Raw genomic sequence first — 106,865 nt, 5'->3', positions numbered from 1 at the left:
TTGAATAGAACTGTTTTTTTAGTAAGATTTATTGAGTGAAATATCTGACAAAAACGACATACTACACTATGTCGTCCATAATCTGAGAATTTTTTTGAAAAACATTTTTTAGGTCCAAAACTTGACAAAAACATCATACTATACTATGTATTACGTCATACTACACTATGTCGTCCAAAATGTGACAATTTTTTGAAAAAAAAGAATTGGTCCAAAATTTGACAAAAACGACATACTATACTATGTCGTCCAAAATCTGACCATTTTTTTGAAAAACATTTTTTAGGTCCAAAACTTGACAAAAACGTCATACTACACTATGTCGTCCAAAATGTGACCATTTTTTGAAAAAAACATTTTGTCCAAAATTTGACAAAAACGACATACTATACTATGTCGTCCAAAATCTGACCATTTTTTTGAAAAACAATTTGTTTGGTCCAAAACTTGACAAAAACGTCATACTATACTATGTAGTACGTCATACTACACTTTGTCGTCCAAAATGTGACAATTTTTTGAAAAAAAAAAATTGGTCCAAAATTAGACAAAAACGACATACTATACTATGTCGTCCAAAATCTGAAATCTTTTTTTGAAAAACCTTTTTTTGGTCCAAATGAGACAAAAACGTCATACTATACTATGTCTCAATTTCTACATCTGCATTAATGGGAGGCAGAGAGGGGGAGGATGACATACCGGATTGGCCACTCGACGCGGGATTCGAACTAGGGCCACCTGCAGAGGGGACAAAAGCTTCAACACATGGGTCAGGTTGAGTGCTCTCCCATCTGAGCCAAAGACAATGCTGAACAGAACTGTTTTTTTAGTAAGATTTATTGAGTAAAATATCTGACAAAAACGACATACTACACTATGTCGTCCAAAATGTGACCATTTTTTGAAAAAAAAAAAGTTGGTCCAAAATTAGACAAAACGACATACTATACTATGTCTTCCAAAATTTGACAAAAACGTCATCCTATACCATGTCGTCCAAAACCTGACCAAAAAGTCATTGTATAGTATGTCGTCCAAAATTTGACAATTTAAAAAAAAAAAGAATTTTGGTCCAAAAATGTCAAAAATGTCTTACCATACTATGACGTCCAAAATGTTTTTACACTTTTTTTAAAAAAAGTTCCAAAATTCGTTCCAAAATTTGAGCAAAAAGTCATACTATACTATGTTGTCCAAAATTTGACGAAAAAGTCATACTATACTATGTCGTCCAAATTTTGTTGAAAAAAGTTTTAATTATACTTGATTATTCCTCTGTTGTATTATGATAAAATACATACTTTTTTATAAGTAGTTTATGATTTCAGTTTTATGGAGTTCTTTTACTGTGAAGTAATCTATATCTAATCTAAATCTTTTTTTACTTATTTATCTAAAGTTCACAAAACTTTTCAGGACCAGTGGTCCTCATTACATGGAGACCAAAACCTGGTCCAAATGAGGCCAAAGCTCGCTTTCTGAGGAAGTACTTTAGGTTTAGGTTTAACGTGTGTGTGTGTGTGTGTGTGTGTGCGTGCGTGCGTGCGTGCTTGCGTGTGTGTGTGCGTGTAGGAAATCATCTTAACCATCTTTGTATGACATGTTTCCTACAAGATGAATGGACAGAACACTGAATACCACCAGCACATTGTGTCAGTGGTATTTTCCACATAATCATATGAAGTAAAAGTATAATGCACAGACCACGTCCTACAACAGTGGAAAATGTTTGACACCCTCCGACCACCAGAAATGAGGCTAGGGGCAACACTCATGGGCTGCTGGGGGAGGAAACGTGTTCTCTTCTTTCCAGCCATGTGCATTTCTGTGGGCGCAGCAACCCTCAAGCTGCAAGTGACATAAATTAAAATGTGGACTGTGTCTGTGGGTTTAAAAGGGTTTGCAGTTCAAACTACAAACCATTTCTGTCTTAGCCACACACGCACACAATGACATACATCAACTTTGTCGCTCTTTTACTTGTAACTACCATGGTGTCCACAGTCTCAGCCCAAGGTAAGGGCAAGAAGAACATTTTCTTTATAATGTTTGAGGTACAGTGTAATGTTTTATTTAATGGCAGATTGTGGCGGTGAGTCGGATTTCTGTGTTGTGTGTGTTTATTCAAAGGTGGAATAGCAAGTTGTTGTCGCAAAACGTCAGGCATTAAAGTCCATCGAGACTTTCTGCAGGCTTACTACATTCAACAACGGCCGCCCTGTCCTGTGAAAGCAGTGGTGTAAGTAAACAAGACGACAATATGACTCACGATTGCTTTTCTTTTAGGTCTTAAGATTTAAAAGACATCAAATGTTGCAACGTGTGACCGACTGTGTGTTTTCTGTGATGTGACTTTCAACAGATTCATCACTCATGGAGGCATGAGGATCTGCTCTGAACCCGGCACTTTGTGGACAGACAAGATGATGGCCTTCCTAGATGGAAAGAATTCGCACCTCCAACAAACCTTGCACCAGAAGCATAAAGATCTCTATTAAAGAGCCACGTGGCCACTTAGTGACTGTTGCCTCACAGCACAAAGGTCATCGGTTTGGATCTTTCCGGATGGACTTTGCATGTTCTGCCCATGTGTGCATGAGTTTTCTTCGGGTACTTTGGTTTCCTCACAGTCCAAAAACAGATGTTATTTAGACGCTCTAAATTGACCTTATGAATGGTTGTTTGTCTCTGTGTGTTGGCCCTGCGATGGCCTGGCGACCGGTCCAGTATTTAATCCACCTTCAGCCCTATGTCAGCGAGGATTGGCTCCAGCCCCCAAACACCTTGTTACCCTCGTGTGGAGGTGTCACAAGTGGCTGAATGAATGAGTGAATGAGTGAGCCATAAAGTGAAACAGTTCTTCCTCTCCCATCTGAGATCCACAGATGTTTTTGCAAAATGTAAATTACATTAAATCTGCTGTATTTGTCTCATTTTAATCGGATCTGTTGTTTTGTATGAATGTAAATATGTAAATCTGGTTTCACTGTTCCTTGTACAATGATACTGAGCGAGATTAAAAAATATATATTTATAATGGCTGTGTTTTGGTGATTATTATTTGCAGAATAGATTGATCATGATTATTGAGCCATGGATCTGTGTCTACTTAACAGCATTAGAAATTGTTGAAATTCGATTCGTACATACTGGAACACTGGAGACATTTCAGTGGTAGCAGAGGAGGAAGTGAAGATGCTTTAGCTAATTGGAATTGTCAAACTTAAAATGTTACTTAATGTGATTCAACAAACATATAGCTTGACTCATGGAGAGAGTTGCACCATTCTCTGATGGTTGCATGTCTTATCTAAGAAGGTGGTAATTTTAAAGTATATTATAGGTTACTTTGGGAAACATGTTCAGGGGTTTTTATGGGATCGGATCACAATGTATAAACATGATTCTTGTCCTACATAAATATAGAGGTGATGTACAACTTCAAATGTTGAAAATAAATAAAAATGTCATCCATCTATTATCAAATCCTTTAAAATGCTAGGGAAATGGAGGAGAGGCAGGATACACACTGTCCAGTCAAGTATCTTACCAGAAAATGACTTTGGTAGAAGTTGAAGTTACTTTTTTTATATATATATAATATTACTGAAGTAAAAGTCTTAAAGTATATGACATTTACTGTACTTAAGTATTAAAAGTAATTTTCTGATATAAAATGTACTTAGGTTTTAGAAGTGAAAGTGTTAAGCTCTATATAAATATAGACCATTACCAACTATTCTTCTTCTTCTTCTGATTTTATTTAGGAAATGTAGTGGAGTAAAAGTCGCTATAAATATAAATAATAAAGTCAAGACGTGAATTTGCTACTGAAGTACAGTGTTCCATTACAACACTGACCATGTCCAGGTCTTCGGGTCTTCTTTGGAGGAGAGACGGAGAAAGCTGATGTAATAACAACCCTGCTCTGACGATCTGACGTAAGATGGATGACTTCCGGCTGACCAGGTGGAAGGTTCAGAGGGGGGAATCATGGCACACGTTATCATTGTTTACTGTTACTAAAAAAAAAAAAAAGCCGTTGAGCAGTTGTTCACTGCTGTGTGGGTTGAGAGAGAAAGTACAGCTCAGGCTCAGAGTGCTACCACTGGGGGAGGTGTGGGGGGCTTAGAGCGGGAGCGAGAGTTTGAGGTCGGTGCAACGTTTGCTCGAACCACAGGCTCATGGGTTTCCCCCACCCCTTTCTTAGCGGAAAACCATTGCTACTTGTTTGACTGTCATGCATTCGTAAAAAAAAGATGATTAATGTGATGTGAATGCAAATGTGAGTTGCAGAAAATATTAGTGTAAATATAGTGTGTGTGGGTATGTTGTCATGGCTCACTGAATTAGGTTCAGGCAAATGCTCCATGCAGTCGTGTGAATGTGTGAGATTTAACCAGTTAACCACGAAGCATCTCCTACACACGTACATGTGGACTCAAACTTACTCACAATTGTAAAATGCACAGCATACATTTGCATTTTTTTAACTACACACCCACCCATCTACATATATCGCACTTTCTATCTCTGAACTTTTTTTTTTTCCTTGAGATATTCTCATTATGTCATATTGACTTCTATAATTAACTAAAATGCTGCATGCACCATCTCTCTTTTACTGTCAGTTTTCCCCTGGTCTTTTGAATTTCTTTATCAGATGACATTAAGATGCAGGAATTATTTGCTCATTTAAAAGTGGCAATTTCTGAATCGTCTCCATTCATTTTTACAAATGATCCTAAACCAGTGATCATTTACAGCCTCAGTGTAATAAAAGCTGGCATAGTCAGACTAAGGCCACAGTCAACTTGCCGGGTACGAGAAAACGTGTAGAGGAGAAAATCTATTTGTTGGCTGTGTTAGTCTGACAAAAGAAGTGGAAAGTAAAGAACTACATTTACTCTCGTTAGTGTGACTGAGTAAGTTTTATACTTGTACTTGTCAAAGTCATTTGTAATTTTACTTTAAATCGCATCCTTTACTGAGTAAAACTATGTTTTAATCATTTTAATCCTGATATTTGGGACTCTGGAGGCCCTATCAGTCGCCAAAATGTGAAAAAAGGCTATAGGCTTGAGCATTATTGAATCAGTATCCTGTTGACCTTTATGTCACAGAAAAACAAACAGCGAACGGTGAGATGGATCATGCTGTGGTTCTGTGTGTTTCGTACTTGTTGAACATGTGATACAAATTAGTTCAAACATGGTGGTCTGTGGTTGCTGTGTTTTTTCTGTAGAAAGGCGCCACAGCCGCATGACGGGCGGCATAAACCGGGGATGGGAGTAAGTCACACTTGTTTGAGACCTTCAAGTCTCAAACAAGTCCGGAGTCCTTCTTGCAAGAATCAAGCAAGTCGAGTCCCTGCTTAAAATCAAGCAACTTACAAGTCAAGTCGTATGAATGTAGCAGATGAATTTCCCCGATATTCCACAGTTAAATATTTGGTGATCACCTACCTATCACAAAAAATGTAATTGATCCATCAAAAACAGGATAGGAAGTTGCTTACAGAAAGACAAACTTACAGACAAACTCATGCCGATGAAAACACAAACTCCTTGGCAGAAAAAATAACCAGCTTTCCTGATGCAGATGGAGACAGGATTGGTTGGATCATTGAGGGTGAGCCATTAAAGCTCAGTGCTCCTGAAACAACAAGATGAAAGGAACCAAAATGCAATTTTAAAGGCCCGGGTCATACATTATGCACAAAGTCGATTCACATTTCCACATTTTGAGCGTACGTGCCTGTGATTCTGTTCATACTTCAACAAGGGTCTGCATCAGTCTACCATGTGACATGTACTTCCTTGAATTGTTTGACCACTGTCTCATACGTGTGTGGGTACAGGTGGACCTTCTTCAATGATCACCGTCTTCTTCGTTGTCTCGTGTCCAAAAAAAGAGCACACTGCCAACTGGATTGGAGAGTGTTACAGTGCTACAGAGAACATGCCCAGTAAGTGCTCACATTCGTCCACACAGTATCTGTGCAGACCACAGCGGAATGTTAAAAGAGATGTTCAAATCACATGTTTTTGTCCTCATAGTTCTTGATATTATGAAAATGCTGGTGGATATAGTTTATTGTACATGCATCTGACAGTCCTGTAACATACATCACAACTGCTAAAAGACCGTCATGTCGAGTTTAGGTTTCTTAGAATAGAGGACACAGTTCTACGAATACTCTTCTTCCGAATTAGGCAGCTGCATCTGCACACACACTCTCACACAAACTTGCTTTTATATCTTAGTGAGGACACATCATTGACACAATGCATTACGTAGCCCCTTACCATAAACTTAATCATCACAACTAAGTGCCTAACCTCAACTCTTACCCTTACTCTAACCCTAACCCTAAAACCAGATCTTAACCCTGAAAAAGCACCTCATCGTTGTGGTGTCCCCACAAAGATAGGTTTTTAGGTTGTTGTTTTTTGGACCTCACAAAGGTATACATACAAGTACAAACACACACAGAGACACACAACCTAGCCCTCAGGATGTGCAGTGGTTTGGTCTTTTTTTCAAGTGAAACACACGAAACATTGAGGTAATATGACGTATGACACACATGAATCATTCACTATGTGACATGAAACACCTCATATATAAAATGTACTTTTTTATCTAGTTTTTAAAAAAACCAGAACCAGAAATACAGACTTTGCTCCTTCACTGCATTTTAACACTTTAAGGTACACACCAAGAAAAAAGCAAAGGAAAAATTATTTCTTTGAATTTTTTTATTATTTGATTTTATTTACTTATGATACCAAAAATGACAGTCAATATATAGATATAGAGATTTTTAATTAGACCCTACAGTATTTCAGATATAGGCCTCTACCAAACGGTTGAGATGTCTGTTCATAATAAACCTGGTTTGCATAATTCATAAAGTACAGCATTAAGAACAAGTCACATTAATTTAGTGTTAGTGAGTTTAGCTTCATGCATTTTTCGATTAGATGATTTAAAGTGTGGTCGACCAAATGGTTGAGTAGTACCTTGAAGGGTTAAAAACATTGTATTTAAAATAAGTTTAGCTCCATGACTTTAAATTTACTTCCTATAGTTATATAATTAAAATCTGTTGCACATTGACTGATTCTGGGTCATATTATATTCCAGTACGTCAGACACACAACACATCACTTGATCAGAGAGGCTTTATTATAATCTGACAGGGAAAGAATATACATTGAATAAATCAGAATATTTACATATACAATGGTCAACATAGCATATTAACATACAGTATGTGGTAGTCTGTAGCGTTGATTGGCATAGTAAAAAAATAAAAGTCTTTCTTTGTTTCAGTTTATTTGCTGTTAATATGATATAGTAAGACAAGTCCAGTATAAAACAAACATGTGTGCTGACAGTGAAAACAGGACTTATGATTCCTCAGGTATATTTCCTCTGCCTCCACGCCTTCCTCCCTCTCTTGGAATTGTTCTTCCGTCCTCTTCTTCCTCTCTTGCCTTTCTTGCGTTGTACGTTTTTTGACATCGTCATTGCTGCTGGTGTGATGCCACTCGTCGCCGACGCCTGCTCGGTGACTCCCATCCCTTGCAATCTCTTTGCCTCCTCGTCCACCTTCAGCATGGCTTTTTTTGCCCACTCACTGTTAGGGTTGGAGCAGATCCTCCTTCCATATTTCGTCAGAAACCTGCAATGGATTACGTCATCATTAATGGCATCATAGTGTATTTTTGTTCAGTTTTCATCCAAGTACCAACATTCTTAAACATTCTTGTGTAGCCTCACTTATCTGTAATGGTAATCTGCCATGTTAGTACTTAAACAGGGAAGTAAACATCAGACACAGTCTATGTTTCAAGAAAATACTGGGATTTATGTAATTTCTTTAAATATAATGTACTATATCTGACTAGATACTATAATATAAATGTGCATGTGTGCCTACATGTGTGTATTTGAGAGTACATGTGGACATCTATTCATTTAATTCTACACAATGTGAAAATACCGGCCCACTTACACAACTGCTGTGACGGTACAGGCGCCTTCTGACTGAATGGTGTAATTCACAACGTTTTTAACCTGGGTTCTGGTGTTGGACCACCCAGGACAGCAGCTTGACACGGGTCCCTGGGCTAAAGAAGACACATTGAGAAGGAAGGAAATTAAACACCTTGTTGTTTTTTTTACTTTGACAAACATTCCAACTATACACTCACATAACAAATACTCACTCGCATGAACCGAGCTCATCCAAGTGATGATGCAGAGAGTTGCTAATAATGAACCGAATCTCATCTTCAAAATTACACTGCGGCTTTGACCTTCAGCGGCTGATTGAAGTGTCTCTCGGCACAAATGTCTCGAATCGCTCACAGAAAATAATTGGTGGAGTAGTTGTCAGAATCGGCCTCACACAGCACGCTTTATGTGTAAGCGGGGGTCTTCAATTCAGCGAAGTCTTCCGTCCTTTTAATCACACGAGTTTCGAACCCTGCCTTTATAACACCAGTCGTTACGCTGGTCGCCCACCTCACTGCTAAACCGTCACCATTGAGGATTGACACTTCGGCCACACCGTGGAGTGAAAGGAAACAATGAGCTGAACGTTTAGCAGCCAACGATGAGAAACATATTATTTAACCACAGCTCTACCCACAGTTCAACACAAACCCCTGTAGCATCACTCAAACCTCACACATACATGTACACAAATATAGAAACCTGTCAGTTTCCACTACACTCACTCTAAAAGCCACAAGCTGCCTCTACTTCACTGATGCGATGCAACGTTTGGCTGAGAGGAGAGGTGCATTTTATTAAAAAAAAAACTTTCTCTGCTCTGGGGGTAAATGTCTTGTGGTTCATTTGTTGAGAAGGAAGATGATGCATTCTTATAAAAGAATACTTAAAAGTCTCATATTATACCCTATTTCTCCAAGTTAACCTAGTTCCCTGGTGTCCTAGTGAACATGTCTGTGACATGCTTTGGTCAAAATACCATAAGGATGAAGCACCACAGCAGTTCAATCACCCTGCCAAAACAGCCCTGTTCAGAACGCTCAGTTTAGTAGTATCTCTTTAGGTCCACCGTCAAAAAGAGTAAAGCGAAACTTAAGGGACAGGAAATGACATCAGCCACAGAGGCTACTGGGAGCTAACAGCAGTCAGCATTTGGAAAGGTGATCATTTGCAGGCTCTAGCAGGCACATTGCTGTCATATATAACATGTATCCACTGGACAAATAAATCCTCTGAGGCTGGAAGTTTGTGTAGAACTCTGTGCTGCACTGTGGAGCCAAGAATAGAACTTTTCACGGACTTCCTGTTTTCAGATATCGTTGCCCTCGCCAGCACTCTCGCGTGTTTTACGGACAAAGCGGAGCTCCGCGAGACAACAATTCCAGGAATGTAGCGTCTTGTGACGTTCCAAGGAGCACGGAACTCAACATCGCGTGTTTTATCTCCTGTACATAGACTGAGGAGGACCACAAACACATGAGTGAGTCATCTTTTTTCACACTTTGTCGACTGAGGACCTGCAGAGTCCCAAATATAAGGATTTAGATGATTCAAAAGTTGATTTAGCATAATATGGGACCTTTAAGCCAGGAAGGAAAACATTCACAATTTGTGGGTCGCAAACTCTGTTAATGTGTTGGTTTGGTGTTTTGGTCTGTTACGCCACCATTCGCAAACCAACACCTGGTTTGCCAGCAGATCTAGGGGAATCTAACCAGCACCTGAGAAACATGGTTCTGCCTTATCAGAACCAGGGTTTAATATTTAATGTTTAATTAAGTTAAATTAAGTCAACTAAGAAAGCAGAAAATACATGGAAAACTGGTTTTCAAGGCAATTTAGGTCACTGTGACAGTAGGTATGATTCTACCTCACGATATATTATAGCATTTTTTATCTTTTCAGTCCAAACTTCTGGGTAACTGTGGCTGCCTGTTATTCTAAATTAAATTATTTCATCTCTCAGCCCTCAGACAACCTGAAAAGAAAACTTCATCAGAGTGTGAATTTCAGATATCACTCTATGAAAAGAAATAAACAAATATTTGCCAGTATAGCTGGGAATTCACCTCTGCTGATAGTGAGATCAGCAATTTCATTCATCCAATTTTTTTTTTCACTTGGTAACATAGTCCATACAAAGCACAACAAAAGAGTGTCATTTAGGTAAAATATCCTCTGTGTTAACAATGCAAACCATCATGGCACAATCTGGACACGCACATGTGTGTGTTTTTCCTGCCACTGTGTGGTCATTATCAGAGGTCTCATGAGCCAGAACGAGTGAAAGTGAAAGCACACACTCGGATTTCCGCAAAAGAAAGAACATAAATCATTACGCAGACTATATTAGAAAGAAAATACTGTAGCTGGAGGGCATATATTGAGGAAAGACGAGTCACACATAATGTATTCAGAAGGAGGGAATAAGTGAGAAACCAAACCGGGAGAGACTGAAGAAGATTATATAAACGGCACGGCATGTGCACACCTTCAGAGAGAGAAAAACAAAGAGAATCAATTAAAATCAAGTAAAGAGAGTGTTTAATAAAAACAGAGGCATGACAGGTGTCAATCACAGAGAGTCAGGGGAGGATTACACGTAATAACACCAGCTTTACAGCGACAGTGGCTCTCCCCCTGCTGCCAGGATGATATAGGGAAATGTTCTTTTCATGACCTTGACTTCTTCAGTCAACAACAGCAAATACCAAACATCCCAAGTGTCCAGCCATTCATTTCAGTTTAACCATGTCTGGTGTACAGACACATATGAATAGAAACACACACAAACTGGACGCCTTGAAAGCAAACACACACCCATAATGACCTGCCTGCACTAATGTACTCCACACTCATTCACAAAGGCACATACACTTCTCCACACCCAGCATCCCAGTCTCATCATTATCATCCCCGTGGCTTGTCAAAGGAGAAATACCTCACTGGATTATTCATTCCTCTCTTATTCATTAGTTGTTGTCTTGGGCAGCAGCCAAGACTGTTGGTTCTCTGACAGCGTGGCTGATTGGAATTAGTCTCCTGATAAAGCAAGAGAGTGGAACGAGGCATCGCAGGAAATTACAATCAATACTGACTCTCATATCCTCATCCGACTGCAAATGCGAACGAGAAACACATTGTTGAGCCCCGTATATATGGACTTTTAAGGCCATGCATAAGAAAATATAGGGCCAATTCCAATTCCTATCTTAACCCTTAAGCTCAACCCTTAATCTTAACTGGCCCTCAAAACCAAGGGTTGAGGGTTATTTTGTCACTTAGAAATGGGACACCCCTTAAATGCAGACACGTCTTCAGACTGTAGGGGGCAGAATAACGCGAAATCTGTGTCCAGTCTGTCAACTCCAAAAAAGAAGAAGAAGAACACATTTACGTCACGATTATTTATTACGATCCGTTTGTCAGTCAAGTTATTAGGTTGTCAGTTATAAGATGATACTCATACAAATACCACAACAACGGACATATTCAGCTGAAAGTTACCACACACCACGGCTTATTGAAAAGTAAACCATAGCAAACATTCTGGGTAGCCCTTGGTAAACTTGCCCCTCAACTTAATTTTTCTGAGAATCGTGACAGCACTTGCACTAGCGGGAGCGCACATTTTTGAGATTGAGGGTTAAGATTGAGGGTTAAGCAAAGAATTGGAATTCACCCATAGTCTTCAGAGAGCACAGAACCTCACGTAGTCAATACGCACAGGAGGAGGGGGGGGGTGGAATAGGTAAGAAAGCAAAGAGGGAAATCCAAACTCCTTTGCCTCATACCACAACTTTTCTGACCACACATGTGCACACCCACTTGTTTGTGAGTCACAAGTCATACGTCGCACTTGTGTCCTCTGTGTGCCTTATCATACTGAAAATACTGAAAAGTGGAGAGACGGAAATGAAACTACATTCCTGAGGTGAAACACATTGATGGTTGCTCAAAGCACTCGCTCTCCCACACACACACACACACACACACACACACACACACACACACACACACACACACACACACACACACACACACACACACACACACACACACACACACACACACACAAAGGCACCGTGTGATTGGCATGCCTAAAATGAGAACAGTAATTAAAAGAATGTCTCATCAGATGGTTATTTGGCTGCGTCTGCCGTCTCTGTTTAATAAAGAATCAGATCCAGACAGATCAAGCTTTGATTTTATCCTTTATCCAACACTGAAGAATTTCATTGATTCATTTTCGAAAAAAAAAAAAAGGATAAAAGACTCTGCTGACTCTTCTGTGGAATTATAGCGATCAGACAGTCACTCGTTAACTCTCTTCTTTCTCTCGGTGCACATTCCCCCCGATAAGTTCATTGTAGGGGAAAGAAGAAAAAGAGCCAGAAAACCTCTCTAAAGACCAGAGGTGCTGCTCAGACAGACGCTGGTGCCTGGGTGTGACAGGCCCCACAGCTGTCTGGGGGATGGACTTCTCTATGAAGAGCACTGCACTACAGGTCAATGCTCTTTAAAGGTGCAGAAGTGTTGGGAGGGGCAGAGATGTTTTTGATATGTAACACCGGAGCCATATACTACGCTATCGATACGCCAACCTTTTGCAAAATGATTGCATGATGGTCTGCCTTGCTCCCCGCACCAGCATCCACCAGAGATCCATCAACCACGAACGCGGCACTGAAGCCATAGCGTGCAGTCAGCTCTCTGTCATTGTGTTATGCTTTTATATCTCTCTGTGTGTTGTCTTCAGAGTCGATTATAGAATCTGTAGGGGCCCTAAGCAAAAATTCCCAGGGGGCCTTTCCTTCCAATCAGTGTTCATCACTATGATGTTATAAATAATCTGATACCAACTAAAAATGTATGAGTTCAAAATGTTTTTGTTTTTTTTTCGAAATGAATGAGATAACATGGAAAAACCTTGTGATTAAAAAGTTTGTGAAACTATAAATGTAAAGAACAATAAAATACTGTAAATAGCTTTTAAAAAAGCTATTTTTATAAATGTAAAGAACAATAAAATACTGTAAATAGCTTTTAAAAAACTATATAAACTTCGCAAAAATAAAATAAAATACATGACACTGTAAAGAACCCACATTATAAAACAATATAAATATATAGAACAATAAAATACTGTAAATAACTGAAAAAAATAATAATCCTCTTCATTTTCCAACTTGCAGAACGATAACTTCACACAGGTTAATGTGAGGTGGGGCCCCTTTAGGGAGGTTTCCTACTGAGATGTCATTGCAAATCGCCCATTGTTTTTTAAGGGGGACAGGGATGCAACTGGTCACTGCACATTTCAGTAAAAACAGACCTCAGGCTCCGAGTGTCGGGGGCCCCCCTATCAGCTCGGGGGCCCCAAGCAGTTGCCTGCCCTGCCTGTTCACAAACTGCGCCTCTGCTTGTCTTAACATACGTAAAACAGTCTCTCTGTGCCTAAATGAAACCAGTGACAGTTTGATCCTCAATAAAGGAAGAAGCTGTGACCTGTTCCCCCGAGCCTCTTAACATAGATCCTGCATATTTCTTTTCAAAGCCAGAAAAATAGACATCCCACTTGGAGTTGAGAAATGTCATTTGCTTCCCAATTAATACTCCAATTAACTATGTCATCTCCAATTCATTTCCTGAAACCAGCCGAGTTGAAATGAAACTGACCTCCTGCCCTGGTATCAATCTCATTGCTATTGACCCCTCCACACAAAGCTTCAATTGTGGACTAACCATCCATTTAGGGGAAAGCGTCAATAATCGACCCAAAACCGGGTCCCATATTACCATAGACATTAGCATAGACATTGCTCTCGTGGCTCTGAGGTGATTTGAATGTCTGTGAGAGTGAGTGACCTGCCCCACGCCTCTGGCTCATAGTCCAAAGGCCGCAGAAGCGCTTAAAGTCCAATCAATACGTGCTTTAATTATAGCGGCTCTCCGCCTGCGGTTCTTCACGGTTGGGAGAAGCGCAATGCCACAGCTGATCCAGCGTGATCATTTCAGATGGAGTCGGTTTCACCTGCCTCAGTAACCTGTCTCCTTTGTCCAATGCGATTATAGACAGCAAATTGTCCGCCCCTCTCTTTAGATTTGATTAAAAAAAAAAAAAAAAAATGGGCCGATTAGTTGGGAAGCAAACGCCACATATTTAGCTAAAAAGTAGAGAGTGCTTGAGAAATAAATTTAGGCTTATAGTCTATTTAAAGGAGTTAAGTGACAGACAGAGGACAAAATCTAATGATCACCTTGTTATCGCTGATTCCAGAGCTTCAACACCACAGCTCAATTACTATAACTATATATTATATAGCTACTCATTACTGCTAACGCATGTCACTCCCTGTGATGATGATAATCATTATTGTTTCTTGGAATGCTCCTTTCCATTCTTCTCTTCACACTGCTCTCCTTCACTAACCCCCTTGTCTCCTCTCTCCTACCCCAACTGATCGAGGCACATGACCATAGACTCTGAGTCTGGTTCTGTCAGAGATTTCTTCTTGTGCTCCTGTCGGGTTTCTCTGTAATAATTGGAAGGTCTTGACCTTATACCATGTGAAGTGCCTTGAGATAATGTACGTTATGAATCGGCGACACAAGTACAATTTAATTGAATTCAATTGAATTGTGTGCATCTGCCTATTACAAAAATGGTGAAGATGATTTTGTGGGTGCTTCCATAAATCTGTGTTGTGCTATTTTGGTTATTACGTGATGCTTGATTATATTGATTGAGATTTATACACAGTGATATACCCTGAAAACTTAAACATGATTAACCTCTTTATGTCTTCTGAACTTGTCTTATACCTGCCTTTAAGTACAGAAACTATTCTGATAAAAAGCTACAACAGTAGAAGTTACAAGACTTTTTAATTTTTTTTTTACCAGAATTCTGAATCAACAGCCACTTTGTAGAACTTCTCTCCTGGAAATGAGCGGATCCACATGTGTTTGAGTCAATGGTCGGCTGTTTCCACTGAGTGTGTTTTGCACACACACTGATCTGCCCTTTTTCTTCAACAGTATTTTCTTCTTGTTTTCTGATGCCTCACATTTCCTAGGCACTAGATGGCGCACTTCCGCCATCTGGTGAGGGCACGGGGAAGCCTGCATTTGACAGGTTCTGAGAGAGTCATCTAAATTTAGCCCAGTGGACTAGAGAGGCAGAAATACAACTATTGCATCCCCTAGGCTACAGCTGACATTATTCTGCTCTTCATGGCAATACAGTAAGTTGTGAGGCTAAAGACACAAAATGTCAGCTGTCCTTGAACAATGTAGAATTCCCATTCTGGACTCGGCATTGTTTTAACATGGCCTGCTCTTGTTAAGGGACAAGAAAAAAAAGGAAAACGGGTTTGTCCTTTGGTGGGTGTTGAATCCACTGATGGATTATTGTGTCTGGTCATTTCTGTTAGATTGGTGGTGTCATTTCACATGAAGATGTGCTTGAAAAACATTTCCAGGAACAGGATCAAAGAGCATGTGTCCCTTTTAAACCGACTGGAGCAAGGTCTCCCTCGCTCTTCATCTGGCCCTTTTAATTTGTCTGCTTTGATCATACAGTCCATTCAGTCCATATCTCACCCCGTTGCTTCTTGTTTATATGGATGTGCACTTTCTTGTCGGTCAAAGACGCGTCCCGTGATTGCACTTATCATCCCTGCCGACGCCGCCACTTTTTTGTCATTACGCCAAGGTAGAGCCCTCAACCTTTGAAACTTCCTACAGCCATCTCTTCCCCCTCGCGACACCCCGCTATTTGATTCTCCGCTGGGTTAAGCAGGGTCAAATCAAAGCCTTAATCCCTAAATACGTGTTTCTCTCTTTCTGTGTGTGTGTACAAGGAAGAAGCTTGGTCCCTCCTGGTTGAGCTCGATTATTTTAGGTCCCTAACCTCTGGGTGGTGAAAGGGGCCCATGTTTGGAAACACAGGCACTTGTCTTTGTCTCTCGAGCCCAGCGGGGGAGCTTGACGAGGGGGCCTCTCGTGTCAGATGAGTCCATGAATGCACACAGCCTGCTCTGGGCTTTGCACGTCCATCCTCTGATCTTTGCCGCTGCCACCATCTTAATATTATCATGCTGTGAATAAGCAGATCGCTAGTTCGGGGAGACAAGCGCAGAATGAGTTTTGCTTGCACGTAAAAACATTGATTCTGACTCCCCTCCCTGTGAGTCAATCTGGCCCCAATAGACATTCAAGTGTATCTGCTTGATCTGATGTTTCCTGATAAGAGAGATTCCTCCCAGGCTGTGTGTACGTGTGTGTAAAAGATATTGATTCTTGAGTGACATGGCACTATAGATCCCAGACAGCTGCTAAGAGTTTAAATGAGGCCCACAGCATATCATTAAAGCTTGTGATGGAGAGTCAAAGACTTTGGTAAGGAGATGAGTTTTTTTTTTTACATCTAAAGTGGTGGTTGCGTTCTCTCCTGGCTGCTTGTTCTCTCACTATAAATACATCCATGTGAAGTTAGAGGTCAATAAGCCAGAGGTAAGGAAACATTGAACTAATTGAGGACGACGAGATCGATCGCCCTCCGTCTGATTAGGGTACAGTGACTTCAAACTTATAGGTGCAAAGGCCCAGCTCTCTTTGAACTCCACATCAGATTTGCACCTACATTTAGCCAAAGAGTAATAATGAGGAAGACCTTAACTCAAACACAATCAATATCTTCTTCCGGTGTTTTTCTCTCATCTTTTCCTGTGAGACAGCAAACCAATGTTGCAAATTAATAACATTGTTGAGTGTGTATTCTATACCTGGAGGAGCTTTGCCAAGTCTGAGTAAATATGTGGACTTGTAGCCGTGGGTCTGACCTTCATCTGGTTGCAGGAAAGCAGGAAGAAGCTTTGTATTAGAAAACAAAAACCATTGAATACCATTATTGCCATCTTTATCACAACTGTATACACAGTCACTTCTATCATCGCTGCTAAACTTGCCCTTCAATATCTAGGTAATGGAGTTGAATTAAGTTAAAGCTGCAGTGTGTTACTTTTGGTGATTTTTGTTGTTGATGTTATTATTCTGCCTCTGTTTGGTCTTCATGGGGAGAATGGATGTATTTGTATGCTGTGGCCTTCATCTGAAATTGGGTTCTGCCAAGCAAAGCTCCTGAACAATGTTGGGGTTATTTTTCTCGAGCAGTGTGGAATTTTGTTTGGGGACATTTCTTTCTGTTTTCAGTTATATTCCAACCTGTCTGCAGCTGTTCTCACTTTACTAGTGCAATGTTACTGTTGCCTCCATCGAAACAAGATCAAAAATCGCCAGACTGAGAAATACAGAGAAGTGAGTCGATAGGCATAATCAGCATAGAGTGAATTCACATGTCTGAATATATCAGACATTTAGTTTATTTTTCAGTATTATTTTGTATCTACAATTTTATATGCTATGTTATATGTTCACAAATGACATGAAATAAACATGCTAAGCAAGATTAATTTGTTCACTATGCTCAAGCTAAACTTTTTAGCTTAAACGGTTCAGTACGATATGTATTTTTTGCGTTTCCATTAGGAATCGTACCAAAATAACCTGTATTCAACCGTTCCATTTTTCTATACCCGTCCATTTGGGTACCAGAGTAATGGTAGGGTACAGTAGGGGTGGAGCTAGACCCACGACAGTCGGGTGATTGCGCGACAGAAAAGCGCCGCTCCCGACGGCAGTCCATTCTCATACAAAGCGTCATGTTTTGTTGAAACAGCTACAAACCGTGCTGCTCCATCGTTGTCCATCACGTGTTGCGTTGGATGTCTTTGTTCGTTGTCGGTGCACCGGTACAACGCCACGCTACCCTATCTCCTACCCCCTACCAAGTAAAGGTACTGTTCTCAGTTGAAGCATGAGCCTGACCGAGGGCTGTACCATTCCAAAATACTGTACTATATCAAACTGTACTGTAACATGATGGAAACACGGCTTAAAGGTGCTGAACAGACCGAGGGCTGTACCATTCCAAACCGTACTGTACGGCACCAAACCAAACTGTACACTGATGGAAACACGACCTAAAGGCACTTATGGTTCCCTGCCCACTGCGACAACAGTTGTGAGTGACCTTGCAAGAAGTAAGAAGGGGAGGAAGTATCACAACAAATTCCAATTCAAAATCCCATTTGAAAAGCCAGAGCCGCAAATGATTCATACAACTCTGAACTGAACGTGAAAGTAGTGATTAAGGAAAGAAAACATTCAAGGCCACTACAATACCACCAGTCTGCTGCTGTTTTCTTTTAAAAGGAGCTTGTGCACACATACACACACAGACGCTTACCCTCCAGAAGGCGGAGGTGTGCGGTTATGAGCGGTGTTACCGCAGATAATGCAATTACAGCGCAGACAGAATGATGTGTTTATATCATCGGGGAGTGAGAAAGGATGGGAGGGAGAATGGAAAGTCATGAGAGGGAGAGGCGAGGACGAACGTGACGTTGGAAAGGGGCGGAAGCCCCGAGATGAGTAGCAGACGAGACAAGGTAAGAGGCTATAAAAGGATCAGAGAAATGTATACAACAAGAGCGGAGGCACTGAGAAAGATGACAAACGACGGGAGCGAGCGGAGAAGACGGAGAAGAGGAGGGAGCCTGCCTGTCAATCAGATTATGAACCAATCATTTGACACAGAATTGCTTTGACCTAAAACTTGGTGGATCACGTTCGCGCCGACACACATACACACGTTCACAGATGCACTCAGCATCGTTTTGCAGTTTCATGGAGATAAATGTGTCTCACTCGCATCCAGTCTGGTGTTAAGTGCATGTATTAGGGCCTATCAGCATTCATGTATGTGGTGCACGTGTGTGCGTGCGTGCACGGTTGTGTGTGTGGGTGTGTGTGTGTGTCTGAAAGTAAGTAAGTGATTGAGTAATGAGTGAGTGATGGATGAACGATAATGCACATTTACTCTCTCTCACAGGGGTTGAAAGTGCTTAGATGTCTGGCCTGGCTCTCAGGCTACACACTGACACATACACTCGCTCAAAACAGCACTTTTCTTATTCATTGTATACATCTGCATACATCTCAGCCCCGCTCCTAGTCCTTTATATGTTTGGTTTCCACCACAGTTCAGTTTACTCTTCCATCACCTTTTTCAAACCAGTGGTGCTCTCTCTCTCTCTGTCTGTTTCTCTCACACTGTTGTCTGTCTCTTAGTAATGGAGCTAATTTGTTTAGCACACAGAGAGTGTCCGTCCATTAGCGCAGGCCTGTCTATGCCAAGAGGGATGGTGACAAATCACACCAACATGTGTATCTACTCTGTGTGCATAATGTGTGTGTGTGTGTGTGTGTGAAGGAACGGTGATAGAAGGATCCACACTTCCTTCAGAAAGCTTTTATTGACAGGGTTTGTTTTTTTTTTTCATTATTATTTTAACTATCAATCAAATGTTATGTAAAGAAAAGGGATTTTTTGCAGCTTTCAGGCACTTTGGATGCAATGTTGAAGCCTGTCTGGTGTTATACAGACATTTGCCAAAAGGCAGACTTTGTCCACAGCAGCACTTTCCTCTATTGAATTAAGACAGCAGCAGGAAGTTCAGCTGCTGCTCTGCTACCTGTAAATGCAATCAATTTGTTTAGCCCGCCACTTTTGGTGCTCACTGTAAGTAGAAGCACAAAGAAGCACATGTAATGCTCCTTTCCCCTCATTTTTTTCCACATTTTAGTTTAGTTATTCTTGCTCTGATGTTGTGTTTTATGAAGTTATTATTTGTTTCTGTGCAATTTTACATCTGCAAATCCCTTTGTTTACTTAGAGAGGTGTTTTTTTTAAAGTTCCCATAGAGTGGTCTTGACAGGACCACTCGCCTATGTGAGTTATGGAGGTCTACTTACACAAATTAACTTGTTTTTATGGCCAAAAACCCCCTCAAAATCTCTCCTCACTGAAGCTCTTATCAGCCGCGCTGTTTAAGACTGAAATCTCACCCGCCGAAAAACAGAACTGTGTTGTGATTGACCAGCAAACGAGAGCTTTCTCAACTGTCTTGTGATTGGCCAGGTATACCTGGAAGTGGCGTAATTAGCACGTCAGCGCTCAGAAGCGCAGCTCCCCCCTCTGGAAAGGCTGCTACTGCTACTCATTATCAACACACTGTTTTAACCATGTTTAAAAAGGGCTTCGTCATGACTCCCCGTCGCAGTCCCTTTTACGACTTTGACCCGGAGTCAGAAGACACTGACGCAAGTGAAACACCTCCAGAACGGACGTTCTTCTTCTTTTGCGGTTCAATGTACGCAACTGGATGTGCCCGGACTAGTGCCCAAAGCAGGAGGATCTGCTGTTCAGGAAACAGGGATCCTTACGTCACGATTCCATGCTTTTTCTGACCGCTTGCAGAGCCCGAGAGCACAATAAAACCCAGCGTTCTCAGCAGAGGCTGAACTGTTTGTTATCAAAACTTTAGGGCTTCATAAACGAGGTAATGGTGCAGATACACACCAAAAAAACAGCATTAATTAGAACTTCCGGTCTATGGGAGCTTGAAAGAAAACCATGACGACAGGATTCCTGTATGATCCATATGTATGACATTTAAGCCAAAATCCCATATATTACATATTACCCTTGATCTCACCAGAATGAGGCACTAAAATACCAGGAAATGACTGAGCTTTGAGTTGGGCATCTGTCCCTCTTCGCTCTGCCAACAGACTGTCACTGTTTGGGCAAACGCCAATTAGTCATGATGACTCCATTCTTCCTTTCATCCATCCGTCCATCCCTTGCTTTTTTAAAGACACATTTGATATAATGTGACATCTGCTGAATGGCACAACAAAAATGCTCCCGCTTGCTTCCATTTGTCTCAAGGTAAAATAAAGAGATGTTGTGAGTTTCTTTTTATTTATTTATTTATTTTTTAAAAGAGAGATTTTCACCTCTCCTCTGGTGAATCTGCATGCTCTCTTATAATTGGCCAATAGGTCAACTCCAGCACGAAGGAATGTGATACAGGAAGGCAAGGTCCGTTTTCATTGATTGTTAAATCATTCCTGCGTTTCAGAAGGACACGACTGAGATGGTCAGACGCTGACTGCTCTTCTCCAGCACAGTTACAGTAAATGTATTTCCTCTGGACGCATATGCCAGACAACACTCTCTTTGCCTTTGAGTCAGCAATATGTGTATATGTGTGTGTGTGTTGATCTAAATATTTGGGCCAGAAAAAACGGCGACAAGACAGCAGTGTAAATATCCTCCTTTCTTTTCTTTCTGTCTGTCTTTTTGTTTGTTTGTTTGTTTGTTTGTTTGCTCCTCTGTGTGTATGGACGGCAGCCGCCTCGAGAAGAATCAACTTTATTTGTGTGCTCTGTTTTTCTGGGTAGAACTTGGAACGTTCCCTCTGTCAACAGTAGTCTTTACGACTCGCTCCATCCCTCAGTTCCTCCCTCTATCTCATCAGCTGAAGAGCTGTCTGAGTTGAGCCAAAAGGGAGTGAAACTCCAGAGACCTGATGTTGAGATGCAGTAAACACTCTCTGTGAACTCCTACTTTTTCGTGACTGTGGTAATAATCCTAACTTCGTAAAAAGTATGAAAGTATATATCTTTAGGTTTCGGCAGATTGGTTGTATTTTTGCAGATGGTGGTCTCAGAGACTTCATGATTGGAGGGGGGGGGGGGGGAGATCGCGTATGCAACCAAGACAGGGAGACAGACGGGGGCAGGGAGGGCTTTGTGCACCAGCCCTTTCCCACACTCCCTTTCACCTTTTGTTGTATGGCAGCACCGGGACTCTCTGACATGACGAATCGCTCTGCCTGCTTTAGCTGAGACAATTGTAGATTAGGAAAGCAAGAGCAGAGTGGAATGATGTGTGTGTGTGTGTGTGTGTGTGTGTGTGTGTGTGTGTGTGTGTGTGTGTGTGTGTGTGTGTGTGTGTGTGTGTGTGTGTGTGCGCCTGAACATGGCTCAGCCTCCCATCATCTGTCCTGCAATTCCCTGCTCTTCTGTCACCAGCCTAGCTCAGAGGAATTGAGGTTTTGACGCTTCGAGCAAAAAAAAAAAAAAAAAGGGGCAGATTCTGCAGCGGATGAGCCAGACCCTGGCATACGCACTAACTCACTCACAGACACACATGCTCTTATACACACTAATGCCTCTGCCCAAATGCCAGCACCAAGCTGTTGCCCATAAAGCATTCAGCCTGTCACAATAGAGACATTACCACATGAGTGAGTGGCTTTGAATAGAGCATGGGGTGTGTGTGTATATAGAGTGTGGCTTTTGGGGGTTGTTCCTGGCAAGGCAGACGACCCTGTCATCACCTCTGCCCCTTGTCAAACAAGCCAGTGGCACTTGTGTGCATCACATAACACCCGCACGCACACACTCCTGCAGCGCTTGCCTGTTGCACTTATCCAAGTTTGCCGCCATTCAATTTTTCTTACGAGAAGGAGATCTCAGCGTGCGCGCTCCGTAGGAGAACCAGACAGAGAAGTAGTGCGGCCGATTAGCAGAGCGACGCAGAATCGAGCGGATAGCTGACCCAGCTAGGCGGAGCAAGGTGAGAGGTGAGAATGTGGAGGTCAAAAAAAAAAAAGGAGGGAAACTGAAGAGGGGGAAAAAAGTCAGTCGAGGGAATGAAAGGATCACAAATTCCAAGAGGGAAAATGTAAAAACACAGTGGCACAGTTACACAAACATCACATTTCACACACTTTGTGTTGGCTACTGTAACGTAGCTTAGTGTAAGTATGTGTGTGTGTGTGTGTGTGTTGTCACTGCACATTGTTTGTGTGTTAGTGGAACCTTGAAATGTCTTTCAGCAAAGGCAGTGTTTTACACTGACGAGATCACTCTTCCGTGAGGCATGCAGGAAGTGTGTTTGGGTGGATGTGTGCGTGTGTGTGTGTGTGTGGCAGAGGGAGTGACAAGGCTTAGGGGGCTGTGTGATGCTGTCACTGCTGGAATGCATGACAGCGATGGTTTGTCGCCTTACGGATGAATGCAGCGTCATGGCAGCAGAAGACGGAGAGGAAAGGATGAGAAAAAAGATGAGTATCCCCCCCATACACACACACACACACACACACACACACACACACACACACACACACACACACACACACACACACACACACACACACACACACACACACACACACACACACACACACACACACACACACACACACACACACACACACTGAATGAGGAAATTAGGTCATGCAAGTAAAGCCATTGCAGGGAACAAATCATCACCATAATTGGACCCTTAACAAATTTGTGGAGGTGGCTTCTTCACGCACGCACACACAAAACCACTAAAGCATTGTACACACACACTCTTCTGTGGCAGCACACATGGCCGGGAGGGCGTAAAGCAGAATTTCGGCATAAATCAGTGTATGTGTGACAGTTTTATGGCTCTTTCAGGAGCTTCATTTGGGACAAAAGCGTGATAGAAGAACGTTATCCTTGGTAAATATAATTGTGGTCACGATCTTTCCATAAATCACGGCGTGGATGCATCACATTTGCCTGCTGGCTGCAGGAGGGAAAGAGGATCCTCGCGCATCAGGTGACCTATGGGATCTCTGTATCCCATCGTATCAGGTGTGCTGACAAAAACTGACCAGAAAAATGTACACTTGTGCATATAAAGTTTGACAAATAGTTCGACAATGTGGGGGCTATACCCAATTCAAATTACATTTCTTGAATGGGTATAAAGTTAAATGAGGAGAATGACTACATGTCTGTACCGCAGGGGTTTTCGCTGCAGGAGCGCTGTCAGTGGGCTGTGTAAAAAGAAGGGAAAGATTGAAAGGTTGACCTTGCACACTCTCAGCTTTTCCTCACACATTTCCTATGACAGGCTGCGCACATTATTTATTCATGTTTAAAGACGTCTGCTGGAGACACATACCAACAGCCACGTTCACATCCCCGACGCTCCGAACTGCAGTCAAATACGTGTAATATAGGCTGAATAAATCTCCATAAAGTGTTTGCGATCGGAATCTGTTGTGCATGTCAGTGGTTGCCTACTGCTGGTAGCATCTGCAGGAACCATGTCAACAACTGGGCAAAGACAGACAAAGGCGAGCTGGAGCTGACACTAATCCAGTAATTGCCTTGTGCCCATGTCGCTTATCAAAATAATTGACAGTATCTTCTACAGTAAGATGGAAGTGTTTATCCTGGTGCTATCAACTGCAGACTGTGGATGCACACAGCTGTGGGTCACGGGTAACAAGATGGCTGCTCATAGAATGTAGATTTGCAAAACTTGTGGAAGGACCTGGATATGGTAACACCATTTAACATCCTGTAGAATTTGTTCTCAACATAATAAATACTTAAATATTCATTAATTGCACTCATCTCTAAAAGTGGCACTCTTCTGGGAGGCGGACAGTTAAGGCCTACATAACAATTCAAAGTCATTGTTATACATTAACAAAGTTAATTAAGCAAATTAAATGATTTGTATGTCTCGCAGAATTAGAATCATCTCATCCCTCAAGATGTTTCATTTCTATTGCTCACATTCAGCTTAGTTTATAGGCAGGAATCGAGTACACTACCCATAAGTGTGTCTATATAGATAGCTTTAAAATAAAAATCAATTGGTTTTTGTATCCTTAAAAACAAGCCTTTTATACGCTATGCTTTATGGAGGCTGCCTCCCGTCTTGCCTCCATATGAATGGACAGAGCCGCCAAAGTGGAAAGTAAATATGCAAAGAACAACATTCTAGTATGTGAGAGCCACCATAGTTCCCTGAAATGTTTGTGGAGCAGTGAGTGGAGGAGTCCTGTGTTTCTTACAATCTGCAGTCTCACCGTTAGATGTCAATCATTCTTACACACTGGCCCTTTAAAACCTACCATTTCATGTGAAGCTCTGTTGTGCTTTCATTTTAAGATGGCATGGAAAGACATGGTTTCTTCCTGTCATTGACAATTGTGTTGTGTTCAGCCAGCATTGGATTTGTTGTTTTAGCAAAGCTATCATGACCATGCAGCAGGGAGGCACAATATTGGACTTATTGCAGATATGCTGATATATCGGAAGTGCTTATAGAAGTGTTGCTTCTTCTATAATGTATTTTTAAACCCGGTTTATTCAAGATATAGTATGTGACTGAACATTCTTCTTGTATATCAGCAACATGTCACTGAGTTTGACTCACATAACGTGCATTTGACAGCAGATCCTTTTAGACGTGCAATAGTAAGACTAACTCAACCAAGATAGTGCTATGGTTCAAGTGTAATTACTTGACATTTTAACCTGTAGTAAAAAAAAAAAATTTTTTTAAAACTGCACAGTTTTCTGGATGTGTTCCATAAAATGATTGGGAAATAATTATACTGTGTATGGTCATTAAAGCATTGCTAAAACAACACATCTCATGGTGGCCTCAATTTTCATACTCTCTCTCATGCATATCTTATGTGAACACAGATTTCTTTTACTTAAAACGCTAACTCAAACCATTCCATTCACCGCCAAAGATCATAGAATTTGTAATCATAATATTGCACCAGAAATGCCAACATAAAGACTCAGGTATCAGGTTAAATGACCTGTTCATGGCTCAAGTGCATTTTCTTTTTTTTTTGCACTGAAACTATAGAGCAAGGAGTCTCCAGCCCCTGAGAGCAGATTGACAGGATTTGGCTGACTGTGGACCCTCCTTCCCACGTCTCTCTCTCTCTCCCCACCTCTCTCTCACTCCCTCTCCTCACTTTCCTCTCTCCTCTCTCCCCTCAATCGCAGGGCTGCGCTCAACGACTCGACACCACCGACAGGGATGCAGCGAGGGCGCAGCGCAGCCTGAAAAATGGCACCACCACCACGCGTCCTGTGGATCTATCCATCCCTTTCCCTCCTGTGCTCCCTGCTCCTTTTTCACGCGCTGTCGCCGGTGCGAGCCTTACGGAATTACCCGGAGAATGAAGGTGGGTGTCCTCGTGTAGGCGGGTCGATGTGAACCTCAGTGGAGGAGTATGAAGTTAATGGATGATTATTGGTTGGCTGTGCGCTGCTGGGTGCGTTGGCGGCGCAGGAGCCGCTGTCCCGCGGCTCCACTGGCCGCGCGGAGAGCGGAGCGGCGGCGGAGACTGAAGTGCTCGCCTCGGTTATGAATGATGTATAAAGGAACGCGGAGATAAAGAGGCAGAACTGTTAGTCACGCTTTTTTTTTTCTTTTTCTTTCCAGATAATTAATTTTGTATGACAACGCAGCCCTGACATGGTGAAGATAAAGAGAGGCTCTGATGTAGACATGTAACTTTCTGACACTGGGGGGGAGGAAGGCTTCTTTCTTCACATTCTATTTATCTGTCACTATTCTTTTTTTTTTCAATGCATTCAATAACTTATTATAATTAAGCTATAACATTGATTTTTCTTGTCAAATTCCTCTATGTTATAGAAATCTTCATTATAACACAGACATTGACTGCAGAGGACTGGAGCCTCCTGCAACAAAACAAGGAGCAGCAATTACATTAAATTTGTCACACACTGCTGCTGAGCTTCTCTTTGGTTATTGTATTAACATTGACGCTCGGGCCCTGAAATTAGCCAATACATTCACTTACTAACTACTCCTGACTGCTCGGTGGGATGAAACATGGGAGCAGTGGCTTGGACATGAACTTAATAAACTGGTTTGTGAAGCATGTTTGAGTCTGAGGCGTTGTTGTTGTTGTTGTTGTCTGAAGATGATGCAGCCGTGTGCCTCGATTGACATCCTGTGAATGGTTTCATTCAGCATAGTCGAGAGCTTCCACTCAAATCCCTGTTATGTGCCGCATGATTTGTCTTTCACTGATGATTTTTCCATTTTTCTCTCACTCACACAGCATATTAAACCGTCTCTTAATCCATATCAAACACACACACTGTGTCTCTGTATAGTTGTGAGAACATAACACACTCCCTAGGCCTTTACCTAACCCCCAAACAATGCCTTAACCCTAAATAAAACAACCTTTGAGTTGCTTAAATGTCCTCATAACGTCAACATGGACACACACTCACACAGAATAATACACACACTGCACGCACTGACGTTTGGTGGGACCTCCTGTATCTGGCTGACTCAACACTATATAAAGCTGAATGTATGTCACAGCCCTGAGGAGTTTATGCAGAGCAAAAAAAGCTCTGGAGGTTAGAAACAGGCATTGGAAGCGGAGAAGGCAGAGGAGTTTACTAACAGCAGTCGACAGTGCCGTGAGAGGGAGACACTGCTGAAATATTCATTTAAAATGAATGATGTAACCAAACCGGAAGCCAAAGGAAACTCCTGGTGAATGTGGCTCATGTTCAACGTGAGAGTTGATCAATCAAAAACAAGCTTTCATATGTACGTTTAGAATTATTTGCCAGGTGCCGTGCTGGCAGTATGAGCGAATTCACGCTGAGACACTTTCTCGCTGTCCTGATGTTTTGGACTATTGGGTCTAATTGGAAACCTTTCAGGTCACTGCCTGGTGTGTGTACATGTGTGTGTGTGTGTGTAGTGGAGGACAACGAAAAGGACAGTGATCCAATGAAGCCATTTTTTTTTTTTTTACCTTTCAGCCTGTCAGTTTGTTATAGTTGTGACTGCGTGCCCTGCTGAGGGACTGCTTTCCTTTGTGCCAGTTGGTGTGTGTGTTTTCATGTGTGTGTGTGTGTGTCTGTGAGTGTGCATATTCTCCACCCACGCATCTCGGCAGTCATGTTATTCCAGGAAATCCTCCCTCTGAGTCTGTCTAGTAGGAGCGAGGCTGTCATAAAAAGGAGATGCACTGTATACAGCTCTCAAGGCTCAATTAAGGACACGGTCCCCTTCGATAGAGCTTTGATAGTGTTCGCGGGGGGAAAATGGTGTTAAGTTGTCAACAAGCTTAGTTTACTACTGGAGCTATTGATCTGCTCCAAAATTGTTGGCATTTACAAGAAATGCAGTTATGATGTTGGACGTCGCGGCGCTAATAGAAATTGCTTGAAATTGCGGCTCACTGTGGACTCGGGGAAAATGATCTGAGGTGGAAATGGGCTCTTTGAGAAGTTGTTGAGATGAGGAAGTGTCCTGTCCAAAGTCAATGGGAGACAAATGAGTGCATGTGTTTTTGAGAGCCAGTAGAGGGAGCCAGACGCACAGTGTGTCTGAACCCCGAGGGCATACTGATGTAACAGCTGGGTGGATGCTCTCAGGTCTCTGCTTGGTTCCTTTTTGTCCTGCTGTCCTCACCATTTCTTTCCCTCTCTGTCTGGATCCTCTCCATCCCAGTGGAACAATAATTGTCCTCTCTTCTTTCGGCCTGTCTGTCTGTGTGTGTGTGTGTGTGTGTGTGTGTGTGTGTGTGTGTGTGTGTGTGTGTGTGTGTGTGTGTGTGTGTGTGTGTGTGTGTGTGTGTGTGTGTGTGTGTGTGTGTGCCTTTGCACATGCCACACTCTGTACTTTTTCTGCTCCCCTCCAGTGCAGAATCATGCTGGGGAGTTATCACCCCTTTCTATTTTTCTGTTTCTAAATATACCTCAACAAGCCTAGAAAAACACACAGCACGACTGGAGCTTTAGTCTTTCTTCCGCCTGCAACTGGATGCTGCTAGAATGTACCGACGGAGGCAAGTAACGTACAATTATATGAATATGATTGGTCATTTGAAGATCACAGTAATAAAATATAAGCTAATACAATATCAGTATCTGTCGGATATACTGGTCAAAATCTTTGGATCGATACCGGTAAAAGAATAAATATTGCATACATTTTCACAGCTTATTTTAAGATAAAATAAGAACTATAGCAAAACTGACTACACTCTTAGAAATAAAAGTGCTCATTAGAACCATATAAGGTTCTTCGGCTTGTCCTCATAGGAGAACCTTTTTGGACTCAAGGTAGAACCCTTTTTAAATCCTTTATTCAGGAAAGGGGTTTTAAAGGGTTCTCTGGATCAAAATGGTTCTTACTGGAACCATTAGTGTTACCAAGAACCCTTGAAAGCAAATTTCTGAAGCAAATGGTTCCAGGTCGAACCTCCGCCCTTGTAGAAGGACCCTTTTGGATTCATTCTAAGAGTGTACTGTATTTTGTGTTAACACTGTCTGTATCGAGATTCAAGGACGTGATATCGATATCATGGAACATCGGTATCGATCGTTTTCTGGGTTTCCGGGTGGGGAAAACACCTTATTGCTTCGTGAGGTTAACAAAATGGTGAGCAGCGAGCCAAGCATATGTAAAGCATGCCCTTTACTCATTGTACACTCATACCCACATCTTATGATTCACACGAGACCCTGACTGCGGCATAATGTTCGGTTAAAGGTCGCCTCCGGTTTAATTGCTTTAATCTATAATGGTTGCTTGTAGTTATCGGCAGAGCCATATCTCACAAAGTATGTGTGTGTGTGTGTGTGTGACTCGAAGATATTGCTTTGCTCCCATGTAACAACCGTGACCTTGGACAGATGAGGATATAGATCACCACTCTCATCAGAGAGCAGCGGGGAGACAGCAGGCACAAGCACCCATACTGTTTTTCTTTTCTACTTCCTCTACCCTACATCTCCAAGCCCCATTCTTTTCACGTCGGCCTCCCTCCTTGCCTCCACACACTCTCCGTGCTTGTTTTCACCTTTGTCTTATTCTTTTCTCTCTCTCGCTGGCTCTTCTACTGATTGTCAACAGATTGGACAGGAGCTGTGAGCCACTGTATTTTTTGTGTGTGTGTGTGTTAACTTTGAGCTCCTTATACGTTTGCTTAACACAGGCACAAGTGGGCGCATATACATGTGCATATCCACATCTACACACACACACACACACACACATAACCCTAATGTATGGCTGGAGGGCAGTTAGGTGGTCTTCATCTGGATGTCACATATTCCAGAGGCAGGCTGATAGATGGGGTTATAAATACAGCTCAGTGACAGAGACTGATTCTGCTGTGTGAGGGCTTCACCTCGTAGATTCACTCCGTGTGCGTGATGGTAGACTTAGATTATACAAAAAAGACAGATACTCGTAAGAGAGAAAACTGTGAAATGAAACATAAAACCACGGTAACATAAAAACAAGAAAGAGACGCAGTTATCAAGTCGATCTGAACAACCCAACGACTTCTCTGTGCTCTGTTGAGCAGAGCATCCATAATGACGCGCACACACACACACACACACAGAGAAGTCAGTGTTGTTCTCCACGGCAGGTCCTAAATATGGTTTTGTACGCAGCCTAACTCTGCACAAATGCAGTTACTTTTCCTTTTCAATATGCATTTGCCTTTGTTTGCCGCTTGCCAAGAGTGAGATGAAAATCTAATGCAGCCGGGAGCCCCTGCAGATATAAATCACGGAAACGGGCAATAACTCCCGACTTTTGTCTGAAGATGTAAACAAAAAACACTTACCAGCGACTTTAAAGTTACAATATAAACATGTTAATGTCACAGCTGTCAAAGCAAAAGTCGGAACAACCATCTACTTGTTTTGTTTTATATGCAGTCGCTGGTGGTGAATTGCTGGCCTTGTTACCATTTTGAGGTTAGGAGGAAAGTGAGTGCACACGGCCAAGTAGTAGTCAAGCAAATAACGTAACATATAACCACTAACTGTTGTTTTTATAATGTGATTTATACAGGCGAAAGGAACAATATCTAATGTGTAAATTAGTCTTACATGTTCCAGACCAGTCTTTATGCCAAGTTAAAGGTGCATTATGTAATAAATCTAAAATAACTGGCCATAAAATCCTCCTAATATGTCACAGAGACTCAGGAATAATGTTCATATAACAAACTGAGCTCGCCAACAACAACAGTACAGCCAAAATATTTGCATTATAAAACATTTTTTTGCGGACTGCAAATCATGTTTATGTTTCCAAATCATGTTTTGGCATGTGGCGCCACCTACCGCCGTCTACCAATCATTGCAGGCAGTAGAGTCTCAGCTGCTGAGCAACTGCGGGTTTCCAGTTACGTCTGAGCTAAAATGGTGGAGAAAACGAAACCTAAAAGACCTTGGTATTTTGAATTGTAGTAACCGTTTTTGGCCACATTCTTTCATATGACGCCTATAAGTCAATAGCGTTGTTGCTGTTGCTTCACCTGTGTACTGCGTATGGTTGCCTCTTTTTTTAAAGTTTACCGTTACTTTAGAGACTCATTTTAACAAGCCGGAGTCACGTAAACATGACGTCGTGCGCGTCTTTTTCCGGTCAGTCGTCATGGAAACGCACCTTGCTATAACGCACCCAGCACTAGTTGAAATGTTCCTTTAAGAATATGAAATATATTCATGCATACATGTATAAGTATACTTTTTTTTTTTTTATATAGAGAAAACCAAAATTTACCATAAAAATGGAACCACAGGCCACATTCTTACTAATTTAATACCTGCGTACTTCTTCCAATAAGAAGACAGGCAAGAAAACAACAGATTTTTTTTCTCTGTTGCTTCCAGTGATGACTGCGTCTCAAACAGATACAGGACCGATATCAAACTCCTGTCAGACGCAGCGCTCATTAATGTCAGGGGGAAGTCTTCCCTCAGTGAGTGTGACCTCTGAGGTGAAGTTTGGATGTGGGTGGGTTTCCCTGCCTCTACTACAATATCTGCTCGACCTCTTCCCGTTCCTCCGAACAAGCCTTTAACTGATTGCTGTGCCCCTAACCACGTCTCACACACACACACACACACACACACACACACACGTCCACAACACACGAATACACTCTATTCCTTGTTTCCACTCACTGCCCCTTCTAAACCCACATTTACCACCCACAGCTGCACCTCCTGGTCTCCTGACCTGTAATTTGGTTTGATTTAATTGAATCTCTCTCTCTCTCATGCAGTGTTGACTGATCATGAAAGGCTGGGCTGCACGAGGCAGCTTTATGTTTACTGATCAGAACAGACCAAAAAAAAAAAAACACCTGAAAAGTTTTTTTTGTATAAAACTACAATATTCATAAACATTGATTTTACCTTTCATAAAAGATTCATAAGTTGTCCTGACAACAGGAATCTTTTCACTTTGACACTGCGGCAAAAAAAATATGACCGGTTGTATTCAACTCTTCTTACAAAAGTTGTGTTTTGAAAGAAGACATTTCCTCAAACCTTAATGCTTTTGAGCGTCAGTGTGTTGCTGGTTAAACCTGATCTCTCTCTCTCTCTCTCTCTCTCTCTCTGTGTGTGTGTGTGTTTGTGTGTGTGTGTGTGTGTGTGTGTGTGTGTGTGTGTGTGTGTGTGTGTGTGTGTGTGTGTGTGTGTGTGTGTGTGTGTGTGTGTATGTGTGTGTGTGCGTGTGTGTGTGTGTGCAACATGAAGGCGTCCTCTTTGGTGCAAATTGGTTTAAGTTTGATATGAGGCAGCAGAGCAGACGTACAAGTTGTCCGACAATTATTAAATGTGTATGATATCGACAGGCACCGAAGTGTGTGTCTGTATCTGTGTGTGTGTGTGATTGTGTGTGTTTAAAGCAGCAACTCGCACACTTTTATCTGACATGTGATTTCTCCTCCGTCTCCACTACCACGCACGGCTAACACTCCAGAGATTCCAGGGAGGCCAATTTACCCTCCTGTGACCAACCACTGTGTGACAGCCGTGTGCGCACATTTATGCATGTGTGTGTGTGTGTGTGTGTATATACTCTATACTGTCTACATTATATATGTGGTTGCTCTTGTCCCATCAGAAGGATTTTTTGAGCACAGACAAGTGGAGGAAAGCTACAAAAGGGGGTAGAATTTAGAGCTAGAACACTGGTCCTGTGTCTTCTTACTTATTAAAAAGTATCTGCCATTGCTCAGTCGCTCTGTTTGTTTTAATTAACGCTGTTTGAGCGTATATGTAAAAGAGAGCATGTGGTTTGAGCTGCACTCTCTGTGCTTGTGTTGCTCTTTGACCTTGTTGAGTCGTTGGCAAATTAGTGAAAGAAGCTTATTAAAAAAGTGAATATCTGGATCGGGCCGGGTGTCACAGTTCAACATTGTTCATGTTCAACAACCGTGCACAAACTCATGCACACACACAGAGAAAAGCGTCAGCATCACTGTTTATGAAACAGCATCGTAGGTTTGTGCCTTCTGCCACAGTGGAACGGGGAAGTTCATCACATAAATGAACATTTTCATCAACGTCTCTTCTTCTTTCTTTTTTTTTATTTGCACACCATCTGCCATTTGGGTAGCCAGAACTTTTCTTTCCCCTTAAGGCTGTAGAGACTAAGTTTAAACTAAGACTAAGAAAAAAAGAATCACTCCACTAAAGCAGATTTTGGCTGCAGCGTTGAGGACGTTCAGCTGTCGGCTGTTATGTTGTATTAAGTACTGTTCATGAAAATTCACACCTTCCATATCCATGTTTGATCGTCGGTGGTGTGCCGATAGTTGTCGGGTTTTGATTTGAATCATAATTTTTTGCTCTTTGGCCTTCCCAGACTGGAATTCAATTTTGTGTTTTTGCGAGGGTTTTTTTAGGATCGATAAATGCATATAAACATCAGAAGAAGCTTTTGGGGGGAAATGGGAGGTAAGAAAGTGCACGCCGTGTAACTGAATCAATGCAAAATTTAGTATTGAATTAAAGTCATATCTATTAAATTATTCAAAACATCGATCAGGCTCAACCAACAACATCTGAAATTGTGCTACATTCCAACTCATCGCAACCTTAAAATTATTCAGAAGAAGAAAAATACTAATAAGAATATGTTGCACGTGTACATATACTGTATTGAACTCTATTTCACGCTGATAAGATGCACAGCAACACTGAACTTTGGCAAAATCAACAGAGGACGGGAGCACAGATGGAGGGAGAAAACTCGAGAAACAAGGATGAACCGACGGCCTCTGGTGGTTTGTGGATGAGTGGAGAGAGGACTGATGGAAAGACAGCAAGACAGAGAAAGTGAAGCAGTCTTTGCACGACATCAGTTTGTTCCCAAAAGTTCAGAGCGCAACTCTTCCCACTCCTTCATCCTGCTCTCCATCGGGCCGTTTGTTGCCCTGACAACACAATTTTCACTCATTCGTCGAACTGCAATCTTAGTGGAGAGGGAGCAGTAAACGCTGTGTGTGTGTGTGTGTGTGTGTGCGTGTGCGTGTCGCAGAGTAAGTTGTCTTAAGCTTTCCTTAGGCTAGCTGTTCAGCCTTTTTTCCGATGTCGCCAAAAAAAGGATTTCTTCGTCTCATTAATGTCTGATTATTTTTAACAAATTAAATGAGAAGATCAATACCACTCTCACGTCTGTGGACTTAACTTTAGATGAGCCAGAATGGCTCCTCCCAATGATGAACTTTTAGATTTTACTTATTTATCAGTGGTGTCTTTGTATAAAATACATGTCGTGCATATACTGTGTGTAGTAGGGATGTGAATCTTTGGGTGTCTCACTATTGGATTCAAAGTCCATTCTCGATTCAAAAATTGATACAATGCATAGTGTGTTAAGGCAAATTATGGCATCAAAACAATACAGCTTGTATAAGATAATGTGATTTTTAAAAGTGCCATATGTAAGAATGTGGCCAAAACGGTTACTACATTCAAATTCAAAATAGCGAGGTCTTTTAGGTTTCGTTTTCTGACGTAAGTGGCAACCCGTGGTTGCTCGGCAGCTGAGACTCTACTGACTGCAATGATTGGTAAACGGCGGTAGGTGGCGCCACATGCCAAAACATGATTTCAAAATTTAAACATGATTTGCAGTCTGCAAAAAAATGTTTTAATGCAAATATTTTGGCTGTACTGTTGTTGTTGATGAGTTCAGTTTGTTATATCAACATTATTCCTGAGTCTCTGTGACATATTAGGAGGATTTTATGGCCAGTTGCTTTAGATTTATTACATAATGCACCTTTAAATAAACCGATTCCAATGATGTAATCACACAAATGCAAACTTAAGATAAAAGTTAATATTTATTGAAAAAAGCTTAGGCTAGCTGCCTTTCTTTCCCAGAAGTTACAAAAAATAAACACAAACTGGTGTTTTGTGTGATTTTTCAAAATAGAAACTTAAAAAATAAATAAATTGATTTTTGAAGTTTATGAATCGATTCAGAATTGTGGATGATTAGAATAGCGATTCTCAATTTGTTTCCCCCACCCCTAATAGATAGTATTGCTTTATGGATATAGTTGAATGAATATGACCCCATTAATAGTATTTGCCATTTGTTTTGATAAAGACTTGAGTGTTATTTTTTTTAACACATTCTCTGATTTCGTCTTCTTAAATGTTAATATTATACATATGATATTTAGGAGGTTGTCGTCATTTTAAGGTTTTGGAATTTTTATTTTTTTTAAACCATTTTGAATCAGTGTTTTTTAAACTCTTTTGTCTCACTGAGGTTTAATTGATTCAGTGGTGTGAAACACCCCCCCACCCCCGAGTAAAAACTAATGAATCCAAAAAAAAAAAATCCTGCAAACCATTATTTCCAAAATGACATCTGCAAGAAGAAGAAGAAGAAAAAGACTAATCAGCACCTCATTTGCATTTAACCATTTTTTACTCCTTTTTCTATTACTGGACGATTCTCTGTTGCGAGACGATTTGGAAAGTGTAGATGTCAGCGCTTTTTTCACACAACAAATGTGGTGGGAGAAAAAAAAATGATATAATCTAATCTGGACTTTTCAAGAAAAATCTGCGGCTAATGAAACAAAAGCGACAAGGCTTTTGGGGAAAATGCCGAATGGAGCACGAAAAACAAATCTATTGATTTAAATGAGATCTGATGATCTCATTATGTAGTCACATATGTAGTCCTATTGTGCAGACATCTTTTCCTTTTTGTGGCACTGGCAGTCAGTGTGTGTGTGTATGTGTGTATGTGTGTGTAAGCATCCCAATCTCTTTGTGTGCCAGTTTGGCTGTTGGCAGTGTTGTTTGATTCTTGGCAGGTGGATCACAGCTTCTTGCAGCCCAGCTGAAGCAGTGAGAGAAGGAGAGAGAGAGAGGGAGAGGGAGTTTGTGTGGCAGAGAGACATAAACAGAGTGAGAAGGAGAGAGAGGGAAAAAAGGAGCGGTGGAGACATGTAGAGACAGACAACCCAGAGGGAGGAAACAGGAGTGAGCAGAAAAACCGACACAGACACAGAAGGAGACGGGGGGGGGGGGAGACAAAGTGCAAAAATGTTTTCTTCGCATGACTCGAGGTGTGGAAGTTCTTTCGCGTGCATTCGCCGCTCAGAAACGTTCACTAATTCGCAGCCGCCGCCCCCTTTTCCTTTTCCTCCTTAGCTTTCCGACTCATAACGTAAACCTCACAGTTTTCTGCCGAGAATCAATAAGACGGCATGTCTCTGTAACCAGACAACTCTCACAGTCATCGGGAGGACTCGTGTGCCCAAGTATGGATCAGATCCCCATAATGAAAGCATATATAGGAATTATTGGAATCCGTGTGCGTGTCCATGTGTGGATTGGTTTGTGTCAAAGCGGTATTTTTAGATAGAGAAGCAACGGAAAGCCGTGTAGATTTATGTCCATTGTTGTCCGCTCAGTGCTCGTATTATTTGGAACGTGCTCTGTTGTGATTATGAGATATCAGGTTTAGCTGCTCGGGGTCCATTAGAATGAACATGAGCTTGGACTGAATGACATGACGGAATGAGGAGCTTGTTTTTTGTTTGGAGCCACGGCAGGCCTGGTCCAGGCTTAAGGCCACATTATACTTTGTAATGCATATGCGTAATGCCTTATCCGACTGCGTAACCACGGAGACCCCTCAAGCCTTCATACTTCTCCGTCGTGGTGACGGATACGCACTGCATCCCCCCCCCCCCGATCAGTAGGGGTCGCTACACAAGGTTGTTGTGCTTTTGGCTACAGTGAGCAATGGCGTCCGAGAGAGAAAGACTGTTGTTGTCGAAACAGTAGCCGTTTCTCACTTTTCTGTGCCACGGAACGCAATTTTTAGATAATTTGAGGTGAGAAATTGGCCATTTAGAGTCTAAACTGTGTGTATTAAGATATGACGTATATATTTTGGCAGCGACGTTGTCGGCGGTGATCAGCTCCGCCTCTGTGGACGCTTGATGCGCACTGTGACCGGCACAGAGCAGCGTATCTCCGCCTGTCGGAGAGGCAGAAGCTCTCCGACAGGCTCTCCATCGGCGCAGAGGGCTCTGCATGACCTATGTAGAGCACTTTACGCAGTATAAAGTATAAAAAGAGTATAAATTGGGCTTTAGATCAAACACACACAAAGACAGTGTGGTGAGGACCCTCATAGACATAATGCCTTCCCTTAACAATCAGAACTAAGTGCCCTAACCTTTACACAATTCTAACCCTAACCCTAAAACCAGGTCTTAACCCCCCAAAAAGACGTGGGGACCAGCCAAAATGTCCACACTATGTTGTTTGGTTTGTCCACACACATGGTATGGTTTATATGATTTTTGGTCCTCACAAAGCCACAAATACAAGAACAAACACTCAGATTATAGTAATTTCCCCAGAAGGTAAAAGCATTTAGAGATGGATGGACAAAGATTGAGGTATCGTGTTAAAAATAAGGAAGAGTGAGATTCACCTCTACTTGAGTCAAAAAGTTAGGGATGTGAATCTTTGGGTGTCTCACGATTCGATTCTATTCCGATTCTTGGGGTCAGGATTTGATTCAAAATCTATTCTCGATTGTTGATTCATACGATCCTCGATTCAAAAATTGATACAATGCATAGTGTGTTAAGGCAAATTATGGCATCAAAAAAATACAATTCGTATAAGATAATGTGATTTTTAAATGAAGTGATTCCAATGATCACACAAAGGCAAACTTAAAACAAAAGTTAACATTTTATTCATTCAAAACAAATAAAAACTTAAATAAATAAATAATAATAAATAAAAGCTTAGGCTAGCTGCCTTTTTCTCCCAGACGTGGCAAAAAATAAACTGCACACAAATAACACAAACTGGTGTTTTCTGTGGTTTTTCAAAATAGAAAAAACCCCTGCAAAAAAAGCTTTGTATGTGACATACAAGCACACACATGCACACACACATTTACATACATTCTTGCCATGTCAGCAGACAGGAAGCGATACCCAATACATAATTGACGAGTCCAGTCATTGATTACAAGTGATAAGTGTTATTGACAAGATGTGTGAGAGGAAGACAAAAAGTGTCAGTGTGTAGGTTTATGTGTGTTTTCCCACCGGGATGCAAAATGGATGTTTTGGCCTCAGTTACACTTACACATAGTCCTGTAAAGTACACATCTACACAACCAGAGACGTCATGCACAAACAAACAAATACCATGAAGATAAGAATTTAATTACGAACCAAAACAAAACATACTTTGTATTATTTATGTGTATTATTCCTTGCACTGAAGTTGTCCAGAATGCACATAGCTTTGGTTTTACGACCTTCGTTCTGCCAATGCTTTAAGGAATATGTGATTTTATGATTTGAAGCATTAACAGGTTAAAGTGAAGGTTTGGGATATTAGGATCCAAATGAATGAAAGTCATTGCAATCTCCTCAGAAGAATAGCCGTGTCCGTGGGTGCATGTGTGTCTTTCAGGTCCTTAAATGACATATTATTATACTATTATGCCCCATTTCTGTATGCCATTCAAATGCACATGACCGGAGGAAAGTGGTCTAAATTGTCTTTAGCTTCTCTGAGTACACACACATAGGCTGGAGGCTGCCTCTGACCTTTAGCTGCTCAGTGTCTCTCCTCCACTGTTTCTCTCTCATCCCCCCTCATTTAATCTATCGCTCTCTCACCTCAGCCCTGCGACGCAAACCTCCTCTTCTCTGCTTCATTACACCACTATAGTGCACTATTTTCTGTCTGTTTTCCTCCTCGCACAGACACTGCAGATGTATGTGCCATTACGCACACACACGCGCACACACAAATGTACACTAATGACATGCCTCCCCGCTGTCATGGTGCGCTGAGCTGAGGAGAATGCCTGGGTTTCAGTTAGGGCTGATGAACTGCGTAAGTGTGAGGGAGAAAGAGAAAGAAAGAAGGGGAAAAAAAGGAAAGATACAAAAAGAGGAGGTTGGACCAATTTTACAGTTCCTTTACTATAACTTACAGGCAGTGTGGAAACACAGAGGGGCTTTCTTCACTCTCTCAATTGAGTGATTTGTCTCATTTGCATTCAGGAGGCCAAATTGTGTTTTCTTAAGTTTAGAATGGAGGGGGTTTTTTTCCAGGTCACTGCTGGCACCTTATGAAATTGAGAGGGAGCACGCAAGTGTCTCACTTCAAAGTGAGTGCACTCAGTTTACATCGTGTCAGGTCGGTAACTGTGATGTCTGATCTGTGATCTGTGGATCGAAAGAGGAGGTTCAAAGATTTCAAAAAAAAGAGGGGGACAAATATAGGAGAGCTGCAGTGCGTGTGCGTGTGTGTGTGTGTGTGTGTGTGTGTGTGTGTGTGTGTGTGTGTGTGTGTGTGTGTGTGTGTGTGTGTGTGTGTGTGTGTGTGTGTGTGTGTGTGTGTGTGTGAGAGAGAGAGAGAGCGAGAGAGAGAGAGAATAAAGAGCTAAGCAGCAGTCTCTGCAGAGGGATACTGATTAAATATTGATGGTCAGCGGTGTTGAAGGCTTGATTAGGACCTGACTGAGCCAAGCCTCAACAAGCACACACACACACACACCGCACCTAACAAGTGACACACACTTGGTTTCCGTCAAGTCTCCATAATTAGACTTTACACACAGATTTTAGTCTCAATAATGTGAGTAATACACACATGTGGACACAACATACTGTAAGCAGGTGTCCATCATGCCCCCTCTTATCACCTTCCTGCTTCCTCCCACTTTCCACTTACTCCTGTCACTCCGGAATTTCAATCATACTGTGTACATTCATTCTACACCTGTACTTTATGCCATTTCCCTGTGTATTTGTTCCTATTCCAAATAAATGTGTGTAGCTTACTTGAGGAAAGTGGCAAAAACCTAAAATATTTTGTCAGTTCTCGAGTGACCTGGAACAAGATCATCTGGAAGTTGCAGCTAAATTTGATAAAATGGTTCAAATCAAACAGCTTTTCGGTCTTCTTTGGTAGCGCTGCCACTCGAGGGTTCGTTCGGTTTTTATGTCGTCATTTTCTCCTTTGACTCTGTAATGGTAAAATTCGATTTCTCTGTCTCAGAGCTACATTTGCCCATCACCCATACCCGCCGAACACAGAATTCCAGGTCCTTTGTGTATAGTTTATTGTATATTGTGTCTAGCCTGCACCTTCCTGCAGCACCAGCAAGGAGCCAGCTCCCAGATACCTACAGTAGACAAAGAGGTGTGAAAGCACCGTCTGTAGGTAGAGTTTTTGTCTATTGGAGGAATGCGAAAGGGGAGTTGCTCAGGTATAAATGTGGAGTGCACACTTTGGTCGGGGTCTTTCTCCAGCAAGGATCACTCCTGGGAAGATTTACCTTTTCCTTGCAATGAAAATAAAACCTCGGCCAGCAGAAGCACAACAACCCGCTCTCACTTCTGGAGTGACATGACGTAGCTGTGGCTATTTCAGCCACACGATTTTGGTTCAAAGCACCATTTTGGGGATGAATTTAGTTCTATCGAAGTTATCTGAAGTGTATTTTTTCATATTCAGGAAATGTTATATTACACCACACATCTTAGCCACAACTTTCTCCTCCAAGAACACAAACATTAAACAAACCTTTTTCAGGCATGTAGATAGTGAAAGGTCGAAAGTCAGTGAGAGGTTTTGGGGTGATTGGACATCTCGATGACATCTTGATGTCATTTCACTGGACCACAACAAGTGCACCACAGAAATCTTAAAGCGTAAATGATCGGTTCACCAACACTGTTTGCGATTCCCCTGCTGTTGTACTCACAACACACAACAGAACACGCTCATGTATAAATCATGAAAAGGTCTCAAGAGTTTAATACGGGGGAGATTTATAATATGATGTTATACGACGCATTCGAGAGCGTAGCAGTTACGGCGGCTCTGAGGAAACGGGGACTAAATGAAACACAACCGCTGACAGTTGTTTCAGTATGTTAACATGTGTTTTCTTCTCTGTGTTTCTTGCAGTTACGTTGCTCGACTCCCTGTCAGCTCTGGCTGACCTGGGCTGGGAGGCTTATCCTAATGAGGGGGTGAGTACTGTATATGTTGCACAACACAACACAAACACACACACAAACAACAAGATATCATTCTCTCTTCATTTTGGAGCTGGCACCAAAAGCACAAATCTGATCTCCAGTGGCAGATTGTGTTGACTTGTTGCATTTTCAGGGAAAAAGGCACAAAGTCAGAGCTTGCAGCAGCACTCGAGTGTGTTTTAGAGAGCACTGAGCAGCTCCTTGCTAAATTGGGAATCTGCAGAGGGAATTTTCAAATTATTTCTGCTGCTCTGAAAACGGTGCAGCTCTGAAGCCTTCATTCATTACGCGTTGTGATTTTTGGGATGGAGTAAAGTGACGGCGCAGGAGGACAAGATGTGGACATGTTTGTCGGCGTTTTGCATGCGTGCAGGGGAGAGGAAGAGTGTGAGAGCATTGAGAGAAAGCGCAACAAAGTGTATTCAATAAAGAACCAAGAGCAGGTTCTGTGTGTCACTCTTGCACCAGAGCTGTTGAATGGCACTGAATGAATTATATTTCCCCTTGAGTCACACTTCCTCTCCCCCATTCAGCATCGGTGTGTTAAATTGCAGGATGCCACACACGGTTTCATGGTTGTGTGCTGCAGAGAAGAGGCAGCCGAAGCTAAGCAAGGTTGTTTCTCAAGCAATCAAGGGTATCAAGTTCACTTAATTGAAATGCAATGATTGTAAAGCCATATTGTGGATGTTTGTGCATGCTGTTCTCCTCTCTGGGGTCGTTACAGATGAGCAGAATGTGTTCCATCTGCAGCTAAGCCAAAAGCTTTAGTCTCATTTTTTAAAAGCAGATCACTCAAGTAAGTCTTATTGAAAATATGGCTTAGTTTGGAGTGGCTTAACCATGGCTCAGAAAAAGCACATGTGTTGTTAGTTTACCCTCAAAGAAATGTTGTAGCTTGAAAAAAAAATCAAAACATATACAGGGTATATAATCAACCTCATCCTGCATGTCTTCATTCATGAACTGTCAGCATCTGGCATCTCCTCCCCGGTTGTGTACAGAGACTGATAGGGGACTGAAAAAATAAGCATCAGAGATGTAAAAAAAAAAGTGTTTTGTTTTAGTGCCTTTCATTTTCTGACTGTGGCACAGCCTTATTAAGCTATTTACTCTGAGAAAGGAGGTTAATAAATTGGTTTAATCTGGTCAAGTTGTTGCTTTCATGGTTGTTCTCAGTCTGTGTCGACATTGTGCATACTCTCAAAGGATAAGCAATGTCGATAATGGACGGATACATGCATCGTGGTATACGTGAAGTTGATGTTATCTTCCTGCTGTAAAAAAAAAAAAAAAATTAATGTTTGTTTGTTTTTGTGTCTTTTCACTGTCAGTTAAAAGAGACAACTGTGAAAAGGGTAACTTGCATAAATCAGCCAGCTGCTTCCGCCTCTTCCGTCAGTGATGCCGTGAAATTGAAGTTCTGTTTATAATAAAACAGCTCGGAGGCAAACAGGTATAACACAACACAAAGTAAAGCTGAACTCTAATTTCTAATATTGTTTGAAGCATCTGCCTCACATCAATGTCTCTCAACACCACAGGGGCTCGGAGCAAAAGTAGGGCTACAGAGGAGGGAAAACAGGCCTTGTTCTTTTGGAATAATGCTTCATTCATGTTCCTATAGCCCTTATATTTTTAAGCTAAGGTGCGTCATCCTCTGCACATATGCCTGCTGACACATCTGCTGTGCTTAACATTCTTATTGTGCATATACAGGCACATCAAGTCCGCACCAAGCCGCAAACACTCCCTGTGTGTGTTCTTTTGTGTGGAGAAGACTTATAGGAATTCTAATGTGGGTTATTTGTCACGAAAGTGACTGCACTTGAGTTGTTTTTCTTCATTAAACATGGTCTAAGCAACGAGATCCTATTTGCTCAGCAGTTCAGTTTTAAATACTGCAGTGGGAAACGGCAGCGAGTGTTTAATCAGGTGGGCTGAGGATGACAAGATCTTGCTGCTTATACCCTGTATTTAAGTAGAAGGGAATCAGCGTAACAAGACGTCGTCGCGAGTGTTTGTGCGACTTAAAATGACAGCTCGTAAATTACATCCGCTGTAAATGTGTCTGCTTTTGTCCTGTTTGTTTATTAGAATTCTAAACATACTTTGGTTCAATATTCATCATGTCTGCAATGAATTCCCAGATATGATAGTGCATTATCAGATGACAGCTGATCAGTACCAGTACATCCTGAATGCATCCTTGGATTATGTCCACATCCCTGCAAAAACACACATCCCTGTTTTTAGGACGTATTAGAGACTGCCTCCTCAGCTGATGATGTCTGACCAACAGTCGTCTCACAGCATTATTACACTCATCAGCACACATACGTTCATTTTCTTGCAGCCACAGTATTAACAGCGATTGCCATGCAATGTCTTTCTTGTAAAGGTTAAAACAGTTTCTTAGATTTTCTAGCACACACACACACACACACAGACACAACTGTACCATCAGACTCGTGAAAAAGGAAAATGCCATATCTGATCACACGTGGTCACAGGAGCCATTTTAACACCAGGTGTGAACAGTCGTACTTATGGAAGATCTGATGATTGGATCAAGATTATTGGATCACTGAGGACGGATGTTACTACCAAATCTGTAGAAGACCCACCGTGTGCTATAAAGTTACTATAAAGAGATCTATAAAGCTCATTACAAGGTAATGAAACGGCTCATAATTTCCATGTGATCATGAATGAATGAAAATAATTTTGATATTGTATATAAATACTGTTGATAGATCTCCCCACTATTTGATTTACATAAAACAATTGAATATATATCAATTAATATGCAGCCGTTGTCAATTGCATTAATTCATTAATTGAAAATGTATTATATATAGTGTGAAAGAGATGAAGAAGTGAAAGGGGGGGGGGGGTGCCAAAGGCTGAATGTCTTATGTTTTATATCAAAGGGATTATCTAGTTGTCCTTTGAACCTTAAACCTGCGAATTGGACTCAGTGAGAGGCAATTCCCACCAATCTGAGACCAACGTCTATGCGAATTAGTCTAAAACCACACTTGACCCTCAAAGGTCAAGCTTAATCCAAACAGTGCAGGGTCGGATGTTCCCAAGACTGAGCGGAGAGACCCACTTCTGTCACCAGGCAGGGGGGGTGCTCCTCATGAAGGACACAAAACAGAACGTCTTAATGATGTTTTTGAAAATGGGAGGCCCCCACCACATCTCCACTGCTCCAGTGGCAGCCTCCCTCTTCATACTTTCTCTTCATTTTCCATCTCTGTTCCAGTCCTCCCCTCTCATCATCTTCACCACCCCCTCGCCGAGCCACAACTTGTTCCAGAGCTTGGAGGCCAATTATGTCCAAGGTGTACCCATCAGATGATTGCAGGAGGAGGGATATTATGTTAAGCCGGTGAATGGTTGAACTTTAAACCCCAATCTGACGTCTGTGCTTCACTTCAAAGAAATCAAGGGAGGCTCCGTGCTGATTGGCCGAGGTGATTGAGGGTTCAGGGAGGAGAGTTTCATTCTGAATGTTAATCAACATTCAGTCTGAATCAACACAGGCAAAGAGAGCGCTTCAACTCTTCAGCCGATACAAACATTGTCCCAGTTGCATTTTTGGTAGATTTGCTCTCAAGCGGCTGCGCTGTATCTTTTACAGATAGGGAGTGTAATGGTAAATTCAATTTCTTTGTCTCAGAGCTACAGCTGCCTAACACCCCTTTCCTAACACAAGATACCAGGTCCTTTTGTGTATTCAAATAAGGATGTCTAGACTCAAGTCGACTCCGATACCTGCAGTAGACAAAGAGGTGTGAAAGCACGACCTGGAGAGGCAGACCCCTTCCCAGACAAAGCGATCTGAAAGGGATGTTTCCCAGGTATAAATGTTGAGGGCTCACTATGCTCTGGGTCTTTATCCAGCTACGACCACTCGTGTGTAGATTGACCTTTTCTTTGCAAAGAAAATAAAACCTTGTCGGCCGGCAGAAGTCTCTATTTCATTCTTCACCAGCAGCAGAGATTTTCCACAACAGGAGTTAAGCAGGTTGTTTTCCTGATCATGAACACACCTGCATGCTTTTATACCAGGCAGGAGTGACAATGACCAGACTCGCCAACAGGGGAAATAAGTCACTCATGAGGAAGTGGCAGAAATCCAGCCACTCCAAACTCTGTCTACAAAGAAATAAACAAAGACATCATAAAGCCCTCTTTTATCCCTCAATGACTTTTCCCATAAATGCTTTAATCACTGCTCCCTGGAGATTCAGCTATGTGCATGTGCTTGTATGTGTGTTTTTTTGTGAGTGTGTGTGTGTGTGTTTTGGGGTGTGTGCAACCGTCCTGTGATGTCCGACTGGTCCCAGCTCCACACAGATGGGTCTATTTAGCTGCCAGGCGCGCCTGTAATTCACGGACATTCATTTATCTCTCTCCTCCTCTCTCTCACTCTCTCTCTCGCGTGCTCTTTCTCCCTCCGTCTGGTGTTTTGTTCCTTTAATTGAATCGAGTGTGGTTGATCAAAATGACTCACAGTCCTTGTGTGTGTGTGTGTGTGTTTGTACAACGTTAAGCAAGACTTCAGTGACACACCACTTATATGTTAATTTCAAACTATGAACTCCCTGCCAGGGGCAGTTGATTGCTGAAGGTTACGCTGTTGTCTGTTTGTTTTCCTCAAACTCGTGTTTCAAAATTAAGAGAGCGGTGGTTTTGTTTTTGCTCCACAGAATAGACATTTCAGTCGAGGCTTCTAGAGTTTAAAAGAGTCTGAGTCTGAGTGTGTGTGTGTGTGTGTTTTTCTTTCTTTTTCATGTGGATCTGTTTTAGTGCTCAGGATTCCGCGAGAGAAATGCGTCAAGCTTTCGCTGGGTTGTTGGGCCGTCACATCAGATTAATGTCAAGAATCCAACCTTAGCTTTACACTTGTTTGAACGTTTTTCTTTGCCCTTTTTGCTGCTTTCTTTGCATTTCAGTGGCCCGTTTTCTCCCTTTTTTTTCCCCCTTCATCTTTCTTTCTCTTTGCTTCCCCTTTCATCTACAATTCTGCTTTCATTTGAATTTTAGGACACAGTGGGGATGACAGGTGGGTCTTAGTTTGTATGTGTACGCTCCAGTGTGTGATACAGTACTGTGAATAATGTGTTTACATGGTTGAACTGGTATAAAGGTCAATAAAGCGCTCATCAATCAGGAGCTCAGAGCTTCAGTATTATGTATTAAGATGACGGCTGGAGCAAAGACGGTGGTCCACAGTGTGTGTGTGTGTGTGTGTGTGTGTGTGTGTGTGTGTGTGTTCAGAAAATCAAGTTGGCTTCCCCCTGAATAGATCAAATATCTCGAAACATTGACACCACATTGGTTTATTTTCCGTTTCTTTAAGGAACAGACATTTCTCCACTTGTTTGTGTTTAAATAGATGTGTGTGTCCCTTCATATACGTGTGTCTATGTAGATCGAAATGTTTTCCAGCTCATGCGAGAAGTGTTCTCAATTACTGCCTTAGAAGTGGAAACAGATGGTGGCAGATGACGGGAGACAAAGTAGCTCTGTCCTGCCTATACTCCCCTCTTTCTCTCCAAGTTTCCCTCTCTCTCTCTAACACACACACACAAATGCTAACGTTTAAGCACTAAATCACCCAGTCACTTAAAGGAAACATGCTCTCTCTCTATGCACACAAAGACAGTCCTTCAGTCATGTGGACACAGATCATCACTTATATTGACCCAGACATGAACAGAGCACACGTAGCCTTATAGCGATGGTTTGCACTATGCACCACTGTTCATTGAACTTGGGCCCAGTTTCCCATGAGCAATGCTTGGACTGTAATGTCCTTTGACTCGTGACTATTAGGGAAATGGGATGATCTTGCAGCTGAGTGGTGCTGTTGTCAGGGTGAATGTCACTCGGTGGCAGTTACATGATCACCTGGACTGTGATTTCAAAGTCGTATTCTCCTTCGCTTTACTTTACTTTCTGTCTGTATCCTCCACTCATCTGCTCCATCTTTCCCTTTGCTTTCTACCTCCTGCCTTTTCTCGATCCCCTTTGCTTCTCTTGCACCAAAAAGTGGCATCTGTTTACAACGGAAGAAGATGGGTATTGGAAGAAAACAAATATATTGCCCATGCATATTTATATAAGTGTGTGATCCCTTTAAATAGACCCCTTTATTTGACTTTATTTCCTTTAGAATGCAGCTTTATATGTACATCAGACATTGAAGCTTACCACACAAAGATCCTTTCTGGTATGCAAAGGCCAACATAATTGTCCTTGAGTCTTCCCTTTGTACCAATCTACAGTCTGAGAGTTAGATGTGACTAATTCTTGCATACTAGATATTCCAATATAATACAATTATACTTAAAACATAATTTATCTTTCTCATCTCCTTTTCTCTCTCACTTGTCATTCTCAGTGGGAGGAGATCAGTGTGATGGACGAGAGGAACACGGCAATGAGAACCTACCAGGTGTGTAACGTCATGGAGGCCAACCAGAACAACTGGCTGAGGACGCGTCACATCAGTCGGGAAGGAGCGCAGCGAGTCTACATTGAGATCAAGTTCACCCTGAGGGACTGCAATAGCCTGCCGGGGGTCCCTGGTACTTGCAAGGAGGTGTGCATCACTATCATCACACACACAACTTCTTACAACTTCTGAATTATGTAAATGTACGAGACACGTGCAGTGTGTCATGAAAATGTCCAATAATTGGATCACAAATAGAGCAAACACCTTCAGCACATGGAACAGAACGCCATCATTTTCTCCTGGTGCTTAACTAATCAACTTAAATCAAATTAAATGAATGCTAATGACAAATCCGTTTGCCTTTGCTGCAGCTGGAAACGTAGACACACGGAACATAAGAAAGCAGGGGAGAAGAGACAAACACAAAGTGGTGTTAGGGACCAAGCAACTACGAAATAAAATACAACTGGTGATAATGAAGGGTTTGTTTGTCCCAGAAAATTGATCATTTAATTTTATGATAGCACACTAATAGAAGGTTTGACAATAGGTGGTCGTTTTATTTCAATTTCTATCATTTGGGTTATATGGAATAACTGCCTTTTTTGCAAATGTTACACTACATTACACTGCAGAGAAGAAAAAGAGCATTTTAATATATGTTATTTGTCTTATACAGTATTAACTAAACATTAAACACTGGTGGCTGAATAGATAAATAGATGGTGGGCGGGAAAGGATTAACATGAGAGAAGAGCTGCGGAATGAAACAAAGGATGCTCTCGAGGCCTATTTTCTGTTCTCCTTGTACATTATAACTCAGGATATATATCTTTACTGTTCCCCGCCCATTGTCTCCTGATACCACCACTTCTCTGTATTCATTTCTCCCTCCACGAGTTTCACTCTCATTACATCTCCACAATGAGTAGTGGAGATTATATGACACGGAATAGAGCGTCGCTGACCGGCCACCGAGACAAAGAGACTGACAAGAAGCAGCGGGAGAGGCGGGAGATCTATAGGAGTCCTGTTGAAATGTTCTCACTTTTATCTGTGCCAATTTATCATATACTTTATCTGTAAGAAGAGAGTGAAAGGTGACGGAGTGCTGTATTTGTTCTGCAGACATTCAACATGTACTACTACGAGTCCAACAATCCTAACCTGTGGTTCATTAAGGAGAGCCAGTACCTCAAGATCGATACGATTGCTGCAGATGAGAGCTTTACGCAGGTATGGGCCGACACACACACATTCACACAGCATGCATAAGCACAGACAAGGACTTACTGCACGTGTACATTGCTACATGTGCACTGGACAAGAGCCTTTACAGAATATCACAAAACAACCTATAAACAGAGGTTTCCAGTTACCTTCTAACTATTATGAGAATAATGGAACCAGTTCCTGTATGTGGTCGTATGATCCTGTATTTCAAAATGATATATCCTTGGAAAATTAATCAGTGTTTCAATGTGGGTTGTAAAAGAATAAGCAAAATTGTGAACTTTTATGCAAAGTCAACTTTTTTTTTTTATTTAAATCCTTTAAATCCTTATATTTGGGACTCTGGAGGTCCTCACAGAGTCTGCAAAAAGATGACTCAGTCATGTTTTTGTGGTCCTCCTCAGTCTAAATACAGGAAAACATGCTATGTTGACTTCTGCGCTCATTGGGACGTCACAATGCGCTAAATCCCGGGAATTGTTGTCTCGCGGAGCTCCGCATTGTACGTTAAACATGCATGAGTGCTGGCGAGGGCAACGGTATCCAAAAACCAGAAGTCCACGAAGTCAGTGAAAAGTTCTATTCTTGGCTCCACAGTGCAGCACAGAGTTCTACACAAACTTCCAGCCTCAGAGTATTTATCTGTCCAGTGGATACATGTTATATATGATGGCAATGTGCCTGCTAGAGCCTGCAAATGATCACTTTTCCAAATGCTAACTGCTGTTAGCTCCCAGTAGCCTCTGTGGCTGATGTCATTTCCTGTCCGTTAAGTTTCGTTTCAAACAAAGCATGTGAGAGATGTTCATTAGGACACCAGGGAACTATACTTCATTAGTATTCCCTATTATTTCAGACTTGGAATTGCAGATGCTGAGTTTAGGGGAACATTTTCCAAAAACAAGAATGAGAAAAAACATGCTCATGTTGAATATTTAAATAATTAAGATATGCAAATCCTCCTTTTGTTCACAGGTGGACGTTGGCGATCGAGTCATGAAGCTAAATACGGAGGTGCGCGACATCAGCAACCTGAGTAAAAAAGGCTTTTACCTGGCCTTCCAGGACTTGGGCGCTTGCATCGCCCTGGTCTCTGTCAGAGTTTTCTACAAGAAGTGCGCCCTCACTGTGCTCAACCTGGCCCAGTTTCCTGACACAATAACGGGTGGCGACACTGCGCTGGTGGAGGTCCACGGCGTGTGTGTGAATGCCTCCGAGGAGTTTGAGGCTCCCAAGATGTACTGCAGCGCAGACGGAGGCTGGCTCGTTCCCATCGGGAGATGTGTGTGCAAACCAGGCTTCGAGGAGAACAAGGACGTCTGCCAGCGTGAGTGGGGCGGGGGTCCCGGGGGACGTGTGTGGGATGTATTTGAGAGAGAGAGCGAGGCGTCAGTACATGCACAGGTCTGATGAAGTTTATTATAGAAAGTATGTGTCAAAAAATATATGAGAATCAGTGAAAGCTTACAAAGTTAAACAAGTAAGTAAACTCCAGTTTTTAAAGCGGCAGTCTGTAACTTTTTTTGTTTTTTTTTGTTGTTGATGACATTATTATTCTGCCTCGAGAGAGTTGTGTGGAGCAGACAGGCTTAATCAGCGTTGTGTACATTCATTTGAGAATGCGTTTGAATGTGATTGACATTTGTTTACATTAAAAGGTTACGCACTACAGTTTTAACATTTAACATCTGTCCTGCACTCAACTTTTCATCCTTGTAAGATTTTTGATGCAATGACACACTGATGTTGTGCAGGTATGTGTGTCTGTGTGTTACCATGGGTGTCTTAGTCCATGTTAAGACTGTAGCTCAAATTGTATTTTTAAGCATATCCAGATTGTATTTAGCTTGATTTTTTGGCAGTGTGGACTAAAAAAACACACACATGAGACCTGATTTTTCCAAAGCTGATTCCAACCTGATTCAGGTCTTTTTTACAGATCAATTTCATTTTGAACGCCTCAGTCCATCAGATAAGATTTCAAAATGTCTTGCCCCGGGATTCCACTGAATGCATATCCATCGCATGGACTTCAGGCTTAGAAGTGACCACTTTTGTCACCGTTTTTGTCGCGTACCGGCTCTGCCGTTGTTCCGTCAGCCCGTTGATCTCCACAGAAAATATGTGAGAGTTCTGTTTTTGCCGTATGACGGAAAACAACCCTTCGATTCAGAAGAATTCAGCACAAACACTTTTTTTTTTTTTTCAGAATAAAAGCCCCCGTGTTGACACCATATCGTATTTGGCCCATAGCTATAGAAATCCATGTGGAAGACAAGACTATGAGGACACGCGCACATGTGTCCAGTTCTGATTCTGATCAAATATGCTTACAAATCCGATTCGGGCTGCAGTCTAAACAAGGCCACAATGCCGAGTGACTTATATCTTGCTCCGCACACCGTAGTGTTATTCTCACAGAAAAAAGGGCATAGGAGTTGGTTTGAGGCATCGCCTTGTGTCTTTCAAGTGTGTGTGTGTGTGTGTGTGTACACACACGTCAGACCTGAATATTTCATTTTCCCTGCTGAGAAGAGGAAAGAGGTAAGAGAGTGTGCGAGAAAGCGCTTTATTGATGTGAGTTTGAGTTGTAGCAGAGATGAGGAAAAGGTATGCCCTAGGATGCAGATTATTGAGTCATAAAACTCTGCAGATGGTGTGTGTGTGTGTGTGTGCAGCGCCTGTGTGTATATACTGTGTGCGCATTTGTTGAAAATGAGCTACCTGTATTAGACTCGCGGCGTCCCCTGCCTCTATGGGCTCACTTCCTCCCCCTAAAAGAAAATGGAATCATAGATATTCATCACAGCAAACTTCGGTGCACATAATACAATTTCAGTTGTTTGGGAGAAGCAGCAGCCAAGATACCCCGAAAACTTGGCAGTTGGGCCTTAGAGACAAGTGAATAGGAACAAGCTGTACTCTGCAGTTTGCAGACTGGTAATGTGCACAGATTGTGGCAGAACTCTGGCTGCATCTCAATCACCGAACACTATGACTATTGCGCTAAACGCGCGTCTGTCTTGTGAGATGACATGCTCTTGCACTTGATCTCGAATGATTTCCCTGCCTACACCGTGTAGCTCGACGAAGCTTCTATATTCAAAATTTTATTCGAGTCTGACGCAGCAAAGCGGCTGACCCCAGTGGTCTCCATGACCTCATCAGTCTACTCGCTGAGTCTTATCACCCCGCGGAGAATAAAAACAGCAATGTAAGCGTGTTTCACGAGCGAGCTTTAACTCAATTACACTATGCTTGTGTGTGTGTGTGTGTGTGTGTGTGTGTGTGTGTGCGTGTGTGCGTGTGTGCAGAGCTAATGATTAAGTCTTATTGACAGTCCGAGGTCAGAGTTCAGGAAATATATGTGTCCTTTGTCGTATAAGTTATGGTCACTACAGACGCGGTGTATGTGCTCTGGATATGTGTCGGGTGTTTTCAGCACAGTAAGAGACGCGAGGGTTTGGGGTTTTAACTCCATTTCAAGGCAGGTTTTCTGGTGTGGCAATTACTCTGGAAACAATCAAAAAGCTTTTTCAATTCCTTTGTGGTGAGCTGAAGCTTATCTGCCTCAGGGCCGTCTGTGCCACCTACTCAATATTAGGAAAAACATTTTTTTCCAGGATCCTGGGAGGGAGATTTGCATATCAGTAAGTGGGAGAATCTATCCCATGTATGTCAGCTGAAATCATATTTGATATTTGTTTTTCTTTAGAAATAACGCCCTGCAGGAAATCTTTTCTTTTATTAAAATTACTTTCGGTATTTTGCCTGCACACGCACACACAGATTCTCATATTGCTTCATTCCTTTTTTAAAAAAAATGTCACTCACCAACTAATGCAACTGCATCAGCAATCATCCTGCTGCCAGAGACAAAGACGTACAGCGACCCCCGTGTATCGCTCTTTAATGTGTCCCAGAGAGAACGGGGGCTGGGCTTTTAAAGAGTTTTCTCAGCGCTCCGCCGCAGCACCAAACAAAAGGTTCCTACCCTGACACAGTCTGAGGGACTTCCATGAGGAAAACACGCTCTGCTAATGCATTTAAATCACCCTGTCTCTTGTTTGCTGTCACACAAAGAGATGAAGGGGTGAGGTGAGGGAGAGAGAGAGAGAGAGAGAGAGAGAGAGAGCCGGGGGGAGGGGGAGAGGGAACTGTGTAGGTGCATTCATAATTATTATCATGGCACAGGTGAACAAGCCTTTCAATAGGCACCGTGAATTCTCTAACCCTTGTTCCTTTTGTGCCTGCCTGTTTTCTTCTTCTCCACAATTACGCTGCTCCGATGCTCACTGTATTCCACGTCTAATGTTCTGTGTAAATCTTTGTCAGTGTTTTGGCCTCGCCACCTTCTCTTTTTTTTGTCTCCGTGTCACTCTCTGACTCTCTCTCTCTCTCTCGCTCTGTGTGTCCCTGTCTCTCTGTCTCTTGGTGTGAGGCGCTAATGGAATCATTACTGGCTTCTCTGTGTTAGACAAACACCAGACACCTCCAATTTACAGCCCCCTTTTCGCCGTCCCTGGCTCTCTCCTCTGCTCACTGCTATTTTCTAACCTTATTCTGGTGTCTGCTTCTAAAATGGGACTGTTCACTCTCTACCCCCCGCCCCCCCATTTTGCTCTTCACCCATCTTCCAGTATTGTCTTCTTTTTTTCCACCTCACCATTCTTTTTACTGTCTCTCCCTCCTCCTCCTTGCAACACTCATCTCCTATGTCTGCTCTCTTTAAACATTTATAGATCACGGGTTCATCTTTTTTTTCCTTTTCTACTGTTCCACCCATGCTTGCTCCATGTCCCCAAACAAGAAGTGCAAAAAAAAAAAGCAGCAATGGATTAAATGTGGTCTTAAAGCTGAAAAAGACAACATTGTTGTCTTAGACTTGTGATTATTTTGTATGAAGTTAAAACTGGTTGCACAGTCACAGTGACAGGAAAATGACAAATCTCCTTCCATATTGGTCTCCTACTATATTTTTCTCATGGCCAATGGGACATGGTTTACACAGAGAAAATGGACAACGTCATATACTGCAATAGATCTGTGTTTTTCTGAGAAAAGAGAGAGAGAACAGATCTATTACTATCTACTTTTTCTTGTGGAATGATGCTTTTCTTAGTTGCCTGTGATGTCATATTGACGTTTGACATTTATATCAAATCTGACTGCAGAAATTTAACTAAACTAGTGCAGTGCCCGTAGCAAAAGTATACTGTATGTGCTGGATGGTGTGCGTACCTTATGAAAAGAATGGGTTTTACGGAGTTGCAGACGTTGGCATGCTAAGCGGAGATTTTGCTTTAGACGTTGTAGTGGTCTTAGCATGCTAAGCGGAGATGAATTCAAAAATTGACTGTCAAACTGTCGAGCTATTTGGGCTAATGAAAACTGTCAGGCTAGGCAAACAAACAAACATCGTTTTTTACCAGTAGGCTATGGTCTACATCACGTGTCAAACTCAAGGCCCGGTTGCCAGATGTGGCCCACCACATCATTTTTGGTGGCCCACGAGTGATTAATTGGTCTTAAAAATCTTAACATAGGTCTATGCTGATTTGATGGTGTGTTGACCATAAACTACATTTTCTACAATGCATGGCGAATGCGTTACCCGTAAAGTGACGGCACCACCACTAGATCGGAGTGTATCATTGTACGAGTGAAATTAAATAAGTAAAAAAATACAGAAAGTTGCTTAGCAATATGTTACGTAGTAGTTACCTTTATTTTACATGATATTTGTTTACATTTAGTTACATTTATTCTGTATGACAGTTACATCTGGCTCTTTGAGGGTAACCATTATGCTGATGTGGCCCTCGGTGAAAATGAGTTTGACACCCCTGGTCTATATGAAGAGAACAGTAGGCTATATGCGACCTGTAGAACCGCGTCCGTTGTGGCCACATCCATGCATTTTTAAACGCGCACTCACGGTAAAACTATGTTTTGTCATGTTTAGTTGGAAAACTGGAAGTTCTAGAGTTCTACACAAACTTCCAGCCTCAGAGGATTTACAGTATCTGTCCAGTGGACCTAAAGTGATACTACTAAACAGAGTGTTCTGATCAGGGCTGTTTTGGCAGGGTGATTGAACTGATGTGGCTCTTCATCCTTATGGTATTTTGACCAAAGCATGTCACAGACATGTTCATTAGGACACCAGGGAACTAGGTTAACTTGAAGAAATAGGATATAATATGGGACCTTTAATTCACTCTCACTCATTCAGTCTTATGTATATTTATCGAGGCGTGTACCAAATGGACAGATGCTGGCTGCGGCTCTGCCGCTCAAACACGGGAAATCATTCTCATCTGCTCTGTCACCACTGGAGTTGCATAATCTCTCTCTCTCTCGCTCTCTCACTGACAAATACACATTCACATTCTTGACGTCTCTCCATCTCTTTGGGCTCCACGCGGAGGTCTTTGTTTGTGCAAGCCAATGCCTCCCACCACGAAAAAGCTCCTTTGCTTTCTTTCCACTACGTGTCTCGGTCTCTTGTTCATTCAGTCTCTGTTCTCCCTCTGTGTTTCTGTCTGCCACTGTTCCCTCTGCCCGCTCCGTTTCCACCCCACACTCCCTTGGCCGCTCCTGCTGTCTCTGTCTCACAGCTGTTTAGAGGATGTAGTGAATTCTCCCTCTCAAATCTCTCCTGCTTTAAACCCTAGAGGTACACGCTGAAGGGCAGGAGTGCGTGTGTGTGTGTGCGTGCAAACGGCAGTGACTAAGTATGTATTTGTGTGTGTGTGTGTGTGTGTTCTATCCTTCTCTGTGTATCTGACAGCACCAATTACCGCCTCTGATGCCTGTGAGATGGAGGAGACGGAGTGGAGAAGGATGGACACCTGTCACCTCGACATGGGTTCTCTTGCTCTCCACTCTCTCTCCTCCTCAGCGGGCAAAAGTAATGTAGGTCAGCGTGACATGTCTGTCTGCCAGCTGTACCTGTCTAATGGTCTCCTCCTTCCCCTTTCTTCTCATTTGTTTGTCTGTTTGATGGTGCCAGTGTGACGCAAAGAACTTGTTTTACAAGGGGAACTTTTCAAAGTCGCACCTCGCTCCTTCAACTGATTCCACTTTGATGTGCTCTCCTTCAGTGTAAGATAAGAATGTCAAATAAAACTTAGGTCTGCGCATTAAAGAAAAATAGTCAGCTTTCAGATGCCATAACTGACTCTCAATCAACGCATTAACAAAAGACCTAGTTTGGGGACATTTGGAAACACAGTGGGATCAGGGGAATTCTATCAGCCATCAACCCAAGGGTGTTTGCTTTGGAAGTTTGGAAGAAATGAGGATCTGTATGGATTTTAAGTATTGGAAAGGTTTTGACTAAATACACAACCTTAAATGTTCCATAATATGCAAAATCAACTTTCTAATCATTTAAATCCTTATATTTGGGAATCTGGAGGCCCTATCATTCGACAAAGTGGGAAAAAAGATGACTCACTCATGTTTTTGTGGTCCTCCTCATTCTAAGTACAGGAGATAAAACACGCGATGTTGACTTCTGTGCTCGCTGGGACGTCACAATGCACTAAATTCCTGGAATTGTTGTCTTGCGGAGCTCCGCTTTGTCCGTAAAACACGCGAGAGTGCAGGCGAGGGCAATGGTAATCCGAAAACCAGAAGTCCGCGAAAAGTTCTATTCTTGGCTCCCCAGTGCAGCACAGAGTCCTACACAAACCTCCATCCTCATAGGATTTATCTGTCCAGTGGATACATGTTATATATGACGGCAATGTGCCTGCTAGAGCCTGCAAATGATCACTTTTCTAACTGCTGTTAGCGCTTTAACTTGGAGAAATACGGTATAATATGTCCACTTTAACAGAATATATAACAGTAATGCAGAAATGTCACATATCAAATCTCAAAGTAAATATGATGAAAACAGCTTGATTGGTAACAACATCCACCTGTTTATGATATTATGACATTGAAGTATCATCTGTAACCTGTGCAGAAAAAGAAAGTAAAAGCAACAAGTTGCTCTTTAGGGCAAGGTTATGTTCCAAACTATGTCTTGACTGTGGGCACCGTAATTTTTCTTGTCATGTTGAGGTGTTCTGGGTTGGGTACCACTGTCCCTGCGCACAGATCCAGGAAACCAAACACTGCTCGAGAGATGGAGCAAAAGAACAGCTGCTGTCTGCCATAAAATAATTCTTACGCTGAAGTATTCCTCCAAGGCACAGGCGTATAACCTTTAAGCCAGGCAAACATCACTCCACACCACTTCACAGTCACTTACATGCTTGACACTGCTTGACTACGACTATGAGACCATAACTTTCGGGATGAGGGATAACTCAAACTTGCACAACGTCAGAAAAAAAACAACTAAGTTTGATCTTTTTTTGGAAAACATTGCTTCACCTATGATGAAAGGAAAGTACCTTTTTGTCATCAGAGGCCTCCTGCGCTTACCATTCAGCCATTGTATTGGGCTCTGACTACAGTAAAAGTCAAGTGCACAAGTGGAAAACATACAGTTAAAAGGCTCTTTGAGATACATACAGCCATATTATGAAAGACTTAGGCAGGAAATAACACCAGGCACTTTTACAGGACTGCCGTCTCTGATCATTATGAAAGGCTTGAGCTGGAGAAAGATATTGATATCGAGTTAATTTTCTCATTAAGTGTTTGTGTGCGTGTGTGTGTGTGTAAACCTGACGCTTAGTAAAGAAGCTGCTTTTATTGCCAACACAGAGCTGGCTGCTTGATCTCTGCCTCTATTCCGGCAAAAGAGGTGTGTGTGTGTGTGTGTGTGTGTGTGTGTGTGTGTGTGTGTGTGTGTGTGTGTGTGTGTGTGTGTGTGTGTGTGTGTGTGTGTGTGTGTGTGTGTGTGCGTGCGTGCGTGCGTGCGTGCGTGTGTGGACAGTCAAGGGAGCAGGTGAAGTGAGCATTTTTAAGTTGATCACATACAGACTTCTGAAGGTCAAAGACTCTGTCCTATACTCTGCTCTCTCTCACACTCACACACACACACACACACACACACTTCACATCTCTTTGCTCTCCTCTTGGTGGCAGCTCGGGGAGCTTTGGAGCACAAAGATGTGGGTAGTAAAGGAGTGGGTGGCTAACAGAAGGATTTAGAAAGCAAGTAAAGACATTTTTGTGTGTGTACAGTTCACACAATGTGCACAGGTACGTGTGTGCGTGTGTGTGTGTGTGCACAATGCTGCAGGCATTAGGGCATTAAGCTGTTAAAATGCTAGGAAGCAGGGTGTTATCACTAGACAGATGTTCTTAAAGGACAAATGGATATATGGGCCAAGTAAAGACCATTCATCAGTCCTTCTACGTGTTCTCCTTCACTTTTCATTTCTTTTCATAATGACAGCTACCTCTGCCTTCATTTACCTTTAATCTCTACTCTCTCCCATGCCCCTCCTCAGCTCCATCCCCTTGTCCCCTCTCCCTCCTTCTCATCACCTCCTCTATTTTGTGCTTGAACAAATGACACACAGAATCACAAAAGCTTAGGCACTCTGCACACCTCCGGCTCTATCTACATACCCACACACCACTGACCCAGATAATGTCTTTTCACACAGAGCCTCCCAGCATAGCTCCTCTCTCATCATGGCAGATCACTGGCCAGACATAACCGAGTCGCCAGCGTAGCACCAAGATGGAGTTTGCACGGCTGCGGTGTTAGCTCTTGTAAAAACCAATGGACGTTCAGATTGCTTTGGGAGCCGGGACCTCATATAGCTCAGCGGAGTCTGGTGCAGTGGCTTGTGCTGTGTGAACAAAACCCGCAGAGAAAAAGAGGAAAAGCAGGCCAAGGACTGAGAAACTGTTAACGCATGTTTCAGCTCCTCACGTCCTTAAATAGCACTATTCCCCACAGACAGAGGCAGGGAGAGAGGTGTGTAGGGCGGAGTGTGTCTCCTTTGGGTACAGTTGTCATTAATTGGCTGTGTTTCATATGCAGTTGTGTTCCATTTAGTGATAAACATGTGCGCACTCGTGGGAAAGTTCATCATTTTAACATTTAGCGTTAAAATCACGTCGAGTCTGCTCCATTTATGATGTTAAGAGTCGAAGAGAGGAGAAGGAAACGCAGCAGAGGGATGCAAGCACAGGAACAGGAAAGAAGCCATTGACCCCTTCCCCCTCATGCCCCGCCCCTTCCCTAGTTTATAGATGGCTTCCAGATGTTTGATTGCTCTGTCAGCCTGATTGGATTGGTGTTACACATTTATTGCATTATTGCTTAGCTCCAAACACGCTGTTCAGATATGGCCACGGTCAAAGTGCCATTTTCATGGGCTGTTCCGCAGCACAATTATTCTACAGCCATTTAGAAAGTCCAAATAGTCTTTTTCCGCTCCAGTGTTGGCCATAACAAAGAACGGTCACGCTCTGCTTGACAGTTTTATTTTAAAATGAACAGTAAAGTCACCGTGTTTTGGCCTGTTTACTTGTAAATACGGTGAGCAGTTGCAGCTTTTCAGCACTTTGGTGTTTGTAGCATCCAACAGATGCTCAGGTTATGTGCAAGCCATACACAACACGGCTAATTTAAAGGCATAATTAATAAATGAGGTCGATGATAACATAATATAATCATCCTCGTGATGGACTGTGAGGGAGCTGCTTCATATACACACCAGCCCATACATCTAATTGTTCTGTCAATATTTATTTGTCAGATGAAAAGCTCCCGTGGTCCAAAGCCATGCAGACTTTATAATGTTCAACACAAAAGAGACACACACAGAGAAGCATTTTCCCCCTGGAGGGAACTCTTCACTTCCTATATGGACACTGCAGATAGCACTTGAGGACGGTTTATATTGTTTTACATGACTGAGCTGGACATCAAGCTCAAGCGTTGACATTTCCTTTGCTTCTCCGTGACGTCAGTGCCCAACATAAAAACTGACTGTGGCGCCTCTGTGATCTTCTCCTGCCGAAATGCCAGTCATCATTGTGTGCGCAGATTTCACTGCCGTCGTCGATTTGTCATGATTTTCTTCTGATGCAGAGGATCACTGTCTAACCCACAGATTAAAGATTACAGGAATATGGCCTCTCACTCGACAAACAAGCGTGCATGTGTGTGAGCGCGAGTGACACAGAGGAAAAAAAGGCACGGGGCTCTCCTTTCTAACTCTGTCGGAGAGAATGAATTATTGAAAGTGATGAACTGAAAATAACGCGAGTGAGGAAAAGAGGCGCAGCACACACTCTGCCGGTCACGGGGCCCGGCCGATGTGGGCACGTTTACTGGCATTTGACACAAAATGTGCGTTCGTTTGTCTGTCCGACAATATTTAAAAGGAGTTTGTGTTTCTTTTTGCCTTTTGTCTTGATCACAAAATAGACTTATTCAGTCGGTGACGCCGACTCCCCACAGACTCCTTGTATAGGCCTGTCATGTCTCTCCCTCGCGCTCAGTATTCCTTGCTTTTTGTCTTCCTGCCTCTCGCCCGTGACCCTGTCCACACAGAACACACATGCACCTGGTATCTATTTAATCTGTTTTTAGACCGCGGCGCAACGACTCAATGGCTCGAAATTAGTGACCCATCAGCTTGGATTACCACGAGAGAAGTGTGTGTCTGTGTGGATGTGTGGTTTTCTATAATTGCACTGAAATTGAGAAGTCTACCCTGTGATTTTGTCTGTGTGTGTGTGTGTGTGGCTGTCAGCGAGAGAGTAAATATTTGTGCAGGGGCTCTGGATAAGGTCAGGGTCAACTTATGACAGACAGCCCACAGGGAAATAAGACACACACACACACAAAGGTAGACTCTATCTATCTATACACAAATTCACGCAGACACACAAATATAGAAGGGATGGTCAGACGGAGAGCAAGAGACACAAACATAAAGAAGGACAGTAAGAGTCAAATAAATAGAACTAGACGAGCACGAGGGGGGAGAAAAACAGAAAAGACAGATATGGACAGAAGCAGAAAATGAGGGAGCTTCGTCCCAAAGTTCCCCTCGGCTGCGCCTAGTAATTGGCTGGTATCCAGAGAACAGAGAGTATACCAGAAAGTAGTCTGAGAGTACTCATGTGCTTCATACACTGGACGTCACATCACAGACCATTTTTATAACTGCTCTTGCTGTGTGTGTGTGTGTGTGTGTGTGTCAGAGGAGTCATACGATACCATAAACACAGTCAGGATCTGTCCTGATGTGTCAATCAGGGAGGTTTATGTCTTCCATGTGCACACACACACACACACACACCTTTTATTATCAACATCCGACGTGTGATCCTGCTCTGTCTCTGCGTCTTAAACAAAAGGGTCTTGCGGGTGATGAACAGCGTTTAAAGAATGTATTGATATTTTCTTTATGCATGCACGCATGTGGTGAACAGTGGTAGAAAAATAAGAACTGGGTCATTTGATACGGTCAAAATGAAAGTTAACCTTATTAAAAAGACCACATATACCGTGTAACGTGAACGTACATTTGACAATAAGCGCTGATCATCAATCTGACGGGGTATTTCAACACCTACTGTACATCATACAGACAATTTCAATCTATAGTTTCAGCGTCACAATGGCAACTTTTTAACGTTTTACTGCACTTTCCCAACAGAAACCAGTGGAATAGTCTCTGAAAAACCTCTGAGTTTACAAATAATGGAATAATAATGTCAAAGTAGACGCAGTTTTGTTCGTGTTCCACTGTAATACAAGTACACTGGTGAACAGGGAGCAACAGCCCAAACTGACTATTACATTACATGACACGACGTGGACACAGCCCACAATATAGCGAGTGCAATCTCAGGGAAATATAAAGGTGTCTGCCGACTTTTACACGTTTATTTTGACATCCGAATTTGACAGACTTGTCGCGACTTCATTATGTCAGTAGTTACAGTTTGACAACAGTAACAGCAGTCGCCGTTAGTCATTTTTTTATGCATGAAGTGAAAGATTTTAACTGAAAAATCTACAGCATATATATATATATATATATATATATATATATATATATATATATATATATATATATACATACACATATATATATAAATATGTGATGCCAAAATAATTAGGTTTGGTGTGATTTTTAATTACTTACTACGTATCTGTTGAGATAATGACAGTGTGCTACTTAAATTGCTCCATGTCTGTGCATGAAGCAGAAGACAAATTATGTCAATTATTATTATTATTAGGTCCCGCCAAAAAAATCTGTGGTTTGTTAAGGATTTCATTGAGCCAGATGACAGCTTCACATCATTCCTCCGCTTAATCAACAAGTAATACAGTGAATCACCAAATACAATTATGTTTTGTTTGTTTTTCCATTTTAACTCGGCCTCTGAGTTTGTTTAAACTTGAAAACGCGGCTATTCAACCCAAAGCATGTTTCACGAGCCTGTACACACAAACACACAAACACACACACACACACACACAGATATGACCCCGGTGGCCATGAAGGACGTCACATTCAATCAATTCAGCCGGGTTTCTCCACTGATGCTTGATGTATCAATTTTTAAGTAGCTGGCTTCAGCTAATGCTCGGGTAGCCAAAAACACACTCATACGTACACACACACACACACACACACACACACACACGCGCTGCTCTCTGCTCCTGGAGCTGTGGCACTCAAGGGGTACTAGAAGGGTTCCATCTTGAAAGCCTGTTGCCATGGTGACCATTATGGAGCTCATCTCCCCTGGGCCAGAAAGCTTTGCACAACTTCCCTGTCATAAGAACACACCAGGCTTACCCAAACACACACACACACACACATGTATATGTGTGTAATACACTGCATTACCCCCCCCCATGCATCCACATACATAAACACACAGAAGGTTCTGCCCTTTGTTGTGAAGCCAGTGGGGTGCCAGTGTTCCACTTGAACTGAGCGTGGCAGAAAGTGAGAGAAGAAAGCAATTAATAGTTGAACCAGCGAGAGGAGAAGTGATGGGAGGGGAACGCTCACAGCTGGATGTGGCAACTTCAGAAAAGAAGCAGAACGCATTCGGAGTGTAAAGACTACAACTGTGGGTATCACTTTTTTGGTGTGTGTTGTTGTTTAATTACGACCAATATAAATGACCTGAACATAACTCGCAGAGTCAGCAGCGTTTGACATTCACACGAGCAATTTGCCATATGTTATTTGACGCATATGCAGGATAGACACTTTTGTTCAGCATTGTGATTTTAAAACTTTATTGGTCGCACAGTGCGTCACAATCGTATATGTAAAAATTGTGGCCAAAAACGGTTACTACATTCAAATTCAAAATACTGAGGTCTTTTAGGTTTCGTTTTCTGACATAACTGGCAACCCATGGTTGCTCGGGAGCTGAGACTCTACTGACTGCAATGATTGGTAGATGGTAGACATGCCAAAACATGATTTCAAAACATAAACATGATTTGCAGTCTGCAAAATATTTTTTTTAATGCCAATATTTTGTCTGTACTGTTGTTGTTGGTGAGTTCAGTTTGTTATATGAACATTATTCCTGAGTCTCTGTGACATATTAGGAGGATTTTATGGCCAATTGCTTTAGATTTATTACATAATGCACCTTTAAATTAACTGGAAAGGTTGCATGTGTAAGTACCGTATATGTGACTGTGTGTGTGTGAGGCGTTCTCCCATTGTAGTTAATTTTGGCCCACTTCTCTGCGGAGGGTTTTGCTCTAATACACTAGATCACGGGGAAATGAGAGAAAGAAGTGTGCCACCCCTCAGTCCATGACATAAAGTCTTAGACGATTAGAAGATAGATCTCAGTTTTGATCGCCTTAATCTATTAAACCGTGTGAAACGTTTGCTGGGTTCAGTTTCTCAAATGTGAACATCCAGAGTGAGACGTGCCAGAAAGACTGGGCTTCGAAATGGCTGGTCAAATAAAACGAGTAAAAGTAGAAGTGAAATGTGAAAATAAATGTCACATTAAAATAAATATAATAATAAGCTATGAAGAGCTGAGACTAAAAGCTGGGTGCGAATTCTCTTCGCATTCATCAGTAATTGACCAATTACACAATACTTAGTCATTTTGTTCATATCAAAAAGAGCACTCATCTTTGTAATTTAGGAAATAATGATAGGCTTACTTCGTTTACTGTCTGACGTAGAATAATAATAATAAAATAAACAGAAACAGCTGTATCTCCAAGAGCACAGCGTTTTCTCCCCCTAGAGGAGACGGTTGGGTTGTTCCCTTCTCAATCAGTGCGTGGTGACTTAGGGTGTGTCTTGAGTAGCAGTACTATATCATATCTAAGAGCTATCGATTGGCATAAATACACTGAGTCTCTCTGGTGACCAGATAAATATTTAATTAGACACTGGATCTGGGGCCACTCTTTGTCTTTAGGAGAAACAGTGTTCACAAAATTCACACATTCACACAACTAATACACACCGCCGTCAACCGGGTGCTTTGGAGATGATGCAAATGAGGAGTTAGCTCACAGATCCACAAACACCCCGCAGCCTTTTGTGACTAAACTTCTACTTACTTTTTTTGTTTACTGTGTGAGTGAATCCATGTTTATGTGTGTGCACTGTCTTACTTCCTCAGCCTTTTTTTTGTACCTATATGGTAAATCATTAATCATAAGGGAACCAAGTCAAGTAACACATTTCCCATGGGGCAGACACTGGGAGTAGCTTAAGGAAAGGGGGGGAGGGCTCGAATGAGAACAAGGTGGAAAAGCAGAGTAGAGTAAGGAAGCTCCACTCAAAGCAACCGAGCCCCCATTCTCACACACAGTTTTGATCAGGCAGTTGTTGGGTTGCCAGGTCCTGGCACGCGGTCTCCTGCCTGTCCTCTTTGCACCGGGTCCTTTGTGCCGCTGTGGCAGGCCCCGGGCACCCGGGGGCCAGGACTCTCCGGATGAAACGTCTCAGGAGAAAAGTTGCTTTTCCACCCTGCTCGTACAAGCCGGCCAAGATGAATGCACACAAACACACAAGAACAGCACATAGGCACCCATTACCTTGGTAGCTGACAGCAAGGAGGAAAGAGAGCAGAACCTCTTTTCTCTCTTTCTTTCCTTCCTTTTCCTTACTCCCCTCCTTCCCTCCCCTATTCCAGTGTTCTCTCAGGTCTTTTGGGGATTGTGCTAGTGGACTTTGCTCCCTTATGATGAATGATTTGCCTAAAAATACTGTCTGTATGCAACTGGGTGAGCACAGCATGCAGGTGGAAGAACTTACCTCCAGAGTGAGAAATCACACAACTTTTAGTCCACTTTTCCATTCCTCTATCCGCACGTTAAGCACGACACACACATGAGTGTGTGTGTGTGTGTGTGTGTGTGTGATAATTTACAGCCTTTCTAGGAAGAGTGACATGTCGCTTGATTAAATCCATGACCTTCACCACCAGCACAAGCAATCAGCAAGCGAACACCCACGTTCATGCACACACACACACACACACGCACGCACACGCTAGCCGCATACTTAACACCTTCTCACTCACAAGCGCACAGCATACAAACACGCAATCATCACCTGGCAGATTGTATCACATCAATTGATCCAATCGATTCACACACACACACACACACACACACACACACACACACACACACACACACACACACACACACACACACACACACACACACACACACACACACACACACACACACACACACACACACACATTTTCCTTGCATGGGGTTCTGCTCACTGCAAAACTATTTACCACTGTGGCAGCAAAGGCGAGCAAGGATGGGAATACCAGGGCAGCCTATGCATGTATAAATAAATACATGGGTAATCTATATTCAGATTACCAAAGGGAAAGTCAGGAATTCCATTTTACTGCCTCGGATTCAAAAGGGAAATCATTCAAGTCCCCACTCGATTTCAGCATGCTGCTGTTTTTTTGAGCAGTAGCACAGCTTCCCCCCCCCCTTGCCAGTTTTATGACTCCACATAATGACTAATACACAGCCACTGTAGCAGCCCCAGCAATAGTCATATTATGCCACTGTGACTATCGGTGTGACAGCAATTGTGTATTTTTGGTCCCCCGGTTGCCCTGAAGATCTAATGCTTATATAACAAAAGCGACAGTTGATCTGTCGTTGCACTTTGTCATTGTACTGTACAGACCCTGTGGTTACACAGGCCTTCAGCCCGATGTGAGAGGATGTCACAATATATTAAATCAGCCTTTGTTTTCTCGTTCTTCGCCATGGGTGCTGCATGACACATATTATGTCCTATCAGTGTTTGAGGTTGTAGGACAACTCCTCATCGTCTTGCGTACTTTTGTACCTTTCCAAGTCTTTGTTGACTTTCGTACCACGGAAACATTGGTCTGTTTTATTTTTTTCTACACCTTTCTATCTATTACAGTAACATGGAAGCAGAAAGATGCCAGTTATTTGGTGGGAAAACCCACATTAGTCAGATGATCGAAAGGGTAACAAATAGTTAACAGACCTGAAATGTCTCCAATGACCTTTTAAAAAGATTGTGCATGCACAACAGAGGTTAAGCTTGAGTAAAGGTTAAACAAGGAACTTTGTCAACTGTGATGAATGCTTAAGGCAGTCAGTTTGAGTAATTGGTTCACCATTCTCTCTCTTTTTTTTTTTTTTCCTGAGGATGTCTGGAAAAACCCTGAGCTTTTTGTTTAATTCCCTGATTATCGAATTTCCTCCTGACTCATTTTATAGCAACATTGCCATGTTCCTGTTACTGAGCATTTGCTTTGGCGAGTATAATGTCATGGTAACCCACATAAATTACAGCCAGAAAGTAGAAGTAGTGACCTGAAATGAACAGGAATTATTCCTATAAGCGTTGGGGATTTCTGACACAAATTCATTACCTTTCCTTCAAGGTGTATACTTGTAAAACTGGTAAAAACTCTATTGTTATATTGTTATACAAGCAGAATATAATCATTCTGCTTGTGTTTATGAATTAATGTGTGGCCGCTACAGTATATCACACTGTCTAACCTTTTGTTTGTGTTGTCTTTTCTCCTTACTCAGCATGCAGACCCGGCGCCTACAAAGCTTCAGCCACGGACGCCTACTGCACCAAATGTCCTCCTCACAGCTCGTCCCCGCAGGAACAAGCGGTCGAATGCGTCTGTGACAAAAGTTTCTACCGCGCTGAGACCGACCCGCGCTCTATGGCCTGCACACGTGAGTGACAAATCGAGCTTCACAGTCATATCTCTGCGTTAGTGCGTGGGTTCTCTCCGGATACTTTCTCCAAACAGTACAAAAAAACATGAAAAACTGGGGATTAGGCTGTTTACACTTCATAATGTAAAACAGTGTACAATTACCACAATTGCATTTCTTTTTATTTGATCGGTCTACAGCAGGGGTCACCGACGTGGTGCCCGCAGGCAGCCAATATGGTGCCCGCGCTTTTATAAAAACTGATAATCGTTAGGAGTAAGCTCTGGAATTAACGTGTAGGCAATTGGATGCATAATATTAATCATTTAAATGGTAAAAAAAAAAAAATGGTGCATAAAATGTTTATGTGGTAGCCCTCCATATTATTCTTTACCCTTCAGGTAGCTCTCGGTCTCAAAAAAGTTGGCGACCCCTGGTCTACTGCAAATTTCTGTAGGAATGTGCATTGCATGGATGGATGGATGTTTTCCATGTATTATTTTATGGCTCATCCATCCTCTTCTTCATCTGCTATTGAATTACGAGACAATAGAGATACGCACAGTACATACTAGTCGACACGCGAATCCCTGTCTTTCATTCACTGGGAGACAGCCCACAGATGTGTCAGATGAGCGCATTGATACGGGTGATTCTAGGTCTTTATCTGCGTCTCACACACAACACCATTGAGTGTACATAAAGATGAATAACATGACAGCTTCCAAAACAGGAAGCCAAAACATCTATTCAGCAATTGCCCCCTGGAGGCTGGCTGCGTAAAAGTCATAAACCCCACCCACCCCTCCATGTTACGGCAATGTCTTGGATCAGGGATGCTCCGGTTTCAGTTCTGTACCGCGGATGAAGTGCAGGAGAAAAACCTGTGCGAGCTCACACGCGTGTACGCTAACCCGTTATGCGGTTATGGTAGATTACACGTATTAATCAGGGCAGCAGGTGAGATGTGACAGGTCTTATCAGCTGGAAATGAGAAACGGTTTTGTTCAAATATGTATGGGCACACGTGCACACGCTGCATGCTCTTTTGGCTTGTTAAGAGCACTAAACAGGATTTGAGGGGAGAAAATGAGAGAGATGGAAGACATGGAGACAGACACTTAAGACCGAGGCGAATAATAGAACAGTGAGGGGGAAAATAGTGGACTATTAGAGACATATAATTTAAATGTTATAAAAGGCTGATCAGCAGAAATGATGATGATGGACGGTTAGGTGTGGCCGAGGGCAACGGGAGGGGGGGGGGGGGGGGGGGGGTTAGAGAAAAATAAAAGACAGAATTAGCAGGCTCAGTCAGCACATCCTTTCAGCGGATTTATGACCGACAGCCTCAATTATCCCCAGCATGGCCTCGATCCCTGATGCCCACGCTCAGCCGTCCCCCATCACTCTTGCACTTCAGAGACATTTGCCGCTGGGAAAGCTAATCAGGAAAGTCTCAGGCTCTATACGACAGGGGCCCCCTGGGGACGTTTTGCTTTAGCCAGGGCCTGATGAGCCGTTCGAGGTTGAACGGGCCAAACCACAGCCCAAAATTTCCATATGGTTGAGGTGAAGTGTGCACCATACTGCGCTGGGAGTGACCATAATCAGTGGTTACCTTACCACACACGGAAGAAATGGCATCGTTAACCCTCGCATCGATGAGGTGTGGGAGGTTTCTGGTCCATCCATCCATCTTCTAATGCTTTATTCTCCACATGAGGGTCGTGGAGGGTGCTGTGCCAATCTTAGCTGACATAGGGCGATAGGCGGGGTACACACTGGACAGATCGCCAGTCCATCACAGGGCCACACAGAGACAAACAACCATCCACTCTCACACTCACACCTACAGTCAATTCAGAGTGTACACACGTGCAGGTGAATACATTCATTTTAAAGGTGATCTGAATGGTTGTTTAGTGATGGACTGGCTACATGCCCAGGGTGTACCAGCTAGAGCTAGAGCTAGATCAACTATTTTGATAATCGATTAATCGGTTTGATGCTTTTTTTAATTATTAAAACACAAATTCTGATTGTTTTAGCTTCTTAAATTTTAATATTTTCTTCGTTTCGTTGCTCCACATAACAAAGAAATCATTAAAAACTGAATCATTTTGGTTTAACATTTTCTGGACCGAATGATTAATTGATTACAAACATAATCTTTGCAGTTGCAGCTCTAGAACCAGCCTGTATCGCCCTATGTCAGCTGAGATTGGCATGTGGAGGATAAAGCGGTAGAGGATAGATGGATAGACCCTCCTTTAGTCTTGCTACAATTTTATTTATTAATTTTTAAATCTTCGTAGGAACATAAACAAACTTAATTTTGATGTATGTGTAAAGTAGAACAGGGCTTGATTCTGCGTGTCTAACTCTTGGTTTCTTAAAAGAAAATGATTACTTGCACACATTCTGGACTCGGCGCTACACCAATCATTTCCGCTGAAGTTCCGAGCAATATTAACTGCTCTAAATCATTAAATGTACCTGACTCATGAGAAATTTACTCCGGAAACTTTCCATAGATCAGTGTCCGCTGGCTATTTATTGTCTGCAGTGCAGCCCCACTGCATATCAGTTACCTTCACGTGGTGAAAAACCTCCCTGCAGCCCTGGAGTCTGCAGTTTAACAGCACGCGAACGCTCTTGAAGGATGAAGTTAAACTTAAGAAGTTTAAATGCATCATCGTTGTGTCTCATTTACAGTCGGCCCGGCTCCTCTAATCACTGTCTGTTCCATTAATCCACTGCTAAGTGTCTCCGCCCTCTGGCTGGAGTCAGTTAATTTATTTTTGATTTAATCAAAGTAAATTCTTCTTTTTAATGTAAAGTGCAAATAATGTGGTGATGAACACGGAGACTTGCTGAGAGAATGCACATCATAGTTTCTGGACTGTATGGCAACATTATGGGAGAGTTTAGTGCTGTGGAGTATGTTTTTCAAATGTGGTATAGGATGAAACAACAGTTTATACCATTGATATAAAGCCAAATGTGCAATTGCATCTCTTCAGATGTGGGCGTGTATATGCAGTGATTCGCAAAGTGTGGGCCGCAGTCCCCTACTGGACCGTGACGGTTCTGCAGGTGGACCGTGAAAGGTCCTTAGATATAAATAAATAAATACATAAATACATGTTTTTAATTTTCAGTTTTGTTAGTAAGATTTAATCTTATTACGCCAAACGTATCATATTATGTGATACATTCGTTTTTGAGCCCCCCACATGAGCAGTGTGACAATGTTTTCCTTGACAAATCCGATGTATAAAATTATGGGACTTCCAGCCTGGAAAAAAAAAAGAATCTTTGAGCATTGTGACCCGCTGTATCAAATATGATACAAATTAAAACTCCTATATGGAAATTGATATTTGAATTTTTTTTTATTTTTTTTTTGTTCAGAAGGACCAATAAACGCTCCAGTTTCAAAGAATTTGAATTTTCTGTCAATTATTTAATGGTTTGGGCTTTAAAGGGTTAAATTGTCAAACATGTAGATTTTAAGAAATACTTACAAATCCATGGCGTTTATATAGCAATATTGTGACATGTTATATGCGAGTAGCCTAACATTTCAGTTTTTTACATTTGTTCATTTTAATTTGTTAATTCAAATTGGAGAGAAAAATAAATATGTACTGTGTTTCTTTCTTCAGGTCCCCCATCTGCACCAGAACACCCCATCTCCACAGCGAATGAGACCTGTGTGACCCTGGAGTGGTCCCCGCCCAGGGAGACGGGAGGCCGAGGAGACATCACCTACAGTCTCCACTGCAGGAAGTGTTCCGACGACGGCAAGAAGTGCACGCCGTGTGGTAGCAGTGTCCATTTTGTCCCGCGACAGTTTGGTCTCTCCTCAACCACCGTGTTGGTCACTGACCTGCAGCCGGACTCCAACTACAGCTTCACTATTGAGAGCCAGAATGGAGTGTCAGACCTCAGTCCTACACCTCGAGGAACAGTGGTTATCAATGTCACCACGTCACAAACAGGTGAGAACACACACTCATTAGTGTTTCTCTTTAAAGAAAAAAAAAAAAAAAGTCACACATTATCAGCACTGTGTGACGGCACTGCACCGTCGCTGTATACACAGAAACGCTCCCTCAGTCAGGTCTGACCGCACTGCTCCACAAAGTCCATTTTCAGAAGAAAGAGCAAATAGCGTTACATCACGCTGATGAGAAAAGAAAATCCTCTGAAGGAGAGAACGTACTCATCAGCCCGAACTGAAGATTTTGTAGCATATGGGGAAGCTGGTATTTTTCAAAATTGGCGTCTGATTGCAGTGTTCTCGCAGATTGCATCAGGTCTGTACATGGGAACTGTAAAATTACCGCTCTGCTGCATCACTTTGATGCCACAAAATGACACCTCTGCACCTCCGGCTGCACATATATAATCGTACGTGCATCATTCACAGTGTGGCACTGTGGGAAATTGGTGCAAGAGAAGAGTATCTGAGAGGGTGGTGACAACTAATAGGCCTCTCTCTATGTGTGTGTGTGTGCACATGTGTGTGTGATATCAAGAAGAGGGAAGGTGAAATGGGTGTGGGAGGGTTGTTATCTCATTAAGATCCCCACATGTCACGAGTGTGCTACTCTTGACTAAGGCACACTACACACACATGCATATATTTATATGCACTCCGGCACATGCAAACACTTCCATCCCACACAAGCATGTGCCCCAGTGTGGAAAGGCTGGGGTAGGAAGTCTCACGTCTTTGGCTTTGCACGTTAATAAGATCACACGCCACACACACGTCAAGCGAACATGTCGGCACGCCGTAATCACACATGTATAAAACACCTTGTAAGCTCTCTCATTAGCACGGTTACATATTTGAAATATGAGCCGTTCATCTCATCAGAGCACAGGAGATATCCATCTCTCGCCTCGCCCCTCACGGCACTGCTGCCTTTCGCGTCTCGTCGAACTGTGCTCCCTCCTCTGCTGCTCGTGTTTTTTTAACCTCTCCGTCCTTTGTCTCTCCGCAGTGAGTGTGGTGCTGAAGGAGAGGCGGAGCAAGGACAGCGTGACTTTGGCCTGGCAGGGGCCGGAGAGGCCCAACGGTGCGATAGTGGAGTATGAGGTCATCTACTATGAGAAGGTGACACACGCATTAAAAGAGGCACCACACCAATTTCACACATGATGGTCAGTTAACATACATCAAAAAAAAAAAAAAACGTGGCGGTGTGGAGTGTAAAGGACATGGCTGTAGGATTATGGGGGATGTAGGATCCAGTGTTTTACACATCATGACCTAAATATTAAATTTAGATTTATTTAAAGGGGTCATATTATACCGTAATTCTCCAAGTTAACCTAGTTTTCTGGTGTCCTAATGAACATGTCTGTGACATGCTTTGGTCAAAATACCTTAAGGATGAAGCACCACAGCAGTTCAATCACCCTGCCAAAACTGTTCAGAACGCTCTGTTTAGTAGTATCTCTTTAGGTCCACCTTAAAAAAAAGTAAAATGAAACTTAAGGAACAGGAAATGACATCAGCCACAGAGGCTACTGGGAGCTAACAGTAGTTAGCATTTGGAAAAGTGATCATTTGCAGGCTCTAGCAGGCACATTGCCGTCATATGTAACATGTATCCACTGGACAGATAAATCCTTTGAGGTTGGAAGTTTGTGTAGAACTCTGTGCCGCACTGTGGAGCCAAGAATAGAACTTTTTTGCGGCTTCTGGTTTTCGGATACCGTTGCCCTCGCCAACACTCTCGCGTGTTTTACGGACAAAGCGGAGCTCCGCGAGACAACAATTCCAGGAATTTAGCACATTGTTGCGTCCCAGAGAGCGTGGAAGTCAACATCAGTGTGTTTTATCTCCTGTACTTAGACTGAGGAGGACCACAAAACATGAGTGAGCCATCTTTTTTCACACTATGTCGACTGATAGGACCTCCAGAGTCCCAAATATAAGGATTTAAATGATTAAAAAGTTGATTTTGGATAATATGTCCCCTTTAAAGGTTAGTTTATTTCTTCCTATGTTCCCTTTCACCTACATACAATGTAGACTTAGAATAAGGGTTTAGCTTCAAGGTCTCTCTCTCTCTCTCTCAATCTCTCTATCACTCTCTGCCCTGCTGCTCACACCAAGCCAATTAACCACACATCTGTCGAACAAACCTTGTAAAACACGACCAAGGTGATGAAATTAAGCGTGTGTGTGTGTGTGTGTGTGTGTGTGTGTGTGTGTGTGTGTGTGTGTGTTGGGAGGCATAAGCAGTAAAATAGTGTTAATCCGCGTTGTATAGTCTCTTCCATTAGGTAGAGAATCCACCTCACAGCAGGGAATCGGCTTACTGACAGACACGCGTTCTTTATTTATCCTCCCAACAAACACACACACACACACACCTGTAAGTATGAGAGCACACACACACACACACCTACGAGATATCTGAGGAATGAAGTGTAGCAGATGTGAGTACCTGCTATTGCCCTCAAGTGTAAGGAGGATAAGATCTGGGACTTGACAGATGCTCATGTATAAATGTGACTAAATGGTCCAGTGATGAACAAATGAAAACTTAGTGAGGTGTATTTGGCCCCTGGAGACATTTCAATTCAACACTTCCAGATTTCTATTACGTCTCTGCTGATACCACAGTCTATTTAACCGTATATAACCCTTAAGAGTGGTTCTACTTTCTTTGCTCTTTTTTTTTTTTTTTTAAATCCACAATCACTATTTTTCCCGTGACACTTTTATAAATTATGGACTAAACTTTGCATTTAATTATGTCCTCCTCTCTCTCTCTCGTGCTATATCTCTTTTCTGCACTTCAGAACCAGCGGGAGCAGAACTACACAGTACTGAAGACTCGCTCCAACATGATGACAGTGATTGGGCTGAAGCCAGGGACCACCTACGTGTTCAGGGTCAGAGCGCGAACCGACGGCGGCTACGGGAGCTACGGCGGAGAGATCGAATTGGAGACCAGCCACGAAGGTAAAGGGATTAACAGAAAATGTTTAGTAATTGATTAATTAACAGTCGTCTTCTTTGCCCTTGGGGGCTGCAGTGTGCATTGTTCAGGCCACAGGGTTCATGGGACAATAAGGCTACGTTTACACTAGCACGGGTATTTTTAAAAACAGAGACTTTCCCCTGCGTTTGCATGTAAGAAAAACTGAGAAAAACAGAGTTTTAGGCAATCTATGCTCCAAAAATGCAACCTTTTTACATTTGGTTATGATCATTTTTACATGTTTGCATTTGCAAATACAGCTCCTACATTACGTTGAGGAGCAGAGACGTGTTAGGGCTCGGAGCTGAGCCAGACCGTGTCACCGTCAGCATCGCCGGTTTTGTGTCAGACCTGGGCGGACTGCTGTCAGGTGGGAGAACTTTGAGAATGAGGTTATTGTCCCGGAGGAGTGGCGTGACAATTTTAGGATGTCGTGATCATCGCTGCTGTCACTTGAATAGTTACGTCCATTCATGGAGGGCGAGAGGTCAGTCGTTGTTGTTGTCGATGAGGATTCTGATTGGCTTGTATGGCTTTCTCCTTCTTCCTACACTGCCGCCCACAGGCTTGGCGTAGTTATGATGGCTCTCGACAGCTTATTTATGCGGGTTAATATAAATGGAAACTTTTTTTGAAAACGACGATGTGTGCACAAAATATCCGTTTATAAAAATATCCAGCTAGTGTAACCGTAGCCTAAGTGAGGAGTGTTGTAGCACATAGAATTACAGTGTATCATCTCCTGCTGTTTAAATCAAGAGGGAAATATTTGACTTTGCACCATTACTAAATCATAATAACAGCATTTCTTTAAAGTAGGGTAGAAAATGCCATTTAAACATGTACTCCAAAAACTATAAAGAGAGCTGGGTTCTGCTCCGAGCTCGCTATATTGTTATCTCTGTCATGATGTTGTCATGTTCTCCGTCACTCATCCTTCTCTCCTTTGTTTGCCACTATCCTCTTTCATTAGCTCTTCATTATGTCCTCTAGGATTGTCTGCTTTACAAGCTCCATAATGTGCGCTTCAAAGTTACCATCGATTCACACACAGAGGCAGATAAATCAGTTAATGTATAGCAGGGGACTATGGATTTGTCTGTGTAGCATACAACAAGCACACATTAACCTACTAATCATTCAGTAATCAATAAAAGTTCGGCTGGGTTTTTTTTTAATTCATATGCTGTCAAAAACACATCTGGAATATGACCGTGTAACTGTTCGGAACAGTGCCTTCAATTTAGTCTCAGGAACTGAGGAGCCAGGTTGAGTATCAGTGGTGTGAAGAGCTTTTAATGAGGCTTTATACAAGAGATTCAATGTCAAGTTCAGTGATGTAAAATACAGAATCAGCCACATGAAGCTAACCTCGCAGCAAACATCTCAAGGTTATCCAATCAAATCAGTTCTATTGATTGCTTAAAAAATAAAAAGTCTGTGTATGAGTGCACCTGCAAATGTAATAGGAGATCAATGCTTATCTGTGCCTGCTTGCCTGCAGCCATTCATTTGCCCCCCGACACTTCCACACACAATCAAATATACAGTACGCTCTCACACAGAGACACACGTACCCACTCATGCTTAGCTAAGCCAGACAAATGGGGCATTTGTTTTGAGTAATGGCTTGATAGGTGTGGCATAAAAATCGATGCATCTTTGCAGAAAGTTCTCGACGGCAGCCTTGTTACGTGCCGTGTTAACATATCCATTTGGACAGCGCGACCGAATGGGAATGGTTTTCACGTCCACTCTCATACCCTCATAGGTAATGCAGAGGGAGAGCGCTTTTCATCAAGCACCTTACTTACTATTCCACCCACCTCCCTTGCTCCCTTTTAGCCATTTGCCTCTCACTCTCTCTCTCTCTCCCTTTCCCACTCCTTCAACCCCTGTCTTTTATCCTCTTTCCTACTGCTATCATATTTCATTTCATTGTCTTTCCACTGCCACACATGTCGGCTCTCGCTTGTTTGTCTTTTTTAATTCTCTGCCTCTGAGTCTTCTCATCTCTCACTTTACTACTGCAGAGAAAACAGAAAACATCCCCAGCTTCATTTCTTCCTCCTTGTTTTAGTAAACCACTGTATTCTCTCTGTCTTTCTCTATCTGTACAGATGTGCTGGCTATTGGAGACCCTAACCAGTTCACCATCTTGGCCGTGTCCATCGCTGGGGGAATCGCTCTCCTCATCTTCCTAGTGACTTGCTTCATTGTCAGCGGCAGGTAGGGTCAAAACCTAACACTGATGCTCTCTATAACATACACAATAAGGTCAGAGAGAGAAAACAGCCTGGAAAATGACTGGTAATTTGAGACTACCGTCTTATATATGTATCTCATCGAATAAGGTACACATCACCTGATCAAAATTCCAATCCCCACCATTTCAAGAGAATTATTTGGTATTTTTAAAAATAAAATATGTATTCCCAGTCTATGTTAAGAATTAATCTCGCCAATATAATGCAAAAGAGGCTGACAGTTGCAGAAAAGCAGATGAAGCGAGGGTCCCTCGCCACCAATACTCTACTTTGGGATTATGTCATAATCCCGCCTCTCTCTTGTGCTGGCTTTCACTGTCACTATCTTGGTTGTCGTCATGATCCTCATGATTGTTTGGACGAATCGCTTTATGATAACTTGTTCATTCTGTGTCTGTGTGATTGCATACTTTGGAGTACAGTTTGGCCACAGTGCCACGTACAGGCCTGGCATATGTACTACATTGTTTATGGAGTCGTATTTGGAGTACGACAGTTCTTGAAACAATGCCGTATTCATAGAGAACCATGTGTCTGCTATCAGTGGGTCACCAACAAAACAAGTGCGCCACGTCACGTCTTGCGTCTTTATTGTTTACACGCATCGCATGTAGAAGGTTGACTGCTAAAGTACATGTGTGTTCATTCACACACAATGGTTAACACAGACATCGCAACACCCGCTGAGGGATTACATGTGGGTGTTCTAAAGCAGGGGCCTCCAACTTTGACATGTTTATTTGACATAGACTCCATGAACATTGTCTTTGACGGTTAGGCCACTGGTAATGCTCGGTTTATGCTCGGTGAGGAAGATGAGAGGGGCACGATCACAAACACAAGAATGCTGATTGTAAGAGTTGAGATGGTGAAAGGATCCGAGTGAGGAGAGTGGAAAGAAGTGCACGAGGAGAAGAGGGGATGACAGGTTTCTGTGATTTACCGTGCCTGTAACTAAATGTTGATCCTGTATGAGCTCTGACTAGATTAGCAACATGTTAGTAACTACACACACACACACACACACGTACACACTAATGCACACACACTAAAAACATTAGTATTGATTCAGGTGATTGCTTATCAGGCTGAGTGCTCTATTCACTATTGACTAAGAGGGATGTAATTAATGGAGCCTGTCCTGTGCAGGGCATGCACACACACACATATATATATATATATATATACATATAAATACATATATATATATATATATATATATATAGGCACACACACACTGGAGCACATCAATGTTTTTTAATCAGAGGGAAATTGTGAGGTTGAACAAAAAACAAAACCTGTAAACACAGTATGTTATGAACTCACATGATGACTCACACTCACACTTATCATGTTTCACAGGCTGAGGAGGCGTTAACTAGGTATTACAGAGGGGTCGATTTGCTGCTGTCAATTCCAGGTCTCCCCCCCCCCCCCCTTTTCCCTTTTTCTGTCTTCCATTCAGAGGTGGGAACACTCGCTAGGAAGAGGCGTTGATCACTGCTTTCCATTTTCACTGCGTGTGTATGTTGACTTGTATTTGCGTTACCTCTCGAGGACCACCTTTTGAGGCATAAACACTGACCTTGTCAGGAGAATTCGTCCTTACGGAGGGCAATCTGAATTGCGTTGAGGTTAAGGTTGTGTTTATGCTAAAGGAAAGTTAAAGGCTGTCCAAATGAATGGAAGTCAGTGTCGTGTCCTAAGAAGAATAGCTGTGCAAGCGTGTGCGTGTGTGTGTGCTGAGAAATTAGGAGAGGATGAAAGCTGCATCAGAAGAGAGCACTGGGGGAGAAAGAGAGGGACATAAGTGAAGTACAGGAGAGACACAAGTGGAGGATAAAATGAGAACATATTAGAAAGGCACAGGCAATGACAGACCGCAGCAAAGGAAAGGTGAGGAAGTACATTTGAAGTATGTTTGCGCAACTGGAGAACTACATTTTGAGAGATGTTGTCAAAGATGGCGAGAAAGAAGAGGACAGCTTGAGAGAGTGATGGAGAGAGCAGAAGATTGAAGGAGGGAGGAGAGCCAGTGGGGGTAAAAAAAAAGGAGAGGGACAAGGAGCACAAAGATGAAAAGGAATAGATTACAAGTGTGTTTGAAAGAGTTGGAGGAGGAGGAGGAGGTGACACAAGGGTCTGGGAGATGATAGGTGGGTGATTGGGTTGTTTGGTGCAATAGGGAGTTTCATGCTTCGGGTCAGAATATAATGATTGGTCGGTCTCTTCTTGTGTTGGCCGTGCCTCGTCCTTTTCATCTGTTCCATCTTATCTGTCAGTCGGTCAATGTCTCCCCCTGCTTTCCTTTCACTCTCCTCAGTGCTCTGTGCCGTTCTCTTCATTTTGCCCACCTCTCGGCTCTGCAGCTTTCATTTCCTATTCCCATCTTCAAATTTACATTTGGATAAAACGAATGAAAAAAAAAAAAGGGAAAAACCCTCTAATGTATCGAGAGTGCGATGTATTTGCTGAGACTAGTTCAGTGTGGACAATGATTAAACTAGAATTGAAATTGACACCGTGAGGCAGTCAGGGTTGAAATGATTTCCCACTAGACATTTGTTAAGACCTTTTCCCCTGAAATGCCAGCTGTTTAAATCATTTTCCCAAAGCTCACTGGACTGCATGGAAGTGCGGGGAGTTTTTATAGTTCACCTGCTGAATCTACAATCCGGACCATATTTTCAACAGCTTGATAGAAGGTTTTTTATCACTGAACTATAATATAACAATGTGCAGCGCACCCTCACAGCCTCCCTGTCTTTCTCTCACATAGACACGTGCACACATAGACTGCCAGCACTGCACTTCCCACAGCCTTTACTGGCAGGCTACTGAGCAGCTATGCCTCATAAACGGGCTGATTTGCAGGCCATTCTGTTCTGTCCTGTTCTCGTTTAATAAAGTGCTGTTATGCTATTGTTACAGCAGGAGGGAAAACATGAAAAAAAAAGCTGAAAGCTCCTCAGACGCGGCACGCCGCTGACAAATCACATCAGTTATTGCTTGCGTGCGTGCCATTATTGTTCTGCAAGTGTGTGTGTGTGTGTGTGCAGGAGTGTGTTTGTGTGTGAAGTTGGTGCTTTTGTCCTCCTGAGGACATTTTGGCAGGCTGGCAGGTGTGAGCGATGGGAAGCCAGCAAGTGACTGGGAGAGACATGGGCTCAGCAGATGGGCTTTCGCTCAAACAGTGCTCTCCCCTTTGGTCCGCACTTTTTACGCACTCCTTGTTGTACGCGTTACAGCTTCTGGCACCAAGCATCTGTGTGTATGCATGTGCGTACAGTCTAATGATTCTTCATCCTCACAACAACCGTCTCCTCTGAAGCTGCAGGCTCTGTTTGAATGCCAGATTGTTCTTAATGTGGGAGTTTTGCTGAGCAGCAAGCATGGCCTTGTTCCACTTTAACTATTTCTTCTTCTGCGCATCTGAAGCGCTGCCTTCACTTACACGCCGCACCCCTGAAGTTTTTTTGTTTAGACATTACTTCGCAAAAGATGTAGCTGCAACAAAATTACATTAAAGAGACTCTGTCTTGCTTGTTCAGTAGTGTAAAATGACTGCAAGTGAGTCACTGTGTGAATAGAAGAGATCATTATAGAGTATTCACAGTGAGCGAGTGGGATAATTAATGACTTCTTTATCTTGAAACTAACCAAAACTGTCTAGAAAAGTCAAGTGAGAACACCCATCCATCGACAGTCCATCACAGGGACACATGGAGACAAACTTTCAATTTAGAGTGTCCAATTTAGCTTATCCCCATAATTGCATGTTTTTGGACTGTGGGAGGAAACCAGAAAACCTGGAGAAAACCCAAACACACATGGGTAGAACATGCAAACTCCATGCAGAAAAATCATTGTTTCGACCAGGTCTCGACATGTCCTCACCCCATCCAACTCTGATTCTCCAGACTGTACTCGCTTTAAAGGGGACATTTTACACCCTATTTCTCCAAGTTAACCTAGTTCCCTGGTGTCCTAATGAACATGTCTGTGACATGCTTTGGTCAAAATACCATAAGGATGAAGCACCACAGCAGTTCAATCACCCTGCCAAAAAAGCCCTGTTCAGAACGCTCAGTTTAGTATCTTTAGGTCCACCTTAAAAAAAAGTAAAACGAAACTTAAGGGACAGGAAATGACAATAGGCAAAGAGGCTACTGGGAGCTAACAGCAGTTAGCATTTGGAAAAGTGATCAATTGCAGGCTCTAGACATATTGCCGTCATATATAACATGTATCCACTGGACAGATAAATCCTCTGAGGCTGGAAGTTTGTGTAGAACTCTGTGCTGCACTGTGGAGCCAAGAATAGAACTTTTCGCAGACTTCCGGTTTTCGGATATCGTTGCCCTCGCCAGCACTCTCACTTGTTTTACGGACAAATCGGAGCTCCGCGAGACAACAAATCCAGGAATTTAGTGCATTGTGACGTCCCAATGAGTGCGGAAGTCAACATTGCGTGTTTTATCTCCTGTACTTAGACTGAGGAGGACCACAAAAACATGAGAGTCCTCTTTTTTCACACTTTGCCGACTGATAGGACCTCCAAAGTCCCAAACATAAGGATTTAAAAGATTAAAAAGCTGATTTTGCTTAATATGGAACCTTTAATATGTGAGAGTCAAGACCTACAATCCAAAAATGTCCAACAAAACAATTCTCATTGACTATAAGCTTGCAGGGTGATTCAGTCTTTATCTGAGACTTATTTTACAAGAGAAAAATAATTCTGAGCAGAATTTTGAACAATTATAAAAAAGGCAACAGCAAACAAGGAAATGCACAAAGGAAAGTCAGATCCTATTTTGTTGCTGATTATAGCAGAAAAACTCTCTTGTTACTCTCAGTGGTAACCGCTCCACCCTCTTAACCCTTAGTGCACCTGCAGCACGGATCTGTGCTGCAGGTGCACCCATGGTAATTTGCCGTGGGAATAATACACAGCGCCTTATATGAACATTCTACATCCTGGGTGTGTGTTTATAGGTCACATTTACAACATGTATTTTTTTTCGTCTTCTTATGTGTTGTTGAGTCAAAGTTATGACTGCTGTGCCTGTCTGCACGTATAAGCTCGTTTACCTCCACAGCATCTGCTGTGCAGCCCGGGGTTATTCTTAAAAAATGTAATGGCTGAAAAGAGGAGAAAAAAAAAAAAACTTTATGTGCAATGCTTCTTTTGCTGCTTCGCTGCTGTTGATTTACACCGTGTAACTCTTTAACTCGCTGCTGCTGCTACTACGTTGCCTGTAAGTGACACGTTTATGTTTGATTCACGACTGCTCCTCTCACCGTTTCTTTAAGCAACTCGAGCCACTGTTTAGCTCTTGTTGCCATGTAAATGTAATTTATTGTTGGGTGGCAACAAGCGTCAACGTTGTAGTTCTGTGTGGCTGCCACCTACTATACCGGTTTGTGGTTCTACATAAATTATCCACACGATACTTGAAGCTGGTGCAACAGACTTACTGTATATTCCGCCTGCAGTAACTTGTCATTTTCCTCACTGTGTGCTAAAATGAAATAAAAACAAAAAGCAGCGTAAGAAAATAAAAATATCTAATGCGTTTAGTTTCAAATCACAAAAATACTGGAAATATGTGACAAAATCAGGAACAAATACACACATAATAATTGCCAAATGGTACTAAATGGTGGGGATTTTGGTGGGCGGGTGTTGTCTATCTGTTTGCTTGATAATAGCACTAATAATGATTCGGCAGCCAACGGATTTTGTGTCCACCATTGTGTGTGCGGCGTCCATGTGCGCCATGTATTCAACGCTTAACGATGATGATGTGTGTAATGTCATCGGACAGATTTGTGGGTTTGACGCTTGGATGGTGTGACCTTTCCAATCACTGTGGCTATACACTTAAGGGTGGAGCCAAATAGGAGAGTGGCTTTGTCTGCAGGAAAAAAAACACCTCGGAAAGTAGCTCACAAACGGCGCCGTGATGGCGGCGCGTTGCCGCAGGTGCGAGACCCGTTTCAACGCAGGCTTCATGCAAATGAGCAGATGTTTGCAGAGGAAGGAGAAATTCAGAACAGTCTTAGTGGCTTGTGTTTAAAAAAAGTCGACGGCACACTTAAATACATTTTACCGGAAACACAAGCACGCGTAATGATGATGATGACCTAATGAAGTTGCGTCAGCGTCGCTACATCATTGAGGGAATTAGTTTCACACTAATCTACACACTGATCTGGATATGCAAATATGTGTAGATACACTTCTCTTAATGGCAGATGACATGCATCTCTGCTTCCTCCCGCTCACCCATGTCGTCCTCGCTCGCTTGACCTTCGCGCACCAGTTTGTTAAAGCGTTGCATCAATTACCACAGAGGAGCTCGCTGCCTCTTCTACTCCACACTTCTCTCCGACCGTTCCTTTTACTCTTCCTCTTCCTTCATTTGCACTCTCTTTAATGAGTGGCAGCGAAATGAAATGTTTCCAAACAGGGTGTTAATGAAACATAGACAGATTTATTAGTCATAAATCTTCAGCTAATCATCCCCCCCCCCCCCCATTCCTAATAATTAGCCTGAGCTGAGTAAATCTTTTTACACTGTGGTCAGAAAGTGCTGAGCCAGTGCCAGACATGGCCAGGATGAAGAGAGAGAGAGAAGAAGAAGAAATTGTTTTCCTGAACTCTCTGTTTCGTTGCCTGCTCTTTTTGCCAGTGTCTCTCGTTCTTTCCGCGCTGTTTTGATGCGTAATTAATTATCTATAATCAGCTTTCATAAACCTCTTAGTTTATTAGCACCCGAGCAGCGAGTGCGTTTTGTTCCTCGGGCTGGAGGCGTCATTTTGCTGTAAAAATTGTGAGACTGTGAATTGAATCCATTGATTTCATTCCCTGTAATTATTTTTTATTTAATAGCTTGATATTAAATGGAATAACCGTTGTCACGAGTAATGATGGAGAGCAGATAACCACAGCAGGGTGTGTGTGTGTGTGTGTGTGTGTGTGTGTGTGTGTGTGTGTGTGTGTGTGTGTGTGTGGTGTGTGTGTGTGTGTGTGTGTGGTGTGTGTGTGTGTGTGTGTGTGTGTGTGTGTGTGTGTGTGTGTGTGTGAGGGAGAGAGGTGGGGGAGGAGAGAGAGAGCGATGTGTCATTTCAATGTGTTATGCCAAAAAGGGTGACTAATGATTTACTGATTTCATTTTTCGAGTCACTCTGATTAGCAGCAGGGAAAACAATGTGGGACGATTTGGGAAATTAAAGAGAAGAGGACAAAAAAGGGAAAGGAAAGGAAACGAAAAAGAAAGGGAGGGAAATGTAGTATGTCTGTACGAATCATCTCTGCCGTCTCAAAGTGTGTCTTTTTTCCTTACTTTCGTCTCTCTAGCCAGCAGCCGGCCTCTAATCCTATAAAAGGCAGCCGCTCATATAAAGCAAAGCGGGCGATAGCAGCAGCAGCAGCAGCTCAGAGCGACACACACTTTATAAGCTCTCTACACATCTCAGGTCAGCAATAGTCCAAGGTTATTCACTTCACTTACATGGAAGATAAACGGTGTCTCCGTTTGTCTCCGTCTCTATCAAAGGCCCATTATCGTCCAAACCGCACAACTTTGTTTGTCTTTGGTCCTTCCTCTACGCCGTTATTTCAAAGTCTGAGTTCTGTCCCACTTTGTTTCAAGGTCGTTCCGCCATCCACACTCCACTCTGAGCTCTTTTCAAACTCCCTCTGTCTTCAGTGCATCATCAAACTTCCTTATTCTGTCCTGCCTGGGTTTCTGTTCTCTGTCTGATCTTCTCTTTTGTGGCGTCTCTGCTTCCCATCTCCCTACTCCTGTGTCTTCTATAGCGTCTTTGTCCTCACCTGACATTTCTGATGTGATAACCGTGTTCGACAGAGGTCGTTCTCCCAATTACACACTGCACTGTCAAACCACAGAGGCAAACTAAAATAACAGCAAAAAAAAAAAAAAACACTGTTTTTAATTAGAAGAAGAGTGATTCTGTAGCCGAGAGGGAGACTGGAGGGGAAATGGAGGCAGCAATCGAGCCTGAGGCTAATCGACCAATACTTGAAAACTTGGCATAATACTGACAACATCAAGGGCCAGACCTGCTTTGTCACTTTTTTTTTTTTTTACTGCATAAGTGCATTCCAGGATGGCATGTCCTTCAGTCTGTGATAATAAGTCAGGCTTGCAAATATTAATTAAAGTAGGAGAAAAGAGAAAGCTTGGATTCCAAATATGTGTAACATCTTAATTACATTTTGGTCTGGCTGCATTTTCTCAGTAAAAAAAAAGGATGTTCAAGGGATTCTGTTCATTCTAAACAGACTCTGATGTCACTTCTGGCTTGAATATGTGTGTTTAGAGCTTTCACTGGACATATAGATAATTGTGAGTTCAGTTTTCACCTCTGAATATTCCAAATTGTCCGTTTGTGTTCATCTGAACGTATCGATCCGAGCTCTGCGATGGATCCCGTCGATCCGTCCAAGGTGTTTTCATTGGTTTCTGGATAAAGCGCTCTGGCAAAAGATCCAACACTGAGTGATCTTGAGCAGGGATTAGGTGGATAAAAACAATTAAATGAATACGGCACTAAGACTTTGAGTGATGGAATAAAACAAGGCGCAGTTGTTACTGCTCTTGTCCTTGTGAATGTATTGTTACGTTGTGGTTGAGTGAAGACCTCTGTGGCCTTCTCTTTTCACAGCCATAACGATGACTGACACTTCCATTTTTATCATTCGCTCATCATCTTTCTTTTACCCTTGTTCAGGTCGGGCTATGCGATGAAATTGTTGTGCTTTTTTTTTTTTTATTCGTTTTGTCACGAGTCCTCCATCCACAAAGTCACTATTCGACATCTGCATCCTTCCTATTTTCTATCCAGAGCTCTTTCTTCTCACATTATCTCTTCCGTATCCTCAGCTCCTGTCACTGCAACACAAAAAAAAGTGCCTCACCCCTCTTCCTGTCTGCATCTTGTATGTTAACCTTCCAGTTTCCATCCCTACCCCCCCCCCTTCTCTCCGCACTCTTCTATCCCCTTCCATTTGATTGCTTGTTAGTTGGTATGCAGGCTTGGACCCCCATTGTGCGTTCTTGCCTGTCAGCACTCTCTTCTTCCATCTCCCTTTTCTCGCTCTCTGTTTCTTTATGTCTCCTCCAGCTCCTGGTGTCCACTCCTTTCAAAAAACACAAAGCACAAAGGAAGAGAGTGGGGCCTGTTGGGGGATGGATAAATGGATGGAAACACAAGAAGAAAAAGAAGATTTGTGGGTTATTGGATAAGGGAATGTTTGAACCTCGAGCTTAAATAAAAAAAACTTAAGAAATATGCCACTCCTGAGATAAAGCAGGAGCAGCAAGGGAGAGGAAAATATGGGAGGGTCTACCGCGATATGGATTGAGTTCTGTGAAGGTAGAAGCTTGCTAGCAGAATGACAAAAGGGTCTCGAGTGACAGAGCATTATATTAAAAAGTAAATTGATATGCAAATGTGGAGTGTGTGGCTTTGGAGGACAGGGATAGCCTGTTGTCCTCAGTGAAGTGGAACAGCGAGAGGCAGAAAGAAAAGTGTGAACTCTGGTGTGATGCTGATATCACAGTCCATTAATGTGTGTGTTTTTGCATGATAGGTGCAGGTGTGTGTGTGTGTGTACTCTAGATCTACATAAATGCACTGTTCATCCGTGTGGGTGGGACGCGCCTTTGCTGCGTGAAGTGCGCAGTGCAGCTGGACGGACACGATGAAGACGGAACAATGGTTTCCCCGCAGTGAACGAAGGTGCTAACTTCTCACTGAAGAGCAGCAGGATGGAGAAGCGGCTTTTCAACGGAAATGTGGGGTGGACTATATACTTTTTTTTTTCTTTTTTTTTTAAAGAACAGTGGGTTCACACTATAAGTGAAGTGTGACATCACAAACCAATAGCAGGCTGCTAACCTCTTCCCAAGGCTTTGTGAAGCACAATCATTTCTGCACAAACTCATTGTGTACATAGTGCTATGGCAAACATCCTACAATGTATTTGCCCTGCAATTTGCCCATGAGATTGCACCCTGTAATTAAAGGTGCATCATGTAATCCTCCTAATATGTCACAGAGACTCAGGAATAATGTTCATATAACAAACTGAGCTCACCAACAACAACAGTACAGCCAAAATATTTGCATTAAAAAATATATTTTGCAGACTGCAAATCATGTTTATGTTTTGAAATCATGTTTTGGCATGTGGCGCCACCTACCGCCGTCTACCAATCATTGCAGTCAGTAGTCTGAGTCTCAGCTGCCGAGCAACCACGGGTTGCCAGTTACGTCAGAAAACCAAACCTAAAAGACCTCGGGATTTTGAATTTGAATGTAGTAACTGTTTTTGGCCACATTCTTACATATGGCACCTTTAATTAATCTATGTTTAAAAAGGTTGCTCCATCCATTCCTGCATGTGCTTCAAGTCAGCACTGAACCACAAATGTTGATCTCATAAGAAGTAACTGTTCCAGACCCTTCAATCACATCACATGATCTCCCTCACCAGATTGACTTAGTTAAGGGTAAGGGCCATAGCTCCAGGTAACAACCTCTCACCCACACTGACTTAAAAATATAATTTTCCTTAACCTTAAATAATATTTTAAGTTACCTTAAATTCAGCACCTTATGATTAATTCATTCCTTAATTTGGTCAATGTAACGTGTCCTGATTAACATACACGTGTAGATTCATTTTCATACCGTGAAAACAGGATCTTAAATGTTTGTTCCAAAGAAGAATTTAAAATGGACTAAAGCTGATCCTACAGAGAAAGGAAAGGCAGGAAATACAACAAAACACTCGAGCTATTCTAAAAACATGTACACTTCAAACATGTAGACACACACAGAGAGAGAGAGAGACACATGCTATCTACTGCGGGAAAACAAAAGCCACAGCCGTGTCAGGTTTTGTGCCATGCTTAAGACTGCAGCGCTAATGATTCATGACACTCCTAACTGGAGAGGAGAAATGAGTCGCTCTGTAATTACTATGGAAATGTGTTCATTTCCCATCAGACACACACACACACACACACTCACATATGTTGCCATGCACCCGTGGAGACACACATCCAGCATTGATGAGGGGAGTGTTTCAAACGCCGTATTTGATGCTGTGCAGAAGGTGCAAAAAGAAAAGTGTGAGTGTGTACTGTATGAGTGCGCTGGGGGTAAAATGTGTGTCACTCCCGTGGGACTGTTACACTTGGAGCAGAGGTGTGACCCATATCCCCCATACTCCATATGTTGTGAACCCTTGTGTGTGTGTGTGTGTGTCAAGGGGGTTATGATCTCCCCAACGCCCCCTCTGTGATCGACTGGCTTCAGCGCAGCTGATAACCAGGTGGGGCCCTGCTCCCCTTTCATAGATCATTATGCCCCCTCCTCTTAATCTCCAAATACCAGCAACCAGTCTCTACCCTCATGTGTGTATTCCCAAAACAGCATATTGATGTCTGGGTTATACCATGCATTCAGCTGCGCAAAATCAACAGAAACATTAAACACTAAATTACTAAGATTTACTAAGCCTGGCAAGAGCCCACCTTTCTCCATTTCCATCAGTGTGTGTGTGTGTGTGTGTGTGTGTGTGTGTGTGTGTGTGTGTGTGTGTGTGTGTGTGTGTGTGTGTGTGTGTGTGTGTGTGTGTCATAATACATTACTCTGTCTGGCATCAGCATTCTCCTCGTTTGTTGTTTTTGTTTTTTTTAAATTTCAAGTCTCCTACCACGTCCCTTCAAGGAAAGCATTGTTTGATTTCTTCTCTTCGTCTTCTGCACTCTTGTGTAGTGCTTCTTTAAATCAGATTTCCCGTTAATCTTGGCTTCAAGCCCGAATCAATTTGTCTTCCTGACGCATTGCACAGACGGACATAGTGATTGGTCTCTGCTTTACCTGTTCAGCCCTCGAGGAGGTTACGAGAGGAGACGAGAGAGGAGAGGTCATAGTATTTATATCACGTCACCTTATTATCTGAAATATTTTAATGCGTTTAAGCCGAAAATGATAAAAATGACAGTCTTATTGGTGGGGGATTAGGGCTGTTCAACACTGTTTGCCTGACTGACTGAAGCACAAACGGAGGAGAAAGAAAATATCCTGACACACACACACACACACACACACACACACACACACACACACACACACACACACACACACACACACACACACACACACACACACACACACACACACACACACACACACACACACACACACACACACCCACAGGCAGCAGCTCCCCGTGAGGTCTGTAAAACAGAATAAGTTTAACACTTCCTCGCGGCTAGACAGCAGGGTTGAGTTGATCAATTCGTCAATATTTTGTTGTGGTCATCGAACTGACCCACACTGCAGGGTGTGTGCATTAGTGCACAAGGGAATGGGGGAAGTGCATAGGGGTGTGTGTGTGTGCGTGTGTGGGTGTGCTCGTGTGTGTGTGTCTGTGTGTGGGGGGGGGGGGGTGTGAGACCCATGATAATGTTAAAGGCATTAGTTAACGGCTAGAAGGGGTGATGAAAAAGGAGATGGGTGCATGGGTCTGCTTCTATAGGAACATCTGTCACAGACATATACTTTGTATATATATATACACACTCAGTCTTTCCCTCACTCACCCTCAGACAAAACAGCTCAAAGGGAAAAGTGTGGAAGTGACAAGTAAAAATAGAAAAGGAGGAATAGTTTCTTTTTGTGTCTTTTTCCTCCAGGCTCGTCTCACTTTTAGGGCTGTAGAGAAAAGAAGAAAAAAAAAGAATCTAGTTTTTTCGTAGACACACAGCTGTCGGGTATCACAGAGATTCCCCGAAAATATTACTCACTAACTTTTTACGCAGCAAAACACAAGCACGGCACATTTGCACCAACGCGAGAGGCCTTCCGTCGATGTAAGTCTGTGCGCTGCGTCTCTACAGAGTCATCCAGGATTCCAGCTTTGCATTTCTCTTGCAGGCACTGTGGATATATCAAAGCCAAACAGGACCCGGATGAGGAGAAGATGCAGTTCCAGCACGGCCGAGGTGAAGACACACACACACACACACACACACACACACACACACACACACACACAGTAGAACCACACAAACACTGCAAATTATGACTTTTACGCTGTCCTTTTTCACTCGATTCCTTATCAGGATGGATTCACATGTGGTACACACGCCAATATTTATTATACTTTTGTAATTTCACATCATTTCCGTCTAACCAAATGCCTACTGACACTGAAACACATCACTGTAGCTGCTTCGTGCACTGAAGTCCACACTTCCTCCAGAGATTATCCAGTAAAGCTGTACGTGAAAATGCAAATGTCCCAGGAAGTTATTCTTTGATAGCACTAAACAACACTGTTTGATAGTCAGTTTCATGTTTTATGGCTCTTTTGTCGCATACGTCGTTTTCATGCCCTCATTTGTATCATAAGAAGATAAACCGGCATTCGGCGTACTCTCAGACGATTAAACCACGTTGTTTCACACTTTCTTGCACAAATGTTTGCTGCCAGAGTGAAGCTCCTTATGGGCTCCTGTTAAAATTATGAGTCATTTTAACACCACCGCTAACACAAAAGCAGCTATGTGTTTCATTATGTAATCGTAAGTAATGTCACTCAAACTGGACAACCTACGCTCAAGCACTCAAAGTATGAATCAGTGTTGCTCATTTGAGAAACTGTATTGAATTATGTTTTACGATACTCCAAGCAATAACCTCAAATCTCCTCATTTCTCCACTTTTTCCACCCCTGAAGTTAAGCTTCCAGGCAGCAGGACCTACATCCATCCTCACACCTACGAGGATCCCAACCAGGCTGTTCGAGACTTTGCCAAAGAGATCGATGCTTCCAATATCCGTATAGAGAGAGTCATTGGAGCTGGTGAGTTGGCAGTGAAACAGCAGTAGGCTGCATTAATAACTCATAAGTGCAGTCAAGATGTTACCTAGGTGAATCCAAATGACTTGTGTGGTTCGTTTTAAAGGAATAATTTCAGTCATATTTCCATGCATGCACGAACCTCCTTAAATTAACTAAATATTTCCCTTGATACCACTTTTATTGTCCTTTAACAATAGAGGTATCATAATGTTGAATATCTACCAATATCAGTCCAATACAGCCTCTTTTAAACCACTTACATAGCTTTTGATAAGCTAGTTTTAAGCATATTCTTTAAGCAGCCATTTAAAAAAAAAAAAAAAAGTAATTCTCTGACAGTGTGGACAACACTTGCAGCCCTCACCCAGATGTACAGATTGCATCTAAAACACGTGTCAAACTTGGGGGCCTTGAGTGATTAATTGTTTTTTTTTAAATTTGTGTTAATAAAAAACCATAAACTACATTTCCCACAATGCATGATGATTGTGTTACCTGCAAAGTGACGGCACCACCACTGGATCGCAAGTGCATCATTGTATATGCATCATGCGACGAGTGAAATTGAATAAGTAATAAATACAGAAAGTTATTTAGCAATATTTTACGGAGTAGTTACCTTTATTTTACATAATATTTGGTTACATTTAGTTACATTTATTCTGTATGACAGTTACATCTGGCCCTCTGAGGGTAACCATTATGCTGATGTGGCCCTCAGTGAAAATGAGTTTGACACCCCTGGTCTAAAAGATACTCAGTCATCAGCTCGTCAATAAAACCGTGCTTATGTTTGTGCGCAGGCGAGTTTGGCGAAGTGTGCAGTGGTCGTCTACGCGTGCAGGGGAAGCGGGAGATCTACGTGGCCATCAAGAGTCTGAAGGCGGGATACTCTGACAAACAGAGGCGGGACTTCCTGTCTGAGGCCTCCATCATGGGACAGTTTGACCATCCCAACATCATCAGGCTGGAGGGCGTCGTCACAAGATGTGAGTGATGGAAAATAATCTTACACAAACCAACGCCATCCCGCATGGGTGTGCGGATGAGGCGCTTGGTTGTGTTTCTCCACCATTTTTTTTTTTGTCTTGGATGTGTGCTGTAGTAATTTGTGTGCGAGTGCGTACCTGTCACACACACACACACACACACGTGCGTGTGAGAGCCCCAGTGGAGCTGCTGGCGACGTTAATGTTGATCCTGGATCAGATAAAAGCTCCATTACCATGGCAACGACACTCGTGACGCAAGGCAGCGAGCATGTGAACGGCGACTGTCCGTCTCTCAAACAGCCACTTGTTTGCTTCACATGATTGTATTAGCCAATTAGAGCGAGCGAGTGTTCGTGTAGGTGAGGGAGAAACAGGCCTGGTTTGACAAAAGGAGCTGATTCGTTATCGCCAAGTCTCGCTGCACGTGCACGTACACACACACACATTTGATCCTGCTCTCATGTTATATCTCATACTCCAGTCACTCTCAGTCAGTGTCCATCTAGTCTTTTCTGAACATTGCCTGTTCCCTCCTCTTTTCTCCCACTTTCTTTTTGTCTCTCCCTCTCACACACACTAAATCTCAGAGTCAGCTAAACACATCATTTTCACTTCACTTTCTCTTCTGCTGGTTTTTGCTCAGATGGCTCGGCTGCTTGAATTATCCCTGCTCCTGCGACACCGTTTGTTTTATAGATCCAAACAAAGAAATATGTAGAAAAGGATCCAACAGCAAGCGCGTACTACGTGAGCGAAACGCAAATCTTGAGTCGTTATGAGTTATGAGAATGGATTGAAAAAGAAAATATGATGTTTCACATCGTCATTTAGCATCAATCCCAATTTTTTTTTCAGCCTAAAATAATGGTGATCCAAAATATTGATAGAAACGGAGGTTTTGTAAAAACTATGTTAATGGTGCGGTAAATTTAAAAGCTGTGATCTCGTATTTTTAACATCTAAACAGAGGCTCGCTCTATCTCAGCAGTGGCTCGCGAACAGGTATCACAAGCTGCTGTGATTCATACGGGCGGCAGACAACCGAGTAACGCTAATGTGGACACGTAACCTTTTCACGCACCAAATGTGTTTACTTATCAGCTGGTTACCCAGCCACCCCCCACCTCACCCCACCACCGCACTCTTGTGTTTACACTCCTCAGTACCACTGCTCTGCTGCTCAGGTCTGACATGTTGTTAAGCAGGTGTTTGTCAGACGACGACACGCGAGCAGGAGGAAGAACGAGGCCGCGCGCACAAAGAAGTGAAATTGTAAATATGCAGGCAGACAAATAAACCTCTGCTCTTTTCTCTCTCACACACACACACACACACACACACACACACACACACACACACACACACACAAACACATATATCTTGAGTCCATCACACACTGGTGCTCAGTGGCACTTAGGCCAACGACAAAGGAGCAAATGCATATGCATCGGCTTTTATCATGAATATTAATAATTCATAAAGTTAATTGGATGTGTTTTTTAGCCTCATGAATATTCAGTAGAACACACAATAAAAATTAGACCCCTCTGCATTTCTTATTCATTTTCCTCACTCTGTCATCTGCTCTCTCTCTCTCTCTCATTCTCTTAATTATGCGTGGTGTTTAATAACTGTGACCTTTGTTTAGCAGGATTGCGGCACTTTGTAAAAGTGTGGCAGCAACAAATGTGTTTGCTTTATTCTGACAAGCGGGCATGTAAACACGGCACTTGCTCGTCTTTCTCAGTGGCCGACACTTTTTGTAATTTGAAATGCAGTCGATACATCAATCACATTTCACGAGGAGCAGAACCCAGGCTTCACATTCGACGCGGCCCGCTCTATTTTCTGTGAATATGAAAATTCTTGTGTCCGTGTTTGTGGGTGCACGCATGTAATGAGCGTCTGCGTCTCTCCTTTTACATGCATCTCCTCGTGTCTCCTCTTCTCACCTGTCGTCACGGCACATTGAGAAGCTGATAGAGCTCCTCAGAAACAAATCTCACTCGCGGAGCAGTAATTTCACAGGTCACAGCCCAGGGTGCGTATGTGTGAGTGAGGGGGTGAGAGTTGAGATGGGTCAATAATTCCTTCAGGCTTTTTTTTTTTTCTCCGGCACAGCTGGTCCCTTCACACAACAACCCTCCTTCTAATCAGGCAGACTGACCCTGACTGCTCCGGGCTCAGGTGCTGGATTGGTTTTGCGAAAGTGTGAGCAGTAGTAGAATCAGCAGTAGAACAATTTGGAGAGGCATCAGCAGTCGGAGAAATAGCAGCAACAACAAATCTCTCGCAGCTAGTGGCAGCAGTAGTCGATGTGTTTTGGCTCATGAGTAGGCCAAAGCCCAAAGAGATTAAGTTGAACGTGTAATGGCAAATTCAATTTCTCTGTCTCAGAGCTACAGCCGCCCATCACCCTTTTCCTAACACAGAATACCAGGTTCTTTCGTGTATTTTGTATTGTATATTGTGCAATTAGGATGTCTAGACTGAACTTGCACCTTCGTACAACAGCCGCAGGGAGTCGGCTACCCGATACCTACAGTAGACAAAGAGGTGTGAAAACACAGCCTGGAAAGGCAGACTCCCGTGTCTATTGGAGGAATGCAAAAGTGGAGTTGCTCAGGTATAAATGTGGAGGGCTCTGTGAAGATTGACCTTTTCTATTTCATTATTCACCAACAGCAGAGAATTTCCACAACAACCGTTATAAAAGTGGAACAACTTGTCTTATGAACAGTAAAACACCTCCAACAGTATAAAGGCAATTCAAATTACTACAATGTAAAGTGTGTGGGAGAGAAATGTAATCTGAAGATTCAAGTTTTGATTGTTTTCATGCAGTGGACTAATCACCTAATCTAAAGCAGAGCGGCACAGGAAGCAGTAATGCTATTAGGCTTTCCTGTTCATGATAAGGTAATTGGTCAGGTGCAGCCACAGTCCCACAAGTTACAGTCACTATTTCAGAAGTGATAGTTATACTAGGGGTTGTGTTTCCATTTATTGAGCTTTGTGAACGTCCCGTTTAGCTGCTTAATCTTTGTGCATTTACGTGTTTGCTTGCTTTTGTATAGCAGTCGGGACTTCAGTTAATGTTGCTGGCTCTTTTTTCCTGAAAACACGCATGCTACATTTTAGTCTTTTGACCTTTAAAAGCAACTATGCAGATCCTGTGCATGCACGGTGCACTTACATGGTCACATGGTGTAACTTTTTCGGTGTGTTAGTATGGAACGCAGATTGTTTCTGATAAAGAGCTGAAATGCTTTTCTGGAACACGGGGGATTTTTATCCACCATTTTCAAATGAAAGTCTAATGGTGCGCGTGCAGCCTGTGGCTTGAAGTTGTGTGTGAGTGTTTGCACGTGTTCGTGTGTGTGCTGTTTAAAAGCTCGTAAGCCCTCATCCCCTGCCGTGTGCCACTCTAATAACCTCCTCCGCTGTCTGTCACCTGATTGTTGCTATTGTTATGCTAATTAGAGCACTGCATATGAAAAAAGAGAGGGGGGGGGGACTATAGATCTTTCTTGTCTGTGTGTTTCTTGACACATCGGAGCGGTGCAGCAGCTATCCGTCCCTGCTTTCCTCCAACCCCCTCCCTCCTCCCTTGTTCCATCTCCTTATCATCCCTTCATCGCCCGCATCCCTCATTTTATTCATCCGTCCTTTATGTGTTTTACAATCGCTGCAACAATCGGCTCATTTAGGGAGACCCTCAATTACCGAGCGCCATCTCATCTGCCCACATGGCACCCCATTCAACACACACACACACACACACACACACACACACACACACACACACACACACACACACACACACACACACACACACACACACACACACACACACACACACACACACACACACACACTGTATAGCTGACTTTAAGTGATATTCTTATTTTGAATGTGTATGCAGGACCTGAGACAAATGAGCAAGAGGTGGAACGGAGGGGGGTGAAGTACCGGGAAAAGGTGAAGATGTAGGGGAAAAGGGGGGGGGGAGATGGATGAGATAGGATCCAAGTGTGAGGAAATGAGAGGAGATGGGTGTTGAGAACAAATCACGGCGAGAAGGCGAAGATGTGCAAAAAAGATTTGAGGGGGGAAAAAAAGGGGGCAGACAGATGAGGCGGGAGACAGTGGAAAGACAACCGTGAGGAAATGAGAGGAGGAGAGAAAGCTTGGAGGGTTGGGCGGGGGGGGGTTGGGGTGGAGGGATACGGTTATTGAGTTTCTGTCTCTGTGTTTCTCCACACCCCGGCATCCTTGCATGGTGCTTCCCAGAACATCGAGATCTGCCCTGTGTTAAAAGCATTGTATCATTTGGTTCAGACCCTTAACATTAATCAATACGGCAGTTATTTCATTTTCTCGTTTGTACCTTGGGCCGCCTCATTCAATAATGTGGTAATGTGGCCCACTGCCGCACACACACACACACACACATAAACAAACACAGGCACTCGATGTAACCGAGCACATGTATTCAGATTGTATCACTTCCGTTTTACCTTCACACCAACACACAACCAAACAGCTCATAATGTAATTTCCCAGCGTATTCTCTATCACTGTCACGAGCACACAAACACACACACACACACACAAACAGATATGAGGTTGAAATGATCCGAGCTTCATCCCCCGGATAAAACAGACACAACACACTTTTTGCCTTCGCTTAATGAAGAGCTGCAAATACAAGCAAACTCCTCTCTGATCCATTCCATAACACACTCCACCTGGCAGAACATCAATACCCAATCTGCACACGCGGGGCACGTACTGCTAGAGGTGGTTTTAGCGGCTGTGTTTTTTTTTTTTCCCCTGAAAGCGATGATAGGCAATACATTGCAATGAATGTGAATGTGATTAGTTAATTATGTGCTTTCAGGGGGAAATTGAGGAGCGCTTGTGAATGTTTGGTGGAGAGGAGTTTCAAAATGAGCTGAAGAGGCTTTCTCCTGCCGGTGTGTGTGTGTGTGTAAAGTGTAGGTAACGTCTGATGAAGTCGCAAGAAATGCTTTGCTGTGTGTTTTGTTTGTTTCCGACAAAAGAAAAGAGGCTAAATGAGCTAAGATACAGTGTGTGATTGCGTGTGGCGATGGTAACATCTAACAGTGTGGGGGCTGAAGGTAACGTTCCCCATGCGTTGGTAACGCGCATAGACGCACGGTACGCACACATGCGGCGCACACGCACCGTGTCAAACATGTAATTGGTTTTCAGAGGTAGTTTTTTACAGCTCTTTTCCATTTCATGGCTGTCTTCTCTGTAGAATTTGACATTTATGCCCGTCTGTTCTGCTCTGTTCTGTTGTGGATACACACAGGCACACACAGAATAACATATCCAGTGTTCGCGCCGTGCACAATCCAAGGCACAATTAAGCACACACACACACACAGACACACACACTTATCTCCTAAGTGGAAAAAGAGTTGTAAAGAGTCAGAACTCTTGTTTTTGACAAACGACGCACACAGAAACACATACACGTGCCCCCCATCCTCTCATCAGAGGTGAAATCGGGCAGTTATCATTGTGAAGTCCATCCCTCCTTGCCATGCCCTGAAACCAGCTCTCTGTCTCTCTATCTATCTATCTCTCTCTCTCTCTCTCTCTCTCTTACACACACACACACACACACACACAGAGACTGATACACCACACACAACACAGGCCCCTTGTGGAGATAAATGTGACCGGCAGTCCTCACCCCCAGCAGAAGAAAATCCAATTCTCTTTCACTTTTATCCCTGAGACTAATGTTACTGTCATAGAAGACACCACCACCAGAGACCAGCCAAACTGTGTGTGCATGTGTGTGTGTGTGTGTGTTGCAGTGAGATAGTGAATTCATTTAAGGTGATGTATTGCTGTCTTTACCTACAATTTCACTGTAGGCCTTGGTGTTGTTTCCATGACAGGCTTTTGACTTTTTCTCATCGCCTCTTTTCTAACTTTTTTTCATCTTCCTTATCTTCTTTTTTTTTTATTTAAAAAAAGAATATAGTAATCACTACGTATTCGTTTATAATTATCTTCCTCCCAACTTTGTTGTATTTCAATCAGTTTTGGGTTAGCAATATATAAAGAGAGTTTGAATGAAAGGAAGATGGATGTCTTGTCTCTCTCCTCCACTTGTGTGTGCCACCTTTATCTCTCCCCCAAGTTCTGTCCCAGCATCTCCAAGGTCTGATTGGGGAAATGTGACCTATTCATCACAAAGTGACATAGTCTGCGCGTTTACAACCACCGCCATCTACCAAACACACACCCACAACTGCACATAGCGTGTTTATTGGGACGGCTGAAGTGTGTGTGTGTGTGTGTGGGGGGGGGGGGGGGGTACCTTGGGAAAACCCTTGTTTTGTGGGGTGTGTGTGTGTGTGTGTGTGTAAGATTGCAGGTACTTTGTTAATCATTTGTAAGGCCCACCAGATGCCATGCAGTTGGACCAAAGTGCATGGACCTGTCAGTCAACCGCCCCTCCATCGAGCGCACATGCACCACCCGACGACGCACTTGTGAGTCGTGCAGGTGCACAGCGATCCGACCACAACCCCCTTCCCGTTGGGGCTGATTAGTATTCATGAGATCTCGGGAGGCCCCTTATACACACACACATACGCACCCACCCACACACACATATTCTAGTGGATTGGTCCATTCTAATTATCTCCTGGCATTTATGGAGAGGGCTGATTAGAAGCTGTCAGTGTGACTGATGACGACATGCCATGTAATCCCCCAGAGAGAGACGGAGAGACAGAAAGGAAGGGCTGGTCACAGCTGCGGACGCCACCACTTCTCTGGCCCCATCTCTCTAGTTTGTGCGTCTTTCTTCCCCTTAATTATGTTTTCTAACTCACAGCTGCCTTGTTGCGTCTCGTCTTTTAGGTAAACCGGTGATGATCATCACGGAGTTCATGGAAAACGGGTCTCTGGACACTTTTCTCAAGGTAAGTTACGGCTCCTATGGAAGGAAAACTCAACATCACTCACATCTGCACCCCCAAGTTCAGGGCCACAAATCCCCAAAAAGTCCAAAGTGTAAAGTGTTCCAGCTGTTAAGTGTTGGATACTGTTGAACTCAATCTACACTCTTAGAAATAAGGGTTTCAAAGGTGTTCTTCTCCAAGGGCTGAGGTTCTACCTGGAACCATTTGCTTCTGAAAAACCCTTTCCCGAAGAAAGGGTTTTTCAAGGGTTCTTGGTAACATTAATGGTTTCAGTAAGAACCATTTTGATCCAGAGAACCCTTTAAAACCCCTTTCCTGAATAAAGGGTTTTAAAAGGGTTCTTGGTAACCTTGGTAATAAATGTTCCTAAAAGGTTCTACCTCGAACCAAAAAGGGTTCTCCTATGAGGACAAGCCGAATGGTTCTACTTAGCACTTTTATTTCTAAGAGTGTATGGAGAATTCAATCTACAAAGCTTTAGGGAGCACTGAGGCTTTCGGTTTAGTCAGTGTTTAACTACAAGTGCTTTGAGTCATATTTTTCATGTATTCATCAAATAAAGAGGGTATACGATATATATACATTTTAATGTTGAGAAGCCTTCAGTGCTTAACAGAAAAATCTTGTGCAGCCAGTAACAACACACTGGACTCATAGCATTTCAAAAAATGAAGCATAATTTGTATCAAAAAAGTAGTAGACTAATTGTGTTTTGTGAAAATAATGCCATCAGTAAACACTTGAAAGTATCCATGACACACATGCACCATTTTTCCTGTCATATACTGAGAGCAGGTGAGAAACATTCACTTCTATGTGAAGCCTCCATTACAAGATGTTTGATTGCTGGTCTATTAAATACACCGTGTCCACATCCCAGAGCACAAAACAGCAGCAGACTGCTGACAAACACATAAGAAAGCAAATAAAGAGTATTGCTTCGTGTGCAATATACGCTGCCGTTCCCGAGGATATGAAAATAAACCGCTCAATTCAAACGCGATTCAACGCCACGGTCGTATGATTAACAGTCAAGAAAACATCAGCGACAAAAATGAGATTTGAAATATATCAACGTGGCGATGAAAGAGCAGAGAAATGCTCCCAGCAGAGACGTTATTGTGCTGATCGAGTGTATGAAAGCAGACCAATTATAATAAATATTTCATAGAGCAAGAGAATGAAGCGTTTTCGAAATGTATAATATATTTACATTGTGTTGCAAAATTAAGGTCGTTACCGACTCTCGGCGAAACGATTTTAAGAAAATCAAATAAAGGCCTTGGAGGTATTGTTTTGTTATTGAAGGCGACATATGGACAAGATTTAGAATATTCAATATGTTATAGCGTTAATGAGTTTAAAGAATTTGTCCTGGAAGCATCTTGTGAAACAAATCAAGATTCATTTATCTAAAAAAGAAAACTGAAGTTATTTTCTCATATTGGACAAAACAGAAACTTAAGATATCAACGATACGAATGGGCCTTCATTTAAGGGGAGACGCAACAAAACAAGGATGTGCTAATGTCAAATATGTGACTCATAATCCCGTTCACACACAATACGAAGCAGAAGTGACTAACACTCGGCAGTTTTGCATATACTCATACTAATAGATTGTTCCCGTCCTTGTGTGTCTCGTGTTTAAAGTCCCCCCTGATTCATATTCACAGTTGCTTGTCAGCCAGTAAAATCACTGCAGTGCTCTAAAGCCATTAAGCCTGCGATCATAGGCCCATCGTTAAACAGACACCAATCCCATCAGCAGCACTGAAACCGGATGAAATGAAGTTTGACAGCATAACAAACGTCTTAAGCAGGTCTTAAAACACACACCCACACACACACACACAGATATTTACATGTTGGGTATTATTAAAGTGTATATTATAATGAGGGTCATAGAGAGGGTCCCGCAGTGACTCAATACAATTATCGCATCACTTTTATGGGTTTTACAGCTCATCCGTGCTCCGGCCATCCATATGTCTTTAATTATCCCGACCGTTTATCAAGCAGCTCTCCCTCAGAAATAACAATCAGCCTCCCCTTGTATCCTCACCGATGCTTTAAATGTCCCTCTATCAGTTTTGAGGCACAAACCTGGTCGGCGTGCCGAAATGTGGCCCCCCGAAAAACAGGAATGATTTGTCTCCATCTCCACGTCTAACCTCTGTGTCTTGCATTTGTCTGTTCTCCGTCGTTCCCTGTCCTGCCCACCCCTTCCTCCTCCTTCCTGGCAAGGCACTGTGGTGGGCAGATTGATAGAGGAAGTCTGTAGGTTTGTTAGACAGTCCAATCAATCAGCATCTCACAAAACCACCGGCTAATTAACTTACTCCACAGCTGCTGAGGGAGAGACAGCAAAAGAGCGATAGAGGAAGGGGGGGATGCAGAGTGTGTGTGGGGGGGGGTCACAGATGCAGAAAGATGAAGGAAGACAGATAGATGGATAGATAGAGACTGTATCAAAGTAATACAGGGTCCTCTCTGTCTGAGGCAGAGATTGAGGAGAGAGATAGAGAAGGATGGAGGGAACAAAGAGACAGAGGGAAGACAGAAGGATTATATAATGGAGAGAAGGTGACTGATAACATGGACAGCTTTTTAACGGGGACTGTTGGCCCAGAGCAGAAATAATTGACAGAGGAAGGTGAGCTGGACTGCCATCGATCAACAGGCTCTTCTCTCTGCCAAAGAGCGCTCACATCTGAAATCCCGTGAGCTCTTCTTTGGCACGTGGTCAGTGTCAGAAAGTTTTGTCTGTTCTGTCATATCCAATTCTCTACACGTTTTTTGTTTTTGTTGGCTTCGATTGATCCATGAAAGGAAACAATCTGTCTTTTGCTCGCCAACCCCCCCTTCCCCTCCAAAGAGAGGTTAAAGTGCAGCGTTAGCAAGGCTCTGTAAGGGATTCAGAGTAGGCCCCGAACCGTCACTTCTCGCTGAGGTTGCTAAAGGACCCAACACTTCTCACAGTGCCACCCGTGCAGCAGCACTATGTCAGCATTTACTCTGCGCACTCTGTATTAATTCATCTTTCTCCTTGTCCAGAAACACGACGGCCAGTTCACGGTGATCCAGCTGGTCGGCATGCTGCGTGGCATCGCCTCCGGCATGAAGTACCTGTCAGACATGAGCTACGTTCACAGAGACCTGGCAGCTCGGAACATCCTGGTCAACAGCAACCTGGTGTGTAAGGTGTCGGACTTTGGCCTGAGTCGGGTTCTGGAGGACGACCCAGAGGCTGCGTACACGACGAGGGTAAGACACGCGTTCACTGGCTCCTTCTGTTGTAGATAAATATTGTTTCTGATCACAACAGATTCCCCTAATTGTCCTTTACATCACTGCTCCTGACACAAAGTTGTTTTTTACAAATGTGCTATTTAGATCTAATGTGGTAGAAACAAAATCGACAGCTGGCAGGCCCAGTCGCTCATCACTCAGGGTCATCTCGACTGTCATCAGTCTTACCTCAGAAGCCTCTGTCATTTGTTACGGCGAATAACATCTTCATTGCATCTGACTTAATGTAGATCATTAATGCATGTCAATATAGTTCAGATTTAAAAAACGTAAAAAAAAATCAATGAGGTGGTCCTTTCAATAGGGTAACACTTTAGATTAGGGAACACATATTCACCATGAACTAGGCGCTTACTAATATGCATATGCATAAGTAGTAATATGCATAAGTAGCATAGTAGCCCTTCATTCGTGAATATTAAGCACGTATTAATACCTTATGTAGGAAAAATCTTAATTCATGTCGTTATAGAGGTAGAATAAGGTTATGTAGAATAAGGTGTTAATACATACTTAATGATTACTAATAAAGGGCAAGTATGCTACTTATGTGTTAATAAGCACCTAGTTAATGGTAATACATGCAGAATAATAGTAATTATTAAGCACGTATTAATAACTTATATAGGAAAAAAATGGAATTCATGTCAAAATAGAGGTAGAATAAGGTGTTAATGCCTGCTTAATAATTACTAATAAAGGGCTAGTATGGGACTTATATATGTTAGTAAGCACCTAGTTCATGGTGAATATGTGTTCCCTAATCTAAAGTGTTACCAATGAAAGAAATTTCTCCACATTCAAAATAAAAGCAAAGCAAGTCTCATGTAAAGATTTATGTGAGTGTAATCTGCGTAACATTGATTCAGTTTGCCAAGTTTTAATTGTCAAAGCTATGAGTTATTTGTCGCACTCTTTAATGCTCCTGTTTGCAGATCATGTTTTGCCAAAGTTATAAATTTTTTTTGTTTTTTTAATATCTTTCTGCCTATATCCAGTATATTCAAGGGAGAGCAGCCTTTGATAACATCACATGCTCTCACAGCTCTCTGAGAGAATGAAGAAACTCAAACATCAGTGACTTTAACCACGGCAGAGTAACTCATCGAGAATGCCCACAAGGAGATGGCATTATTCATATTCATAGGAAGCGTTGGGGATGTTATTTTTAATATGGCATTAGCATTGCCCTGGGAGGAGTGTATCAGCCGCTGACTGCTCTATTGCAATCACACACACATCCCGACTGATGTCAGGAAACTGAGATGAAGAGCTGCAGGCACGGAGGGTGGAGGGAGAGGGAGAGGCCAGGGAGGAGATGAAGAAGAGACAGGGAGAAAGGAGTGGATATCAAATAAGACTGAGATCTAGGGAGGCAGGGAGGGAGAGAATAAGGGAAGACAGCGGAAGGATCCAGGGAGAGCAGTTAAGAGGAGAAAAAAAAAAAAGGAGATTGTGTAGGGGTGAAAAAGGGGGCGGTGGAAACAAAAGTACAGTGAGTGACTTGGCAACTTTGTCTTTTATTTGACTTTGACCAAAGAGAGAAGGGTGATGCTAGGTGGCAGCTGCCGCATTTTAAAAAGCAGAGCCGAGCCCTATGGAGGTATGAGAGCGAGAGAGGTAGGGAGGGGCTCTCTGACTGCCTATTGTGTGTATACACTGGGTATTATGAAATCCTTTTGATCTGCGCATCAACAATAAAGGCAGAAGCAGCGAGGAGGAAGAAAAGGACAGTGATGGCAAAAGACAGTCAAGTGCAAGAATAAAGACGGAGGCAAAAGTCATCTTACGATGCGGGCATAATTACTGAAGAGTGCCGTTGTCAAGCCGTTGTATAATCTCACCCCTGCTGTTATTGATGGCACCAGGCCACTTGGCAGGCGCCGTCTTACATTTCTGCTTTGTCAGATCTGCCCTTGATTTACTGCAACACTTAGTGTGACACACACCAATAAAACAACCTTCAAATATTTACACTATTCAGACAGGAAATATATATAACGTTTAAGTTCGTTCTGGGTGTGACGTATTGGCCGTGCCAAGAATTTGCTGACGGTGATGCAAACCATTCACAGGGAGGGAAGATCCCCATCAGATGGACGGCTCCAGAGGCCATAGCGTACAGGAAGTTCACGTCGGCCAGCGATGTGTGGAGTTACGGCATCGTCATGTGGGAGGTGATTTCGTACGGAGAGAGACCCTACTGGGAGATGTCCAACCAGGATGTGAGTTACAAACACACGCGCCTCATGTCTCACTTACAGTGTTAATTACATCATATTCCGCTCCGAAACCAGCTGAAGCTCATTTCTGAACTCTTTGGTTATTCTTTATATAACTGCAACGTCTCAACTTTACTATGTTAATTTCCTTGAGACGAGGGCTGAACAATGAAACGCTTTGAAAGCGAAAAAAAATCGCACGCTGAAACAATGCAATTAGCACATTGCGAAGGCTGCAACTGAATTGTTTTGATTGTTCCATGTTCTCTGCAAATTAAAAATAATTCTGTCACACTTGTATTTATATCTTCGAAGTTGCAGCAAAGTTCCACTGAGGAGAATTCATGAACAGAATGTGAATATTTTAAAGTTTTCATTGCTGTGCCTCTTCTATGGAATCTTGGGAAATTCAGTCGCAATAGGCGACTTTCACAACTCGATGCCGCCAAATCCTACACACTGGCCCTTTAATATTTTTATGGTGTCATGTGGTAATGCTCTATCACATGACTCTATTAGACAGTGTCGTTCAGCCCTACTTCAGTCTACAGTACAGATTATTGACCACAAAACTTCATATCTGCCTCTGTCCCTGTAGGTGATCAAAGCAATAGACGAAGGCTACCGTCTTCCCGCTCCGATGGACTGTCCTGTGGTGTTGCACCAGCTCATGTTGGACTGTTGGGAGAAGGGACGTAGCGACAGGCCAAAGTTTGGACAGATTGTCACAATCCTGGACAAGCTCATCAGAAACCCAGCCAGCCTGAGAGAGCTGGCCAACAGCTCAGCATGGTCAGTGGGAGAAAGTGTTTCAAGTAAAACTGTGAATTTAACCTTTTTCAGACATGGAACAGAGATCATTTGAATAGATCACATTCTTATCTTGTGAGATATAAAGATATAAATATAGGTTTGAGGTTTGTTTTTTAATGGCGCTTTTCCACTATACAGTTCTAGCACCAGCAACAACTGGTCAGTTTTTTTTTTGCTTTTACATCAGGGACAGTATCTGTTTTTGTGGTCCGCCTCAGTCAAAGTACTGGAGATAAAACACACGATGTTGGCACAGGACACATTCCTGGAATTGTTGTCTCGTGGAGCTCCGCTTTGTCCCTAAAAAACGCTAGAGTGCAGGCGAGGGGCAATAGTATCCTAAAGAGTGGATGTCCACAAAGAGTTCTACACAAACTTCCAGCCTCAGAGGATTTACGTGTCCAGTGGATACATTTTATATATGACGGCAATGTGCCGTCTAGGGTCGGCAAATTATGTCTTTCCCAAATGCTAACTGCTGTTAGCTGCCGGAGCCTCAGTGGCGCTGATGTAGTTTCCTGTGTCTCATTTGCATTTAAAGAGACAGGCACTCAAAACAGAGCGTTCTGAACAGGGCTGTTTTGGCAGGGTGATTGAACTGCTGTGGTGCTTCATCCTTAAGGTATTTTGACCAAAGCATGTCACAGACATGTTCATTAGGACACCAGGGAACTAGGTTAACTTGGAGAAATAGGGTATAAAATGTCTACTTTAATAAGCCAAAAAAAAAAAACTAGAACTGTATCGTGGAAAAAGCTTGATCATTTAGTTTGCGACGTGCTACTTTGGACTTCCAGCTCTCCCAGCTGTCTTACACATATCCACAAGAGTCATTATTTTCCACATTTAAATTTCATATTCCAAGCATTTGGCCAATGATCTAAGAAAGACCAGCAGACTACAGTGCGCAATATTTTGATCGCTTTCAGAAGAAATGGAGAACACAATAAAACATTAACAAGGGCCTACTCTTTGTAAATTTCCATCAACAAAAACATGCCCAGAAAGCAGAGTCTTATAAACAGGACCTATATAGTCAATGTAATGGCTTAAAGCAAAAACAGCAGTATATGTAAATGCTAATTCAATAAGTCCCATGTATGCGTGGTATTAATTATGTTTGAGCATGAAAATGAATAAACACAGACTTAATTCATAACAGTTAATAATTATACGATGTCTTTCATGCTGCGGCTGCTGCAGAATTTAAACTAGTCTTTCTAAATCTAGATCCAGCACCATAAATATGCATTAACCGGCTCCTCACAGTATTTGAAACTATTATGAATACGCTTACAGCTGTCATTCACAATTTCTAGTTTCAAGAACAAACTACGGCGTTGAAAACTCAACCGCCAACAGGATGAACTGTCACTGAGTTGTGCGTGTGCTTCATATTCCAGTAGGGAGGATCTGTCCACCCCAGAGTTCAGTGTGACCTCAGTGGATGAGTGGTTGGAGGCCATCAAGATGGGCCAGTATAAGGAGAACTTCTCCAGTGCTGGATATGTCAGTTTGGATTCAATCCTCTACATCAGTGTCAGGTACAGGAGCTAATCTCTCACCCTTGTGAAATAGAACAAAAATGTGTTCAATTCCACTTCCATGAGTGGGATTTTAAATTAAAGCTGCAGTGTGTACATTTTTGAACATAAACAAACATCAGTGAAATCCAAGCCATTGTCTCACAAGTCCACAAAATGCACATCAAGAATATCAGTATCTATGTGAAACGCTTCCTGCACCCACCCACCACTGCACTGCTGGTGTATAGGGACAAATGCTCCCTCAGTGAGGATTCACAGTATTGCTTGACAAACAAAACAAAAACATCAACAAGGAAAACCACCAAAATGCATGCACCGCAGCTTTAAATTAGCAAATTTACATAGGAATATAGTGTTATCTCCATGAAATTTCAACATTTGTTTTTCCTCTTTCTATCTTCCTCTTAGCGAACTGACAAAGATGGATGTGACTCTGGCTGGTCACCAGAAGAAGATTTTGTCCAGTGTGCAGAGTTTGCAAACCCAGGGGACACACGTCCAAGTATAACAGTGTGCACATAAACACAGTGAGCCAAAATGGATGCACCTATGAGGACGTTCACCTGCCCCCCTGCTCACAATGGAGTTGAAATGGATAATCTCTACTTGGGCATCCATTGGTTTCAAGGCACACTGGGACGGAGACAACATTGACGCTTGACTCCTTTACCTTCTCGCAAACGTCTCGCAGTTTCACCGTTCCTCCCCTTCCTTGGGCACGACCAGCTTTAGCACTCAAGAGTCCCGGCAACACAACCA

The 106,865-nt window shown here is 42.6% G+C and overlaps 1 protein-coding gene across 1 annotated transcript; it reads left to right on the top strand.

The window, feature by feature from the left end:
• Window positions 1-25,870: 25,870 nt before the first annotated feature.
• LOC310927508 (ephrin type-A receptor 3-like) lies at window positions 25,871-106,624 on the top strand (the record flags this gene model as incomplete). The annotated part of the gene is made up of 19 exons (XM_083889809.1): window positions 25,871-25,988; window positions 41,122-41,186; window positions 47,614-47,814; window positions 48,799-48,906; window positions 49,879-50,230; window positions 66,914-67,069; window positions 70,723-71,058; window positions 72,070-72,182; window positions 73,883-74,045; window positions 76,185-76,293; window positions 89,316-89,383; window positions 90,121-90,246; window positions 91,050-91,235; window positions 98,151-98,212; window positions 101,270-101,479; window positions 103,600-103,749; window positions 104,345-104,538; window positions 105,966-106,103; window positions 106,515-106,624. 19 exons carry the CDS (start codon window positions 25,871-25,873, stop codon window positions 106,612-106,614), a joined length of 2,955 nt encoding a protein of 984 aa, XP_083745935.1. The 3' UTR covers window positions 106,615-106,624.
• Window positions 106,625-106,865: the final 241 nt, after the last annotated feature.

This window comes from Microchirus variegatus (genome assembly GCF_963457635.1).
Source record: "Microchirus variegatus genome assembly, chromosome: 5".
Classification (NCBI taxonomy): Eukaryota; Metazoa; Chordata; class Actinopteri; order Pleuronectiformes; family Soleidae; genus Microchirus; species Microchirus variegatus.
The sequence above is the reverse complement of the archived record's forward strand: the minus strand, read 5'-3'. Positions and strand labels throughout refer to the sequence as shown.